This window comes from Perissodus microlepis, chromosome 5 (assembly GCF_051167445.1).
Source record: "Perissodus microlepis isolate ML-2025 ecotype Zambia chromosome 5, ASM5116744v1, whole genome shotgun sequence".
Classification (NCBI taxonomy): domain Eukaryota; kingdom Metazoa; phylum Chordata; class Actinopteri; order Cichliformes; family Cichlidae; genus Perissodus; species Perissodus microlepis.
Window position 1 is genome coordinate 35029185 of NC_140465.1, and position 132740 is coordinate 35161924.

The 132740-nt window shown below is 40.2% G+C and overlaps 3 protein-coding genes and 1 pseudogene across 7 annotated transcripts; 2 read left to right on the plus strand and 2 right to left on the minus strand.

The window, feature by feature from the left end:
- Positions 1-6509: 6509 nt before the first annotated feature.
- On the minus strand, positions 6510-38334 carry matn4 (matrilin 4). Of its 3 annotated transcripts, XM_084929589.1 has the most exons (17): positions 38060-38334; positions 24113-24253; positions 22021-22196; positions 21593-21751; positions 20170-20401; positions 18996-19118; positions 17861-17983; positions 16679-16801; positions 14594-14716; positions 14146-14268; positions 13208-13330; positions 11445-11542; positions 10985-11116; positions 10370-10553; positions 10119-10271; positions 9026-9130; positions 6511-8717 (listed from the first exon to the last, which is right to left on the minus strand). In XM_084929589.1, the coding sequence occupies exons 2-17, from the start codon at positions 24183-24185 to the stop codon at positions 8659-8661; spliced, it is 2109 nt and encodes a 702-aa protein (XP_084785715.1). In that variant the 5' UTR covers positions 24186-24253; positions 38060-38334; the 3' UTR covers positions 6511-8658. The 3 variants fall into 3 exon arrangements, with proteins under 3 accessions (XP_084785717.1, XP_084785715.1, XP_084785716.1); XM_084929591.1 differs by lacking the exon at positions 16679-16801 and having other exon boundaries at positions 6510-8717; XM_084929590.1 differs by lacking the exon at positions 14594-14716.
- rbpjl (recombination signal binding protein for immunoglobulin kappa J region-like) lies at positions 32500-56336 on the plus strand. The gene is made up of 12 exons (XM_084929592.1): positions 32500-32593; positions 37965-38112; positions 43021-43155; positions 44512-44582; positions 44695-44810; positions 46938-47112; positions 48366-48503; positions 49540-49652; positions 52418-52558; positions 52701-52856; positions 53017-53120; positions 54419-56336. The coding sequence occupies exons 1-12, from the start codon at positions 32557-32559 to the stop codon at positions 54717-54719; spliced, it is 1635 nt and encodes a 544-aa protein (XP_084785718.1). The 5' UTR covers positions 32500-32556; the 3' UTR covers positions 54720-56336.
- A 16758-nt stretch (positions 56337-73094) lies between these two features.
- On the plus strand, positions 73095-104530 carry LOC146387775 (butyrophilin subfamily 1 member A1-like). 3 transcript variants are annotated; one of them, XM_084929621.1, is made up of 7 exons: positions 73095-73290; positions 86691-86987; positions 88841-88870; positions 89594-89869; positions 99681-99704; positions 103764-103847; positions 104041-104530. In XM_084929621.1, the coding sequence occupies exons 1-6, from the start codon at positions 73215-73217 to the stop codon at positions 103820-103822; spliced, it is 762 nt and encodes a 253-aa protein (XP_084785747.1). In that variant the 5' UTR covers positions 73095-73214; the 3' UTR covers positions 103823-103847; positions 104041-104530. The 3 variants fall into 3 exon arrangements, with proteins under 3 accessions (XP_084785747.1, XP_084785749.1, XP_084785748.1); XM_084929623.1 differs by lacking the exon at positions 99681-99704; XM_084929622.1 differs by lacking the exon at positions 104041-104530 and having other exon boundaries at positions 99681-99782; positions 103764-103849.
- Positions 104531-114586: 10056 nt separating this feature from the next.
- LOC146387776 (E3 SUMO-protein ligase ZBED1-like) lies at positions 114587-115844 on the minus strand (annotated as a pseudogene).
- Positions 115845-132740: the final 16896 nt, after the last annotated feature.

Consider the following 132740-nt stretch of genomic DNA (forward strand, 5'->3'; position numbering starts at 1 on the left):
TGAGACCAGAAGTTTCCTTAGTAGTTAAAAGCCAGGGAATAAAAATAGGTTTTCAATCTGGACTTAAAGACCTGCACTGATGACGCTTGTCTAATTTGGAGGGGAAGGTTATTCCAGAGCTCCTTTCAGAAAGATATGATTTTATCCATGACAATGCCAAATCAGAAATTCCCACACAGTGGCGTAAGCGGGAGATCAGTAGGCCGTGGTCCACTGTGTCAAATGCAGCTGCCATGTCCAATAACACAAGCACAGCATATTTACCACGATCAGTAGCAACAAGAATCTCATTCATAACTTTAACAAGAGCTGTGAAAAGGCTTAAAACCAGATTGGAAGATTTCAGACAGTTGCGAGTCATTCAAGTAATCCAACAGCTGGGTATGTACAATCCTCTCCAAGATCTTGCTTAAAAAGGGAAGCTTGGAGAAAAGGTCTAAAATTTGACATAACAGAACTATTAAGGCCAGGTTTCTTAAGTAAGGGATGTATGACTACATGTTTAAACCCACTAGTGTCACGGCCCAGCGGCACGAGGAAACTGAGATGGACACAAGTGCAGAAACCAAACCGGAAGCGAGACAGTAAATTAACAAAAGGTTTATTCCCCCCCCCCCCCACAATAAACACAAGCAAAAACAAAACGACGGCACCACACTAGAGGCGTGCAGTAAAAACTAGGTTAACTAAGGGTGACCTAGACAACTCTAGGATGTCGCTGAACAGCTGAGGCAGAGGGGAGGTGGAGGCTGACTATGGAGTGGCCGGGCACTGTAATGAGAGGAGAGCACAGTCAACGGGATCCAGCAGATGATCAGCGATCCTCCACAGTTAAACTGAGTTGCCTTACTTGGTTTCAGGTGGGGAAGACAGGTGGAGCGGAACGCCTGGATGCGGTTGAGGTGAGGGGGAGGCAGGCAAGTGAGTGGCGGGCCAGTTGGCAACGTCGTACCAGCAGCAGGTTGCCCAGGTCCAGGAAAGCGGGGATGAGGGAGGCGAGACCTCCACTCCAGGAGCTACCTCTGATGATAAGAGCAGCAGGTAAGTTGTCTCACGGGTTCTGGACAAAACAATCACACTCCACTAGACTAACATGGGATAGCAGATACTCAGGCGATGATCGGTTGAGTGCGCAGCTCTTATATGCTGCCGGAATAATTGCCCACAGGTGGTCAGCCAGGGAGGAGCAACCGATCTCCGCCTACATGAGGAGTCGCCGCTGTAGGAGACCTGCAGGTACCCGCCCGGACCATGACACACTAGGAACTTGACCGGTTAACAGACTAGTATTGATAATTTTCAGGATATAAGGTCCAATGATAGGAAATACTTTTTGGAGAAAGTGGGGAGTAACAACATCATTCAGGGAGCCACAGGGCTTAGCATGTAGCACCAACTCCTCTAAATCTACGCAGAGAAATCAGTGCAAATGCAGAGAACAGGCTTGAGCAAGGAGCATGCATGGCCGGATCAACAATAGATGGGATCGGAGGCCTCAGGCTAGCAATCTTGTCCACAAAAAAGGCAATAAACTTATTGCACATAGCCTCAGAGGACGCCAAAAGGTCGAAACCCTCCAAGTTAAGTACAGAATTTATAGTATTGTATAAAACACGAGGGTAATGAGAGTTGGCCGAAATAAGTTGATAAAAGTAGGAGTGTTTATCGGCCTTAACTGCCCTCTGATAAGTTTTCCAACTAATTTTTAGGCAACTAATTTTTTCCACTGTCTTTCACATTTCCTACATTGTCTTCTAATAGCTCGGGTACGATCTGTTTGTAATTAAAAAGAAGAAAAATGTGTGGCAAGAGCCTGCATAGGTCTGACTGTGTGTGAGGATACTAGGCGTGTATGACCTTGAGTGACTTATGTCTGTGTGCGCTTGTGAGGCTGTTGTGACTGTGTTGCCGTTGAGCGCATACGTGTGTGCGTGTGTGTGAAAAATAGAGGTTGTTGTTTGTGGTGATCCATGCAGTGAACGGATGGATCCAGTGTCCTTTCTCACTGTCCCTCTTCACCTCTGTTTCTCTTTTCCTTCATCTTTCTTTCTTCCTTTCCAATCCCCCAGCCATGTCTGTCCTATCTGTAACAACTGAAAATAAAATAAAATAAAATAAATAATAACAACAAAGGTCAATCAAATGGACCAATACGACAAGGCCGTGATGATCCACCTGGTAAAGTAAATCTGTTTGGTATCTTTTTTCTGACGGCCAAAGAACCAAACGGGACAGAAAAAAAAGGTACGTACAGACAGACTGCGTGCCACTGATTGGCTGGTCAGTGGCGTGACTTGATGAGTCATGAGAGGGTCTTGTTTATGAAAATCAAAACAGACATTTCTGAAACCCGGCAACGATGCAAGATGCAAATAAAGACAAAAAACAACGCCATGGTCCCTGAGCGGCACAGACCGAGCAACAGGGTGAGCAAAGCTAGCAAACCACCAAAGACAGAGGGAGTGAATACTGTGAATATAATTAGTGAGTAAATCAAGAGAGTGTGTGAAGATTACACTATGAAATAAGATGTTATCTATAACATTTAATTAAATTGATGATGCAGATGAGCTACAAAAAATACCACTGTTTTGTAACAGGAAGAGGAGCCAAGAGCCAACACCAACTGAATGTGTTCTTGTCATCATGTCTAATATGTAGCCATTTCATGTTCCAGTTAGTAGTGTTAGATAGCAGCTTCACTTGTCACAATAACTGGAGGATGTCTAGAAGCATTATGTCTTAGCAGAATGCTAGAAAAACTAGCCCATGCATTTATTCTAGGATGGACTGTTTTAATTCAGTATTAATTTGTTCCAAAGCTCCCAAAAATCCTTAAATCAATCCAAAATTTCCAAAAAACAAATTTCCCAGAGGAAACCACCCGAGGGATTAATAAAGTTTTTTCACGTGTTTTCAGTTACTGTGGCCCTGCAAGTTACAACTCCGTCTACATTCAAAAACAATTAATAGCTTTGTTTGTGTGTTTGTGTCCAAACTTGTTTTACTTTTTTTATTTTAGAAGTTTAGGATTTTATGCAAATTTGTTTATCTTCCAGTGATGCACATTGAGTTTATGTATAATGAAATGTGCTATATAAATACCTTTGTCGCTGACATTTGACAGGATGCAGGTTTAAGTCCATCTTTTCTGTATAGTCTATAGCAGGGGTGAGTAACTCCAGGCCTCGAGGGCCGGTGCCCTGCAGGTTTTAGATCTCACCCTGGGTCAACACACTGAATCTAATGATTAGTTCATTACCAGGCCTCTGGAGAACTTCAAGACATGTTGAGGAGGTCATTTAGCCATTGAAATCAGCTGTGATGGATCAAGGACACATCTAAACCTGCAGGACACCGGCCCCCGGGGCCTGGAGTTCCCCCAACCCTGGTCTTCAGCTTTGATAATAAATGCTGCAGTTTCATAGTTTTTTCACTTAGTTGCCATTAAAGGCCTGTTACAAAAAAACAACAACACCAAAACAGCCAATTATGCACAAGCCACCAACTTCTACTATTTAAATGTCCTGTTTGTCGGTCACTTTGGTGTCATGAAAAAAACTTTCATAATAATTTTAATAAATAAAAAAAATGCTTTTAATTTAGTGAGTGTCTGTCTTATAAATCAATTCTTACAAAATATTAATTTTCGCAAATTTATGACTTTAATCTTCTAAATTCTGAGTTTTCTTGATTCCCTTCAGGCTCCGGCGGCATTTCTTTAACCTTGAATGGCACATTTCATTCAGGGACATCTTTTCTTTTTCCTCAGTTTTCCAGTTCAGAAACAACCATTCTGACTTCTTTGAAACACCCAACCCTACTTCTTACAGTATTGCTTGAGTAAACTTCCTGTAAGTATGACTTTGTTCTGCCCTCCACAGCGATGACTTTTGGGACATCTTGACATTTTCAGTGATCCTCTGTGTATTCAGGAAGCAAGTCACACTGCAAGCTCCAGAATGAGCAACAGTCTCATCAGCCCTCATTAGGCCGTGACGTTAAAGGTCACACACACACTGGGAAAGCTTGTTATGCGGCACCCAGCATGCAGTTCACATACACAGCATCAAAGGGATTTATTAGGTATGTCTTATGAGGGAGTTTTTCATCATTGCCATTAAACAACTCTGCAATTACTTTGGAACTAGAGTACGCTGTACCATCTGTGATATTTGAGACAATGATATGATTTACTTTAAATGGCTGTTCTGGTTAATTATAAACAAGTAGAGCATACCCAATGGAAAACATGAGAGTGTTTGAAAGCAAAAAGATAAATAAATAAATCTCTGCAGACGGGCTCTGTGGACAACTCACAACCCACTGAGGGAAAAGCTTCATGGCTCATATGTTTAATGAGCTTTTATTGTGAAATCAGCTGCTACAAAGTTTAGAGGACTTTGAAACTTTTTTTTAACTTCAGGCATCATCATCATCATCATCATTATCACATTCAAGGAAAAATGTGTCTTTAAAACCTTAACAGCATTTTCATTTCTCTGCTTTCATCAAATAAATCCACATTTCCATATTCTGTATTTCAGCTGAACAAATTAGAAATGATCACTGATACTTACTAATAGAATTATTGTTAGAAACACTTTATATATTTCCAGGTTTTAGACTAGTGTCCAAATAAAAGAAAAAGAAGAAGTTGCAGCAGTAACTGTTACTGTTGTTTTCCAAGTTTTATGATTTCACAACTTTACTTGTTGATGGTTTGCTTGTGACAGATTTTGTTTAAAACAAACATGTTTTTCATGCCAGTCTATAGAGATAATGTGCTGAAGGTCACTGTCAATAATGATGCTCTGTGACTGAAAGCAATTACTGATCCCTGTGGAGCTGCTCTTTAAACAGCTGATGGACGCCCATGAGGACTTGGCTTTGTTCCTCTGTGTCTCACTCCCTTTGTGCAACTTAAAAAAAAAAAAACAACTTTTGCCAGAGTTTCCATGAGGCTACCACAAACAAGAAAACTTTATTCTTGGAGACAGGAGGGCATAAGGATGACATTTTCGCTCTCAGAAGGTATCAAATTTTCTGTATATGATTTGCTTTTCAACAAAAGCCTAGTTATCCTAATAGCTCCTTGACCCTCCGGTTGTGTTCACCCCACCCCTTACTTTAGTGTTCCCCGGTCAGTTTTAACAACTCTTAAATTAACATAAGAAACATTTTTTCATCACCAAATTCAGTTTTGTGGGTGGGTCAATGGGTTCAGTGAGTCGTCCAGTGGTCATTCTGGGGACATTCAGCGGGTCAGAGGCCAAAGAGGGTGGGGGGTGGATTCCCATTCATTTTCTTTGGCGGGACCGGGAACACCACAGATGTAACAAAGTTTATTAAAACACTCAAAATTCAACTAAGGCGGTGCTCATCACTTTCATATGTTCAAGTGCACAGTGTGGAGGATGACCTCAGGCCTCGAGGCAATCAGATGTAAAACACAATATTTATGAGTTTTTTAATGTTGACCCAAACACGACAGGAAGGTTAATGGAAGTTGCTGGCTAGATGATTGCTGAGCTTGCTGGAGGTGCAGGTGACCGGGACCTGCGGTGGAAGTGCCTGATGATGGAGGTCGGGCAGGTCTTCCCATTGGGGGTCCAGCACCCTTCGCTAGTCCAAGAGGCACTTAAAGCATGTTGGTAAGGTGCGCATTGTTGGAGGCAGGTTGGGTGGAGGTTTGGTGTGTGCATGGTGACATTCACAAATATCCCATCGTGCCACTCTCAATTAAATCTAAGGACAAAGCACATAGAATAAAGACTGCAGTTGTGCCTGAACCATCCCTTAATTCTGGGGCCAGATTGGGTAATGTGTGGGGATGCATTCAGAACGATAAATTAACAACAGGGGAACTAGAGGGACAACAATGAGACAACCTGTAATACAGGAATGGTGTTACAGGTGGAGGCCACTGACATTTTCCTTCCGCACGTTTTCTGACTGTTTCTTCATAGGGTCAGGGTCAGTGCTGATAGCATGAGGCGATGCCTGGACCCCGCAGAGGTTGCTTAGTTAGTCCACCTCCTTCAGGACGACACATCAGTATGTACCATCACCAGAGGTTTGTGTGTTTCTCATTCAGTGCATGTTCTGGTCTACAAACACGTGGGGCTCCGTACAAACTACTGAGTCCCATTTTAACTTGTTGCAATGAAATTTAGGTAAACTTGATTATCTGCAACATTTTTTACTTAGGGCTGAATTCAACAACCAAAAATCTGTGTCAGTTGACGATTTCGATTTCCATCAAATGATGGGGCATCCTTTCAGTCCTAACACATTACCCAGTCCATATCAGTGTGGATATCCAGTATGATCGTTTTCCCCACCTGTAACTCTTTTGAACAGTGTATTAAAGGCCTAGGCCTAAAGATCCGTCAATGTTGTTTCCAGTTTGCTGCTTCAGTGCACGCAAGCTTTATTATTTGTCACATACAACATCATACAATACAGTACAATGTGTAGTGAAATGATCTGTGTCTGTGCTGAGGACAGGCTGCAGACAAAGCCGTGCCATTCCAGGGCCTTTTGGTTAGCATGAGGGGTCTAGCCTGGACCCTTACTGGATACTGGGTGGGAATCAAACTTGCAACTCCTGCTCCAAAGACGTGTAGTCTCACCACTACCCTATCCAGCTGCAAGGGGTAAAAGATAGATGCCTGGGTCATCCCAATCTGTATCATCCCAGATTTGCTTTGCTCACTGCACATGCCTGGGGCATTTATCTTTTACTCACTTACATAAACCTTAGAGAGGAACAAGTGGTGGGAAATGTAACCAAATAAAAACAGTCTGTGGGGATGACTGCAATCCAAATGAACAGCTGCTCCTCACATATTTAGACGTCTTTTCAGTCACTTAAACTGCAGCACAGATTTCTTCTCTTCTCTTTGTTTTCTGGTAAAGAACCAACAACACAGTAAACCATACAATTTGTCTGATAACTGCCTCAGAAATGCTCCAGTAAGCACCAACACCACAAACACACTTTAGAGGTGTAGTTTAATTGCAGTGGTTAGATCCACCAGCTGGGCATTGCAACATGAGAGCATCTAAATCATCACAGATTTGCTTCACTCACTGCACAGATGTACATAAGAAATGAAAGCATAAAAACTTTTGCAGGATGTTTACAGAGTTCATTGACACCATCAAATAAATGAAAGTTCACTCCTTTATTGTCGTCTGTGCTATAATACAGAGACTCCTTAGAAAAATACAAAAAATGTAAACCTGTTATAAAATATACAAAAAATACAGGGATTCAAATACAAAGGGGTATAAATTTGTGGCAGTCTTTTATATATTATAAGACACAGACATTCAACACAATCTTCAGGTGGTTCATTTACAGAGTGACTTTATGACTGTAATTCAGTTTTTTTAATATTCCTTTAGGGTGACCTTTCTTCATTCATAGTAAATTTCTGTGCACTGATTCCTGCACTGCGCTCACATTTACTTTAATCGACCACAGCCTCGGTGAATAGTGATATTTAAACATCTAAAATTCCCTTTTTTAAAAACTACACCTCAGTTTTCTCTTCACCGCTTTTAACCATTTAGGCCTAAGATAAAAATCTACCGTCTACATGCAAGCACGTAATGACTTTACTGAAAATGACCCAAAGGACTTTAATATTCAGAGTGGTAATAGCACTTCATTACTTTTTGTCATTCTGCTGCTGATTAAAATAAAACAAACTGTAATAAACACGTCATATTTAACAAACCATACAAAAGAGATCAAAGTATAAATAAAGCTGTAAGAACAGGCGAATGATGGGTGGCGATGAATGAACACTGTGTGTGAGAAAATTCAGATTTTTACTGAATCATGTTCGTGCTGATATTTACTACATACAGTAAACTAGTTTTTTTGACCATGAACTCATCATGTGAGGGTTAACTGAGGTCATAGATCAAGTGAGGCGTAGATTTAAGGCAATTCTCTATTAGCTTCACTTTTCAGATGTTCATTTTTTATGCAAACTGTGTTAAACACAAATATCCCCAAAAAGAAAATGGCAGAGGTAACAGATGTCATGGGGAACCTGAAATATCAAATCCATGTGTTTTATGACCGTTTGTCGTATAAGAGCACCTTTACTTGGTAAAATGTTGTAGCGTGGAGACACTTTTGCCAGGAAGGCTGATTTGGAGGATTTGGTTTGTCGGAATGTGCCGAACTCTTCTCAAAGCTTGATTTATTGTCCTGTGTTCAATCTCCCCAGAGATCTTTCGTTGGTCTAATAAATGTTGAACAACAGCTCTTTCCACAGAAACGCAGGACAGGAGATTTCAGAACTGATTAGAGTCTGAACCTGAATTTGTCACAGCAAATCTAAAAACCAGCGTGCTTACTTTAGCTGAATATAGCTATTGCATTTTAAGCAAGTTCAATATTATTACAACCTATTCAATTTTGTTCCAGGGATACTTTATTCTTCTGAATCAAAATACTGCCATTACACAGCAGTTTACTACCAAGCAGACCTAACACGTTAGCCTGTTCTCAGGCTTTGTGCTAGGACGCGAGGCTACGCTGTAGCTATGGGGTAGATTTACCGCAGTGCTATAAATCAAGCTTTAGTTTGTTCTTCTTCCTCTTCGTCCCATTGTGCTCGCTCAGAAGTCAACAGATCACTTCCTGGAGAAAAGCTGGTTCTCCAGCTGTTCCAGGCGGGCGGTCATCCCAGCCAGTGGACACGTCATTAAGGAATCATAAGAACTTAACATGCACACATACACACTCACTGTATTCTGTATATAGCAGAAGAAGAAAAAGCTATCACAGAGAGCGCAGAGGTGGGTGGGGTCACCTGCATGCTGAGCACCCCAAAAACTTTCAGCTTCTAAGCCGAAGTCACGGGGAAACAAACAACAGATATTATGTTATTAAAAAAACACCCAGAGCAATAACAAGAGATTTAATATGCAAAGACACTGAAGTCTTTACCTGAAGGTACAGAATTACCTGATATTATGTGTTTTTTGTTTTAAAGGATATGTTTCTGTGTGAGCTGCTCCAGGCTGTTCATAGTGGCCTGCTGGAACTCCACCAGACTTTCACATGTACAGGGGTCCTTCACCTCAATCTCGCCCTGACTCTCCTCTTCAGAAGGAAAAATATATCAATATAATATTCTTTATCTGTATATACATTGTGTTAATTTCAGTTATCTTGAAGGTGCAGACATTGCTCATAAGATGCGATGAAGTGCTGTAGTTTAATTTTTTTAATTATCCCTGTTTAGCTTTAATGTCTACTTAGAGCTCCAAACAGGCTAAACCAATCAACTACTATTATTATTTTTTTAACCTGAGGATTTAATGTTCGGTACAGTATTATTACACTCAGGAAAAATGTTTTGTAACTGCTTTGTTTTTAGTGCTCTTTTTCTGCAACTGTCATGTTGTAATTCTGTCAGTAGAGGGCGACAAAGAAAAGACATTGTTACAATGAATTACCAGTAAAAACCACACAAACCATCACATGAAAGTTCTGCTAAAGCTTTGACCAAAATCTTTTGTTATTAAAATGATGAATGTTATCAATTTCAGCTGTTTATGGTACAAAACTCTTCTCTAAGTGTATAAAAGGTTGTAATGTGCTTTATTTGTGCAATCAACCAATGACCTTCACCATTATATGAGCTGCATGAAGCGAGGGATTCAGTAGAGAAGATTTTTAAACCATAGTAGTAAAAAAAGAGCACAAATTTTTATATAATTATCCTCTTGGGGAGGATCCTCTCTTACTTTCAGGATGCTTTTTCCTGTTTAAAACCAATTTAAGTATTAAAAAAATATTAAAAACTTAAAGAGGATTAAAAACACAGCGCTCTCCCAAGGCCAGGATTTAATGCATTGTTTGCACATTCTTCATCTCTTTAATAAGTCTCATGAGGTTCACATTGGTAGTTTTTTATACTTCCACCTTAGCTTATTCATTGCAGGAAAGAAAAAAGGTGATAAAGCATTTTCACTTCCTGTGGCAGAAAGCAAGCCTCAGAATATGAACCAATAATATGCTGTCAGATTAACTTGTCTGTTTGCTTGCTGTTTTATACACTGCAGTCAGGTCTAGTAGAGCATGTTACCTGGGCAGACATTGAGTTTGAGGTTTTCAGCAATGGTGCTGATGGCGGTGAAGTCAGTGGTGTAATAGAAATGCTTCTCCACAGGCTCAGACGCGATCTCACGGAGCTCATCTTCCACCGCTTTTCCAACACCCACCGCGTACATGGTGATGCCTGCGTACATGCACAGGTGCAGGGTCACATGATAACTGCTGCACTGCTTGATTCAGACACTGAGCTACAGATGCTGTTATTATCATCCTGGGTCTTACCGGCTTCTTTGGCCTTCTTGGCGTACTCGGTGATGTCATCCTGGGAGCGCCCGTCTGTGAAAACCAGCCCGATTCGTGGAATGTTGCGGCTCAGAGGACGAGCGCCTTCTGCCTCAGAGAAGCTGTTTTCCAGCATGTGCTTCAGGGCCAGGCCGGTCATCGTACCTTTCTCCATGTATTCAACCTGAACATGGACAGTAACAACATTTAGAGTCGTGTAGCTGAGCAGAGCCCAAACATGGTGCAGGTTTCATTTTTTATTCAGGATTTCATTAACTGCAGTTCACTGCTGAGGGTCTGTATGTATATGTAAAATATGCCTGTACATGAATCTTTATGCTGACTTTAAGCGTCACGCAAGTATTGTAATCTCACAATACTGGCGCCACCTGTGTGTCACAGATCAGCGGGATAACTTCTCTCATTCACTTTACAGCTGGACTTCTTTAGGAAGAAGCAAGAACTGCCCCCTGCTGGCCATTAGCAAGAATGCAGGTTTAAGTTACTTCCACTGCTTGATGTTTCAAACTGTCTGTCACGGCTACAACAACCAACCAACCAACCAACCAACCAACCAAACAAACAAACAAACAAACAAACAAACAGAAGCGCTACCTTCATGACTGCAGCTTTGATCTCATCAGCTGTGTGGTACATGTTGAGGGGAAACTCGGTCCTGACCCGGCTCGAGTACTGAACCAGACCGACTCTGGTACCGTGAGCAGACACGTCCAGAGAGTCGACGACCTGCAGGGACCCAGGTGAGGTGATGAATATTCAGCATTTTATTATTTTAAGATTATTTGATAGTTTTTAAGATATCAGACAAAGATGTCAAGAAGTATCACTACCTAAGATTTAATATGTAAAATATCTTTTTGCTGAATGTCCATGACATGTTGTTTTAGTTGTTTATTATATCTGGAGCCAAAACAAGATTTCTTCCTCCTGCAGTAATTCATATTTGATGGCATTGTTTTATTCTGTGACCGTCCTGCATGTACAGGTATGGACATATGAAATAATACTGCAATTTGGCAGTAAAACACTCAGTGTGTTAGAAAATACTTCCAACCTGGTTAACAAACTTTTTGACAAGCTCAAAGTTTTGAGGGCGGACACTCTTTGAGCCGTCGATCAGAAGCACCAGGTCGATGTTTGCAGACTTGCAGGCTGAAGAAGAACGAGAAAAACGAAGGACGGGAGGTTTAATTATTTAATTTATTTCACTGTGAAAAATATGATTAAAGAAATCAAGACATGAAATACTAAACAAACACTGCAACACAAATACCACAGTAAAAACATGTAACCTAACGGCCGACATGAGTCACTGCAGTGGGCAGAGCTGCAGAGTTTACTAGCAACTTTCCAAAAGTGGAGTTACTCAGTTTGATGTGTGGAGGTAAAGTTATGGAGCTGAATGTATAATCATTGGATTTTACATAGTGTATATATTCTGCTATTAGAGAGACGTATGTTGTTGTCATCACAGTTTATGTCAGTAAGGAAGTTGGATAAATACAAACTGATGGTGGGATTAAATAAGAGTGAACTTAATCCAGAAAAGCTCAGAAAAGCTGGAGCGATGCTGAAGTGTATTTTTGCTTTATTTTGGGTATTATTTTATTTTTTCTTTTCTTTTTCCAAGGTGAACTTTTGTACTGTTTACATCATTGAAATCAAATGAACAAAACAAAACAGGGTAATAAAGCTCAGTTTTACTGAGTTATTATTAATATTATTATTAATATTATTGTTGTTGTCGTCATAGTGACAAAGGATTGCTCTCAGATGTCCGCAGCAGTTGGAAAGTGGTGCACACGTGAGAAGTGGAACGAAAATCATACATGATTCCAAACATTTTTTACAAATAAATAACCGCAAAGTGGGGTGTGCGTAATTATTCAGCCCCCTGAGTCAATACTTTGTAGAACCAGCTTTTGCTGCAATTACAGCTGCTGTCTCTCTGCCTCAGAATGTGATGTGAAGCTTACTGGCAGGTACGTTGGTATTCGCTCACCCTCCCAGGAGGAATAAAACAATCCCAACATCTTTGTCCAGCTCGTTTCATCCAGACATAACTGAGCTGTTTTTAACATCAGTTTGAGATCATTGTACATCTTTATTTCCTTTCCTGAGACGTAACCTCTGCTCGGGCCTGAATGTTTTTTCCTTTCACTGAGAGTCACCTGATCAACGTCCAGCTGCCACTGAAATGCCCTGAATCTTTATCCTCCCCTTTAATACATTTCTTATGCTTTGGCTTAAAATATAGTGAAGCTCAGCAGTGCAGGTTAATAATTTATCCTTGAGCTTTGTTGTCGTAGACTGATTTAACCTCCTAAGACCCAAACTCTTCCACAGCATGCATTTTAAATTTCTCTTTGATATTTGGGCATATTGGGGCCCGATGAATGTAAAAACAAAGAATTACCAGATTTATTTTTTAAGCTTATTTTTGTTTTTAAGAAAAATAAGAGCCACGTATTAGGATATTCATTTAAAATTTTGAAAGAACAGTAGCAGTATAATGTCCTCGTGAGTGAATATCAGGCCCTTGTAGGGCTAAATTGAGTATTTTGGTCTAAATAACCCAAAATGTGATGTCCACATATGTGGACGCCAGGTCCTAGGAGGTTAATAAAAAGCCAGCATTTTTTCTGAAGTTTTTGAGTCTTTTTTTCCCACACCTGCAGCATTTCTGCTGGTTCACACAGGAGCTAGCATCTTAATCCTGAAGCAGCTCTCTCTGCACAGAGTGCTGAGTTTCTTAAACTAACTCAGGGCTGCTGAAACAGGTCAGAGGATTTTGCATTTGCACAGATGATGACTTACTGCCGCAGCTCTTGCCGTCGTCCTGTAGCAGCTGTCCCTCGGGGCAGATGCAGTGATAAGAGCCTGGAGTGCTCACACACTGGTACTCACAGCCGTGCTCCACTGTGTTACACATGTTCATGTCTGACAACACACAGACAGAAAGCACATATTACACCATAGCAGAGAGAGACACATGCAAAAAACTGTTCACCCGCAAGTAATGCACAACAACTAAAGGTTTAGTGAACAGGTGTGGAAGACTTGACCTCGGGGAGGTCAACACTTATTTTTGCTGCTAGATTATGGTGAAAACCACCTCCTCATTAATCCTTCCATAGGTTCACCTACACAAACCTTTTGAAGAATTGATGCTGTTCATCGAAAGGCTCGAGTAAGTAAAAAGTATGTACTCGAGTATGTAAAAGGAACAAATGCACAAGATTTATAAAACAAACTGACCTATAAGAAAAAATGTTTTTTCACAACTGTTTTGTTTTCATAATCACTGAAAACTGAATTAAAATGTGATTAATCGAGCAGCCTTCACACATGGTGTCAACCTGGGAATCGACACCACGGCCATTAAGAAGCAGAGCTCCATCAGCCCGTTCCTGCCTGTTTATTTAATGTAGAGGATGATATTACAAACAAATCTCTCTACAAACTAAATGAACATGCCAGTCCTCATTAAAGCGGACTCATAACTTCTCTTGGATAATAAGTAGTTCCATAAGAAATGTATCTAGAATTTATATCCATCCATCAATGAAGAGCTGAACTCAGCACCTTTGGTTGGCCTAACAGAGCGAATCAGCAGCTCAGTGACATCTTTTAGTGCCCCCCCCTTTTTTTTTTTTACTGTTTGGAAGCAAACAGTAAAACAAATTCAAAGTACATTTTTATCGGGTGCACTATGTAATAAACACAAGCAGGGTTTTCATGTGAGATTCACTGACTTGTGCAGGTCTTCTTGTCCTTGTTGAGTTTGAATCCTTTGTTACAGTCACAGGTGAAAACGCCCGGAGCGCTGACACAGATCTGCTCACAGTCGTGCTTTCCCTCGGCACACAGGTCAATGGCTGAGTAACACACACACACACACGCACACACACAGACAGACACACACACGTTATTCCCAATTTATAACGTTATAGTGAGTGAATGTGACTCTAAGTGTCTAGTTTTACTCTGCATGTGTTAAATAAAAGTGATGTTTCCAAACTGTGCAGAGACCCAGATGGACTCAGTTTTCAGTCCTTACTTTAAAGGAGCTGGAAACAACAAGCATTTCATATTAATAACTCCTAGAACGAACAGGAGAAAGAGCAGCCTTTTCTCTGACTGTAGGTGTGTTTCTGCAGGTGCGTGTACACCTGTGTGTATTTGCACGAGGGCTTGACTAACGTGTGCAGGTCTTCTCGTCCTCATTGAGCGCGTATCCTTTGTTGCAGTCGCAGGTGTAGACGCCCGGCGCGCTGATGCAGATTTGTTCACAGTCGTGCTTCCCCTCAGTGCACAGGTCAATGGCTGAACAACACATTGAGTGAAAGTGTGTAATTGTGATTAAGATTTTTTCTTAACATTTATCAGCGTCTGAGCCAAACAAATATACTTCTTACATCTGCTTTGGATTTTGTTCTCAGAGGTTTCCAGTAAGGGCTCAGATAGATGGACTAAATGCCAGATATTAATTTCTGGAAATGGTAGACATCATGCAATAACCCCAAACTCTGAGATTACAGAATTTATTCAAATATAAGCACGCAATCCCCTTTTATTCATCTGGACTCCTTTAAATGACGTTTGAATCTTTGAATCAAATTTTTAATTGACTGTGAGTCAAACTTATCTTATAAACTGTGTATTCAAAGCCAACTGCGAATTACTTAAAAATGTCTCCTTTCTGCTGTGAACTACAGTCACACTGTGTCTTATTCATGCTGTGGAGATGTGTACGGCTTCAGGAGAATAGGAAGTCTGTGCACCCACAAAGGTTGCAAATGGTCTTAATTTTAAAGGTTCCTGATGAAGAGGTGCTCTGCTGCAGCTGTCGATGTTATTGTCTCTGCATCAGTCTGACACCTTACGCAAGGTCCTCAGTAAACGCTTCCTGCCTTTTTTTTTTTTCTTTCTTTTTTTTACCAAAGAACTGGTCCCAAAGCCAAAGGGCTGACACCAGCACTCAACACTTTGGGGCTGAAAGTCAGAACAACTAATGTCAGGAAATTCAAAGAAGCAGGCCACAGATGTAGAAGTTGGCGTTATTTAAATGGGAAGAAAATGAGGACTCCATCAGCCAGTCATTGGTAATTTTCTTGTTGTAGCTCCTCTCATAACCTCTGATGTCAGTCCTTCCAAAGTTGGGCCCAAGGTCCACCAGATTTATTTTTATGTTAAAGAGCATGGAAATGCATCAAAAGTAGGAGCTGACAGCACCTCAATGATGGATTATTCTGCAGAACGATCGGGACTTTGTCAGTGCTTTGTAACAACTTCCTGAGAATATCCTATAAGCAAGCTCTTTTTCTTCTTTAAAACTTTAAATGACATTTTCTCTTTGCCGTTTCATCCTTTAAGTCAGAATAACTTATTAATTTTTATGTTGTTTGTAACTTTGTTCACAAAGGTGACGCATCAGTAACCTTAAAGACACACGACATGCTTCCTGATGAACATGTCGCTGTGAAGCAAGCACTCGTTTCAGGCGTCAGACAGCTCTGAACACGTCACACTTCAGACAGCTTTTTTTCTACTTTTGGATCTATGATGTCACAGAGGGGATATACCTAATGCAAAGCTCTGGAGCGAACACAGCTTGTTTCAGACAGTATAAGAAGAATTATTTTGAACCATGCAATGCTTCAAAGATAAAGTTATGGAGGTGGAAATAAGCTGAATAGGGTTTCTTTAACAATCACATGCTACCCCGCTGCTCATGCTAGGAATCGAATGTTTCTGCTTTCTGCCACATTGCTGCTGCAGAAGTGTCCCAAGAACACCAAAAATTGGCATTCTTGGCCTTTGCATGCTCTCTGCTGTACCTGTGCTTATTTTTCCACGCTGAAACACTCCTTGAATTATTCCCGTATCTTGAGTAATTCTATAAAGTTTGAGTGGGGACGGACTGAAAAAAAGCTACTGCATATTAGTCATGCTGATTTATTCTGGCACCATCTCTCAGGTCTCGACTCGATTTTTTTTAAAAAAAGGGATCATTAAAGTGTTTTTCATCATCTTGTGGTGACCTCAAAAATGATAATTTAGTATTGTGGATTTCTTCCAGCGCTCCTCATAATGTCATGATTATCTAGTAACCAAATCCAGAGATACATTTGGGAAACGTTAATGCTCTGAATCATGCATTAGCGGTTGGGTCAGGCCGGTTTCAGTGTAAAGAAATCAGAGCCTCACCTCCGTCACAACAGCAGTGGACATCGTGGCTGTGTTATTAACCGTTTATGATTTTTCTTCCATGTTCGCTCTGCTTACCCTGGCAGGTCTTGCTGTCCTCCAGCAGCCTGTATCCCTCGTTACAGCGACAGCGATAGCCATTGAGCACGCTCACACACTCATGATCGCAACTGTGGTTCCCAAACGAACAGTAGTCGATCACTGAGGGGAGGAAAGCAGCGAGACCATGAGCAGCAGAGAGGACAGCAGCCAAATGTGAGGGTTGCATTTATGTTCCCCTTGTCTCTCAGTAAGTCTCGGCTTTTACCTGCTTTGCTCTGTCCCAAATATGAACCTCATTTGTGAATGAGTCTTACTGCAATAAGCTGATATACAAATACAATGAAATGATCATTTCTAACTGTATATCTCCACATGGGTTTGGTACTGCAAGGATTCATACTGTTGACAGGTGAGCCGTGAGGCAGTGATGCTATCGGTGACTGACAGGTGCTCTCCATCTCTTAGTGCATGCCACAAGCATGCAAACACTGAGCTGTAACTGATTTGCTGAAAAGCTCGTGCTCGCTTTCTGTCCCAGAATTTAAAACCACAACTGACGTGCTGGCTCACTTTCTCATACTTTGATGAACAGTCCAGTGAAATGTCTTCTGAAACATTTGAGGCGAGAAAATCAGCAGATTGAGTCTGTGTATCTAGATAAACAACGACGACTGTCAAAGGTTTTCAGACGAAACACATCGTACCAGATGTTCCAATTTCCACAAACTAGCTTAAACATCAGCCTCATGCTAACTAGGAGTGTGGGACTCGATGTGCTGGCTTATGAAACACAGCATGACTAGAATGCATTGAAATTAAGGATCTAGTGTAAACATACTGTACTGTTTCAGAATTTATGCTTTCTAACTTGTGCTTTAGAGATTTTCATTTAAATGCTTCTCATAAATCAGCCTCATGTGTCCTGACTGTGTGCAGTTAATGTGTGCGTACATGTGCGTATGTTACTTCCTGCAGTGTGAGGAAAGTTTCAAAGCAGATCTACAAAAAGATTTAATTGTACAAACTGGAGACGGAGGAACAAAATGCAAACACACACTCACCAAGCAGCAGAATCAATGACAGCAGAACACATTTAAAATCAAAGCATAAAGGTGATCGATATGAGATGTGTGAATTTGCATGCACGTGGTGTGTGTGTGTGTGTGTGTGTGTGTGTGTGTGTGTGTGTGTGTGTGTGTGTGTGTGTGTGTGACTAACTTGAGCAGGTCCTCTTGTCATTGTTCAGTTTGTATCCTTTGTTGCAGTCACAGGTGAAGGAGCCCGGCGAGCTGACGCAGATTTGTTCACAGTTATGTTTTCTCTCAGCGCACAGATCTATGGCTAAACACACACACACACACACACACACACACACACACACACACACACACACACACACACACACACACGAATGATATTACTTTTTATAAGCACTCTCCAGTGTCTGTTTGATTTTCTGGTTCTAAAACTGACTTTTTCTTTTCTTTTATTCTGTTTTTTTTTGTCACACATGTGCTAAAGGACAAAGCCCCGTTTCCCCCGTAAGCCAAAAAAACGTCCTGAAAATTCTCTGTTTCGGGCAGTTTTTTTTCTACTTTTTAAGATAAGATAAAATAATTTAAGAAGAACTTTGTTTATCCCGAGGGAAATTCTTTTGTCATACACATGCTCAGTGCTGCAAGAGAGACAGAGGAACAGAGGAATAAGATATACAATAAGAATACTAGTATATAGTAATATACAGTAGGATAGTACAAAATATAATATCAAATAACTCTCACGAAGTAACAATATAACTTTAACGTCTGGGTGCTGAGAGGACAGCATTGTTGCGAGCACAGAGGACCCGCCTTCTGCTGCTTAACCAATCAGAAAAAAGCTGACATGGTCCCAGATCTGTTGCTGCGTTTTTGTTTCTTGCTATTTTTCTTGTGAGTGTTTGTTTTGTTTTGGTGTTATTCCGTTGATTTTAGTTTTTGATTATTAACCTGTGTTCCTCTCCTTCCTGTTTCCCATCATTACTCCCTCTGTGGGGCCTGAATGTTCTCTGTCCTTTGTTAAAGTGTCTCTCTTTGTGTTTTCCCTGAAACTTTTGTGAACTTTGTTCTCAGATTTTGACATTCACCCAATAAAAGAGTTATTTTTTATTGTATTGTCAGCTTGTATTAGCCTTTAAGAATAAAGAGCTAAAACAGATAGTTTCAGACAGCTGCAGGTCATGTAGATTATGAAAATCTCCTCCACTAGAAGACAAAAATAAAAATACAGAGTTCAAAAGGGAAAGACAGTTGTCCTTTTGATTTTGCTGGTAGCTGTATATAGTTTAGTATAGTGGGAGCAAACTGCAAATTACCTGCGCATGTCTTCCCGTCATCGTTCACAGTGTATCCGGGCAGACAGAGGCAGTGGTAGGATCCAGGAGTGCTCTCACAGATGTGCTCACAGCCGTGGTCTGACTCCAGACACAGATCCACGCCTGCGTCAGATCAGCATTCAGAAAACCAGCTTCAATATATTTAACTTACAGCTTATTATCACAAAATCAAAATCATATTCCCAACAACTTTGTGGTTTTTCTGTAGAAATGAATTATCGGTGCCCCTGAAGGAAAACTGTAAAATGAAAAGCACAGAGAACCAAAACTAATCAAAGAAAAATACATCTTCACCAGGACTGGTCTGCAGTCACGACACAATCTCTACAGCTTCATCTGCAAAGCATGATGGGATTAGTGGTTTTAGCCCTGCTGTCACCTCTTAGCTACAGGACTCTTCATTTTCACTGAGAGCTTATTTTATTTCACTGATTTACTTTTTGTATTTATTTTATTCGTCTGCATTTTGCATCTCCCACTGCAGGATACCAGACTGTTTTTTTTAGCTGTAGTCCAGTGTTGAATAATAGCAGCATGAGGAAATATCGAGCACTTAAGGGATTTGCAGAGGTTGTTATGAAAAAGTATTAGGTTATGTGCAGTCAGAAGGATTTTGTAATTTTTTTAACTCGAGCTAGACGTTGTGTTTTTAATTTCATAAAAAATCTATGTTGGCCCAGATGAAGCCAATGTCATGAAATTTTAGTCCCACAGATTTATCTGAAGTTTTTTGCTGCTCTTACATTAAGATGACTTTAAATAAAAGTGATCCAGTAATACAAAACAGAAACACAACTTCCAAATCCTTAAAGAGTGGAAAGTTTTTGCATTCCAGTAAGATTTTGCACTCACACGAATCTTAAAACTTACTAGTTACACAACTCATCTTAACTGACTCCAGCTCAGGGTAAATGTTTTTTTTTTGCTGATTAAAAGCTGAATTTGTTTTTAAATAAACTCATAATTGTCATTCTTCTCAGGTACAATAACATTTTGTTTGGAAATAAAAACATAGTATGCTATATAAGTGGTAACATCTAAATATACTACAGAATATAACACAAGTGTTAGAAATAATAAGACAAATAAAAAGCACCACATATAGTAATAGCAGTTACTTGTATACTTTGTATTTCCTGTCCTGCAGTCTTACCGCAGAGCTTATCCTGGAACTGGATGCCAAACTGGTGAATGAGATCAAAGGACTCAACCAGGAAGACGTGGTCCTCAAAGGGCGGTGATGCCATGGCCCTCAGTGATGTCATATCTGCCCTGGCCACGCCCACAGCATAGATCTCAATGCCTTTTTCTCTCGCCTCAGCGGCCACCTCAGCCACGCGGTCCTGAGGACGTCCGTCTGTCACGATCACGGCCACGTTTGGAACCTGAAGCCATCGGCAGAACCAACCAGAGACAGCTGTTATTGACGTCCCCTCCATCTTTGTTTTCTTAGCCCATAAATTCAGAAACATTTTATTGTTTTAATTTTTTTATTAGATCGACAGACGGATTGGGGCTGCAGCTGCAGTAATGCGGACGCTGCAGCGGTTCGTCGTGGTGAAGAGGGGGCTGAGTGTAAAAGCGAAGCTCTCAATTTACCGGTCGATCTACGTCCCTACCCTCACCTATGGCCACGAGCTGTGGGTAGTGACCGAAAGAACGAGATCGCGGATACAAGCGGCAGAAATGAGCTTCCTCCAAAGGGTGGCTGGCCTCTCCCTTAGGGATAGGGTGAGAAGTTCGGCCATCTGGGAGGGGCTCAGAGTAGAGCCGCTGCTGCTCCACATCGAAAGGAGCCAGCTGAGGTGGTTCGGGCATCTGACGAGGATGCCTCCTGGGCGCCTCCTGGGTGAGGTGTTCCGGGCATGTCCCACCGGGAGGAGGCCCCGGGGCAGACCCAGGACACGCTGGAGAGATTATATCTCTCGGCTGGCCTGGGAACGCCTTGGTGTTCCCCCGGATAAGCTGGAGGAGGTGGCTGGGGAGAGGGAGGTCTGGGCCTCTCTGCTTAGGCTGCTGCCCCTGCGACCCGGCCTCGGATAAAGCGGATGAAGATGGATGGATGGATGGATGGAATTTTTTTATTATCCCAGCTTCATCAGGTAGAGTTTAGCCAGCCAGGGCCTCAGCTCTTGACTGCTGTCCAATCCACACTGCACTAGACCCTTACACAGCCTCCAGCATTTCATCTACACTTTTTTAAATTTCTTTATGCCTTTTGTGTCCTTGGCATGTCCTCCTAGGAGGCCTAGGACACAATGGAGAGATTATCTTGGCTGACTTGGGAATGCTTTGGTGTCCCCCCCCCAGAGGACCTGGAAGAGGTAACCCTGGGCTTAGACTGCTGCCCCCATGACCCCGACAGAAATGTCTGTATGTATGCATAGTTCTGCTCAAAGTTCTGCTATAACAAACTTCTACAAAATAGGTGATAATATTTATTTCTGTGATGATTTAAATACAGATAATTAAAAAAGAAAAGTAAAGATTTAAAATTAAAATGCCTGAAACCACCAGCACAACTAAAGGAAATGGTTACAAAATGGTTCATTGTGTATAAGACATCCAATAAGTACCTTTGGCCTGTCTCCAGCCTCTGGAGTAAAAGCTTCATTCATCATGTATCTGATGGCGAGTCCGGTCATGGTACCCTGAGCGAGGGGGATGATCTGATTGATGGCTTTCACTATGTTGTTCAGCCTGGCGTGAGTCTTCAGAGTGAACTCAGTGCGGACCTGAAAGCAGTGAAGTACAATCAAAGATTAAAACATCATCTTAAGACCAGTTAGTGATGAGAAGGGTTACCTGTCAAGATGGTAAATGGCCTGTATTTGTATAGCACTTTATTTAGTCCCTAAGGACCCCAAAGCACGTTCAGTCATGCACCCATCCACACATTCACACACTGGTGATGGCAGCTACATTGTAGCCACCCTGGGGCGCACTGACAGAGATGAAGGAGTACAACATGAAAGGAGGTCTGGGTCCTGTCTGGTTACTCTACCTGACTGGAATACTGAACAACTCCCACTCTGGTGGCATTTAGTCCAATATCCAGGGTGTTAATGATGTCAATCATAAACTTCCTCATGGTCTCAAACTCATGTGGCCTAACGCTGCGGGAGCTGTCGATGAGGAAGACTAGATCCACCGGACCAGTCTTACATTTCTGCGCAGGTTCTGGAAGAAAGAAGAAAAGCAGAATCTGTTCAAACTAGATGTTTCAACAATGGGGAAAAAATTCAAGAAGAAGTCAGCAATCCTCCGACCTCAAAAGCTCTAAATTTAAATTTGGAGAGATCCCAGAAAACATGAAACATGGGGATTTTTATTGTGTCGTAATATATTACACAAATTATTCCCCAACAAATGCTTCGTTCCTGTTTGAGTGATGTTCACCGCAGTGTCCAGCTCAGGAAGCTGCTGAGCCTTTTTTAAAATATTTTTGTAATCTGTGTTTAATGAATTTCAGTGGGAGGCAGTGGACTGTTTCACTTTCAGGAGCTGGAGAAGTAAAGTGTGATTTCGACACATGAAACACAGACGTGGCCTCTGAATGACGTTAAAGCATGGAGGAGACTCACAGGCCCCGAGAAGGTGTCGTGTCTCGTGTGAAAGGATCAGAGCTGTTTTGGTGCTCTGAGGAAAACCTAGACAATTTTACTGTTGTGACTGATCAGTAGGATGAAAGGCTGCTTCTCTCTTATTCGACTTTCTTTTTAAATTGTGTGGATTTTACTCTCTCTCTGAAGCACGACAGCAGCAGCCTTCCTCAAACATCGGTACAGCGTTCACATTATTTACCACCTGAGCGCTGCTTCTCGGTGGCGTCAGCTGCCACAGGACACCTGTTTTTGTCTTTATATTTTTCGGACGCGCTCCCATGTTGTAACATCATCTAGGTTCAAAAACGCTGCCGTCATGAATGAGGTATGAGGTGGGCTTGTGTTTGTGGTGTGGCTTTACGAGTTGGAAAGAAACTGTTTGATTAATGCCCATCCAGAATTTCTTCAGACAAAGTGAAAGTCACAACAGACGAGACTCAGTGTCAGAATAAGCAGACGTGTGGGACCGATGGAATCCATCTTTAGGTTCAAGTAGACGTCAACAGTGGCCAATTTTTAACGCCTTATAAACACGTCCACTGCATTGTCTGGTCACATAAATCAAGTCAGCCGCAGATGTAATGTATAGGTGTCAGTGATATGTCCTGAAACATTCGTGCCTTTCACAGAAGTCATAATTCACACGCTTGTATAAAGAGTCCTATTCAGTGACCTGCAGTGGCAACATTTACAGGTTATAACTGCTGCTGATTTTTTTGTCTAAAAAAGTCCTCAACCCTTCTTTTTACATTTTCTATCTAAATTTGGGTCTTTGCTGTTTCTTAGTCCTAATTTGGTCAATTAAATTAAACCGTGACTCCAAAAGTTAAAGATAAAAACAGTTTTGAACTCAATAGAGCCACACGCATGTCACTGTGTGTTCATAGTTAGCTAACATCATCTCAGTCATCACAAACACCTTATATTAGACATTTTAAATTTAAATTATAATGTTTTCCTCCTTTTAGAGGACACATTTACATGTTAATATCAAACATGTTGAAAGCTTAAACAGCAAAGACTGTAAATGGGTACGTCCCCGTGAGCCAAACGTTCAACAAGGACACCACCAAGGATTATTTTGAACTGTTCATGCAAAGCTACCCTTAAAGTGAAAAACATATGGCTCTGGTAAAGGTGTAATTGTGCTATCAAATGGTTGTTTAAACCATTGTTTATGACTCTCTGCAATCCACTGAAAGCATCTGATTTAAAATCATAGCTTTCTTATTTAGGCTTTGGTTTGTCTTTGTGCCGTGACTCTGTGTCTCTATTGTGATCCAAACCCACTTTAGCTCCCTGTTCTTTTGATCATCTAAATGCCCATCATTAAACATTTATCTCTCATTTTTCCAGACTTCCTTTTCTTTCATTTGTTTTCTTAAAATTAAATTATGCCCTCATTTATATATCCTGTTTAGGAAGAGAAACGTCTTTATTTATTTTTTTAAAATAATTTTTCAGTAATTCTCACAGTATCTGCACACTGACCTGTTTTTGGTCTGGCTGTTGCGAGGACAGCCAGGGTCAACAGGATGAATGCGCTCAGTTGTCTCATCTTCATCCAAATGATATCGATCTAGCAGACGGGTTGCTCGCAGCTGGGCTCAGATAAATTGGAACAGGATCAAACTGTGAAGAAAAGACGAGCAAGATAGTGCCCACTTTGAGACTCAGTCACATACTGCAATGCTGTCATAAAGCTTTAATGTCTGCAGATGGAAGAGGTTAGGATGGACAGATTAGTCTGCAAGACATCAAACTTGGACACAGGAGATCCCTCTTTCCTTCTTTCCCATGCTGACGATCCTCGAACAGGCACGAGCCTCATCAACCAGCACCGAGCACACAGACCACAGCACATACCTCGATTCTTATCTAATCCTTCAAAGTTATTTGTGTCTAATATGTGTGCCTGGACACACACAAATTAGAAATTACCTCTGGAAGACATTCCTAGATCACATCAGACAGACTTAATCATTCTTGAGAGCAACTGAAGTGCTTTGTTCTTTGAGCTTTGTCCTCATTAATACCAAACGCATAACTTCTGTGCTACGATTCAGGCCTGACACATCTGTATGATGACGACTGTGACAGATTTTTGAATATAATGTGAATTTAATTGTGAATGGATGTCTAAATTAAAAACCACCTCCACCTGTGTGGCTCACCATGTTACTTGTATTAGCAGCTGTTGGTCATGTAGATACGTTCTGGATTTTATTACACTATTACTGAATACATACACAACGGGAATGTGCTTTCAGGGGTTCTAATGATGAGAGAGATTATTTCTGAACCACTGCCATGATGCGTACTTGGATGGAGCTTTAAAATGGAAGATTTTCTGGGGGTCTGAGGACAAAAGCAACAAAAAAAATCATTGGCATCTTCAGTGTTTTCATTAAGAATACAGTAGCTGTCTTATACCTTATATTTTGGAACATATTCTCCACTCACACAACTGAAAAATGTTTAATCTCTTGAAGCTCATCAGAGTGATCTGTAAAGTGTTAATGACAATGGCAGTGAAACATTCCAGTCCTGCCCCTTCATAAAACACTCAGCGTAACACACCTGGATGAGGTGCACAGCAATACCTGCTAATAGAAGGCTGCAGGCAGACACAGAGACCCTAATGTGTCTGCAGGCGAGCAGCTCCAGCAGCAGCAGGGGGATAATGATAAAGTCTGGGACGTGTTTATGTTTGAGGCACTGGGTCAATTCAAACAGGCAGCATGAAAGCCACCTCTCTTTCATTTAGGCCCACAGAGAGGGGTCCTTCGGGGGTTTATCGCTGTCTGACTGGCTGCCAGAGACTGCGGTCATCACTGGCTCAGATCAGAGTAATGAGTCAACAGACGTAGCCGAGCACAAAGGCTCTTTTTTCAGTTTGTGTCTCTGTTTGTCTCGTTGCCTTTCCCTCCGTCTCCTCGCCCACTTTCTCTCGTCTCTTTCACTCTCGTCCACATATTTTCACGAGCGTCTCTGCAGCGAAAGTTCAGCCAAACATTTGGAGCACATTTTTCTTGCTTTTATGTTTTCAAGGTTAGCTGGTGGTTATGTCTTTATCATTTTGTCACTGACCTGTGCAGAGCGCATCAATCATCATAGCTTCAGCCCCTCGTATTACACAGATCTCGATTCCTTCTACCTTCAAACAAAGATTATCAAAAGCAATGTTATTTTTCTAATTACTGAAAAATAGTATTCAGTCTATTGTTACAAGTGTGTGAATAAAATGAATGTGGTTGTTATTGAAGTTCAGGGTGTATCAGACTACAGTCAGATTGTTCCCACTTACACAATATTAGATCCAGCTCCTGACACAGTGAAATCCTGGTAGTAATTTTAGTGAGCGTGACAAATGTGCACTACTCATGTCACATAGTGCAGCCTCTGCTGTGACGTGATTGAGTTCATGTAGGAAAATGTTTCAAGAAAATGTGCTTTTTATGGTTTATATGTAAGGGGACCTATTGTGTTATTTTCCACCTCCACATTTCATACTTTATTAGCTTATACTAGGCCTGGGTGGCCCCAGTTTCTCTCCCTTTAAAGGCCCCAGTACACCCGCTGCACTGGTCGCTTCACCTCCCACCAGTAATGTCACCGCCCAGCCGCTTGTTTTTGTGCTCACCCCGACCTCACAGGTAACCGCTGCAGTTTTCTCCTGAACAAGAAGTGACACCACATCATGTGACTATATTAGAGATAACTGCTTCCTGTGACATCATACAGATCCAAGAGTAGAACAAACTGTCAGAAACTTTGTGTTTCCAGGAGTCATGTGTGATTGAAGCATGTAACACTGTAACAGCGCACACCTGCCCACTTTAGGTTCCACTGAAGCACCAAAGTTTAAAGATTTTTTAAGGTATGAACTGATTTCAGGGTCTGTAAGTGTGTGTGTGTCTGTGTATTCATATCTTTGTGGGTATAGTATAGTATTGTATAGTATAGTATAGTATTGTATAGTATAGTATAGTAATCTTCCAAAAATTGGAAGATTACTATACTTGTGAGGACTAACAGCCCTTTTGGGACCAAAATCCTGCTCCCCATAGAGTTTGAAGGCATTTTCTAGACTCAAAATGTGGTTTTAGTGACAGAGTTACAATTAGGTTATGGTTACGGTTAGGATTAGGCATAAATTTTTCATGGTTAGGGTAAGGGGCTAGGGAACAAGGTTTTAATAGTTTTGCAGTTTTCATTAGTTTTTATTGTTATTTAGTTTTGACTTCAGATTTTCAATTTTATATTAATTTTAATTAGTTTTTACCATTTGTTTGCTAGTTTAGTTTAGTTTATTTTTTTTAATCCTTAGTTTCAGTTTAGTTTTGATTAGTTTCAGTTGTAGTTTTAGTCATATTTGCAATAATTAAGTGTAACAAAATCCCAGTTTCATCATATCAGTCATGCTCTTCTGCTTATCCTTGGGTATGTTGCTATTCCAGCTACCATACCCTGCACCCTGGACAGGTTGCCAGTCTGTCGCAGGGCTAACACGCAAAGACAGACAACTCACATTCCCACCTATGTGGAACCTATGGGTTCTTTAAAAAGAAAAAGAAAAAGGAAATTAGGGCAGATGAACAACCTTTGGTACCAGGTACCAATAAAAAGATATATCTTGGCCCCAATGAGACTATGAACTCTTGCAGCACCAGGTGTTCCTAATTTTGGTTCAAGTGAATTGCTAAACTTTTTGAAGGCAATTGACTCACACAGTTGTGTAGATATCCCAGTCTCCATCCATCCATTATCCTTTTCAGGGTCGCGGGGGGCGCTGGAGCCTATCCCAGCTGTCATAGGGCGAGAGGCGGGGTACACCCTGGACAGGTCGCCAGTCTGTCGCAGGGCTAACACACAGGGACAGACAACCATTCGCACTCACATTCACTCGCACATTCACACCTAGTGGCAATTTGGATTATCCAATTAACCTATCCCCACAAGCTGCATGTATATCCCAGTCTCAATTAACATATTCGCCAACGCTTCCTCTCGCCTGTGATGTTCCTGCGAACTGACCAACCAGTAGCCATCGGGTCGCCGATTGAAGCACTGCATTAATGTTTTTTGTGGAGTTGTCTCGGGATGCATCACGCTGCCTTGCCTGGGGTTAGCTTCTGTTTCTGGGGATGAGGGTTGGGCGTGCTCCCTTACCTTCTCAAGGTAAGCCAGCTTACCAATCAAAGCAATCCCAAATTAGACTCTGGCGCTTTCTCCCGACTTTTGCTGACACGATTTTGCACGTGGACGAAGCAGCAACACAGACGACTCAACTAACGCTGGCATAATGAGACACAGCAAGAAAAAAACCTGGAAACTACACCTCATTTTCACGCTAGACTATTGTATGACACACACACACACATCAGTGAAAACACATTTTTTGCTATAAATTCAGTTAATTTTAGTTAGTTTTGTGAGCACTCATTACAGTTTTAGTTAGTTTTCCTTTTTTCGCAAAGTCTCGTTTTTATTTTTATTTCCGTTAACGAAAATGTTTTTTCACTTCAAGTTTTCATTATTTCGTTAGTTTTCGTTAACGATAATAACCTTGTGTGTGTGTGTGTGTGTGTGTGTGTGTGTGTGTGTGTGTGTGTGTGTGTGTAGTACAGCTTTCTGTACCCACAGGGCAGCAACCAGCCCCCCACCTCCCCTTTTCCTGTCTCCCCCACTAAACAACAATCCACTGGATCCTGCCGCCGCTCAGCGTGTGCGCTGCAGACACACACACGTATCACAGCTCTGCCTCAGCCCGGGTCACAGAGCAGCATATGTTCTATAATTATCCACAAAGAGAATCTTTCAGCTCAGAGCCAATATTTTCTCGTTAAACATTTCATTGACGGGTTGGTGGTGACGGCTGCCGCTCGCTGTGACTGCGAGGCTGCTAACAGTGTGAGTCTTACTTCGAGCTCCTGTTTCCTTCCATTAGCACAGTAAACAAACTTAAATGGTCTGCTCGCCAACCACTCTTGGAAATTTATTCACTACAATATCTTAACTGTCCACTGTGATATCAGTTTTATGAACAGCTCATTATATTGTGCAACTGCAGCACGGCAGTATAATGTATTTGAATGGGCTTCCTAATTTTAAAGAAAATGTGCTTTAAATACAAAATCACATTTAGAAAGGCAGCGAGATGCTTGTGAGGAGCAGTTTGATGCCACATACTGGAGAGTAAATCAACCGTGCAGTTTACTCAGCTACTTGTAACAAGGCAGTCAGAGAGCAGAGATATTGTTGATGTTGGCGTGAAGGTGACTTTACCACGAGAGATGAAACACAAACTGTTTCTTTAAAGTACTTTTCGAGCTCAGGCAGCAAAAATGAACCTCTGGATTTATCCACGTGTCATTTTTAAAGCTGATATTTAAGAGGGTAAAAGGTTAAACTCATAAATGTCATAATACGACCGTCAGCTGTGTTTAAGAACAGTCCATCTCCAGATCATCTGCACTATTTAAGTTTTGGTTTCTCTGGTTTGGAGATTTCAGCGGAGAGGATGTTTGCGTTGTCTTGAATCTGCTGGAACCAAATGGCATTCACCTCATGATGGTTAAAACTCCATCAACACATTTAAAAAACACTTTCAAAAAAGCATGATCCCATTACAACCCTTGTTACATATTTTTCATGTAACTATTTTCTTTCTACGGTCTACATCCATCAGTGAAAAGACTCAAACAGCTAAAATTAAAGCTCAGCTGCATCGATCCTGTTACATACAAACACATTCAATTTCATATTTCCTGTTTAGTTTATGAAAAAGTAACATTATTGTTGCTTTCAGTGAGTTTTGTAAATTGATCAGTAAATCCATAATGAGTCATATCATCATCAGATGAATGCTGTGGAATATAATTTCTAATTTTCTGTGATTGCAGTGATGTAACCTCCACTACACCAGTAAACAGTAAAGTAAAAGTACTTACATAATTTTTACTATTACTGTCTAAAGAATCGGTTTTATGTCAGAGGCTCCATTTCCACATTTTTGCAGATTTCTTAGCTTCCCATCAGCTCGTCTGAATGGACACGTTTGTGCTGTTACCGAACAAAGTCAGAGCACAGACGATCACAGACACACTTAGACAACAGCACATTATCAGGCCTGGGTTTCCTGTTAGTGCTGCTCCCTCTGGGAGAAGAACATGTTGATGCATTTTCCTGCTTTCCCTGCACTCTTCCCTGATGTCAACTCACACTGAAGGCAGTGGACAGAAGGAACTCTCACCTGGCATGGGCAGTGCTTCAGCACCTGCAGAACACATTTACAGGACGTTTAAGCTGCATTAGGCCTGATGGTGATCAGAATTATCACGTTACTGAAGGAAAGAATTGTAACAAATTCATTATTGGCTAAACTGATTATTTTCTGAATTAATCAATTTTTTGATTAAATTACTAATTGTTTAACTGAGAAGCAGTTTCTTTTTGGCTGTTGTTTATCTGCCTTAATTAAAACTCATCTCCAGTTTTTTTTAACCCAAATAAAGTGACTTTAACTTTAAATAAGAGTAAACTGAAATATAAATCTCATCCATGAGCTGTACTCAGATTTTCAGACTTGTGGGAAACGGTTCCTTTTCTCTGCCTCTCAGAATATTTTTGCATCATTTTTGAAGAATTGAATATGTGGTAAAACAAGTTTTATAAAACATAAGAATAATAGATTTGGACAGTGGACCTAGGCTGGCAGAATGAGCAGGATCCCAGCACATTTCAGTCAAAACACTGAATATTTTTCAGCTTGTTTTGGATCCATTCTTCTCCATCTGTGTCTCGCTGCTCAACAGAGGTTGACAAATGTGACTTCAAACTATTCATCTGGCATCTCACATCACCAACCAACACAAAGCCCTTTCACAGGATTTTTTACAAAGCTGGCAGTTTCAGCATTGGTCAGAGCTGGCAGTAAATCACAGGAGCTGTAGCATGTGTTTTTGGTCCGGTGACTGCTGACAGATGGAAAGCACAGGCATCTTGTTGACTCCTGTTGTTTGTTTTTGTCGGGCTTTAATGTTCTTTGCAGACGTTATCGCTGATTGTGAAACACAGAGACACTGCACGAAACGTCAGGCTCACACATGAAGGTATTTACATGTAAACATGAATTTCGGAGGGTACAAACCCAAAACACAGATTTGCTTGTTCATCCTGTTGGAAATGAGTTGGGATTTTTATTAAAAGATCAATAGCACTAAAATCTGTGTGAGAATATGAAGTCAGTACATGGTAAGCTTTGCATGAAAGACTGCACTCGCTCTCTAAAGGTTGACGATTTAAATATTTTATCTTGATGTAGAAAGTCAGGAGACGTATGTGAGGCTTGGGGAGGACTCGTATGAGGACATGAGGTGTATGATAGTAGTGGCAGATGGGTTTAAGGTGGGGGTGGGATTATGTCACGGAGCTGCTCTGAGCTCCTTTTTATTTGCAGTGGTGATGGACGGCCTGACAGATGAGGTCAGGCAGGACCCTCTGTGGATGATGATGTTTGCAGATGACACTGTGATTTGTAGTGAGAGTAGGGAGCAGGTGGAGGAGAGCCTGGAGAGGTGGAGGTATGTGCTGGAGAGAGGAGACTCATAAAGCTAAAGGCTTGAAAAATGAAAAGTTTTGTGGATTTCTTCTGTTCTCAGTTTCCTTAGAAATCAGCTGCTACAAATGCTCACTCATTAGCAGAGGGTGTTTTCCTCGTGTTATGAAGGTAATACAGTATCTTGTACTGCCAGCAGGACTGATTTACAGATTGTAAATAACAGCCCTTCTCAATGACTAACTTGCATGTTCCTCATATAAACTGAAGCAATGTTACCTTGAAAATTGCTCATTATTGTGTCTTTGTTTCTAAAAAGAGCTTCCTGAGGGGGTTTACCTTTTTTATGGGACTGTTTTTAATGTTTGGTGTTTTTTTCTGACTGAAAACCTTCTTCCCCACATGTTAAAGTATAATAAAGAGTGAAGAATGAAGCTATTTGCATTTTTGGCTAACTGAATGAATTAATGAAAACCTGATGTTAGATAAATGTAGAAAAACAATCAGCCTGCATGTACCTGCAGTGTTTGCTGAAGAGGAAGGTGTGTATGAGAAATCTGCAGTTTGGTAACAGGTGATTATCTCCTTATACACACACACACACACACACACACACACACACACACACACACACACACACACACACACACACACACAGCATGGCCTGATAACAGGTCCGGGATGAAGTGCAAACATGAACACGCGCAGATACACCAGAGCCCCTCTTACTGTAGCGTGACTGTAAGGTGTAGTGGAAGCTCTGCTCTGTGCTGACTGATCACTGGACTGATTGCTGGACATTTTAACTACGCTGCAGTCGTGATGGGCAGAAACTGAATGTATAGAACAGATTTTTTTCTGACTTTAGGCCAGAATACAAACAATAACAGGAGCATCTAAACCAGAAAGCTGCAGGACAACAGTCTGACTTCAGGTCAGCTAACAGTAAGACCATAATGTGATGTTATTACTTGCTGTTTTTTAGCCGATGCTGAAGTTCTCATGGTTTGTTTTTCACCCTGTAAGTTCTTCAAAGCCACGTATGTTGTCGCCCGTCAGCATTTCTGAGGCTTTTACACAGGTAGTGAACCCAGCAGCAGAAAAACATCTGATTTCAGTGGACCATCAAACTGCAACACAAAGCCAACCTAATGTTTAGTCGACAGCTGCCTGAAAAGAATTACACAGCTCTTGGACTCAGTACTGGACAGTGAAGTCATTGTTCTATTCCCCCTTAAGACTATTTGCTAGGTGTGCATTTGTTGGTCTACGTCACTTACATTTCTCTGTTAAACCTGAACTTTTTCTAAAAAAGCAGAGTGACCATGGACCCGAGGAACACCCCATCCTAAATTCAGCAGAGGCCACGCCCATCATGGATGAACTGGATGTCGGGGAAGATGGCAGGGAAGGTTAGTAGTATTATTTTGTAATCCTATAAATAAATAAAACAAACTTATTGGAAAGCACTTTTGTGGTGGTGCTACGGTGGCTGCAGCTCCCTCTGCTGGCCAAACCTGAATACAGTGTGAATATTTCTGTAGTTCTGTTGAGTGTGAAATATTAGGAAAATGTAACAAACGAAATGCAGTTGTGTTCTATGTATCGTGACATTGGCTACTGTAACTGAACAGTGATGGAATAAAGAGGGTACGTACCTCGACCTGAGCTGAACATGTCCTCCACACGAGTGTGACTCGAGCATAGACTGTATATGAAAGATGAAGCCACCGTCACTTCACCCATTGTTTTTTGAGTTCCACTTTGAAGCCTTAATGTTTGCATGTTGGTTGTAGTCCTGTTTAATGTTGGGAGCTCGACATTCTCACTGTTATTTAAACAAGAAGGTCAAGTACTAACCTACTAGGTAAAGCCAGCAAGGCTAGTTAGCAAGCTGCATGAATAAAATGCACAACAATCAGAATAACAACTCTTAATTTGTGCTCAGCAGCATTCTAGACTAGGTTAGGATTTTACTCACCCAAACTAAAGCACAGACTTCTTGGGTATTTTCAATTACACGAGATAAATCATTTTTAGCCTCAGAGGCTGTGACTCAGAATTATTTCCCTGGATATAGAAATGATCCAGACTAGTTAGCTGAAATTATTTCTTGAGGACATCAAGATGATGTCTCCCAATTTTACTTATTTCATTATGATAGGTATTTGGACAGAATAACTCTTTTTATACTATCTTTACGGTAAAGAATCCTTACAGAGAATCGTGGTTCCTGATCTGAATGTCTACACTGGGCCAAACCTCTGAAGATTTTTATGTCAATTCATCTGTAAATATGATGTGGTCCTGAAACCAAACAGACCGAACTGAACTAATCACATCACCTTTTAACATACATCTCCACTAAAATTAGTAAAGAAACCAAAAACCAAAAAAATCAATTGGCCAAATTATGATTTCTATGCTCAGCAGTGCCTGTGACGAACAGTACACGGCCTTTTATCAGTTCTGTGACATAAAGCATCTCGTGACAGAAACCTGAATTCTCACATAAAACTGTTCTGACATTATTATGGTCACCAGACCACAATGTTAATTTTTTAAGTGCGAAAAAAAAGAAAGTAAAAAAATATCATTATATGTTGTGAAAAGAGGAAAAAAACCATCTGGAAACTAGGGTTCAATTTGATAAGTGAAGTTTCGAAAGACCAGTCAATGGTGACATGAACTGAGTGGAGCTGTTATAAACGAATGCCTGACATGTGAAAACATCTTATTTACCATCGTCCACGTCAGCCTCTGATAATGATGCTGCCCCGCCCCCCTGGGGTCATGACCCTGAGGTTAAAATGGTGACAGATGACAGATAATCTTACCTTTCAGACAACCGTTTAGAAAGTTTCTGAGACTCCGTTTATCAGAAGTCTAACGAAACAAGCAAAGAAAGACTTAATTTACAGGTTTGAAGTGTTAGCGCTCACAGTGAAAGTGAATCGGTTCTTGTTAATGTGACTATTAAGGGAAGCTGTGTGTCTCCTTTCATTCTCTGTTTCTTTTTGCTTGTTACTAAACTGTACTAACTCTAAAATTCAAGCTCCATCAAACCTCTATGAACGAGTAGCAGTTCAACAGTAACCCTGCTTGTTGAAAAATGCCACAAGTACCTGACACGTCAAGCTCAACTGCCAGAAAACGCTTTCAAAGAAAGAAAACTGAACGTCTCATTTGGAAGAAAAAGTTGATGGTCTAATGCTGGAAAACGCTCCAAAGCCTTACACATAGCTGCCCTGATAGATCCCTGTATCTGAGAGTTATTCCTCTGAAGAATAATTTGCACTGATTTGAATTTTACATTCAGTTTATGAGCAGACATTATTAAAATGTCATTTTTACCTTATCTGTCAATTGAGAACAATGAATCTTCTGGAGGCACAAATATTTCTTATTTAAACAGCTGGATTTGAGGTCAAACATCATGATGGTGAAATACTGGCTCCACATCTGATTGGATCACTTGTAAGATTGTTTCCAAGACTTGTCACAAATACACACCTCAGATTATAAAGCACTGTGGTGCATCAATCTTGAGTCACCTCGATTTCATTAACATTGGAAGTAGGTGCAGCGATTTATGAACAGATGTTCTGATATAATCTGGCACACCTTGCTCAGATTGTCTTCAGCCGCCTTTCCACTGATAACATTTCTGCTGAAGCTTGAATAGCAGATGGATCAAATAAAGATCCAGATGCTTTTCTCAGGTTCTCTGTTGGGTCTTTGCTGGATTCTCTTCCTGTTTCTTAAGGACATGACTTCAGACACTGTTCATCTGAAGCAGACAGGTTTTTGTTTTAGGCCTGACACTTTTCTGCTACACTTGTCCAGTTTCCACAGTTTGTTTTAGGCATACACTGCACACCATGATGAGATATATCAAGTTGCTGACTAATAGCTCTTTGAGATAAGTGGCTTAACAAACAAAAACATTGTTTTGCTGCAGATAACTTGAAAAATACAAGATAATCTCCTTTGGAAACAAAAAATAAAGAGATGAGGGAAGCCTCAAGGCTGTGGCCTGTGCACAGATATAGAATTAGGCATGCATCATTCAGTACGATAAAACTTAAATGTCCACGGTTGTGTTAATAAACTGTGGTTATCATTGTTCTGTGGGCTAAACTGCTTCCTTTCACAACAGTAATGCTACACATTAAAAAACAGCCTCGTCTCTCTATCGGCGTTGTGTAAAGCTGCCAAAAGACATCTGGTATATAACACACACCAGCAGCTTGGAAAAAACTGCAATATTTTATAGAACGGGAACAAAAACAAACTTGATAAATCTGAGGAGGCGAATCAGTTAACGAATAAAGGGTGTAAAAAACATTCCTGCTACACAGACTTTCATTAAAGGTCTGCTTTTTAGACAGATCAATGGATGGCAGTGTTTTCTACTGACTTTATGTTCTGTCAATGTGAATATGACTGAACATATGCAATGTTAAGAGGAAGGCACTGAGATTAAAACAGCAAGTGAAAGAGCAAGATGTGGAAAAACAGAAAGGACAGAAGTTGTGACGCACAGTTTGACTGACAGGCTGGACTCACACTGAGAGGAAAACACATCAGCTCTGAGCTTCAGAGATTAGAAAGCCGGACAGAGACGGAGGTCATATGTTTGTGTAACATAAAGAGAGCCAGAGTGAGCGTGAGGGGAAAGAAAGGATGTAGAAAAGCTGGAGATCAGAGAGAGCAGTTTGGATGTATACAGTGAGACGGGCGGAGAGGCTGCGGTTGTTCTGTAGGCGGTTTGGGGTTTGAGTGGCAGCTGGAGACCATATTGAGATGAACACACAGCACTTCTTGTTGTTAGATTTAGATTAGAACCAGATGTTAAGTCTGCTACTGCGAGCAGTTTCACTACCTGCCTGTCTTTGAATTACACCCCGACTTCCTCCGCCGCCTTTTATTATCATCTGCCCGCGAACATAAATGGACCTGAGCCCGGTTATATGAAGACCTGACTGCGGCTCAGGTGGGTAAATTATCATCAGCAGTATTATTAGGAGTACAGAGCCTGTCAGGGTATGTGTCCTCTAAATGCATCGCATACAGGGAATAATACTGTTATACAAAAGGACTGAAAGTCTGAATGTGGCTGTGCAGAACAGCTTCTCAGTCCCAGCTCTCCTTTTTATTTAAAACACAAACAAACTTAGGAGTAGGTCTAGGTTGAGTCTGTGTCGTAAACCTTTGGACAAACAAAAACTCACCAGTGTTTGGTTTTATGCATTTAGTGCAAAAGAGAAATTCATTTTTTCATCTCGTCAGCATGTGAGACAACAAATAAAGTCAACTAACAACGTTTTACCACTCTTTCACAAACATATCTGGATATATTTGTAGTTCATTGCATTTCTGTTTTGATTCACTTGAGTAGTTCTCAAAAATGCAAAAGGCAAAAGAAAAAATAAAGAAAAACTGCAGCTATTCATGCAATTATTGGCTGAATGAGTTCCAGAATGAGCACTGCATTATTATTCATAATGACACACACTTGTTTTCCCCCTAGAAAAAGGAGGTGTGGACCCCTTGTACTCAGTAATTTGTACCCATGGCTGCATTGATAGCCCAGGAGCCCCCCTTTAGTCACGCCTGCGCTGTTGACCCGTTTAAAGTTTCCCAGAGACACGGCATCGCTGATCATGCGCCTGTATCATGACTCTGTCACCTCCAGTCTGTCCACATGCCTGTATGGCTGTATGATTAAGCTTCTCTCTGACTGACTGTGTTGACTTAACCACGTGAGCCCTGACCCGTCTCTGTGCTCGAGTAGACTCTCCCTGAATGGTGGCTTTGACTGCCTGAAGCATCACCTCCAGGCAACCAGTGTGAACCCAAAGCCTCTTTCCCTCTGTCTTACACTCACATCTATTTTCAAATGTGATGCGTTTTAAAAATCAAAACATGAACATCTGTCAGCATCTTTTAGTGACCTTTAATTATCTTTCCACTTCATTTCACTGACTCATCATTTGTTTCACTTCAATGTAAACACTTACTGCAGCTAAAACCGTACAAAAATCATAATAACATCAGTGAGAACTTGTCTTTATTAGTGCATTATTATCATGATCAATACTTTTTCCAAAGATCAATGGTGTCTTTGAGTTCATCTGAGCCAAACTGGACCTTATCCAACATCCAACTTTCAGAGGCTTTTCCAAGCTCCTTAAATTTTGAAGGCCTCTTTGGAAACTCTTTTTGAAGTCACAAACTGCTTGTGTTGGCATTTGACTAACAATTATTTTCATTAACAATTTATCCACAGATCATTTCAGTGAATAATAACTTAACTGTTTTCTCTGAATGCCACAGAATAACTCAGTTTTAAGTTTTCTTTTCCTCCCAGAAGCTGAGCCCATTTTTTTAGTTTCAAATTTAAAGATTTTTACTTTAATCAAGAAAAACAGCGAATTGTTGCATTTTAAAGTCCAGTCTGTTTGACTGGATTACTTGAAAACTGGTTGAAATTATTAATCTTAAATATTAAATTAAGACAATTCAGTTAAAACCAAAAGCACTTTCATGCACACATATCACATGTGACCACGTCACACGATGAACTCGATGATTTCTGCTTTGGGCATACCTTTGCTCTTGAAGCAGGCTGCAAAGCACCGCGTTGTCCTGCACACATCTCCTATTTCACTCGGTTAAATTAAGTTTAAATGATGCGACACTGTGATCTGACTCATCATGTTAATCTCTGCTTTGAACGGTTTTACTGTGAAATCAATCTAACACTTCGTTTCCTCTCAGAAACACTGCTGCACCGACCTGGCTTCCCCGAGGCAGACACCGCTCTGTTATACCCACCTCCCCTGTCCCCGGACCCAATCAGCCCGCTGACTCACCTGGGGACGCTGCCGTCCGGACACGATGCAGCACGGACGGGTGGATGGGACAGGTAAGACGGAGAACCAGCCGGGTACTCAGACCTCCGCGACAAAAGTCCCGAAACACACGCACGCAGGGTGTCCCGGGTCGGGAAAGGTGAGGTCACGGTTTGCTGGAGTTTATCCCAAAGTCTCGGAGAGGAGGTGAGGAATGAGCGCGTGGACGTGGAAAAAGTTTCAGGTCAGCTTCGTGTTTCTGCCGCGCTGACCTTCCCTCGGTTTTACTCACTGTTGGAATGAAGTGGTGCAGTGATGGTGAGGAGGTATAAAAGTGCCAAGAAGTATTTGGGGAGGTAGAGACCCCGCCCCCCGACCTTTGAAATCCGAACAATGTTGAGCGCGCGGAGAAGTTTGGAGAGGTGAGACCTGCTACGGCGCACGAGCGCACAAATGTTTCTGCTTCATAAAGTTCATCAAGTGTTTTACAGATAATTTGTGACTGATCAGTGACTCTCTAATGTTCAGCTTTCTCACTCTAACGTCATTACTAAAGTAATGTGATTACATTAACAGTTTTTAGGCCAAAGAAAACGAGTCCCATGTGGCAGGAACTGTTCATGTCAGACGAACCAAAACAGTTTGAATTATGATATTTGTGTTAAAATCCTGCACGTGATAGGATATTTGTTTTTATGAATAAGTCATGTGACCTGAAAATATAATCTGATTGGGTGTTACTGTCGTTCTGGCCTTTAGCTATGAAAACTTAAATGTAGTTTGAAAAAGACTGGAGCATAGACTGTATATAAAAGATGGATGTATCCAACTTGGCATCACAGCTTAGTTACTGAGGTCCAGTTTTAAAGCTGTGCATTTAAGCTGTTGCTATCTTGGTTTTGTGAACCCAGATGTACTGAGGTCTTTCCTGAAGCATATTCTGCTTCATTCTCATTTTTTATTTGGGAGTTGCAGGGAGCATTTCTACATAAACCCCTAAACAGCTGGACTTTATTTTGCAAACAGAATGGTCTCCCCCTGCTGGTCATCAGAAAGAAAACTGCTTTATAGGGTATTTCCACGTCACTGTCACGCTTCAGACATCTTTTATATACTGTCTATGGCTTGGAGCTGCACTTCTGTTTTGGTTGAAGCAACATCTTATCCCATAATCGTATCCTGGACCAGTCAGCCCACAAATCACACACTGGTGTCCAAACTACAGCAACCAACAACTAGTCATAAGGGAAAAATGAGTATTATCCCAAACAGTTGCAGGTGGTTACTGAAGGTTTCTGGCAAGCCCCATGCAGACCTAGAGATCGATCAGAGACCAACCTGGTAATCACCAGTTGCTAGGAAACCATGCATTCTGCAACCAGTTGGTATGCAGTTGTAGGAGGTTGCTGGCAGTTTCTAGAATAAAACTGGTCACAAAGAGGTTTCACATGATGTACCAAAAACCTCCCAGTGGTTTGCATGGAAGACCCCAACTTGTCTGCAAACACTTTTTGCCTTCAAAGTAAACATGTCGGTAAGGTTCAGCTTGTATTTTAAAGGTAAATGTTTTCTGTTTTCAGTTTGCGTCCCACTTTTTTAGGTTTAACTGCAGCCCACAGTGTAAATATTGAGTTTTTGCAGACAAGTCGACACTTCCATGCAAACTACAACTGGCCTGGGCAATCTGCTCGAACCCAGCAATCACATAGAGGGTTTAGGTGCAGTCCTCTCTATGTGACCAGTTTCACCAAACAATAGCTGCAAGCTCGAAACTCCAGCAGCCGCTCACAACCAGTCGAGAAATACGCTTTTTTCTTAATCAACCTCCTGCTCCTCACCAGCTTGGATCTAAATTCTCTGAAGGTTCTAAAACTTCTAATTTAAAAAACTTTTCTTCCACTTGTGGATTTTAGGGCCCAGACACCTGTCGAGTTCATCATACTAACAAACCCAGTAATTGTAGTGATTTTAAACTTTCAAATACTTGTGTGCTAGAACAACATCTGGACCAGAAGATGTAGATGCAAGTGTATTTCTGTCCACCCCTCCCCCCATCCTTCTTCAGTTCATTCTGTGTTCCTGGTGTGAAATACCAGGAGCCCTGCGCTCCTGACGCCTGGCCCTTTGACCTGTGAAAATGTGAACGTCTAATTTAAACTACAAACTGGTGAAGACACACACAGCCATTCAAGTCTGAACCCTGACCCGTGGAGAGAGGCGTTAGTAGGATCTGATGTTCAGTACAGCTGGCCAAGCAGGCGCTCGGCCTTATGGAGACCAAGCTGGTCTGAATACATGTATCATCATCAGGGTCGAGATTATAGAAGGTCTTGTATCCTTGGTGACTTTTTTAAGTGCACAAATAATATATTTGCGAAATGCTTTCTGTGCTCAGTAACAGTTTAAGGGCTTCAAAAATAATATAAACCATAAGAAAGAGAAGTGATACATGATTTTTTTTTTTTCATTTTTCGTGATGTTAGAGTTATTGTAATAGAACTGAGTTAAAGTTTGTTGTCTGCCATAATAGGATTGGAAAATATTTCTTATGAGTTGTTCAAACATGAATTTCTTTCTACTTAAAGCTTGAAAAGTGAAGTCGTGTTTCTGTACTGAAGAGTCAAAAGTCTGCATGTGAAGCTCAAACATCCACTGTGCCATCTATGTTTGGGACTTTAGTCACTCTCAGTTTCTCCACTTTTTTAATATCTTAATATCCAGATAATAGTTGTTAATGGAAAGTATGTGCTCTTACCTTAAATTTGTGTGAGAACTTGGTGGCTGCCACAGGAAACCACAGCAGGTTGATTTTTCACCACTTACATAATTCAGCTGTCTTTTGAGTCCTTCCTTATTCCCTTGCCTTCCTCCTCTCCTCCTCTCCTCTCCTCCTCTCGTGTCGACAGTCTTCATTAGGAGTAGCATTCCAGACTCCAGGCCCCGGGGTCATAACTCTGTGTCTGGCTCCTCATTACATCGCTACAGCGGGGAGAAAACACAGCTAATGTGACGGGCGCTATTGTTAGCAGAGCAACACGGGGTCAGTCAGCTTGTTCTTTCAGCCTTTTGCCTGCTGTTCAGCTCAGCATTTAAAATCTAATCACACAGAAGGAGGCCGCGTTAACAGAAGTAATGAACACTTTACAAAGTAAAAAGGTTGTAAATAACCTGCTCAAACTCAGGATTAAATGAATAGAAAAAGATAAGATAAGATACCTTTATTAGTCCCACGAGGGGAAATTGTGGGACTAATAAAAGCATTAAAATCTAAGTGTAAAGCCTTTATTTGATTAAAGCACTGCTTTGTTGTCTTGTAATTACAAAAGACCCAGCAAGTGGAAACATAATATCAAATACTAAATGTCCATTCAGAAAACCCAAGTCTGTATTTGTGCTTCAGGAATCTTTTGTCCACTTAGTCTAGTTTTGTTCTGGCAGTGGCTCACCTGCTGTTCACTTACCTGCTGTTCACTTACCTGCTGTTCACTTACCTGCTGTCAAAACATGAAATATCTAAAATTTAATGACTGGAAATAAGACTTTGAGGGTGAATTCTTTAAATTAAATGTCAATCAGAGGAGAAAATGAACAATACATGAAACAAATAATGTGATTAAACAATAGCTTTTAAGTTCTGCTTATATTTGAATAATGTTTCTCTTTATTTGCAAGAAAAAACAAACATGCATACACATCCATATATCTCCTTTGGTGTATGTTCATATTAAACATGGCCCAAGTTTTGAATAGTGAGGTCAGGGTATGTACAAGGAGTCCACCCTGCTCTAAAAGTTTTATCTTTTTGACTGTTTTGAACTGTGAACATGTAAATCTACTAAAAAAATGAAAAATATGGATCCAGACATGAGCAAAGATGCTCTGTGGAACAAAATGAAACAAGAAAAACCAGAGGCCAGAAGAAGAAATGAAATAAGCATGAATACAGAAGTCAATTGATCAACAAAGAAAAGCAACCATAGATCTAAACTGTAAATCTAAACTGTATATAAAGTAGCATGTATTGAATAATAAACTGCATGTATATGCATCAGCATATGTGTATTAACATGTTATTTTTGTACAAGTAACCTGTAAGTTAACTAGTTCTGATCAGACAGGATTATTTTGCTTTCATTTGGTCCCAAGTCTGTATCTGAAACTTAAATTTGTGAAAATGTGACATTACTGCATCTCCCGTCTTTTCTTTCTGTGCTGGTGGAAACAGGCGAATGTTTTCCAGCTATAAAAAGAACTGTTCCATGTTTTAATGAGTCTCTAACAACACTGTTATCCCATCTTTGGCTTGCCTGTATTTATATCTGCTGCTGTTGAGTCTCTTCTAAAGATGGATGGAGTGTCTGCTGATGATAATTGTGTGCTTAGTCTGAGCTACTTTGTGGGAACATGAAAAAAGTGTAATTCAAACTACAGTGGGATTTGTTTCTTGATAACATGGTGGTAAAACTCTAGTCTGCTTCATTCATGTGTCACTCAGCATTGTTTTTTTAAGGAAACGAGCAGGTTTTCACCACTTTAACCACGTCCATGTGTTCGTTTATGATGGCAGTGAGCTGTCCGCCTGAAACGGAGTCCCTTTGCACACATTTAGTTTCTGTGAAAAACACCAAACTGGGCTGAGATGCTGCAGACATCACACAGAGTTTAGAAACGGGCCTGATTTAAAGTCAGACGATGATGGTGATGGAAGATGTTTTGGAGCACTGGTCATTCCTGTATTATGAATATTTGTGACCCCTGATTTTTCCTAAAGTGCTACAGTGATGTTCACACTTGTAGATAAACTAACAACTGCTGAGTTATTTTATGTCATAAAATTTGCCACAAACATTTGCATCTCCATCAACACTTTTATACATAGTTTTTCTGTTGAGCACCATCAGAATCTTGGCTTTTCCCCACAAACACACTATGTGTTGTTTTTTTGCTTTTCTTTGTGACAAACATCCTTGTCATCCAATCAGGAGACTGAACTCAGGGTTTCAAGGCTGTCAGTTACTGGGAGCATCAGCAGAACTAGGACGAGAAGCCCACGCAGACCAGAGTGTCACCATCCTGCACGCCAAGGTCGCTCAGAAGTCCTACGGCAATGAGAAAAGGTGTGGTGATGATTTTATAGAAATAAAATATATTACACAAATAATCCAAAAACAGTTGATTCTGGACGTAACATTTTCAGTGGGAGAAACATTTCGTCACTCATCCAGGTGACTTCTTCAGTCTCAGCTGACTGCAGGTTTCCCCAACTTTATAAACAGTTTATTTGCACAATGACTGAAACCAGGCGCATGAATAAACAATGAGCTGTGAGGTCAGTTTATGATCATTAATCTGCGTGCATTAATCTCATTGATCAATGATGATTGAGCATGCATCAAGACATTACACAAATAAACTTGCAGCATTAACACATTTTATTAAACCCAACACAGAAATCTTTTTCTAACAAACTGATTCGTCTGACTGTTTCTGGCTTTACAAGATCTGAGGGACAGGCTCAGATTTCCAAGTTTATTTGGCAGTTACTTTAATATCTACACAGATCCACAAAGTGTCATAAAACAGTGACAAAATGATTTCCTCAAGAACAACAGATGATTTCTTGTGGACGCAAACCCCAAAGAAATCCTGTTTACTTACACATGAAGTCACAGAAAGCAGGAAATTAATAAGAAATCTGCAACATATTTGACATTTGGTGGAAACTTAATAACAAACCAGTCATTTCACCTCTAGCTACAGCTAGCAACTGGCACACAAAACTAAAATTAAAGATGAGATTAAAGACTTGAAGTAGAGGAAGGTGAATATACTTTTGAGTTTTTGAGAAACTGCAAAGTTTATTTGCAGTTTTTTTTATGTGCAGCCAGTTTCATGTGAGCCAGGCTGTGTGTTAAGGATAATTTGCATGATCAAAACTCCTTTGTTATTTGATTTTCTAATGTCATATTCTGTCCTGCAATATGCTTCTGAAGATTCTTATTCATGATGTAATTTGTTCTCCTGTGTGTCCTGTAACTGTCCTGAGCTGTCATATTCATGCAGCTGAATAAGGCTGATGTGAACTGGCTGCACGTTCACCTTCTTTAACCATTATTATGCACGACAGTTAGAGTTGTGAACAAACAAGTTTCTTCTAATTAAACTTGCTTTATGTTGAGCAGGACATGCATTTGAATAAATCAAAGAAAGCTTTATTCGTCTGACCAATCATGTGATTTACATTTCACAGTATTTCCCATTAGTGAGACTGAGTATTTTGCCCGTGATGTTTAAGGCAGAGTAACTTTTTGTAATACCTGTAATACACACGAGACTCACCTGATTTTAACAGATGAATGAACAGAAGAAGAAAATCTTGAATTAATGTAGAGATTAGTGAAATCATAAGCAGGTGAACTGATTTAGTGGGATAAAATCTGCTGTTTCAGTGACTGTTTCTGCATCACCTCCAGGTTCTTCTGCCCTCCTCCTTGTGTTTACATCACTGGCCATGGATGGAAAGTCATGCAGGACCATTTAAAAGGTAAATAAAGATGATTATAGTCAACTTTACATTAAAATTTGAGTGAATTTTATAATGTCTTACATTCTTCCACTCACTGCTGTTTTTCCTTCTCATTGTCTTTTCCATCCAGCGGCCGGTTATGGCGACTCTGTGTATCGAGTGTGTGGTTACATGTGCCTGGACAGCTCCAGCCAGTCACAGGCAGACGCATTCAAACTGGTGTTCGATGAACAGCCAAACTCCAGGGTGAGAGCTCTCTGGTGGCCGTGAGCAAACCTCTGTTTATGTCGACAGTCGTTCCCGGTGAGAAAATTCCTTTTGTGACACAGACACTAATTTTCGGAGATTTATGCTCCCCCTTTGTCCCATTAGTTATCCTCTCAATTCATCTCCAGGTGTTCACTGATGGGGGCTGAGGTGGCACCAGCGAGCCATCTGCATCCATCCATGTCTTTGTCCTGAACAGCTTTCTGAAGATTTGCAGAATTTATTAATTTCAGACATAACTGATTAGAGATGCTATAATGATGCTGATGATTAAACTGAAATATTAATACAAAGTCAGTGATACCCATATGCAAAAGTTTAATTAATTATGCAAAGTTACAGAGTAATTAGACCAAAATTGTTGCTGTTACCATTCCAGTCTTACATGTCTCTCTCAAATGATCATCACTGTGAAATCTAACTAAAATTTAGATTTTGGGAAGTGAAGTTTGGTAACATGACGGCTCTAAAACGTGATAATAGAGTGTAAAAAATCAGAATATACCTGCCAACTCCACACATCAAGTTAATGTAAAATCCTTTTTTAATAGAAGTACACTGAGTGTCTTTGGTTGCCCCTCAGTGGAATAAGAGTGTTGGAGTGAAAGCATCACAGAGCAACACTGTGATCATCTGTAACGCTCAGAAAGCCAAACGACATTCTGAGTTTCTTTAAGTTTGGATCGAGCTGAATATCAGAACTAAAAACTCACTTTTTACGGGGCGATTGTGACTCAAGAGTTGGCGGTTTGAGCCCCGGCTCCGACAGTCTCGGTCCCTGATGCCTACTGGTGGTGATCAGAGGGCCCGGTGGCGCCAGTGTGCGGCAGCCTCGCCTCTGTCAGTGCGCCCCAGGGCGACTGTGGCTACAATGTAGCTGCCATCACCAGTGTGTGTGAATGGGTGGATGACTGGATGTGTAAAGCGCTATACAAATACAGACCATTTACTTTTTAAATGAAATCTGCTTCCTGCATTCTGCACTTCTGGTTCTCATTTCTATAATCCACACACAGGAATATGTGACGTTTAGCCCCAAATATCCAGAGTGCCTCACCAAACAGATGAAGTGCATAAAAAACTGCCAGACATGATTAGAGACCAGTACTCACAAGCAGAAATCAGAAACACAACACTTTAAGTTTTCATCTGCCACAAGATACAGAGTGGAGGTCAGGATCAAACACATAACACAGGGAACTGTTGTTGTTGTCTGATGTGTTTCAGAAATTCTTTCTTTTTATTTCATCTTTTTCGTGTTTTCAGCGGCTGTTTGGTTAGTTTTAGGCACCAAAGCGACTCTGAACAGCGAAAATAGTCACGAACTGATTTAAAATGGGTCCTTTCACAACCATAACCACACATCTGAAGTTTCTTTGTCACCACGTTGGTTTGGCTGAAAAGAAGCAGCAGTGATGAAACCTCGGCTTTGTTGAGAGTTCTGAGGTTTTACACACAGTTATTAACGTCGCTGTCATAAACATCGTTTGTTACACTCGTTAAACAACCGACCAGCGTTTTCACAGCGAGCTGTACACGTCGTATACTTTTGTTTTGCTTTGTGGGGTTTTTTGTAACTACCTCATATTAAAGGCAAAGTCTACAATTTTTTTTACGACATATGATACATGACATGTATATTACACTGTGACAAGAGTAAAAAGAGTCCTTAGAATAAGTTTCATTCAGGCGGTTGTCTGAAAGTGAGCAGATAAGTGAATGATGATGTATGAACTGTTGTGTTTGAGCTCTGCGTGTGTTTACTCGGCCACGAGCATTAAACTTTTTATTTCAGGCCATTGTTGACTCAACAAACAGTCGCGTCTGACAGAAAAACTGCACGGCTGCAAACACGCTGCCCGTGCGCCGGCCTTTCGCTTATTTACTGACTGATGGAGAAACAAACGTGCTTTGTCTTTATTACTGTACAAACCTTCAGCCGAGCGTCAAATGCTGAGAAAAGCAGAAAAAAAAATAACCAGAAAAAGTTTATTTCAATTAAAGTTATTTATGAAAAACATTCCTGAGGAGTTTTCCTCTTCTGCGTCTGATTATGTGAAGTGTAATAAGTCTCACACTCATGCTGTCTGTGTGTCTTGTCAGCAGACGTTCGCTTGCGCCAAGTCGCTGTTCATCTCTGATCAGGACAAGAGGAAGCATTTCTGCTTGCTGCTGCGCCTCTTCTTGGGCAACAGACAGGAAGTGGGTTCTTTCCAGAGCCGGATGATCAAAGTCATCTCCAAACCCTCCCAGAAGAGACAGTCCATGAAGAACGCTGACCGTGGGTTTATTCCACTTTTAATCCAACAAATCAGGGAATTCCATTTATTTTTAAACTGAGGATAAGTGGCAGAAATGAACATTTGAAAAGGTCTCACATCACCTGAGATGGATATTTGTGTTTGTTTTGCTTTTGAGGTCTGTTGTCATTTCTTTAGCAATTAGACATTAGTATGATTTTTACTATTTTGGTCTCCTTGGTGACAAATACAGTAAAAAAAGAAAAACACAAATGAGCAAAAACAACAAAAAGCAAAGAGCCAAAATAAACTGAAAATGAATCAAAGGAAATCGAAATTGAGTAAAATCACGGAAAATGATTTAATTCAGAAACAAAAGGGGGGAAAATGTGTTGATTTAACTGTCTCTGTGTTTTGGGCTGTTTGATGACGTTTCCATCATGTGAAACATTGCAGACATTAAGATGGAAACTATGAAGAAGCCTTTAAGTTTGATGGTTAATGTTAGGGTGGGAGTCATGGAAGGTCCTCACATAGATTCAGGATTCCCTGCATTCATCCTGGGATGACACTGTGTGGTGCGCACGGATTGACTTGAGTTGAGTTTAAACACAGATTCTCAGTAAATTATTATCGCTGTTGTTCCTGAGATGAGATCAGGGAAGGACAAACAGAATGACTACGTTTAACACAGATGGTCTCAGTGGTCTCTGGTTTCGTGTGACTTAGTTCAGCCTGTGCTGACAGGAGTTAACCTGAAAACCAGAACATGCAGAGACGCAGGGAGAACATGCAACCTCCTCACTGAAGGACCAAATCAGGAATCCTCTTGCTGTGATGCCACAGCGCTGAGCTGCTGTGAAGCCTGAGCACACGTGTGATGGAAACACATGTGTGCATGTTTGTGCCTCACAGGTTCCCAGGTGGCTCACTTTATGCGGACCTGCACTAAATGCTCATCACTTGTCCTTCATCCCACACACTGAGACAATTTCCTATCATTTTACCAGCTGTCATTTAATAAAAGGCTCACAGGAAACACGATGCTCAGAGATTTATTTATGCTAAATATATTTACTCACCAGGATATTTAAAAATAAAATAAAATAAAATGTTTGATTAAAATCAGTTTCCTTCACATGACTGTCACCAAGCCACCAGAGCTTGTTTGTGTTTATTTCTTATTTTCAAAATGGTTAAATTTCAGACTGTCCCACACAAACATCCTTTAAATCCCACTAACAGTGTGTGTGTGTGTGTGTGTGTGTGTGTGTGTGTGTGTGTGTGTCTGCAGTGTGTATCTCATCCTGCTCCAGGGTGGCTTTGTTTAACCGTTTACGCTCTCAGACCGTCAGCACTCGTTACCTCTCGGTGGACAGAGGAGCTTTCATAGCGAGCGCCAGACACTGGACGGCCTTCACCATCACCATGGGTAACTGTGTGTGTGTCCGTGTCAGCATGTGTCACCGCTTGTGTGCAAACAGTACAGTAGATTCAAAGCTTTATATTCACACACAAACACATGCTTTGGATCCAGGGAAGATCATAATGTTTTCAGTTTATGATTTAACAGACTTTAACTGAAAAACATAGATGTAGAACACAGACATCCCATAAAACTGCCATTTACCCTCAAACTGTAATATGAAGGATGTTAGCACAGTTATACTGCCTGAGCCTCTTGTTTTTAGTCTCACTCAGTAAAATGAGTGCATTGAATGAACAATGTGGAGAATAATTATGCTGAGCAACACAGAATAGCTTAGAGCTCTTACTGGGTTATATTGCCCATTTCTCTTCTATAAATCGATGCACGTAAGGTAGAAATTGTTGTATACAAATTCAATAGGCAGGAAGTGTGTCTGCTGGTGTCCCCAAACAGAACCTACACCCATGGTCCTCATGGTGTCTTTTGGATGCTTTATTCTTCCAGCATCCTCACCTAAACCAAACAGAGAAGTAGGAACACGGCATGTGGAAGGATTCGTGCGGTGTCCTGTGTGTGAGAAATCAAATGGCACCTATGAAAACAGGCTCTGATTTGTCTGTGATGGTGTCAAACGTGTATCCTCCAGTCAGCAGACGTGTCTTCTCGCCCTGCAGCCATCCTGCATAAATACAGTCACTGTGCGAGCGGTTTTCCTCAGTAAAGTCTAGAAGAGTCCATTTAAAGATCTGTGAGGTTATTTATTTAACACAGTGCCCTGTGTGCACGGACCTCCCACCACCAAAACCCAAACCTCAGTCATTCATCCATCAGCACTTGGTCCTCTCTTCGATCACGCACACCGACGGTCTGTTTGTCCTCTGTTAGCAGAAAAGTCATGTAAGGAAAAAATGTAATAAAGCTGAAAATGTGCAGAAATTAACCGTCAGTGTGTGTGTGTGCTGCAGTGGAAGGAATATGAATATTCATGCATAGTTGTGTGTGTGTGTGTGTGTGTCTGTGTGTGTGTGTGTGTGTGTAGTGGATGACCAGTGTGCTGAGCAAGGGGGCTTTGTGCTGAGCGAAGGCTTCATCTATTACGGCTGTGTGGTCCAGCTAGTGTGCACCGAGTCTGGAGCAGCTCTGCCACCCATGGTAACACACACACACACACACACACACACACACACACACACACACACACACACACACACACACACACACACACAGAGCGTATGTGAATAGTGCATACCTTGTATTGTCCACCATATGTACCCTCACTGGTATTCTAGCGAATTTTATCTGCACTCAGCCAAAGCTTTAAAAACCTCTGCTGTAGTCAGTGCCGTTAAACAGCTGCAGAGGACGACACAGTGAGATGATAGAAACAAAAGACCTCATAATAAAAACTTGTAATAAACATGATAGAAATACCAGATACCTTTTAATGCCTTTTTTCTAACCATGCCACATTTCTACAAAATGGAAATGATTCTTATCAAATGATTTTTATTTATTTTTTTCTGTGAAAAGAAAATTGTGTCAGAATGGATCTCAGGTGTGCGTCTGTAAAACATTAGGAAATTTCTAGGAATAGCCCCTCCCACAGTCACTCGTTCAGAAGTCTCGGCTGAAATTCTCTGAGCTCATCTCAGGATATTAAAACAATAACCACGAGATTTGGGAAAATCCTGCTAGTTTACTAAGAATCTTTAAATCCCAAAGCAGCCACACTGCTGAAGTGTTTGTTAGCGAGACACCAGATACCTGGAAGTATGTCTGTGAAGGTTCTCAGTCATCCAGGTCATCGTAGTCAAAGGAGCTTGCAAAGAAAAGCGTCTGGACTTCTTTAAGTTTACTTGAAGACGTTTCACCTCTCGTCCGAGAAGCTTCTTCAGTTCTAAGGTCAAATGGTGGAGAGTCCCAGATATAAACCTAGTGGGAGTATCCCCCCACAGAGGGACAAAAGGACCCCCTGATGATCTTCTAATCGCCTGAGCCAAGGTGTGAAACTGGGTGTGGGTCCCAATCAGCCAGAGTTTCGGGTGTGTTCATTGTGAAACCTGGCCCCACCTTATCATGCGAATTCCTGAGGTCAGATGGATGGTTTTGAGATCCCTTCCCAGACGCCTTAACGCCCACTCACATCCTGGGCCATCTGACCTCAGGAATTCGCATGATAAGGTGGGGCCAGGTTTCACAATGAACACACCCGAAACTCTGGCTGATTGGGACCCACACCCAGTTTCACACCTTGGCTCAGGCGATTAGAAGATCATCAGGGGGTCCTTTTGTCCCTCTGTGGGGGGATACTCCCACTAGGTTTATATCTGGGACTCTCCACCATTTGACCTTAGAACTGAAGAAGCTTCTCGGATGAGAGGTGAAACGTCTTCAAGTAAACTTAAAGAAGTCCAGACGCTTTTCTTTGCAAGCTCCTTTGACAGATACCTGGAAGTAAGTTGGATTAATCAATGTTGACTTTTCAATATCTTATCAACAAAAGAAGCTCTTTATAACCATCTCTAGCTGGAAATTAGTGGGGAAATGGGTGCGCTCTGCAGTTTAGCTAATTATTTGACCATAAAATCAGTTAAGGTATAATCGCTGCTCAATACTGAATGACTTCCAGATGTGTGTCTGTGCAGGTGTTACATAAGCTGCTAATCCCACAGATATCCTTCCAGTTTGAGCTGTTCTTAGACAAACGTCTGCACTGCCGTCCGTCACATTTCGCTGAGCACACCCTTTCTCTGTACTTGCTAAACTGCTGTCATAACACCCTGAGCTGCTGGCCTGCTGGTAATTGGTGAGGGTATACCCGCACACTACACCTCTATATGTTTTTGTAGTTGAGGCCTATTGCAGCCGGTTTGTTTAAAGACAGAGAAAGCTGGCGTTGGACTGTGGTGGTCGTGGTCGGCGCTCAGCGACCGGAGAGGTGAAGACAAAACGCTCAGCAGCACGAGAACAAAGTGTTTCAGATTGTGTGTGTGTGGTGCAGTTTAGGGCACATTTAAGTGTCTTAATACTGAGGTTTGGACTCAGCGCCAGAAAACACCACAGTTAATTCAGTGTCCAACCTCCACAGATACACCTGGCTGATGTTTGTACATCTTTTAAAACCCGAATCGCTCAGTTTCTGCTGGTTGTGTTATCTCAGACAGCTGCTCACTGTTTATTTTACTCTCCTGATCTCTGACTGTACATCTGTGAGATGATATATTTGGATGGTTTTTAGAAGCCCGTGGTATTTCTTCTTCAACAGATCTAAAAAAACTGTTATTGTAGATGTATTAGACAGATTTATGTTTTTATTACCCTCAGCAATAATACCTGGGAATAATATACAGTTATAAAAGACCACAGTAGGATGTGTGAATATGTTAAAATCTTTGTAAAGTGATGATTAAGCCCTTTTATTTCTAGAAACTGTTGTAAGCACAATCAGAAGCACCGCCTCGAGCTGTGATCCTCCCACAGCTGCAGTGTCCTGACAGCAAATTCAAATCCTCCACCTGCAAAATCCAAACAAAAGCACCATTTAAACTTCTTAATTTTTTCTATATTTAAAAACTTTCCTTTCCTTTGTTTTTTCTTCTATCAGTACACTGAGTTTCAGTGTATTTAGCATTTGTAATAAACCAAAGTTTTTAACCTATTTGTAAATTCAGTGACTTATAACTAAATTATTTCAATGCATTTTTATTTACACACATAAACAGGCGAACTGGCTCCAACTAAAACCAATGGGAACTGCACTTCACATTAGCCTCAAAGAGCTGCTAGAACAGATAAACAGTGAGCCTCCAAATCACGCCTGATAGCACCTTTTTCTTCTAACAGTTAAGTTGTTATTATTGGGGAAAACATTTTAATTATTCATAAATGGATTCTAAGCTAAAGTTCTTCATCTTCAGGTGATCCGAAAGGTCAACAAGCAGCACGCCATCTTAGACGTGGACGAGCCCGTTTCTCAGCTCCACAAGTGCGCCTTTCAGTTCAGAGACAACCCTCACGCCTATCTGTGTCTAACCAACGACGCCATCATACAGTACCAGGTTCTCTTCTCTTTCCCAGCCTTTGTTTTCGATTCGTCCTCCACCTGCCTTTGTTTATTTCTTCCAGTTGACACCTTCACGTTTGTCCTGTTGACGTGTTTCTTCCTTTTAACCATCTCCTCCATCTTTTTCTTCCCTTCAGGCCCCGTTCAGCGTCAGAGATCCCAGCAAAGTGGTGCTGAATGACGGGTCCTGTTGGACCATCATCGGGGTGGAAGTCGTAGAGTTCACCTTCAATCAGGGTCTAGCTTGTATCACGACACCAGTTAGCCCATTTCCTGTTGTCACTGGGTTAGAGGTGAAGTGCCAAGACAAACCTTCACATTGTGTGGTTCTCATGTGTTTTCTACTTTTTAAAAAAATTATTTTTATAAAATCCTAAATGTGCTGTTAGCTAGAAATGGAGCAAACTACTCAGTCAAAACAAGGAGATCCAGAGTTCCTTTTTCTTCCTGCAGGTGAACGGTGGAGGGCACGTCGCCATGCTGGAAATTCACGGAGAAAACTTCACTCCTCATCTGAAAGTCTGGTTTGGCAACGGCGAAGCAGAGACCATGTACAGGTGAGCGAGCAATCACGAGTCGTTTCCAACTTTGAATCATGGAAAGCTGCTTCAGCACGATCCAAATATAAAGCTGGAAAATAGTGTCACATGAAGCCTTTTACCTAAAAACTCAACCTGTTAAATTTATATGGCCCCTGCAGGGGGCGGAGCTTCTCACAGCCAGAGGGACTTTTCACAGTTTGTTGAGGATTTTCTAAAACATTTGTTTTTGTTGAAAATAGAAAAATGCACCATATTTTTTTCAAGGATAAAATTCAGGACTCTGGGAAAATATGATGGGCATTTTTTTTCAGCAACTTTAACTGAAAGCATTTTTGAAAGTTATGACATCAATATAAAAAAGTCTCCTCTTTACCCGTATTCATCCGCCCTGATAGTCCGAGCCAAGCCTGGACCAGAGCGATGTATAAAGAGGTTTATGTTATAACCAAACATCAGTAGGAGGAACTCAGCTTGGCTCACCAGGAACAATCCTCCCTCTAACGTTTATGTGGGCGTCTGTAATTTACAGACGGGCATCACAGAAACTTGACATCCAGCCGTGCTCTCACAGAATCTCATGTGACGCAAACCGAAGTAAAACAGGCCTCTGACGTCAGGATCCACCTCAGATCCCACACCTGAAGTGCTGAGGCATCGTAAGTCAGGGTCAGAGTGAGAGCGGCTCACCGCGAGGCTCTGCAAACGTCCCGCAGCTCTGCAGCAGCGTGTGTGAAGAACAGCCGTCCACAATGTGCTGTTTGTGCAAGAAGCTGCAGCCAATTAGGAACATGATCCCTCCCTGCCAGGCCAACCAGAGGTGCAATATAGGTTCAAATAAAATATTTTATAAAAGGGCATTCACAGTGTCTGCTGTCTGCTCAGACCTCGTATCAGCCACACGTTTATGTTTAGTTTATACTCATTAACTTAAACAGCTTCATTCAAATTCTCAGAAAGGAGAAACTGAAGAAGTATTAGGTATAGAAAAATGTCACATTTGCATTTTTTCTTTCTTTTCTTTTTCTGTCACATTTTTATACCTTTTACTGTATTTTTTTTCTTTTTGCATCTTTCTACAACACAGTTCATACAGATGAGTTACATTTCAAGTTTAATGTCTTTAAAAACTCTTTAAAGGTCTTCACTTTATCTGTTTTATATTTGATCAGATCATTTGTTTGGTTCATTTTTGGTGCTTCGAGTGACGTCCTGCTCCTTACATGTTTACAGCAGTCAGCAACTTTTGAAGTTTGTCTTTTCATTTATTTTCCAGACCACAGCTCTGACTTTCATGTCCTTGTTTTTCCTCTCAGGTCTCCCAAATCTCTGCTCTGCGTCGTTCCCGATGTTTCGGTTTTCAGCGACGGCTGGCGCTGTCTGCGGCGCGTCATCACCGTCCCTCTGTCTCTCGTCCGACTGGATGGACTGATTTATCGCACCTCCTACAGTTTCACCTACACGCCTGAGCTCCAGCCGCCCCCGTCGGCCCGAATGACAGTCGGAGGAGGGAAGAAAGAAGGAGGGATGGGCGGAGGACAAGACGATGACATCCTGTTGGAGACCATCCATCAGGAGTTCACCAGAGCCAATTTTCACCTCTTCATGCAGAGTTAGTTCGTTTGTTCACAGGAATCACAGAAATCAAAGTGTACAAATAGCTGAACTGGAGACAGGTGTGACATCATAATTACCTTCCTTCCATCTGCTCTGCACATTAAAATTAAAGCGTTTTCTTCAAGATCAGTAAGAAAGCAAAATCTTATGTTTACATGAGTACGAGTGCACACGAATGAAAACAGGTTCCTCGGTCACGTGACTGAAACTAACGCGACACTTTTCATATCTGTGATTTCTAATCGAGGCTTCAGCACAAAGTTCTTTGACAGAAATTGTATATTTTAAAAGCCTTTAATAACTTTAGACAAGTGTTAACAGGAAACAGGAGATGAAATGGAAAAAAAAGAACGGCTGACGCCCCCTGATGTCACTGATGTCTCTCTGTTGAAGCTTCCACGTAAGCAGTTCGACCTCAGCCTCACTATTATTTTGGAGCCAGATGTGATCACATCTGTTAATCTGCTTACCTGCTAATTAGTGACAGACTAATAAAAAAGAGACGTTTCAACACCAAAACCGAAGCACAGACTTGTTGGATGTACAGCTGTGTTGATCTCAGTGGATCAGCAGTATGATGAAAACACGCTGGCATGAAGAAGTTTTGACATTAATAAAAATAGATCACTAGATCCTTGCATATGTGAGTTTAAGGAAAATTTGTTTTTTTATACATTTCTTAGGTAATAAAGGCAACCATCCAAAATAAGAACAGATAAAACCTGAGCTTTCATCACATCTGAATATTTTCATGTGATCATTTAAAGAAGATCAGCTGCAGCTGCCCACACATCTGAGACAGAGACTGTAGGATGACTTTGTGGTTTGTTGGATTAAAGCTCCTGTGGAACAAACAGCTGCGTTCTAAAATCAGGTGCTAGTGAAGCTTGACTAACCTTTGACCTCACTGACGGCAGGCCGATAAAGAGACTTTCACCTCAGAGTCTACGAAGGACACTGAACATTAAACATCACTTTATCCTTGTTCCTTAAAAATCGAATCTCTAAATTCAGTGTTCCTGGTTTTGAAGTACAAATGAGTGCTGAGCGTGAGCAAACACACTGTGAGTTATCACTGAGTTTTGCAGCCACCAGAGAAACACTGTATGTCCTGTATGATATGTTCAGGGTCTCTGTGGCAGTAAAACCTTCAATATGATTCAAAAATGAAAAGAGGAAGAAAAAATGGATTAGAAAGGATCACAGTGAAGGGGAGGATGTGTTTATCTCATGGATGGATGTGAGTTGAGAGCAAAGTAAAACGATGTGCTTCCCATTTTGCCCACTGAGGGAAAGTTTTTGAACCCAATATTCTGTGACAAACAGTCTGGGTGTCAGTGTTTCACTGGCTGTGCGTGAATGTTAATGTTAATATATTAAACCCACGGGAAGAATTACAGTTCAAGTTATCAAAGTGTCAGCAGAGGCGCTGCTCTGGTGAGTGATGGACAAAAGAAATATCTGAGTGTAGAAAAGACAAAAACAATAAAACCTGTTGTCAGATTATCAAATAGAACAAGGCCCGTTTGTTCTATAAATCTAAAATCTTGTGAAAATATTATTCTGTGTTACATGTCACACACCAGTGATATTTCCAGCATTTTATTCCCAATAGAGCAGCACAAACAGGACTAAGACCAAGGTGGAGGAGAGTGGAGACCCACAGGAAATCAGAATTTTAGACAAGAAATCATTTGGTACATTTTTTTACTTCAGTATTATTTCAAGTTGTTTAGCATTAAAATGTATTATTTTAAATAACTCAAGGACAAAGTTATACAGAATAATATGCATTTCAATAATGAATTGTATCACTTAATGTAAAAATGTCAATCTTATATCGTAATGCATAGGTGCAAAATCATTGAGAAGTCAAACATGTGGATTATTAAAAATGACATTTCCATATTGGATCAGAAACGTCCAGAGTTAACGGTGATGTGAAACAGCTGGAGATGTTCAGATGTTCACTGGGAGCGAGCAGGATTAGAAATAAGTCCGCCACCTCAGGTCGAGCAGTTTGGAGCCAAAGTTAGAGGCTGAGATGATTTGGACATGTGCTGAGGAGGGAGGGTGGATACACTGGACTAAACACGCTGGAGATGGAGCTGCCAGGCAGGAGGAAAAGAGGAAGAAGAGAGAGAAGATTCATGAAGGTAGAAAAGGAGGAGCATGCTAAGGGTCGGGTCAGATGGAGGCAGATGATCTGCCGTGGTGATCCCCACAGCAAAAGAAGAAGAAAGTTAATAATAGACTCTAAGTGGACATTCATCACACATTCATCATTTAGTTTTACTGATTCTGATCCAGATCCAGATAAGCAGACTGGAATTTGACTGTTTTTCAGGGGTAAATGGGTTTATGTGTTCCCTTTTGTAGTTTGAACTGTGTGTGATCTTCTGTTGCGCCACACATTAGAGAAGATGTAAGCAGCACTGTGATGACAGCCTCCCTCACACTTTAATCTTCATTCTTATTTTGTTAATCGAGTTAATCAAAGTGTCAGGTTACGACTGAAGTCACCAAACCAGCAAATCTGATTTCACTTGACTTGTTTCTACACTTTGTTCCTGCTGCATGTTTGATTCTTGGAAGTAAAATTACAAGTAATTAAATTTGGGCTGAAAATGCTTAGTGCGCACGCGCCAACCAGCGTGCAGCCTGTTACAGTCGCTCCTGCTTTTTCTCTTAGTTTAGCTCTTTTTTTCTTACGTATTCTTTTTTTTTCTGACTTGTATTTTCATCCGTTTATTATCTTTTACTCAATCATGTGGATTGAGAGAGTTTTTGTTCTTCTAGTGGCCGTGGAACTGTTACTTTTTTTTTAAATAATTTCCCCCAGGGATTAAATAATTTCCCCCAGGGATTAATAAAGTATTCTGATTCTGATTCTGATTCTGAAAAGAACAACCAAAAGCTCTTTTGTTCCCACCAAGTGAAGCAGGTGATCATGACAGAGGCATGGCAGGACCTCCCGCATCGCCGTATCGCTCTATTGTAAACCCCAAAGTTCATTCTTTTCAGCCTTCGCATACTTCTCATTCTTAACACGGCGACTTCTCCTCAGCTTCTGTGGAAGCTCATTCTTCACTGAGATTAAGCAACAATCCAAAAAACACAAGTCACCTGATTTAATATGCGTGGAAGGGAGATAAGCTGGAGCTTATTCATATTTGTTAAAGCTGCATCGCTGCAGTGATTTCTCCCCGCCTGCATTTTCTTTTTATCTGAGTGAAAATGTGACTTCACTGCACCTGTTCTGAAGAACAGCAGGCAGATATTAATCTGATGACCTGAGAGGAACTCAGCAACAATGTGTGTGAGAGAGAGAGCTCCACAAAAACAAGATGTGAAGAGAGGGAGGGTCGAGAAACTCAGAGACCACCAGACCTTCGTACACGACCAACCGGCCAGTCACAACACAGACTGCTCCTACATCATATTCCGCTTAAAAATCTGTTTTTATACTAATAATCACCTTATATGTTCCCCTTATAGTTCACTGTAAATGTCTCCCTGCACTACAGGCAGGAATTAAAAACAAATAAACAAATTAATTTACTGTTTTTGAATGATTTTCATGCCAAACCTCACAAAACTTTAAAAATTCATCACATAATATTCTCATTTATTTCAATTGGTATTGGAATCAAAGACGTCACATAGGAAAAAATCTTAGTTACACTTTTACTAATCATAAAAACTTATTGCAGGGATGTTAAAGTCATTAACATGGTGGGACTCACACAGCCCACTTTGATGTGGAGTGGGCTGGACCAGTGAAAATACATGATAAATGTGTAGAGTTACACAAAATATTCTGGTAGTCCATTGCTCAGACTATAAATAAATATATTTATAATAAAATATAATTTAAAATATACAATTTATCGTAAAATATTACAATTTTTAATTAATTCACAGAGAATTTGGTGTAGTATGGATGGCAGTGGGTGGCTGTGGGTCTTTATCTGTGGGAAAAACTGTAAAACTTGTGAAAATTCAGTTAAAAAGACCAAAACCTGTGCACTCCTTCACATTAAAGCTGTCCAGTGAGCCGGATCAGAATGTTTTCCAGGCTGATTCTAGTCCCCGGGCCTTATGTTTGACACTAGTGTATAAAATGCTGGGACTCATTTTAAGGTAACACCATTGTTTGAAGCTTTTCACAGCTAATGTTATCTAATAACTGGATAATTTTGCCTTAAAATCATTTTTATGTTCAGTAATACCTCAGAATCCAAGCTCGAGACATATTCATTTGTCATGTGAACCTATTTTATTCAAACTACTTTTTTCATTGTTCAGTCATTGTTGATCTGGCTGTAGTTGTAGTTCTGCTGCTAGTCACGCCGACAGGCTGTGTTTTCTTCACAGGGCATCATGTGCATTGCACACTTTGAGGCTCCCTTCAAAGAACATTCATGTGCATCATTGTACAGAAACCATTTTTTAATTCAATCAGCCAGGCGAGCGTCAGGCAGCCGAGGGAAGCCTTCACCTTCACGCCTCACGTGTCTGATGTTCTGCAGGGAACAGAACGAGTCTTTCATCCTGCACTCTTTTCCCCTTCCTCTCCTCCTCTTCCTCAGCATTAACAACACAAATATGTGTGAGAGAATGAAGGAAGGAGACGGGCAGAAACACAAGACCATACGGTCACTGGCTCCTAATCTCAGTCATGTGGGAGAAACTTCAAACTGAGAGATTCACGTGCCCAAAACAGTGACGCCCACCACGCTTTCCCCGCATCCTGATGAACTGGAGACTATATGAAAGAGCCCATTTTATGAGTTCCCATCTATAAGAACACCTTTATTCTTCATTCAATGCTCTGTTATATAAAGTTCAGTGACCTTAAACTTTAACACTGAATGAAGCAAAAAGACATCCTGTCATAAAACCAAATAAAATTGTTGCTCTTTTTTAAACTATAATTAAGCAGTAGGACAAAAGAAAAGAAAGCCTTTGTTTTTGTGTCAAACTCCTTCAATTAGTGACAGAATGATCAGCCTGTCGGTCACTTTAGCAGCTGGACTTGAGTTATACTGTTTGCACACATGCAGAATGCAGTGCTGAAATAAGACACAGAAGTCATCTGGATGGTGTACATGTTGCTCCCTGTTGGCTGATTCACTATCAGAGGCACACAACATCATTTCTTCCTCAGCTCATTCTGTGATTTCACAGAAACACATCTGTTTGTAATGCAGTGGCCACAGATCGCAGCCACGCAGGGCTGGGCTTCAGCTTTCTTACAGGGACTGACTTCTAATGACCTCTAATGATATATTACACTTTCTGTGCAACTTTGGAGATTTATGTTTGAAAACATTGGTTCAATATTTGACAGTTTGCCAATTTTTTTTTAAATATATAAAGTTTAGCATGCTAACATTGTAGTATGTGTACATAATAACATTTTTACATAAAAGCTAAAAAATAATGTGAATTTGTTTTGTTACTTTCTTTCTATTATTACTAACAGCCCACAAACAGCTCAGGTAACTCCTCTGGTTACAGAAAGACACGAAGATGTACAAGAAAACGTTCCTGAGCTGCTTTCATCTGTGACCCCAGCAAATAAGATTAGGAGCTCAATTACTAGTTGCTGAATTCACCATGTAATGTATTTTATTCTGCTTATTTAATTCAGGTTCAAGGGTGGCTGGAGACCATCCCTGCCATAGGCTACGCTTTAAATATGCCAACCAATCACAGGGCTCACACACGCAGTTTGTTTTGTAAATCATTGCAGTCATAGAGGACAAACAGCGTTTGATTGACAGCCTATGAGCATGAAGTAGAATCAAAACACCAAGATGAAAACACTCAGCTCGACGCTTCACAGCAGCATATGTGACGAATCTCCCAGCTCAGCTGTTTCGGTCTGGACCAACGTGCTGGGCGAGGACGACCAGGAGGAACAAGTGGAGAGAACTTGAACTGTTTTCATCAGTGCATTTCCAGACTGATTTCCTTGTGTTTGAGAAATGTTTGAGAACTGAGGTTCTAAAGAACATTCAAATTTATCAACTCATACCTTCACATCAGAAACCTCAAAAAGAAATGATTAAAAGTGGCTTTAAGATATTATCTCAGTAAGTAAAGGGGTTAGGATTAGATTAAGTGTCCTGGCTGAGTGTTTAATGTACACATTCATTTTAAGGTGAAAGGTCAGAGAAACAGGATTAGTGGAAAGGTTTGAATCCCCAACAGTAAAACACGTGGCTACAGCAGCAGCATTATAGAGGCTCCTGGACCTTCTCCCAGTTTCAGCATTCATATCCTTCATGCTGTAGCCAAGAGACCCGTATCCCCCTGTTTGTGTATCACAGTGGGATAAAGGAGCCACTGTCCACTTTTACTCTGCTTTAGCACACTCCTCTTCCTGTATGTCATCACCTCCACATCACTGTGATCGACAGGCAGCACGGTGAAAAAACGCGAGAAAACACAGAGAGAGGATATGGAGAAGAAAAGACAGGCTCATATCAAAATACAAGAGCACATGAAAGACAAGCAAAGATACCAGATGATGCTCATTGTCCAGCCAATAAGAGAGACCCTATCAGCGTGTCCTCACAGAAGAAAGAGCTCATCAGTGGACGTCTCCTGCTGCTCACATTTGTTGAGCTGCCCGTGGTGAAAGCAGCTGTCAGGGAGAAATCCTCCTGGAACAGCAACTGGACAAATATGAGCAGAATGCTAATTGCTTAAAACTAACAGAGCATGGGAAATATTGGAGGAATGCTAATGATGGTTAATAGAGATTATACCCGCAGGGGGCGTGTCCATCGTTTGCTGGATTTAGCACAGATGATAGGATAGCTGTGTGTTTTCAGAGCACCTGTTTTCTCTGTGATTGACTGGAGAGTAAAGCCAGATGAAGACCTGATGCTTCGTTTGGTATTTAATAAGGTTTCAGTTTGTCACAATCTCACACTAAACAATCTTTTAATGCACTTCACCTCTGCTTCAGTTCATATCTGACTGTAGTCTAGTTTACAGTAAAGTGTGGGTAACGCTCACGTGCACAAAACACTTACATTTTTTTATTATTTAATGTAATTTATTTATATGTAATTCCTTCAGTGTTTGAGGACTAATTATTATATATAGTGTATATCAGCCCTCGGTACTTCTTGGCTTCTTGTGTTTCTTCGTCCTAATTGTGCTATGACTCAGTGTCGTCTTCAAACTTCAGGAGATTGACAGACTGAGGTGCAGCTTTTGGTATAGAGAAAGAAAAGCAGCCTTGAGGAGAACAAGTGTTGATGGAGAGTCTGAGATATGCCGGCCCAGACTTGCACGTTGCTTCCTGTCAGACAGAAAGTCACTCATCCAGCTGCAGATGGGAGCTGCCTCATTCTGCAGCAGAGCCAGGATGAAGATGTTCAAAGAACAACTAAAATCCACAACAAGTAACCTGGCATAAGTTCCTGCAGAGTCATGATATTGAAGTGCAATGCAATATTAACACAACATCTACAGACATGTTTGCACTGTGTAGGCAAACTCCAGAGTCCAGGAGGGCTCAGTGACAGATCTGAGATGGAACAGTAGGGTGTTTGTTTTGCAGCCACTGCATTTTCTCCTCTGTATACCAAAATATTCGACAGGAGGATGATCCCAAAGGTCAGCTCTTCAGAGGAGCTGTGCATAAACAAATGTTCACAGAAGTCAATAAACTGAAGCAACATTTCCTCTACAACAATGTGAGAAACTGATAAAGTCAGAAAACAGTTACTGGAGCTGATTCTGTGAACTACTAAATGTGTGTGTGGTGTGTGTTTGGTTTTTCACAGACTACTTCTGCATTTTGGCTTAGTTTATGCTAAATAAATGACAACATGTCCACATATGTAAAACCGTAGTATCAATAGAGCGAGTTATGTCTTTTTAACGTGACTGTAAATTATAGAAAGTTACAGGAAAGCTCAGAAATATATCAGATTTCAGATAAATTAGAAAATGAGTTCTTTTAGCAACTATGTTTTCTCTGAGGATGCTTTCAAATCATTTTCAAAAGTAAAACTTTCTGTTTAGAGTTTTGAACCTTTTTGCTTTTTTCCTTCTATCAGCTGCTGCAACTGCTCATTTGTACAAACCTGAGTCAGCCATCAACCTTCAGCCTTTATTGGCCTGTCTATTTAGGTATAACTTTTTATCAGCAAGTAACAGAGAAACTCCAGGGACATCAACAAGTAAGAGAATGACATTCAGCTGTGATAAAATTCCTTTTGGGACAAACCAGTGGTGACCGGGGATCATTTGTCTTGTCTTTTTCTTTCCACATAGTTTCTGTCCACGTGGGTCAGCCTGAACATCCAACATACAAACAAGCTTCAGTGCAGATGTGACAAGAACAAATACAGATGTACATTCCTCCTGTTCACTGCCACGAGGGGAAATGTCTCTGTGTCGTCTCAGTTATATAATGAAAAGCTTTATTTGGTGTTTCAGAGACAGTCGAACCATTTAGCTGTGGTATGTGTGTGTTTGTCTAACAGCATCAGAGGGTGATGTCGCTCCCGTGTGTCTACATGTACAGCTGATGTTGTCGGAACATTAATCTGTCATTCTGTGGAGATTCAACATCTTTTTGAGGACAAACATGTCCATCATTTAGTTGGAGGATGAGGTTAGGTTTAACAATTCAGTTTGGTATGTAGTTTAATATCCTTGGAAAAGGTGAACAGATGTGTGTCGGTTTGTGTCAGAGAAGAAAGGTCCTTCCAAAAACACGTCTCTGCACTTTGCAGCCATATTGGTAATGCCTCCAGTCACTTATTTATTCAGATATTCTGAAGCATGTCGAGATAATCTAAATGTGTAATATAAATGATCACCAGGACACACAAACTGCATGTGTAGAACAAGCAGTCACATTAGATGTAAAAATGGTTTAAAGGTTGTCTGACTTTGCCCCAAAATGAGATTTCACACAGCTTTAGTCCGTCTTTTGGAATCTGTCTGGAGGAAGCTAAGCAAAGAGGAATGCTAAATATCACCCAAGGCAAGAAGGTCTGGTTGGTGACCTACTTTATGATGTTGTCATGTCATCTAGCAACCACCTAGCCACAGGCTAAAATGACCAGTATGTATGTATATATGTACGCTCCTTCAACACCTTATAAAAGCATCCTCTACTACCCTGATTTTTCAGCAGATCAGTTTCCCAACAGCATGAACAGGTGAAACAATAGTGCAGTCTGTACATGTACAAATAAGGTTTCACTCACTAAAACTGGGGGACAAACTTTATTGGATGGCCTACATCTCATAGAAAGCCATATTATTTGTCAGCTAACTCCATAAAAATGCCCCCAAAGGTTACAGATACAGCAGTCACCTCCTAACTTTAACTTTTAAAATGGGAGTCTGGGGACTGACCTGCTTTTGATGAGGCTCCTGTCATTTTGTGCACTTCCGGTTTGGCTTAATTTTCCAGCTCTGGAAGTTGCTCCTTGTCATGTGTACATAGACTATAACTGCATGTGTTTATGTGTTTGAGTAACTGTGTGCATATCAGAGGAAGTTACCTCAGGTACCCAGACGGTCTGGGGTCGTGTGCAGAGCGAGACTCTGAGCTGAAAGTATTTACGAGCCTCTGGAGACATTAAACGCCTCGTACAGTGTTGTGAAAAATGCTTTACGAGCTCACGGCGAATATAATCCATCATCATCAAACAATCAAACAAGTCTCAAACTGCTGCGATTCTGAAAATCCCCAGGATGTGGAAATACCCACTGAGAGTGTTATCCAAGCCTACAACAGCTCGCTGATGGTGAGAGTGACTTCTGCCATTGTTACATAACAGCTGGTTTTGGGGGAGGGTCCGATGTAAAGTTTTGGATGAACAGTTACTGTTGATCACTGAGATATTATGTTTCTGAGATCATGTGCATCTTTTTTATTGATACCTTTAACTCTCAGAGTTGCTCTTTTACAAACAGCCAACAGGACTGAAAGATTTAAACATTAACATCTATCAAGAGGAGACTCCTGTCAGTGCCAGGTCAGTTTGCCTCTCGGTGCAGAAGGTGCAAAATGTCATCTGGCAAACAGATGTCACGGGAACATTTATATCTAAGTTGGCAAACTGAGAAGTTTGTATGAATAAACAGAATGATCAAGACAAAGCTCGGTCGTACTGTGTAAGGAAGAACGTTTTCATCATATTTTGTTTGTCTTGTTTTGCATTAATGACTCCAAATTTTACTGAGGTCAGCCAAAATCAAAACAGACAAAATCTAAACTAATACTGGAAAAAATACTTTAAAAGAAGCAAAAACACAAACAAACAAAAAGCTGAAAGAATAAAAATATAACCGGGGGAAAAACTCAAAGTGAAATGAAGTCAGTCTTTCCACTCAGCCATCTCCACCTGTATGTGGAGTTATTTTGTAACCTGGTTAAAACTGCATGAAGACGTCATCAGGCAAATCTGAAAACAACAACAGGATGCAAAAACAAAACAAAACAACAAAACTAACAACTAACATAGAAAAGACTCACTGGAGGACGGAGCTGGACACGTTCAGCAGGTTCTGATGTTACAGCGAGTTTTTAAAAACTCTGGCCTGAACTGTTCAACTGCACAGCAGAGCCGGGGACACAAAGTGCAGGTAACGAGGAACAGGTGGGCACGCCCCGTCATAGGTACAGGTACTGTATAGCAGAGTAAATCCTAGACACACACACACACACACACACACACACACACACGGTATGACAAAAGTTCTGCTCCTGGGGGAAGAATGATCACGACATTTCTCTCTTTTTTCATTTTCTCCTCTGTGTAACCAGAAAAACCTTCAATTTAAACTCAGGAAGCACAAAACTCAACATCAGCCCTTCTGTGAAATACTAACTACTGCCAGACAATATGTGTGTGTGTGTTGTGATGACCTTTGACCTCATGTGAAACCTCCTGACCTTCACATCCTCCCGCAGACTCCTGAAATGAATGGCACAGAAACCCCTCAGAGAACACACACACACACACACACACACACACACACACACCCACACAAACGGGCTCCTGATGCTCTGAATCCGTTTAATTTCATTTTTATTTAGTGATTTTTTACAGCAGTGTTTAGTGACTTAATGAAAAGATAAACTGGAAAGTGATCATGATCATCCCCCCAACATCAGTGTCATTTAAGAGAATAAACTTTATGCCCATTGGTGATTGGATTAAGCAGAAGGAGGGACATGTAGACACCTCCCCACCCCCCTACCAGGCAAGTCGTGCCCTGACTTCCATGATGATTTTTATGTTTATTCTGAGCTCTGCCAGCAAATGAAAAGTTTCTCAGCAGAAAAAAACAGCCTGACCTGTGGAATAACACCAAAAGCATTTCAGTGCTTCGTACACGTGTAATGATCAGTAAGAAAATATTATTACTGATCATAAAGGATCACGTACACAATTTAAATGTAAACATTACAAAACAAAACATTTTCACAGCAAAACCTTTCACTCATTAATACTGTATAATTACTAAAAGCACAACAGCTCTGGGTGGGTGAGGGTCTGCTTTTATAATGAAGGTGCGGTCGACACTGGGGTGTAGGTCAGGGCTTCAGGTCAGCAGTGTGGAGGTATAGATGTGTTCAAGCAGGACTGTTGATCCTGAAAGTGAAGCCGTTTCCTGTCAGGAAGCATCGACCCACAGGGATACTGCCCAGGAAGGTTAGTCACACACACACACACACACGCACACACACACGCACACACACACACGCGCGCACACACACACGCACGCACGCACGCACGCACACACACGCGCGCGCGCGCGCGCACACACACACACACACACACACACACACACAGGGCCAAAGTCATTTCACACACATGCTGCTGCTGTTCGTGTGTCTTAAGCTCTTTTGTTCAGACTGTGTTAACTTTATGTGGTTGAGACAAAAAGCACATCAGCTCACACGAGCACACAGCCAACAGTGTCTCACACTAACAGAGCATTTTTTGATTTTAGCTGAAAAACACGTCACTGCTGTGATCTGCAGCCTGAGAAAGGCTAAAAGAAGCTGTTGCCTCATTGAACTAAATGTTTAGCAGGTTGTTACAGCACGTTGATGCATTGATACCGTCAGGTGACCTCTGGTGGTCACAGGAAACTGAATCTGTCATTTAAAGATATATTTGAGTCTTAGTGATGGCGCCTTTGTTAGCTACAAAAATCAGAGATTAGAGAAGAAGAAACTTAAACTTTCTTTGTTTCCTTTTTTAAATCAGTGTCAAAGTCATTTCTTTAAAGTATTACCATATTTTCATATTCACTATTTGCTTTTTATTGTAATTCTAATGACTAAGGTCCTTTAACCTTATTAAATAAGCTGTTTTAACACAAACTGTGGTCTCAGCCTAAACAAACTAACAGTTTGTATTTTTTCCATTCAATGTGCGGGAGCACAGAGGCCAGCAGAGGGCTCGGACTGAGAAAGGGCTGCCAGGAGGCGCCTGTGTGGAGGGTACGAGCTCATACCAGGCTGTAACTGCAGAGCCAGCTGACCTGAGACTGTTGATTCTCTCACTGGGTTTAAATTCAAAACTGCTGCTGTTTTTATTGTGTTGTGTGGTGTTGCTGTATTTTGTGAATTCAATTAAAGTGAATTGTTTGGCCCCACGTCAGGCTGATGCTGCTGCAGCTTTGTGAACAGTTTTTAACCTGCAGTGTCTGATTTTGTCCAATTATTTTCAGCAGGGAGAAACGTGCTCAACATAACAAATAATAATAAACTGTAAGAAATCAGCTGCTTATTTAATTCAGTTCCATTCAATTTTATTTATTTATAGCGCCAAATCACAACAACAGTCACCTCAAGGTGCTTCACACTGTAAGGTAGACCCTACATAAATACATACAGAGAAAAACCCAACAATCATGTGACCCCCTATGAGCAGCACTTTGGCGACAGTAGGAAGGGAAGTGGGAACTCCCGTTGAACAGGAAGAAACCTCCAGCAGAACCAGGCTCAGGGAGGGGAGGGGCGGGGCCATCGGTTAGGGTGAGAGAAGGAATTTACACACCATCATTTATGGATCAACATTAGCATTCGTTGGTTTCAAGTTGTGGTGTCTAACATAATTTCCTCAGGGATTAATAAAGTATTTTGATTCTCATTCTTTTCTGCTGTGCTCATATTTGTCTGTCAGACAGAAAGAGAATTTCCATACAGATAATGAAGAAAGCTAACTGCATTATTAGTTAGCGGCCGTGGCTCAGGGGGGTTGGGAAACGTATCTGTAACCGGAAGGTCGCCGGTTCGATCCGGGCTCTCTGTTCTGGTCGTTGTTTCCTTGGGCAAGACACTTTACCCTACCGCCTACTGGTGTTGCCTAGAGGGGCCGATGGCGCGATATGGCAGCCTCGCTTCTGTCAGTCTGCCCCAGGGCAGCTGTGGCTACAACCGTAGCTTGCCTCCACCAGTGTGTGAATGCGAGAGTGAATGAATAGTGGCATTGTAAAGCGCTTTGGGTGCCTAGAAAAAGCGCTATATAAATCCAATCCATTATTAATTTTTTGTTTATGTCTAGACACTTCCAAAAGGTTGTGATTTTGTGGGGGTTTTTGGACGCTGCAGCCAGATGTAACGAGCACAGGGTGGAGCTGAAGGACAAACCGAGGCTCATATGGCCCATTAGTTAAGCCACAGTGAAGCATGTCCTGTATTTCACTCTGATGGGGCCATAATTTACAAAATGAACAACATGTTGTACTTAATAATAACTCAAACTTGAGAATGAGACCGTAAACATCAGGAAACTGTTTAATGACGTCACAGTCCAAGTAGGGTCATTTTCTCAACTTCTATACAGTCAGACTTCTAGAGGAGTCGCCCCCTGCTGGTCTGCTAGAGAATTCATGTTTACGGCGCTTCTGCATTGGCATCACTTTTCAGAAGTCTACATCCACCTTTTATACGTTGCCTTTGGCTGACATGAAAAAACAACCTGTTTACAAACAATCACAAAGGTTTAAATAATCCCCATCTAATAAAATAAATGCAGACAGATGCCAACACGATGCAATCAGTCTGAGTGAGTCTGTGTGGATGAGTGCAGCTCGTCTGTGACGCCTCTCTTTGCAACAGGGACTCGACTCCACTGGTTGTTATACAGAAATAGATCTGATGGTTTTATTTTTTTATAAGAAGAAGGTTGCTGAGCAACTTTGTCCTGCAAAAACGACATCACTAAATGTGGAGGAATTTCTGATTTCCTGTTTCAGATCTGTGAGGTTCTGACTCGACTAGTGCAAGTAGTTTACGTGTGAATGTGTATTTAATGTTAAATTCATGTCTATGTAGATTTGTGATTTCTGCAAAGCAGTGCAAACATGTAACTGTCATCTTGACCCATTCAGCTACAAATTGGTAGCAGATTCATAGCTGATGCACTTATTTCTATTGTTATTATTATTATTATTATTATTATTTGTACTAGTTGCAGTAGTAATATTATTAGTATTAGTATTATTGCTATATTGCCGACCAAAGTCACACCTGCTCCTGTGTTTGAAGCAAACATGTCAAAGGCAACAAAACTGCAAGTTTACTGCACAATAATTCTGGTTGTGCTTTCATCTCCAACCACTGTTCTTCCTTTAGCATGAGCAGTTTTGATGTTCCTTTCTTTTATTCATTACCGGTGGATGTTTAATATTTATAAGAGCTCTTTTAAAATAAAGCATCTACAGTAAATCTGTTCATATACACTTTAGATTTTCACCTTAAACCTCTTGCAACATGTTCAGTCTCCGTATCTGTTCGCTGTGTGTTACTATAAAGACAAAGCTGCTTTTCAGGGATTCAGAAATGAAAAATGTTTGATTTTACTTTTCAGAAATGTCCAAGAAATCAGACCTCATCTAGTTTAAATATTTGAATCCATGTACAAATATAGCCTGGCATCTAGCACCGCACAGACCACCTCAGACTCTGTCAGCACCAGGACTAAATGTAAAAAAAACTCCTCATATATTTGAACTTACTGACTTCACTCAGCTTTATTTACCCAGAACTTTAACAGCCACTGACATTTAATCATCAGATCAGTGGAGTCCACACACAAATGAAATTAGTGCTAGTATAATAGTACTTGTTGTTGAAAGCATTATTTTATCCATGCAGAGTCTTTAAACTGACGCCCACCTGACTGACAGCTCCTCATGTGATTCAGTAGACACCAGATCTCAGGCTGTACCACTTTCTTCCTTTTTCCACCCTGCAGTGAAATCAGAGGTGCAGCAGGGCAGCTGTGAGCGAGCTGCTCACATGAGTTCAGGAAGAACCAGGAATGATTTCAGGTTCTGAGATTAGAAGCGATGCTGTGAGGTGAACCCTAACACCCAACCCACTGCTGACTTTGACCTTTCCCACGACACACACACACATTTTGCTGTGATAAACACACTCTCTTGATGGCTCTCTGTAGGAGAGTTAGTTCACATGACCACCGGGGTGCTGCTCCACCTGACCGAACTAAAGGGTCAAATAAATGTCTGTGACCGAGCTAAAGGGCCGTGTCATTGGTCAATCATGTGTGTGCACGTGAGTGAGCGTGTGCTTGAGATGATGTGTTTCTATGCTCTTCTTCTCAGCAGTGAGCTGCTGCAGAGTAACCGCCTTTTAATTAACTCTGACTTCTGACATACTGAAATAACAGTGCGTGTTATTGGACATCAACAGAAAAATGTAAGATGTAACTGTGGATTTTACAAAAACTGCTCCTTTAGTGCCTGGACAGGTCACATGAGATTAAACAAAGATATAAAACAAGACACATTTGTGATTTCATATTTGCTATTTTTAACTTGTTATTTAAAGGTGGGCTGTAAAGTGTTCCTTTATTGTCATTTTCACCTCAAATTTATTTTTAAAAGATCTAGTTGGTTGTTGGCTTCATGGACAAAAGCAGCCTGTATGACATGGGTGCATGAACACTACGTATCGAACAAATTTTCGCACTTGTATTAAAAACTGTCAGCACGCCTACATCACTGAGGGCCATGTGCATATGAGTGAACTGGACCTTTAGCTTTCAGCAGCTGGAGTTCTGGAGCCAGGCTGCGTCCTTTGATGTTATTTCTATATCACATTATATTATTAAACAATAATATAAGGTTCAATTTTGTTTGTTTCTATAATGATCTAACCATCTTCACCACTACCTCCCAGTGTGATCAACACTACACACTCCTGTGCATACAGCAGCGAGCACGCCGACAACTCGTGCAATTAAAGAACAACTTCACAGACAGTATGATCGGTTTAGCTCAGGACATGTGAGCAAAGGTGACACAAATGTGCGTTTTCTTTTACATAAAACAAATAGAGGCCACATTTTCACAGGTAAATACAACAGAATACAATCCCAACATATTCACTACTTATTGAGAAATGCAGTTTTATAACTTATAACTTTTACAGTTTTAGAAATTGTCAAATTTCCATTCATGTGAAAACTATGTAGAAACCCACAAAAACAAGTACATGAAAATGCTTTTTCATTCATTTGTTAACGTTTAAAACTGTCAGGGAGCGAAATAGAAGAAAAACAATGGACAAGGACATTTGCAGTCAGCACAGGTATCAGGTAAAGGCAAACACAGCTGAGGTCTGTTCAAATCTTTTAAAGAACCAACAACAACAAAAGAGAACTCAGGAAGAGCAACACTGCACCAGGCAGCACGATGCGGTAAATCCCACTAGAGGGCAGCAGAGAACAACCAATAAAGCAGCATCATACTCATAATCAACACAACTCTTAATAGCCATACATGTAGTTTCTACACAGCAGAGTAACAAACTAACTGAACTAAATTGACACTCAGCACAAAGATTAACAACTAGAAATATTCTAACAGTGTTTTAAGGTTTTTATGTGAAGCAGCTTTGCAGATAAACTCGAGTCCTCTCCTGCACCTCCGACCGAGAGCCGCCAGTCTCCGGTGGCGTACAGGTGCTCTAGGAAAAGTATGTGCACCTGCTGTAAAAGTGTGTAAAATATGTCATAAAAACGTTTTTGTTCGTATGTTACACTTCAAATATCTGATTCATATAAAACTCATTTTTTGTATGTTTTTTTAAAGCCTTCGGAAACTGTAATAATTCATTTTGATACATAAAATATTCAAACTTTTTTGTGTACTTGAATAAAAAGATGTATCAAAAATCTTAAGCACTGATGAGCACAGACGGCTGAGAAGTGTTTGATGAAAAACGTTTTTCTTTTATGACGCTGGATTTTCAGGTTCTGGGGAACCAAATGTGTAAAAACAAAATAAATAAATAATGAATTATATGAATAAATAAAGGAGGCTAAATAGCAAGCAGTGCTAATGCGGAACTGTGTTAGTTTGCTGCTTCAATGAAAGCAGAAGGATAAATTTTAAAATACACCTTTACCATCCTGTGATCTCATTTGGGAGAAAGAAGAAACTTTATGTTAGACTCTGTGTTAAATCAGGTCTCAGCTCTGCTCTGTTTCGGTCATACAAACGGAGTTTTTAGTGTTGCAATGTTACATTTAAAATTCTAACCTTGATAAAGAGTTCAGAAATATTTGCAAAAGCACTAATGGCATTTTTCTTAAAATGCAGTAGCCTATTTAGAATTAACAGGTGTAATAAAATTAGTGACAGTAATAATTCTTTAATGATTCTGAATGAGAGAACTGCAATAATGTTATTAACAGGAACTCGGTGGGGTCAACATGGACAGGATGATAGTTAAAAACAGGATGTTGTGATCTCAGCGGGAGCCGAGAGAAGTGGAGTTTGTATCAGGCCTTTCTTTTTTGTTTGTGTGCATGATATTTATGAATCTTTACAGAAACAGATTTGCAATAAATACACTGCAATCAAAACATGACTCTTTTCTGCCATACTGCTCCTTTTTATTTCAACTTCATCACTTTTAGCGCTCCTTAAGTTTACTGCAGATCACCTCACGCTGTCAGTCTGAAACACACAGTCGCTGTTTTATGGTAAACCCAGTGACGCGAACAGACACACACTGTGTACGCTGTGACTGCAGCTGCCGAACAAAGCTGCATCATAATGTTAATATCACAGAATCATCTGTATTTTCCTTAGTTTTTGATCTCTCTCTCTCAGACACACTCTCACACACACAAACAATTTTGGGAAATTGGGAACTGCTCATAAAGATAACAAACCTTTTTTTCTTTTTTTTTTCTTTTTTTAAAAAAAACCCCTGTTTATTTCTGCTGCAGTTAGACATTTTAATGTGCCAGTGTAACTGTCATTGTTATTACAAGTTAAGGCTAAAATGCGCTGATGCTGTGACAGTTTACTCCGGAAGTGCAGTTATGACCCGCTGCATTCGCACACTAGAAACCGAAAGTGTTCGAAACTGCGTCAGAGCGCTGAGAGGAGTGGCTGTGAGTCCCGTTATTTTCGAGAGATACTGTATTTCATCCTCGGAAGAATTCTGCAGACATGGAGCTTCTATCACTTCTGTTTATGAGCTCCTGTTTCCTGACTTTGTCCGGACTGACGTTTGGTGATCAATCCGGTAAGAAAATCGTTCATTTATTATTTATTTACTGATCATAGGTGCACGCGCAGTTATGGAACAATGGAGTGTCTGTGAACACGCAGCAGTGTACCCATCACTTTATCTTTTAACGCAGCTGTCCGCATTGTGTTTTGCGTTATGTGAGTATACTGAGTATTACGGTAAACAAGACAAACCCGAAGTCAACATTTTCAGGCGAACGTGTTTTCAACATCATTAACATGTGATCTGCCATTAATAACGTAATAAAACATGAAATACAGAAAAATACAGAAAAGATGTACAAAATCAAAATATTAACAGACTGAATCAAAGTTAACTAACTTACTAATAACCACGTTTGTAAGTTACTAATTTGACTTTAGATCAGTGACGTTCACCCTCACAGTGCCAATATCAAGTCAGTATGATACTGTATTTCAAAGTAAAGGCCTTCGGAAATGTAATATATGGACATGTATATTCAGTGAGCTCTTTAAAACAACACCTGTGGTTCACAGGGAGACATGAACACATTTTGTCTTGGCATGGCTGCAATAAGGAGTCTTCTTTCAGAAGTTTTTGTATTTAATGATTTGTTATATCAGTCAGACCACGTGTTCATCACGTTCACCTTCACTTAAAGATGGCTTTTATTTTGCCACAGGAGCTCAGTTTCTCTTACCGTAATACCTTGCATACACACAAAACAAAACAAACAAAGTGGGGTTCGCTTGTCTACGTTTCTGGAAATGAGGGCTGTAAAATACAGAGTCAGCATAGATTAATGTGCATTATCTTAAACAAAAACATGATGATTATTTATGGTCATTTATTAGAGAAACTCAGTTTCATTTGGAGATGTCTTTAACTTTAGGTGTGGCCTCATCAACAGCGGTCTGTGCGCTGCTTCCTGAAACACACATCCTTTTTCTTTCCTGTTGAGACACCAACTGTCTAACGTTTGCTTCTGAATATGAAATTTAAGTGCGTGTCCGCTACATGAAGCTTTAAAGACACTATAGCTTTATGTTATACTGACCAACAAAATGAAAACTCAAGACTTACAAAAACTGAAAGAGCTGACACACACACACACACACACACACACAGCATAGCTCTTGTTTTTTTTCCTCTCAGGCTGTAGGTAATAATTAAAGTCTGGAATATTAGCTCGCTCACATTAGCAGCTACATTCTCACAGATGTGGTGCACATGGCTCTGATAAAGAGAAGTAAAAAAACAAGAAAATACATGAATATCTGTGTGCACTTTTGGCAGGTACACAGACATTTTAACCATGTCCAAATGTCTGTGCAGAAACAGATTAAAAACCTGAAACACTTCAGTTGTGTTTGCTTAAAAAATAAAATAAAATAAATAAATGAATAAATCCCAGTTTAATTCCTGAGGAGCAGAACGGGACTCTGCTCTAAGCACTCAGCATGAGGACTGAGTGAAGAGTTATAAAGTTTTTAGAATTTGCATGTTTTCAGATATTTAGCCAACTTACAGACAGAAGAACAACACAGCTCTGCAACACCACTGACCAGTGAGAGAATTAATGGGAGCAAAGACCAGAAATTAATTTTCACTCCTACAGTTTATAATAATGTGCATTACATGGAAAACAGGAAAAGACAGCAGCGTTTACATGTGTAAGGCAACTCAATTATTTTGTAACTGTAGGTGTAACACCCCTTTCTAAACTTGGGATACAGATTTGAATGTTGTGCTGGGCCAACAGCTAAGGTTTGACTGCTGGAGCAAATTGAGTGACTAATGAAACGCTCTGAGAACTTGATTTTATCAACTTCACAAAAGAATAATGTCATATACATACAATGGAAACAACAACATTACATGAAAGGAAAAACTGGGACCAAAATCATGGAAAATAATAAACAAACCACACCCCAGGGGATTTGGCTCAGTCTCTTGTGTCAGGCCACACCTTGCAGTGGGAGTCCAGCAATGAGCCCCCTCCTTGCAGGATGTGGAAAGGGGCAGTGAGGTCAATTCTGTCCAAACACTTGAGTAGACTTTGTACAGTTTGAGGCTCGTCCAAAGAATTTAACTTCCTTCTCAGAACAATCATCTCAAGGAATCCTGGAGGAGTGGCTCGCCATCTTTGGACTTTTCTTCAATGAACCGTACAAAATACCTGACCTGTATAACACAGTCAGTAACATTCAGGAAACTACATTTAGACATTCATACAAACTACAAAAAACAAAACATATCCCGTTTTCTGTAAACTGCCTTTACCTCACAATGAACACTACGAGGGTTTGACACAGGAACATACAGTCTCTACAGCATAAATATAACCTGCAGTCTTTGCATACAGTGTTACAGGAAGCTAACAAAATGTAATGTAATCAAGCTCACAGGTGTTGAACAAACGGGCAAAGAAATAAATGGATAATTTATTTCTTACATAAATTAAACACACATTCGTGGCTCAAGAGTTGGGCGTTCGCCTTGTAATCGGAAGGTTGCCGGTTCGAGCCCCGGCTTGGACAGTCTCGGTCGTTGTGTCCTTGGGCAAGACACTTCACCCGTTGCCTACTGGTGGTGGTCAGAGGGCCTGGTGGCGCCAGTGTCCGGCAGCCTCGCCTCTGTCAGTGCGCCCCAGGGTGGCTGTGGCTACAATGTAGCTGCCATCACCAGTGTGTGAATGTGTGTGTGAATGGGTGGATGACTGGACATGTAAAGCGCTTTGGGGTCCTTAGGGACTAGTAAAGCGCTATATAAATACAGACCATTTACCATTTAATCAATCAAAAGATGTGGAAAGAAATAACACTGCAAACTGTCACACCCTGTTTAGAGGCACTGCAATCAATTTACCTGCGCACGCACTGCAAACAATTAGGGTCTCAGCACAGCTGGGAATCAGCGCTATGCCCGACCTGCAATCTGGGTTATAGAGGGAAGTGGCACAAACAAACAAACAAACAAAAATACAAGACAGAAAGAAATCATTGGACGGACTAACCACAACAGAATTACAAAAAACAAAAAAGGGAGAGCAGAGACAGCACGACAACAGCTGCAAAAAACAATCATTTTTTTATTAGACTATTAAAAATAAAATAAAATAAAAAAAAATCACGATCCAATATTGATTGGTCTCCCCGCGCGCAGTCAATCTAGAGCTCGATCAGTTCCTCCATTAAAATTTGTCACACCACAGAGTCCAACAGCATACGTTAAAAACCAAGAACCTATAATAGCAAAAATCTGTTATCAGGCACTTTACCTGCTCACACCAGCCCGAGTTAATCATCTCTGGACTGCCCCACAGAGGAACGCTGGCCTCGCCCCACACACCCACTAACTTTTCAAAGCTTCTCGGCCAATCATCTTCACAATTGTACATAACCACATGGCTACTAGCAGTAGCCGTGATAGCCGTTAGCATATCATCGTTGAGGGTTTAAATTCACAATATTCTTGTTCACAACAAGTTAACTGACCCAGAAGAATCCCAGCAATAACAAAACTCTTCTCCAGTTAACAACAGTTGGCAGACAGTTTGTTTCCTCCGTACAATCCGAATGAAGAAAAGCAACCACGTTTGCCACTTGGAAGACTGGACCTTTTTTCCTGATCACTGGAGCTGCTTCAGTGGACGCGAGGAGGCGGTGCTTCTCCCCCCGTACACATCAAAGACGATCCGGACATCACAAGCTCCTGCTTTTCAATTACCTCTCAACAAAATAATTTTACTATATAAAATTTGATAATGAAAGTAACATTCCAACTTCACTCATAATGTACTGAGACCGTTGTAACTCTCTAGGGTTACATAAGCTGTATACACTTGAATGCTTATTGGATTTAAGCATATTAGGTGATTTGTATTTGTGTAATGAGGGAGGCTGTGGCCAAAGGGAATCGCCACACCATATTAAGGTGTGCATGATTATGAAGCAGCTTCGTATTCTTGATAGGGAAACATAATTCAGGGAAATGTGATTATTGTGGAGAGGAGGAAAATTTGGAGCACGTTATTTTGCAGTGTCAGATGTATAAGGTAGAGAGGAGACAACTGGTCCCAAATCTCAGTAACATTAATATGAATTTGGATCTTGTTGGGTTGTTACAGAAGGAGTCGGGGGATAAATGTTATCAGGCTTTGTTTCAGTTGTTGAGAGAAGGAAGGTTGTTGGGAAGGATATGAAGGTTTTTGTTTTTTTTGGGGCGTGATTCCTGTCCACACTCCATACCAGTGGTGGCGGTAATGCATCATGCAGTTGTTTGCCAACTGCCAATAATACTTACAAGAAGAAGAAGAAGAAGAAGCAGCTTCGTTTCCTCAGGCAAAATGGGCCAAAAAAGACATTTAGCTGACTTTGAAGGTCAAAACTTTCACAAGTCTTTCAGAGGGATGCAGCACTCATGGAACTACTAAGATGTTGGGACGTGATCACAGAGTCATGAAGAGTTTTGTTTCAAACCAAAATGCCAAAGATTTGATAAGAATCAAACATGAAGCTGCTGGGAAGCCGCTGTCCTCCAGCGCTGTCACACTCCAGAACTACAACTTACCTGGAGTAACCTGAGGTACGAGGTGTTCAGTGCTCAGAGTCACGGCCAAGCAAAGGAAGGTTGAAACCTGACCACCACTGAACAATACACATGCAGTAAGTTGAAACATCAAAATATGTGAAAACAGATTCTTTTCAAAGGTTTTAATAACTGGTGAGATAAGAGTGAGTCTTGATGCAGCAGATGGATGGACCTGTGGCTGGATCAGTAACAGGCGCAGAGCTCCAGTTAAATCACACAGCAGCAAGGTGGAGGTGGTGTACTGGTATTGGCTGGTGTCACTGAAGATGAGCCAGTTGGACCTTTTCAGGCTGAAGATGGACACAAAGTCAACGCCCAAACAGACAGTTTTTGAAGAAACTTTGTTCTAGCTGACGTACAGGAAAAGGTCTGCATCTTTCAAGAAGACGTGATTTTCATGCAAGACGATGCATCACATGTATTACAGCGCTGCACTGCACGGCTTTCCAGAAAAGACCTGAAAGATGAAAGAGTGACATGGCCCCTACATCACCTGAACTAAAGCTTGTGGAGAATTTGTGGGTCCTTCTAAAACAGCAGAATTATGTTGAAGTAAAACCGTACACCTCTCTGAAGAGTGTCCAGGAGCTGTTGCCTAATAATTATCCACACACACATTCTCATATTTTTCCTTTCTTAAATATTCAGTTTTGACTTAAGATAATATTATTGGACTGACCAAGATCTCTGTAGACATTCAACAATAACAATAACCTTCAAAAATAAAATATAAGATGCTTAATAATTGTGCACACAGTGTGTAGCTAAAGGGTAAAATAAATTATTATAATACAAATGACGCTGTGCTGAGGAAATGTGCACTAAAATATAAGGTGTGTGTGTGCGTGCGTGTGTGTGTGCGTGTGTGAGAGAGAGAGAAACTGAGGCTGGCCTTAACCTTTGAACCTGCTGATTCTGGAGATAGGAGTGGATCCTCTGTTTCTACCTCAGCCTCTACACAAAGAGTTTTACCATAACCAGTCATTTCTGGTCATGACTCTTTCTCCTGTCACCTCTTCTGTGTAACTGTCACTGAAAAGTGGTGACAGATTACACCGGAAGTGTAGGCTTACTGCTTTTAGAGAACAGAGGAGTGGCTGCGAGCTCCGTTATATTAGAAAGATGCTATTTTTGATCCCCAGCAGATTTCTGCAGACATGGAGCTTCTACCACTTCTCTTTATGTGCTTCTGTTTCATGACTCTGTCCGGACTGACGTTTGGTGATCAATCCTTTAAGAAAATCGTTCAATAGACTAATCATTGGTGGAAGTGGAGTTATGGAACAATGGAGTGTCTGTGAACACGCAGCAGCGTGGGGCCTTAAGGCTGTTCGGGTGATGGTTTCGTGGGTGGATGCCTACACCGTCCGTGCCCATCACTTTAGCTTTTAACGCAGCTGTCCGCATTCTGTTTTGCGTCATGTGAATACTGAGTATAAACGAGTAAACGAAACAAAGACCTGAAGTCAACATGTTTTTCACCATAATTAATATGTGATCTGCCATTAATGACGTAATGAAATAAAAATACAGAACAAGACAAGATGTTTAAAAAAATCAAATTATTAACAGACGGAAAATATAACAAACTTACTAATAACCACATTTGTAAGTTACTAATTTGACTTCAGATCAGCAATATTCACCCTCACAGGGCCAATATCAAGTCAGTATGATGCTCATAACATCAAACAAAATAAACATTCACTTGATATAACTACGTTTCCCGTATGCTCAATAATTCACAGAAAATGCACAGGAGGTGCCAGCATCAGCCTGCTAGAGGACTCAGAAACTTGTTAACAATCAAGTAATAAATTTACAGATTGTCTTAAATGTAAACAACAAGTACAATACACAAACATACCTGTTCGCCTTCCAGCTAGATGCTAATTTACAGATGGATGGAAAACAATAACTTTCTCATTAACTTTTCTGGTGAGCAAACAGTAGCAGTTCGAGCTTCCTTCCCGGAAGTTGTCCCTTCCGAATTTCAAAATAAGAGTCTAATGAACATTATAAGGTATAATTCGTTCAGGGATTTAAGTATCTGAAAAATATCAAATAGAACAAATAATCTGGGTCATTTACAATCTTAAACAATAAAAACATGATCATGATTATTTATGGTCATTTATTAGAGAAACTCGTAGTTTCATTTGGAAATGTCTTTAACTTTAGGTGTGGCCTCATCAACAGCGGTCTGTGCGCTGCTTCCTGAAACGCACATCCTTTTTCTTTCCTGTTGAGACACCAACTGTCTAACATTTGCTTCTGAATATGAAATTTAAGTGTGTGTCCGCTACATGAAGCTTTAAAGACACTATAGGTTTGTTATACTCACCTCTCTGAAGAGTGTCCAGGAGGAGGTTTTCTGTTAGTTGGCTAATAATTATGCACACACACATATTCAATACTCTTGGCTCTTGACGGAGGCGGTCACACTTTCTCCTTCTCCCTCTCCCTGGTCCCTTAACGAAACCGACAAACTCCTGGGCTTGTGAGAGCCTGAGACATTTCTTGCCGGATACTCGATGGTCGGTTGCGTCATGTGTCTGGCGACACTCTCAATGGAGGACTTTGAACGACATCTACCAATTCGGAGCCACGATAACAGAGTTCAGGCTGATTGGAGCTGGCTTATCGAAGAACAAGAAGTGGCTACAGCTGTTCAAAATCCCACAAGGCTGGCCGACATGATAGACAATGGGCAGGGCTGTGAGTACTCAGACTGTGTTTCTTTGAACGCTATATGGATAAGATCTTGGAGAAGAACAATGGGAATTGAGAGACTTGGTGACCAGTGACGGACATTAGACCAGCTGTAAAATTAGAAGCAGTTTGTTCGCACTAACCAAAACAACTACCATCTTCATCTCATGCGGCCCCCCTGGCGCCAGCTGGATGCTCAAGGCAAAAGCTAACGGGAATAACAAATTCTCCCTTAGATAACAAGACTGTTTGTTGTGACTCTTCCCCCTCCTTCAAGGCCACCCGTGTCAACCGATGATTGCTGACTTTTGCCTAACTGCGTGAAGGGACACTTGCTCTCAGCTGAACATGGAACACACACACAATCACACAAACTACTACTACTGTGTGACTGTCACTGAAAAAACAGTGACAGATTAAACCGGAAGTGTAGGCTTACTGCTTTTAGAAAACAGAAACTCCAAACTCGATCAGTGCCTTAAGAGGAGTGGCTCTGAGTCTGTTATATTAGAGAGATACTATTTTTGAACCTCAGCAGATTTCTGCAGACATGGAGTTTCTACAACTTCTCTTTATGTGGTTCTGTTTCATGACTTTGTCCTGACTGACCTTTGGTGATCAATCCGGTAAGAAACGTATTGATGTAGAGGCTGAGTACGTTTGAAGGTGGTTGATGGGTGGAATAAAGCGATGCCACTGTTACGAATAACACTTGTGGTGTTGAGTAAGTCCAGTATCTCTAGCCGTACTTATCTCGTCCGTTTATTGCTCACCATCGGTTGCATTTGTTGTTCCACACTTCATCATAGTATCCAACATCATTCAGAATAAATCACATCAGCGCAGCGGCTACAAAAGGTTTGCTCCCTCAGACCAAAAACATGTGACACTAATTTAATGTGCCTACATTAAATACAGCTATTTACATACAAAATGTGATACCTAGCGGCACACATAAGGCAATAAACAGGCAGCAATCTGGAGCCTGTTCAGGCGTCTGGTCTAGTGGGTGGATAACAGCAGATCTTTACCTTTGATATGAGCGTTTAAGGCTGCTGTGTCGATTTTGTTTTCTGTATTTCATGCATACTAGGTATTCTGGTAAGAGAAACTAAGACATGTTTTTTTAAAAAAAAAAAAAAAGCAATCATGAAGCAAATAAGATTTCAACATTAACCACCACAAGTAGTCTTAATGACACAATAAATCATGAGATACATAATACAGAAACTGGTGGGAAAAAAATTGGAGAGAGTAAGTAAACTCCTTGTTTCCAAGGACTAGCTTACATTTAAATCTACAGTATGAACCCTCACAGTCTTACCCACTCATTATCAAGTTAGCCTGATGTTGGATTTCAAAGTAAAAGCCCTCTGAAATTTTAAATTGTATACATATATATATATATATATATATATATATATATATAAAATGATATTCACATTCTTTAGTGTATGCTACTTGTTTTTTAATAAAGGTTGCTGAGCATATATTTTCTTTTCTTTTTAAAAAATATTTAGTGGTTAACATAAAACTTGTCATGCGCATTTTTCACACTAGTCATCCTCTTCAGCTTGTCCTTATCAGAGTCGCGACAGCTGTCACAGGGTGAGAGGCGGGTACACCCTGGACAGGTCGTCAGTCTATCACAGGCTAACACAGACAGGAACTCACATTCACACTTATGGGAAATTTAGAAACACCAGTTAACCCTAACCACACTACCTGCATGTATTTGGACTGCGGAAGGAAGCCAGAGCATCAGGAGAGAACCCACACAGTCAGGGGAGAACATGCAAACTCCACAGAGAAAGGCCCGGCTGGTTGGTGGAGTCAAACTCAGATCCTTCTTGCTGTGAGGCAGCAGTGCTAACCTCTGAGCTATGATTACAAGGCTTGATGCAAAATGTTCTTCACATTTTAGTCCTTGACAGGTTAAATCACAATAAATAGCAATAGCATACACGTGGTGTGTGTATGTTTATTTGCCTCTTATAACCCGGTGATTCTCCTGTGGTTTGAAGTCCAGGAAACTAACCGCTCTTGCTAGATAATATCATGTCATCTCAACAAGAATAAATTAAGTTGTTGAATTTTATGCAGCTCATGCATGATTTAAATACTTTCACCAAAGAAACATAAATTTTTTTTTGTTCAAATAACAAGTTAATAAAGGGTGAATGTAGGAGGCATTAAGAATCTATTGCAGTATACTGTGCTCTCTCTAGTTTCAGATTTGTATTCTGAATACATGTACTGCCGTTACGTATTTCAAATTCAAATTCAAATTTTATTTGTCACGTACACAGTCATACACAGTACGATATGCAGTGAAATGCTTAGACAACTGCTCGTGACCTAAAGAAAAAAAGGAAAAGGCTATGAATAAGATAGGAAATAAATATGAAAAATTAAAAAGGGTAAATTTAACTAGGAAGGAATAAAATATAAAAAAAAAATTAAGGTTAAAAATGAAATAACTGTACAACACAAATTAGAATGAAGGGTAAATTTAACTGGGAAAGAATAAGATAAAATATATAAATTAAAGTTGAAAATAAAATAACTGTACAACAAAATACACAATACACAGTATAGAAATATATAAGAATGTATGAAGAAATATAAATAAATAAATATATATATATATACACACAATAACAGCAGCTGTACAAGTATTAACTGGAAATGAAGAATATAGTGACCAGTGTTGTGCAATCCACATTGTCTTGTGCAGTGCAAATATGCTTAAAGTGAATTTAAGTGATGAAGTGAAAAACAATGTCCAGAATGTCCAGTGTGTGTGTAAGAACTATATGTGTGGGTCAGTACTGTGTGGTGGTGTGATTGAGAGACCGTATCGCCTGCGGGAAGAAGCTCCTCCTCAGTCTCTCTGTGTTGGTCTTCAGGGAGCGGAATCGCTTTCCTGACCTCAACAGAGAGAACAGTCTGTTGTTGGGATGGCTAAGGTCCTTCACGATCTTCCTGGCCTTGGTCCAGCACCGCCTGCTGTAGATTGAGTGCAGGTCAGGGAGCTCGGAGCGGATGGTGCGCTCAGCTGACCGCACAACCCTCTGTAGAGCTCGCCTGTCCTGCATGGTGCTGTTCCCGAACCAGGTTAAGATGTTTCCCGTCAGGATGCTCTCTATGGTGCACGAGTAAAAGTTCCTGAGCACCTTGGAGGGCAGTTGGAAGTCTCTCAAGCGTCTGAGGTGGTAGAGACGCTGACGGGCCTTTTTCACCACGGTGTTGATGTGACAGGACCATGACAGGTCCTGCGTGATGTGAACTCCGAGGTATTTGAAGCTGTCCACTCTCTCCACTGGGCACTCGTTGATGACAGGGGTCTGGTAGTTCCTCTCCTGGTAGTTCCTTTATATTTAAAATACAAAATATGAGTAACTGTATTCCGTTACAGTTACCGTTTAAAAAGGTGGTATTCAGAATACAGTTACTTTGTTGAAATGAATGGATTACATGGCGGTATTTTCCTGTTTGTCCTCTCTATTTTTAGTTTCCACGCAGGTGGAAACCCAAACAAAACACGCATTAAGAGGCTCTAATGTCTGTGTCTCAATCTCGCGGCCCGTGTCACCTCTACTTGCTGCCGCATAATGACGTGAAGAAATATTTTTAAAAATTATTCACAAAAAATATTTAATATGAAGGCAATAGGCAGAGTGTTACAGGCATCGCCCTAAAGAATGGAGCCTCATGGGCAGTGTAGTCTGTGCTGCGTTATGTGTCTGTGAGCGAGGGAGGGAGGAAAAGGAGAGTCGAAAAGTACGAGTTGTCACCGAGCAGAAACGGGAGCTGGAAGCATGTAAATATAATAATAACCACTGCAGCCAAGAAGAGAGCCTGACAGCCCAGCTGTAAGTCAGCTATTAAAACTCGACTGTACACTGTGTTCGTGTTTTTCTCCGAAACAATAAGTTCTGTTGGAGCAGACTTTCAACGCCTCTCTCTGTCTCTCACTAGCAAAGTTGACCCAGACAACAAAGTAAAGCTAGTTTTCAGCTACGAGCCCGACACGAACCCGACGTATTAGCCAGAGGTCCCTTTACTACGGTTCGGAGCCGCGGACCTGTTTTATATACGCGCGGAATAGTTTTCTATACGAGATCGCTGCAAAAAGTGCAGCCTTACCTAATGTCCACCTACTGTTACTCATTTATATTAAGATTTTTAATTAATAGTAATTAATAGTAATAAATCACACAGCAATAGTACATTCATGTAGTTGTAAAAAGCATGATAATATATTAAGTAATCCAAAGTATTCAGAATACGTTACTTTCATTGAGTAACATAATGGAATACGTTACAAAATACATTTTGGGGCATGTAATCTGTAATCTATAGTGGAATACATTTTAAAAGTAACCTTCCCAACACTGCCTGTAACAGTCTGCTTCTAAACTCAAAGTTACTGAAGATCTCTGGTGTGTAACCAGTTACTTATTCTGGATGGCATTACCTTGGTCCGCAGGATTACTGTGAGGAATCCTGTGGTCATTTTTTAACAAGGTTATGTCCTTCAACAGAACCAGTTTGGATTCAAACACTGTATTGTTCATTTGTTTAAATAGACTTTCTTTGTGATAAAGCTTACGGTTAGGTTGGGTCAGGTGACCCTGAATCCTCCCTTAGTTATGCTGCTGTAGGTTCGAGCTACCGGGAGACTTTCCATGGTACACAGAGCACTCGTCTCCAGTCCCCTTTCTTTCACTATACGTTTACAGGTATAGACCAATAATAACTTAAATTGTGGCATAAATTGAAATCTAAGTCCGTATCCATCAGAAGTGAAATTAATTTGTGAAGACACTAAATTTCCTCACAATCCATTCTAAATTTGGATTTAAAATCAGATAAGAAAATAAATATTTTATAACTTTGTGGAATTTTATTATTATTTTGAAAAACTGAGCTCTGACACCATAAAGAAGCTACTTTGGCTGCTCCATTATTCACAAGAGGTCTTCACAGCAGGCAGCTCTGCACATTTGGACTCCTTTGGTGACGCCTCGTCATCAGAGCAGGGAACTTTCTCTTGTTAGGTGAATGTGTATACCACTGGAGCTGTTAATATTGATCATAATGATATGTGTCGATGTGAGCATTAATGGTTGACTGTCTCTCTGTGATAGATTTTCACAATTATAGGAAGTTGTACCTTCAGAATGAAAATATAATTGAAAACAATGAACTCCATCATAGTGTATGCTGGCGTTTAATACTAATAACAGTTAACCAGCCATAATAATAGCAATAGTACCAGTCTTTGTGATAATCATTGTAGCAATAACAGTAGGAAAAATAATTATAAAAATTGTTAAACTATTTTTTTTATTATGATAGTAATGTATAACAATTCAAATGAATGTGTCAACAAAGCATAGTAAATTTGTTTTTATATATAGTATCTACAATTTGAACACTTTTGACAACAATTTCTATATTTTTATGTATTTCATGATTTATTATATCATTAATGACTGGATACATGCTGTTTAATGATGAAATCACATTCACCTTAAAAACTGCTTTTAGTTTGAAATCCGAGCTCAGTTTCTCTTACCATAATACCCAGTATACACGTGTAACGCAGGACACAATGAGGAGCTGGTTTGATTTTGATATTTCTAAGCATAAATGACAATCAACAATACAAATCTAACACTGAGGAAAGTAAAACTGAACACTAAAAACACTGGACAAGGATCACTAAAATAAAACAGGAAATCACTAACACAGAGACAAGAACTCAAACATATGAAATGTTCACAGAAAGACAAACATGGAAAAAAGACACAAACCAAGACTGAGTGCAGAGAAAGGAAATACAAAGAGGAAGTAATAAACCGAAAGTCATCAATAACTAACAAGGATTAAAGGCACAAATAATAAAATCAGAAACCAATACCAGAGGCCAAAATAACTATAAAACACAAAATACTATTTATCAAGTTTATATTAGAAATATAATCAAACTCTTCAGCTTCTTCACCCTCCATTTAAACCTGTCATTCAAACTGTGCAGTGGGGCGTGGACCACAGAAAAATGTGAAGAGGAACTAAACTGAAGAGTGAACTCAATGTTTAATTCATGTTTTGTCTTTCAGGGACATCTGTGATTGTGAGAGAAGGTGATTATGCCATTTTACCCTGTTCCTTCGGCACCAGCATTGATCATGTGCGGTTTGAGTGGACGAAGGAAGGAACTAAAGAGGAGGTGTTTACCTGTGATACTGGGGTGTGTTATAGTCCTGCCCTCCCAGGTCGAGTCTCACATTTTCGAGATGATCTGCAGCACGGCAACGCCTCCATAAGAATAAAAAATGCTCAACTGAAGGACGGAGGAATCTACACCTGTGACTTTCCAACCAGAGGAAAAACATTCAGGATTGAGCTTGTTGTTGGTGAGTGCTGTTATAAATCAGCTGATTATTTACAGATGAAACAGTCAGCATGCACATCTGGGTCTCACCCCTACAGCACACCTGTAGTGATATTTGCAATATTTGGTGGACAAAACTGAGACCGTCCCATCTGCATGCTGGTCCTGCTCCTGTCTACTTATCAGAAATCTGACGCGCTCACAGAGTCGTCACTAAACAAAGTAAAATCTCTGAGACGTCGCAACTCTGTGAGGAACTTTACATCACACAGACCTCAGTGGACCTGTGGATGTAGAAGCTATGATCCAGTCTGATGCTCACATGTGTTTCTGGTACAGCAAACTGAGTTAATCAGCTCAGATTTTGTTGAACATGCTTCCTGGAACAGAGTCCAGGTAAACCCCAAACATACACTGTATATAAAAGCTGGACATAACTACCATGAAATCACTAACTTGTTAATGACGTCCTGTTATAGTATCTCAAGCTGACTGTTTCACTGTCCCCATTTTGGTGTTTTGAATTATCTCTTGCTTTATCCTAATTTTCCTAATTATCCTAAAAGTACTGATAACTTATTTAAACAGTTTTTTCACATTTGTGAAACTGAAAGATTTCCTAAAACTAAATATAATATAATATATAATATAAATATAAGCAACTAAATCTGATCAAACTGTAACTGAAAAATATTGATCAAACAAAACAATACAAAACCACATTGGTTCTCAGCACCTGTGTTCAATTTAAACATGTTTCTCAAGTCTTCCTGGACTTCCTGAAACGTGTACCTGCAGTTCTCTGGATGCAGTTTCAGTTCTCTTATAATTTATTTACAAAGATTCAGCAGAGAGAAATCAGCATCTCAGTTCAGTTCATTTCTGCTCTGTTTGGGGGAAATTCCTGTATTATTGAAGTGGGGGTCGCCTTCACTCAGCATGACTGAAGAGTTTTAGGACAGAGAGTTTTGGTACTGCACCATCTGATCTCATAACGTCTCCCCCCCAAAAAGAAAACACAACAGGCAGATGACATCATTTTGTGCAATTTGCAAAGTAAATTGTGTGCTGCAGACTTTATAATTCACATTTGTGAGATTTGTTTAAATATTTTCTTCCTAAAAAAGTAAAATCTTACAATTACATATGCTGTAAGGCCACAAAACCACATCTGTTCACAACAGTTACAAAACTGACAGCAACTTCAAAAGAAGATTTTGTGCTGATGCAGATGTTTGTAAATCTGACCCTAAATGTTCCTTCTTTAAAATTCTAATCCTTGTAATGAAGAGATATTTTTTACAGGCTGTTCTTGCTTATATGACCAAACATCAGTTAGGACAAATTGTGCTACATCATTAAGGACAGATTAATGTAAGGTCGTTCCCACTGTCAGCGCACGCCTCTTCTCTTTTCCTAACTCCGTGTCAATTCCCCACCTTTTCTTGAAAAACAGGTTAAAAATAGCAGCTATGAGGTGCTTTTGGAACTTAACCTCCTATGTGCACGCTGGTACTGCATATGTCAAGTTATCTAAAATTTGAGGAGTCTTCAAAAAAAAAAGAAAAGAAAATCTCTGCAAATGCAACTTTAAACACTGAATAAATATTAATTTCTCCTTATATTTCAGACACACAGCTGTTCAAAGTGTGACCCACTGTGTGATTATCACCCATCCACCAGCATGAACCAGCCTCCAGTTTAAATGTTTAAGGATTTTTTTAATCTGTGACTGTGCCTTCTTTGGGGATTATAAAAAACATGTCTAATATAGCAGGATAACACTTCTGAGTTTATTTTCATCAGTTTTATCTGACTGCCAAATTGATGAGACCACAGTCACCTCTAACATGTGTGTTTTTTTTCTCCTTTCAGAGCCCATATTAAACGTCCGAAACGTCTCAGGTGAGTTCCGTTTGTGGTGAGGCTCGGTTAAAGATTGATCCATCAACGACTTTACTGTCTTTTGGTTAGAACCCTTCAAAGCATTTCCTGATTATTTTTTTATAAACAGTTCAGGGAAATAAAACTGTTTTAATTGTATTTGTAAAAAAATGTATATGTAAATATTTGGTGTGGGTTTTTGCTACATTATCTAATTAATTATTAGTTCAGTAACCAAAAATCTGTTATTGATCCGGGCACTGTGTTCATTAGACGTAGCTGCTCAGTCCAGTAGAAACTACCTGACGAGATTATGCTCAAACTGTATCGCATCCCTCTCAGTGTAATTAAAAATTTTAATTATGTGGAGAAATGTGGATTCAAATGTATTTTTATTTTGGAGAGCTTTTGTTGATGATATTTTTTGTAACCTCCACAGTTATTACATTATTAAATGCCTGAATTTTTTTTAAAATCTTTTATATAACTCTTAGACAAACTCTGGGACGTCCAAACGTTTTCTGTGTAAAAATTTCTTTATGTGAGTCAGAAATATTGTTTAGAGTAAAAACTAAATTTGTCCTCAAACATCAGAGCTGTGATGTTAGAAAAGTTAATGCAGTACTCCGCCTTTTGTTCTCAAACACATTATAACCCACATCTGCACTTAGAGTAGCTGAACAGGAACAAATAACCAATTAACTGTGATTGTTCTTACATAATCTGTCTGTTATGTGTTCACAGGAGCAGCAGAGCCTCATGTCACAAGTCATGATCAAATAAATGGCAGGGTGCTGCTTCAGTGTGATGTTCAAAGTGGACTCCCCAAGCCTACAGTCGAGTGGTGGGACAGTAACAATCAAATCATTCCTTCTGAGGAGCCACAGGTCTCTGAACAAGGAGGTCGCTTCAACATCGCTCTCAAAGCTACTGTGGAAAAAACTGGCCGCTATCGCTGTGTCGCCACACAGAAGGAAATCAACCATCAGGCGCAAAAGGAAATCACTGTACATTTGAATGGTGAGTGGTATTTTAATCATTAAATGATTCTTATTGCTTTTGAAAAACGTAAATAATATTCTCAGATTCAATGCAAAGAGTGACGTCTTCAAGGAAACAAAAGATTAAATAATGAACTCATAAAAACGTCAAATATCTGGAAAATGTCAGATTCACTGACACTGAAGCAAAAAGCAACTTTAGTCTGAATTCAACTCATAAATGATTTTGTTTGTATATAAGACATCTTACAGGTGTCATTATGTCCTGTTGTGGTCCATGAATCCAGAGATGGGAGTTGCCCAACATACGACGTTCCTAATTGTTGCTGCAAACCACAGAAGACTTAATGATATAAAAATAGCAGCAAATTTAAAATAACATATAATAGAAAGAAGTCTGAGAAGTCTTTCTGTATTGATGTTAATAAATTAAACAATAAAACCAAGAAAGAAACAGGCCTCCCAATAATATACTGTGTATTAAAGATGAACAAGTGTTTACTGAGGTCAGAGAGTGAGTGAGCTGAAGGGCTGTTTCCTGTAGATGTGGTGAGTGAAGGATAATCCGTTAAAACGACTCGACTGAACTGACTTTTTAGTCAAGGTAGGCTCGCACTGCTTTATCATCCTTTTTTATTCTAATAGGACCATAATTTATATAATAAACAACATCTTGTTGTGTCTTGATGCTCAATCGTCCAGGTAAATAAATCCCCAAGGCCAGGGGGCCCAGGCCCATCCTCACTGGGCTCGAGAGGGAAAGCGGTTCCTATTCTCTGTGTGATGCTGGGATCTTCCAGGTCTTTGAAGCAGCTTTTGATGTTTGCAGTCACAGCAGCATAGCAGTAAACTCAAACCTACTCCGGGTCAGGTTCATTCAGTGCAAACATGATAAAATAAGACTTTGACTCAACACCAACCAGGACTGCAGCATTGCTGTTTGAGGAAGTGACATTAAACAGTGCATCAATGTTAAGACCAGTTCAAGTGAACCAAATATTTTGAGATCTGTTAGTGCACCTTGACTTATTACTTTTATACAGGTATAACACTTCAGTCAGGAGGGAGTAATTCACACATGTTAATGATTCCCAAAGTGTTGACTTCACCAATTAAAGAATCTGATCAAGGAACTGACCTCCCAGCCTGTTGTACTGTTGTATAATGTACTGTTTATAAGACTGGGGAAACCTGCAGTCAGCTGAGACTCAAGAAGTCACTTGGATGAGCGATGAAACGTTTCTCCCACTGAAAACACTACGTCCAGGTGAACAGAATCAACTTTGGGGGATTTACTTACTTGTATGATTGAGCATGCATCAAGACATTAAAGAATCTGCTTTCAACAAGCAAATCATCAACATATAGACAGAGAGACTGTAGCTTAGTCTAATGTGACTTGTAAGGGCTGCAGAAAGGTTCCAGATTTTACATTTGGCTGCAGTGTTCTTGAGTTTGAAAGTAGCTGAAATGTCATTTATTAGCACCTACTTTAACCTCCAAGGACCTGGCGTCCACATAAGTGGACATCACATTTTGGGATGTCTAGACCAAAATACAAAATTTTGCTCTACAAGGACCTGATTTCCACTTATGAGGACATTATACTGCCACTGTTCTATCGAAATTTAAAGCGAATGTCCTCATATGTGGATCTCATTTCTCTCAGAAACAAAAATCAGGTAAAAAAAAAAAAATTCTGGTAATTCTTTGTTTTTACATTAATCAGGTCCCAAAATAGCAAAGAGAATTTAAAAATGCATGCCATGAAAGAGTTCGGGTCTTAGGAGGTTAAGAGAGAAATGTGGATTTTCCTCTAAACAGCTGACTAATATTTTTTCTGGTTCTGTCCTCTCCCAGTTTCTTTGAAAAAACAGAGAACACTACCGATGTTATTCTGTGGCCTATTTGTTCCTTGGTGTTCTGTTGCTGTCTTTGGATATTAATAATCTTATTGTTGAAGCAAACAAACAAAAGTTGCTACTAGAGATGCACTGATTGACCAGCCTGTTCTCCAGTGCTCTCAGCCCTGTCTGGTGTACAGACTTGTAAGGGTTAAACAGTGTTGTAGGAGTTGCTGATCGCAGTCTTCAGTATTGCTGTTTCCTCTACACTGGGATCAGAAAAGCATAAATTCATATCAGGTGATTAAATCCATCTTGGTTAATTTAAATCTTGTGAGGCTTTAAAGAACAGAAAACCTGATGAATATAACCAGGATGAGTTAATCCTGGATCTGAAAGTTGATCTCGGGAGGCGTTTTAAGAGATTAATGAATGACCTATTGATCAATACATAAATAAATGAAACAAATATGTGGAGTGCAAATGTTATGGCATACAGTGGCATGTACACTGCACAGCCAAAAAAAAGTCACACACTCAAACATCTCGGACCACAGCTAGCTTTGATGATGGCACTTTTTCGCCATATTTATTTTCATGCAGAGTTTCAATAATTTTGAGAGTTTTGATGATGGGAGAATCGTACTGCTGTGTAAAGTCTTCTCCATCGGAAAGATTCAGAGTGGGGTGGAAGTCTCGACTCTGTAGAGGCCAATGTGAATATGATCCCTTGAGCTCCCTGAGTCACTTTTTCATAATTTCCATTGAATCCTAGCAGCGTCACCTTCGAATATGTCTATGCTTTTCCCCTTAATATGTATATGTCAGGACATTCAGTATATTTAGGTTGTCAGCTGACTTTGTGTTTTAAGCACAAAACGCTGCTGAACCTGGACCTACAATTTAATAGAGGACATTTGCCACTCCTGCTCCGTTAAATCCAGATGGTGACTTGTGTTTTTTTCCTGTGGGTCAGGCAGTATGTATTAATATTAGTGCTTTCAGTGTTAATCTAATTAAAACAATGTTAACGCAGCATTAACGCAGCATTAACGCAGCATTAACGCGTTAACAAGTTAACCACGCTAATGCGTTGACGCTGTGCATCCCTCGCACGGTGCAATCTGTGTTAACTCGATAATGGGGATTTGCCGTGTTAATGCAGTTATGGTGTTAATGTCATATTAACGAGATTAATGCTGACAGCACTATATATATATATATATATATATATATAACAGTGTTGGACAGGAATGTGTTATGCATCTAGATGCTAATGTCAGTGATCATATTAAAGTTAACAATTCTGTTTTTAATTGTGTCAGATATGTTCTTCTGTTACCTGCCTTATGGGCAGATAGGAAGAAAAAGGAAATACGTCTCTCTGTGGCCAAAATATTTTTTGTCTGAAGTCGTCTTTGAGCTAGTTTCCAGATTTGCTGTTGGCTTTGTGCTAAAACTAAAAGAAAACTTGTGTGTGTACGAATTAAGAAGAGGTTTGGGTCACTGAGACTGTAGCTTCTGGCTAGTCATTTTGCATAGTAACTAGGGGTGGGCGGTATAAACAGTATACAGTTGAAACTATATGAATTTGGCCAACGATAGAGATTTTAGGGATGTCCAAATTCATAGGCTGCATCCTGGTGAGGACCCGGCCTTCGCGGTCTACGTGGGCCAGGTCCTCCGAAGGCTGGAAGTGAGCGGCTGTGGAATTAGACGGGCTAGCCTTTAGTTTTGCGTCACTGCTGTCTCGGTGGAGTTTAATAAACTCAGCCGTCTCTTTCTATCTGAAATATAACAGGACACGTAAATTCTCGATCATCTCACACTTCTGATTAATCAGTTTTCCGTTTGATGTTTATTCAGCAGTGTGAAAACTATAATTTATAATCTCAGCCAAACCAATTTACTCAGGGACAAATAAAACAGAAAAAAGCCAAACAATAACATATTTAAATTATCTAAGATACTTATATATCATGTTTAACCTGAGTAGCGAAAGACCGTGGGCGGTTTGAAAATGATGTCAACCTCGAGACCTCAGAATTAGGGAGAAATTCAAAGGGGCTGTTTGGGGCGGTGGGGGGGGAGGAGTGGTATACATATACATACCTATACAAAAAACTTGAATTTTACAATGTTTATTTATCGGATAAAATAAGTTAAATGTCACAGTTTTTATTGTCCGGCCGTAAATAGGCCGGGGGTGTTCGCAATCTAAGTGGGCCGGGTCCTCAGGTGGACGCATAGACTGGAAGTGAGCGACTGTGAAATTGGATGGTCTAGCCTTCAGAATTACATCACAAGCTCCCTCGGTGGAGTGAAACTCTGCCGTCTGCTCCTTGCTATCTAAAATATAACCGGACGCTGGCGTAAATTTTCGACCATCTCACACTTCTGTTTAATCAGCTTCCTTTTGACATTTATTCAGCTGTGTGAAAACCCTGGAGGAACCCTTCTGAGGGATTAATAAAGTTTTATTTAATCTAATAACTTTAATCTCAGCCAAACCAATTTACTCACGAACAAATAAAACACTGAAAAAGGCCAAACGATAACATGTTTAAGTTATTTCAGTGACTTATATATCATGTTTAACCTGAGTAGCGAAAGACCGTGGGGGTTTCATCATCTTTTTCAAGTTCCTGTTAGGAGTCGTGCAGTCGCATTTTGAACCAGCTGCAGACGTGAGAGCAATGACTGACTGACCCCCACATACAGTGAGTTACAGTAGTCCAGTCGGAAAGAAATAAAAGCATGTTTCAAGGTGCTGCCTTGAAAGAAAAGATTTTACTCTTGCCAGTCACCTTAAATGATAAAAACTGGACTTCACCACTGCTCTGATTTGGTTGTCCAATTTAAAATCACTGTCCAACTTAAACCAAGGTCAGTAACAACAGGTTTAAAATAGACTTCCAGGGATCCTAAATCAACAGAGGAGGACTCACAGGGACCACTGGGTCCAAACACCAACACTTCTGTTTTTTTTCGTTAAAATTTAAAAAGTTTAGAGCCAACCAAGCTTTAATAGAATAGAATAAAATAGAATTCAACTTTATTGTCATTGCACATGTCACAGGTACAGGGCAACGAAATGCAGTTTGCATCCATCCAGAAGTGCTTTAGCCATGATATAGATATATTACAATATATATTAGCAATAATATAGATATGTAAGTATATTACAGAAATGGGTCTATTATGGTATGTTATAATGTACACGGTATGAAGTATGTTATAAATATTCTACAACTATAAGTATGTACAGGCTGTAGTGAGTACAAGCTATGTACAGGCTATGAACAGGATATAAATATGAAATAAAAAACTATACAGAAATCTGAGATATACAGCTATACAGAAATGTGAACTATGCAGGTTATAAACAGTTGTAGGATTAAAAATTATCGTATGTACAGAATGATTATTTACACAGAACTATACAGTAGTGCAGTTAAGATAAGTGAGATATGTGGATAATTTCTACAGAAGCTATATAAAGTGCTAGTGGTTGTGAGTGGTGGTTCAGTCCATGTTATTATTGTGTGTTTGAGGGTACGGTTGTCCATTGTGTGTGTGTGTAGGTGGTTGTGGGTGTGTGTATGTTCAGTCCATGAGTTTAATGTGGGTCAGATGTCAGGAGGCAGAGTTCAGGAGTCTGACAGCTTTGGGGAAGAAGCTGTTCCGGTACCTGGTGGTCTTAGTCCGGAGGCTCCTGTAGCGCCTCCCAGAGGGCAGGAGGGTGAAGAGTCCATGTAATGGGTGACTGGGGTCTTTTCCCATTTTCCCAGCCCTTTTCAGACACCGCTTCCTGTAGATGTCCTTTATGGCAGGAAGTGGTGCTCCGGCGATGCGCTGGGCAGTTTTCACGACCCTCTGCAACGCCTTCCGGCAGAGCAGTTCCCGTACCAGACTGTTATACAGTTGGTCAGGATGCTCATGATGGTGCAGCGATAGAAGTTCACCAGGATGTCTGAGGACAGGTGGTTCTTCCTTAGAGTCCTCAAGAAGAAGAGGCGCTGGTGAGCCTTCTTGACCAGCTTGGAGCAGTTGGTCGTCCAGATGAGATCCTTGGAGATGTGGACTCCCAGGAACTTGAAGCTGCTCACACGCTCCACAGCCGTCCCCTTAATGTGGATGGGTGGATGTGGGTCAGCATTCCTCCTGTAGTCCACGATGAGCTCCTTAGTCTTCTCGGTGTTAAGCAGCAGGTTGTTTGTGTCATCTAGACATGTCAAGAGAGGTTTTATGGAGATGCCATCCTTCTGCTTTAGTGGTAAATCAATTTGGCAGTCATCGGCATAACAATGAAATGAGATCCCATGCCTTCTAAGGATGGAACCCAACAACAACAAACTTTATTTATATAGCACTGTGGCGGGGCGTGGCCTGCGGATGCTGTGCAGGTGCGTCTGCCTCCTCTGCACGGCACCGCAGGCCACGCCCCGCCACAAGCACATTTAAAAAACAGTGGTGTACCAAAGTGCTTAACATGCAAGAGAGTAGGGTGAAGTAACAGGGAAGGATGAGGGCTATGGCAAGGTACCAAACATGCTAGCAGGTTGAATGGCATTAAAACACAAAGCAAAAGAATTGCATATAAAAGCATAAAAGAAAACAAAGTGTAAAGGATAAAACAGTCAAAAAAATAAAAATGTTTAAAAGTAATTAAGAATAAGCCGAAGATAAGAACAAGCATTAAGCTAACTAACAAGCAAGCGTTAACTGGAAGAGGCTAAATAAGTGGGTTTTAAACGCGATTTGAAGGAATGGATGGAATCAGACTCGTGTATAGCGATGGGGAGGTTATTCCATAAATTGGGTGCAGCCAAGGCAAACGTGCGGTCACCTCTAGTCTTCAGCCGGGATCTCGGCAGTACCAAGAGTGACTGGGAAGATGATCTTAGTGCTCTAGTAGGGGTGTATAATCTAAGTAGCTCGATGAGGTAGCTTGGCGCTATATTGTTCATAATTTGGAAGGTAAGCAGCAGGATTTTGAATTGAATACGATACTTGACGGGAAGCCAATGCAGATCAGCAAGGACAGGGGTAATAGAGACACGGCGCCCACTACTAGTAAGGAGACGAGCAGCCGCATTCTGAACAATTTGCAGTCTATGGAGGAGAGTAGAGTTAAGACCGAAGTAAAGTGAGTTGCAATAATCCAACCTAGATGTCACAAAGGCGTGGATAAGCTTTCCAAAGTCCCAAAGCGGAACATAATGTCTGGCCTTGCTAATAAGACGCAGTTGATGGAAGCAAGACTTAACAACAGAAGACACTTGTTTGTCGAACTTAAAAGAGCTATCCAAAAATACATCCAGGTCACTAACAGTGTCGGTGAGGAAACTGTTAAAGGAACCGAGGGCGTCACGGAGTTGGCCACGGGGGACTCTACTGTCAAACACGATAATTTCAGTTTTCCTGTTTAGAATAAGAGAGTAAACTGCGAGCCAATTTTTGACCTCACGCATGCACTCGCGAAAGCCGTACAAAGACATAGCGGGATCATCAGTTAGTTCGAAATACATCTGTATGTCGTCGGCATAACAATGATGTGCAATGTTATACTTCTCAAAGATTGCGCCTAAGGGGAGCGTATACAGTGAAAAGAGCAGTGGCCCCAAAACTGAGCCCTGTGGGACGCCGCATGACAGAGGAGAAGAAGATGATTCGGAACCGAGAAGGCTGACAGATAAGGTTCTATCTGACAAATAAGACCTAAACCAATTAAGTGCAGTGCCACCAATACCCACTACATCATTTAATCGAGAAATTAGAATATTGTGGTCTACTGTGTCAAAGGCAGCAGTTAGGTCAAGCAAGACAAGAACAACATGGTTACCAGAATCACATGCCAGAAGGATGTCATTAGAAACCCTTAATAATGCAGATTCTGTGCTATGAAGGATTTTAAAACCTGATTGAAAAACCTCAAAGATGCCATTATCATCTAGAAAATCTTTCAGTTGACTAAAAACAATTTTCTCTAAAACCTTGGAGAGTAAAGGCAGCTTGGAAATAGGCCTATAGTTTGCTAAAACTGTGTGATCAAGGCCAGGTTTCTTAAGCAGTGGGTGCACTACTGCATGTTTGAAATTTGCAGGAACCATACCAGAAGACAGACTGCTGTTAATAATGTCAAGGACATACTGTCGTATACTAAGAAAAATTTCTTTAAAGAATTGTGGAGGGAAAGGATCCCGAGGGGAACCTGTGGGCTTAATATGGTGAACCACATCCTCTAAAGTGGAGAGCATCACAAGATCAAACTGAGTAAAAACAGCAGCGTAAGGGACAGAGACAGAGGGGTCAGAGTTTGAAAACAATGAGCCGGGAGTTTGCTATTCTCGCCGGCTCAGATATTTGAAGTTTACACAGCTACATTCTCACCTGAAAATATGTTAAAAGTTTATTTTGCGACCCAGAAAGAGTAATATTAAAAACTAGTAGCTGCAGTAGTAGTAGCCATTGTTGGAAACTGGAATTGGCTGGGCCAATCTGGGATATATTTTCAATTTTGTTGTCCGGGTGGAAAATCAGGAGAAATTCGTGGGGAATTGTGGCTCTGGGAGATTTTCTTACTGAAACCTTCTGCTGCTGTTTTTAAAGTTTCCATGTTACCAGGCTGTAGATGGCTCTGAAGATTTAAACAGTTTTAGATCCATTACACTCACAGTCTTATGTTAAAATCTCAAAGGACAGCTTTATATTTTTGATATTAACAGTAACTCTGGGCCTCTGTGGAGTGTGCAGCTGATCTCGTCTCTGTCTAAAGATGGATAAGAAAAACTCAGGAGTGCTGAATCATTCAATAATACAGACTATTAGAGTAACAGGTGTGTAGCATCGCTAGCAACAAGCCTCCAACACAGTGCGTATGCTAGCGGCTAATCTAGCAAACAAATTAACAACAGAGTGATTTTAGAACTATAAAATGCTAAGCTGTGTGTCTTTTTCATAACAGTGACATGGTTGTATTTACCTTAATTAAATGAGTCGTCAGTCGCGGTAAAGCCATCAGCAGATAAACTGCAGCAGCTGGGCTATTTAAAAAGTGTAGGAGGGCGTGTTTGCGGTCACGTCCAGCAGATGTGTGGGTGAGAGTGTGACACAGTTGCTCCACCTCAAGTCACTACTGCACAGACTCTGGCTCCAAAAATGCAAGATGGCAGCCTCCACAAGCGGGGTATTTTAGCTTCATTTTTGCACAATGGGAGGAAGTGCTCTCGCGTCGTCCATTTTTTCTACAGTCATTGGCTGAAGAAGGGATATAGGCTAAGGCCACCATGTGCTCGCCGTCCCTTCTCTGGGCTGGGGCCCAGAAACGCTATCCTGGGCAAGGTTTTCCCTAGATTTTTCACTCATAGGGGTCTTTTGAAATGTTCACTGTCTGGTCCCTTACCCAGGACCAATTTGAGAGGGGAGATCCTACCAGAGGGGGACTTCAATCTCTTTCAGTCCCACCTTGCTTGACAACTGATGCAGCTATAAGAGCAGGAGTGAGGCAGTATGAAGGGAAATGACAGAGAGACGTCTCTGAAAGACTGAAATGACTCACACACACACAATAATCTCATGAACTCCATACAAATATCCTGTGATGGATTTAGAAAAAGCTGGTGTGATTTTTGTGGCTGGCCTTCTCACATATGTATTTGCAGGAGTTTAACATTAAAAAGAATAATATTTAAATAAATAATGCAAATGTGATTTACTAATATTTTCAGCATGCAGTTTGTTGTTAATTCCACAAAATTTACTTGTCATGGTTGTCATAGTTTCTTGTTTTATTATATTTTTTATGAGCCTCCAACATCATTTCCTTGTGTATTTATTGATGAATGTATATTTTGGTCACTATTTCAACCGTTTACACAATTTTATCCTCAATTTTCTCAAATTGATTATGTTCTCTGATATTTATGCATCTTTGTCTGCTACACTTTTATAAAAAGAACCTTTTGTACCTTTTTGTTTCCACAGAGAAGAGTGACTCTGCATCACAAAGTAAAGTCCAGAATCCTAATGTTGATTCATACATTACATCATTTGCTTGATGTCATTCACAGGTGGGCAGTCAGCAAGGTAAACAAACACAAAGTATTAACATTAGGAAGCAGCACAGTGAGGAGATCAGTTAGGAAGAACGTGAAGTCCTGGAAAAAAAATCAGAGTTTATAGACAATCTGGTAATTGGTGAGGGGACAGAGACGACTGTATAAGAACTTGACATGGAAAAAGAAGAGCCTTAGCCTTCAGACAATAATTCTGATGGCTAAAGTAATGAACAGGGCAGGCAAAAAAAAAAAAAAAGGAAAAAGAAGAGCTGAGAATCCAATCAACCCAATACTAGTTTCCTTAGCAATGTGTAAAAGGTAGACAACAAAACATGCATCACATTGTGTTCCTACCTGGTTATGTTATGCAGGTCTTGTAAATGAGAACTAGAACTGGACAATAAAATACTAAAAATATTTATCATGCAAAAACTTTCATTCACAGTAATATAAAACATGGTCAGTATAAAGTGAATAGATCTCATTCCATCCATGTTTTTAGACACAACATGACAGCGATAGTAATGTGGTGCTGATCCAATCATATGGTTGGAATAGAGTTAGAGTGACGTCAGTTTAGGTTGATGCCAAAAGCACATGAGGATCAGACATTAGCGCCCTAATGTTTGGAGTATTGGAGTATGTTGTCTAAACAAAGTCTGATAACAAAGCAGAGCAGCATGTGCTGTAAACTGTTGAAAACATGCTCCCACAAATACCAGTAACACCACAACAAGATACCAAGACATGACCAACTCCATGGCCATAAACATTTCTCTGATTTCTTTATAGTAGCAACTTTATTTGGAACTGACAGAATAATTTAGTTTTCCAGATTGTTTATGTTCTTCTGTGAGACTGGAAGCTTTTGCCGAGTCAGAATTAAGATTTTAGTTTATTATATGTATCTGTTATTTATTTAAAAAACACTTGTAAAGTGTTGCAGAAGATTTATCATGTTCAGCTTCTGAAAAAAACAAGCAATACGTAAACCTTCTATTTTCAGATCTCAGGAGTAAAATGGAACTTTTAAGCTCATCACAGTTTATTCTAGGAGTGTTTATTTTGAAGGAGAGAGGGAGATTTTATAAGAACTGACTCAGTGCTGTTAGAGCAGTGTTGAAACTTTGCTTTAGGACCTTTCGTGAAACTGAGCAGAGCAGAACTGAGCTGTCTTTTTCTCAGCAGGGCGCACACAGCGAACTTCTTTCTGTTGACTCTGTAACAAACCGAAATTTAAATATCTGTCAAATTCAGTTGTTAATAGGACTGAATGTGAGGCACCCTGAGGATTTTAAGCATTAAAAACAAGTTTCAGAGTTCTTGTCAAAGTAGTTTTAAGGTGGTCGACCCCCACACCACACCATCCTTTTTTTGTTTTTGTTGTGACAGTAGTTTGACACAGTACAGAGCGAAAAAGCTCATTTACTCTAACCTGATGTGGCGCTAAGGCAATATTGAGTTTTGCCAGTAGGTGGCAGTGTTGGCTTAGACCAGGGGTGTCAAACTCAAATACACAGTGGGCCAAAATTCAAAGCTGGAACAAAGTCGCGGGCTAACGTTAATATTTATTGAAATATATTTATTCCTCCAGATATAAGAATGAATCTTTTCTTATGGACTCAAACACGTTTTGCTGAAAAACTGAATATGGTACAAGCAAAGCTTAATACTAAACAATATATATATTAGCTGTATAATACCAGTAGGCCAGCTCTAATAGTAATTTGGTATGGCTTCACGGGCCAAATGTAATTAGGCTGCGGGCCAAATTTGACACCAGGTTTGACACCTATGGCTTAGACAAACGAGTGCTTCCAAAGTAATCTCACACAAAAGTAACACAGGCCAGTCATGGTAATGGAAGCCTACTGTAACACAGAACCGCTGTTTCTCTATTCTCTGTTTACCGGAGCAATCACACATTTACCGATGTGACACAGTAACTAAGTCGTGTTTGGTGTTCATCCAACATCATACAGGTCAGGTGTGAAGATTTCAGGTGGAATATTTTGTAATATTGCAGCTCTTCACTGGATCAATTCTGAGCTCTGCTGCTCATGACAGAATGACGGTTATTACTGAAGTAAACTGATTGGCGGCCACGTCTGCAGCCTGTTTGCAGTTCGGACACAAGCATGTCGCTGCATGTTGTACTGTATGTCACAAATAAAATTTGACTTATTTATATATGAGTAACACACTGAGTAGCACACTGTTAGAAGCTCATTCTGCAATTGCATCAACACAATAATTTGTCTAGCTGAGTAAATCTGTCCCAAAGCCTTTGATTTACTCATATTTTCCTGCTGTGATTTAGTGCATTCGGATTTTATTGTTAGTAACCTTTACAGCACAGTGTAACTGGGGGTCATTTATATTATTAATAATTTGATTTGCTCCAAATTCCATCATTCATCCAGCTTGAAAGATTTTTAATAGATTTCAGACAGAATATTAGGAACACCAGTTATTATAGTTCAGTTCTGTGTGACACATCAGCATTTACTTTATAACATTATTTTTGCAGCCCAGTTATTTAACAATCAAATTTTAATTTCAGTTTAACATTTATTTATTTAATGCAGCTAACCTGTGAGCTCTCTGTAAGCAGTGCTTAACTCTGTTCTGGAGACAATCTATAAAGCTTTTTTTTTATTATTTCAGTTGTAATGTTTATTTAATCTTCCCTGATTTGAAAGACATCAGGACGTCAAGCACTGTGATGGCATAGTGTGTTACTCAGTGTTACTGATGCAGTTAGAGGACGAGGGTGGAGGCAGCGTGCAGGGACATTAAACCTGAAAGTGAAAAAATAACTATTAAGCCAAATGTACCAAAATCTCACTGAAGGTTTTAGCTGTAAAACAGCTGATCAGACAAAAGAAACACTTTTCAGTCTCAGGGGATAAGAGCAGTTACACACTCTAACATGAGGGAGATACAACTTTGTTTTCAGAATCAGAACACTTTAATAATCTCCAAGGAAATTATGTTATTTCATGATCGCTTATTACGTAAAAGGTCAGAGGGTGTCCTAGCGTTTAATAATTTATTATCTTGAACACACTCTGAAGATTTTTGACTGCAGGATAATATAAACCTGTAATAAACCTTTAATTATTTCCTCTGTTGGTTTCAGTGAGGTCACAAATATGTTTGTGCAGATGAAGCTTCCACACAAACAGAATCAAGATAAAGTCAGAGTTTTAAGGTTTTAAAGAGAAAATGGAAATGAAAGCAGCAAATAAACTCTACAAGTTCAGATTTCTAATTTAGGAAATAAATCATCTTCATCTGAAACCAGAACACAGAAAACAAACTCCTTAAATTGTCCTTTAGTTTTGTTATCCTGCTGATGAAGATGATCACAGCTGTGTCTTTGTTAAAGAATAACTCAGCTTTTGGTAAATATGTCAAACATGTATTCAGGAAGGGTCGCTTCACTGCACTCTCTTATAGTTTAGTTTGAGAGTTAGTGCTCAGTGCCAGCGTGTTCATCAGAAGAGCCAACAGTTTTTCAAAATAAAGCTGATCGCAAAAGAATTCAGATTTGTGTGAAGTGTTAGTGTCTAAAAACAGGTTTAATCCCAACAGCTTAAATTAAATCTTTAATTTGGTGCTTCATTTTACACACAGCGTGTTTTCAGCCTTTATTTATTCTGGATTTTTCTACAGGATGATAAAAAGAGATCATATTAAAGTCTGTCTATAAAAATGTGTTTTTAGAAGTGATGTTAAGGAAAGGAGGCTCAGCAGGAGGAAAGCAGGAGTCTCTGAGCCGCAGCCCAGAGATTCAAACATCCTTGATAGAGAAGGATGCTCCAACATCATCATCCTCACAGCTCAGAGCAGAACCAGAACCAGCCTGTTAGCTGTGGAGACGAGCAGGAGGAAACAGGAAGTTAGATCCATGCTGACATCACTGAGCTCGCTGTTTAAACCTGCTGTTTGTTCCTGACATGCAGTCACAGTCTGAGTTACACCAATGTTTTCTCTTCTGTTTCAGTGCTCCCTGTATGGGCTGCCATACTCATCGGTGTTCTTGTTGCTGTTGTTAAAGTGTGAGTTAAAGCTTGCTTTTTGAAGAAAGGTGAGATTTACTGATGTACTATATCAACATTCATCATTTGTTGGCAGGAACATCAAACATTCTTTATAACTCCCTCATGTTAGATCTTAACCTTTGATTTATGTCAAAGAAGATAAACACTTTGTTTCTATTCACTCAGTGTGTGACCAGTGTAGTTGTGTGTTTCTTGAATATTTTTATTTTGTTCCTGCAGGTTCACAAAGAATGAACGACAACAAACAGGTGATCATCACTGAGGGAGGATCAGTGGATTTGTTAAATGTCGTCACAGAGAATGTTTGTTCACACATGATGGCAGATCCAAAGAGAGGAAACATCTTTCCGAACTTGTCTCCACATGTGGGGAATCTTCTCCTCTCATCTAGTATGAATCAAAAGTGCAAACAGCTGTTTTTCCCCATGATGAAGTTAAATATTGTATTCACAGCATCAACATCATGGTTCATGTCTAACTTATACCGCCTGGTAGTGAAGGCCAGATGAAGCTTGTAAAAAGGGTTTATTACTCTTTGGTGACATCTGGTGGACAAAAATATGAAGAGCAGCTTAAATCAACAAGTAAAAATGAAGTTCTTTGTTATGATGCCCACTCTATGAGACGAGTCTGTGCTTCCGCTGTGGAGCTTTGCACATGTGAAAAAATAATGTTTATTTGCTAAATAAACCTTCCTTGTTTAAACTTACATGCTCCGGGCTGTGGTCTCTGTTTGTTTGTGACTTCTCGTTGTTTGTAAACATAACAAATAAAAGATATATTATGTATAATTATGTAAACACAATCTTATAATCTTAATAGGTTGGGAGTATGCTTGTACTGTGACGTTCTGCCTCCACACCCTAACTCTAACCCTAACCAGTGAACAGTTACATTTATATATAAAATACTGTAAATTATATGTATATTTTATTTGACCTCAATGACGTTTTCATGGAGGTCAAGGAAAAGTGAGTAGGAGAGTAGATAAGGACTTAGGAAACAGAAGAGCTGTGTGCTGAGAACTGGACCAACCTTACGCTCGTCTCTGTTAAATATGATGATGGATGTCTGCAGTGTTGAAACTACAATATGCAGAAAATGGACTACAAAATGCACATCTTACACTGCTACCACATGTCCTAACCCCATTTTCTATGGAGGTCAAATAAACGAGAACAGTCTGTGAAACATTTTTATAAAAAGAACATTTAGGGCCAGATTAACGTCTCCAGCAGCAGAAATCCTTCTTTGGGTGTTAAAAATCTGCTGGATTTACTAATGGCTCAGTGTTTTGTGACTAACAGTTGTATTTCTTCAGCTGGCCTTATGGTAAATGGACTGATTCTTATACAGCACTTTTCTACTCTCCAGAAGTGCTCAAAGCGCTGTCTACAACATGCCTCGTTCACCCAATCATACAAGCACTTTCTTCTACTGTAGTGCTGTTTAGTTAACATTCGCACGGATGCATCGGAGAGCAAACTGGGGTTATTATCTTGTATCTGTTGTATTCGGGGGGAGCCAGGAATCAAACCACTAACCATCCAATCAGCAGCTGACCTGCTCTACCACCTGAGCTACGTGCCTTATGTGTTTGTAAGGACCTAAAACAAAACTGTTAGAGCATTCAGGAGCAGTAATCTGGCACCAGGCAGCACAAAGCAGCAACAGACACTAGAGGACACCAAAGGAACATCATTAACTTTAAAGCTGATAGATATAATCAGCACAATCAGACTTTTAATATTCACAGTTTGTACACAACTAATAAACACACTTGCTGCTTTGAATTTACAGATATTCAGCACAAAGATCAGCAACCACTAACTACTACTACTACTTTTTCTCTCTCTCTTTTGGTGAGACAGACAGATGAACCAGGTTGAGCTCATAAAAACAAAGATGAGGGAGTTAGAGATTGAAAAGAGAGAAGTGACAGTTAGAAATGAGGTCAGTCAGGAGCTGAAACAGGACCAGCTTGTTTTACATTGTTGGAGCTCAGGATCAGCGTCAGTGTGAAGTTTGTGTTTTTTAAATACTGTTGCCTGATGCTTGAGGTTCTATTTAAATCAAATCAAATCACTTTTATTGTCACATCACATGTGCAGGTAAACTGGTACAGCACATGCGAGTGAAATTCTTGTGTACAAGCTTCACAAGCAAAATACAATTATGCAAAATACAACACAATAACGTAAGAACAAACAAAGTATAAGAATGGGTAAATCTGAGGATTATAACAATAAATATATTTACAAATATAATAGTGTATGTGCATTACTGAATATGTTTTGTTGTAAAGGCTCACCTTTCAGCACATTCACTTCACCAGATGCACCTTGTTTCTTTTCCTCACCTTTGATTGGGTGTGGTGCTTGCCCTTAATTGCACTCACCTGTCACCCGTTATATAAGGACTGCACTCACCTACAGCTCACTCTTTCTTCACTCCCACATGGGGCGGCTGCTGAGGTTAGTTTGTTTGAGTCTCTTGAGTTCATGTATTATTTCGAGTTGCTTAAATTATACTTTATTTCCTTTCAGAGACAGCAGTCCGTGTGTCTTTCCTTTACTCATTATTCAATAAAACAAACCTACAAGTGATTACTGATTGTTCATTCTCATCCTGACCGGATGAGCCATGATGGTAACAATCTCCAACCTCCTCTGAACCTTCCTCCAAAACATAGTCCTTTGAGCCGGAACAGTGTTATCGTCATGGATTCACATCCATCAACAGTAGATTTGAGCCATTTCGGTCGTGAAAGGCGACCTCCTGCTTACCTGCAGCAGTATGGCATTCAGTACCCTGGAGCTAGAAGTAGAAGTGTTAGATGTGATTCAGAGTCAAACTGAATGCCAGCACAGTGACACAGACACACATGGGCAGTAGGATCCTGATGGAGAGTCAGAAAGCGGACCAGAGACACGCCCTGCTCCTTTACCCACCAATCAAGATGAGGTTGTGAGGGAACTCCTGATGACGATGAGGGAGATTAGGCAATTCATGATTCCGTTATCTCCTCCCCATTCTCGCAGTTCCCCAAGATCTTCAATTCACACTGTCTCATCTGATAAAGCAAATCCTCTGTATGCAGTTTACAAGCCATTCCTCAAACACACCAGCAACATGAACAGTTCCCAGTGATTGATCCAGCAACATGTCAATCACCCTCTTAGCCCCCCCAGGTTAGCCGTCCCTCTGGTGCAGTTCCTGCTGCTAGCCCTCCTTCACCAAATTCATCAATATTAGATGCTGCAGTTCCTTCAAGTGGTTTGCCTAGACCAGTTTTTCCTACACCAGATGAGTCTCCTTTCAATTTCCTGGCCACACCACTGCAGGTTCCCCACCAGATTTCCTTTGTTCAACTTGCTGTTCCTCTAGATGAAGACCCCGCTCAACCTCTCATTTGCATTCAAGAGCCAAGGCAGCGCCCCCCTGTAAAGCAGCAACCAGCTACATCTGATGGTCTGCATGCACGGAAACCTTCAGGACTCATTCCTGCTAGTTCTAGTCACCCTGTTAGCACTAGAACACATGTATGCAAGCTTGAGGGTCCTTCTTTCCCAGACCTTACCAGAGAAGATGAAATCCAGTATAGGCTGTTACGAATGGCCCTTGCTAACCTTCTTGACCCTCATGAGACAAAGCACTTTAAATATGTCCTTCTCGATCATCTGAAAGTAGACAACGGTAAACGATTAGCTCTTGCCTTTTTCTATGCTCCTAACCCATACACTTCAGCCATCAAAGCCCTTGATGAACGTTATGGGCAACCAAGGCAGCTAGCATTGAAAGACCACCCAACATAGAAACTGAGAGTTAATAACACGGGGAACAAAGGAGGGCAGGAGAACTGAGAGAAGAAAATCAATACCTGCAAACTACAAGCTAGAACACAAACTACACTGCAAAACTATTTGACCTTAAAAATGCAAAATTACTATTAATGACAGAACTAATCCTACAAAAAAATACATTAGTAAATAAATAAATCATGGGTGTCCAACTCCAGGCCTCAAGGGCCGTTGTCCTGCAGGTTTTAGATAACCTTGATCCAAAACAGCTGATTCAAACGGCTAAATGACCTTCTCAACATGTCTTGAAGTTCTCCAGAAGCCTGGTAATGAACTAATCATTTGATTCAGGTGTGTTGACCCAGGGTGTTATCTAAAACCTGCAGGACACCGGCCCTCGAGGCCTGGAGTTGGACACCCCTGTAATAAATGAAAGCTCTAAAACAGAACATGAAAGGCAAACTAAGAATCCACAGAATGCTTGATAACAATTAAAAATAGAAAGTCCCAACTCAACATCAGATCCATGACAGGTTAGGAACCATCGAAGATTCCATGTTCACATCACTATAAAAATTACAGAGTAATTGTTCTTTTATTTTTATTTTTTGCCTGTCCCGTTAGGTTCTTCAGCCATCAGAATTGTTGTCTGAAGGCCAAGAAAGATGCCCAACGGATTTACTTTACTAATCATCACGGCCTTGCCTGAGATGATCCTTGAGAAAGGACACTTTAAAAATCACCTGGATCACCTGTTGAGAGAAGAAAAGGAAGAAGAGAAAAGAAGCAAAAAAGAGAGCAGCATAAAAAGCACAACACCATTGCAATAATCTAGCTAAGTGTAAATAACAGTAAATATTAAATGTTATTGTGCAGCACGCAAGACCGACAGGGCACAAAGTGCTTTGAGGTAGCAGCCAAGAAAGGTGTGGTTTGTGTCTGTGCACACCTGTGTGGATCAGCGCGCTTATATTAAAAAAGTTTCTCCATGTAGCGATTTGCTAGGGGGTGTGGGGAGCCATAGCCCCGTCCCCCAGAGCATGAAGCAGGTATGGAGGAGATCCAGGCCCCAGACTTCCAGAGGCCCCAGAGTGCGAGAGCCCAAGAAGGACCATTGGAGGGGCATCCGTGCCACCCTCCTGGGAAGAGGTGAAAGGAGCCCCAGATGAGGGGTCACCCAGCAGCCGCGGTGCAAAAGCCACAGGGGGCTGCAGTGATGTGCCCGTGGGCTCTGCCAATCCGACAGAGTGGCCCGAGCCCCCCACCCCCCAGAAGGGGCCTGACCGAGCCACAGGCGCCAGGCCCCACCAAGCAGCCACCGGGAGTGAGCCGGACACCAAGAACCACCAACGCACCGACCCCTGAGGGCATGGAGTGTGGTGAGGGGACTCAGAGTAAATATTTACCTTTTAAAGTTTATTTCAAATCACTGATTCTCTCTTGTGTGTATCACTTATAAAATAAAACCACATTAGTAATGCTGCTTCTAACTACACTTATGCCAAACAGTTGCTGACTCAGCTGCACTAGCTTCACATTAAATTCAGAGTCAACTTGAAAATTCAGATTTCGATCTTTTGAGCTCTGCATGGACGAACACCAGCATCCATAACTGAACCTTTACATCTGGATGTCCCCAGGTCCCTGAGGTCATGTGATCTGTGTATCACACAAACTAATGAAAGCAGATCTTGTGCCACAGTGGCCCCCAGACCCTGGAAATCTCTCCCTTTGAGCTTGAAGTCTGTCGACTCAGTTGACTCTTTCCAAAATTACCTTAAAATCCATCTTTTTAAACTTGCTTTTGGTTAACTTTTGTTTTTATGTTCCAGAATTTTGTTGTTAAATACTTTGTTTATCTTCAAAGGTCCTAAATAAATAACATTTTATTTATTTATTTTTTTTTATTTTACTTTCCTTGTCTGTCTGCTCATTGATTTCAGAAACTATAACTTGTCCTAATCTGTTCTCTGTTGGGGTTCCATTCTGCCATGATGGGTCATTGAAGTGTAATCACCAGAAATAACTGAATTCTGTCTCAATAATTTGTGTTTGGTTCTTCGAAATGATCTCTCCTTATTGATCTGGATGTTGTTGTTTTATAATTTTGGATTTCCTAATAGCACTGATTGTAAATCCTGTTGTAACCAGATGTTTCTCTCTCTAAGGGTGAGTTTATGTTTCTTAAGAGTTTAGGTCAGATCTTCATTTTAATCACTAAACTGTTGATGTGGCAACAGCTCTGTCTCTGTCTCTTTCCTTCATACCTGTTGAAGCAGGACTGGGGGCTGCTGCAGTGTGTGACTGCACTGCCAGCCAAACACTGTGATTACTGATTTTTCTTCAGAAAGTGCAACGACTCCTTGAACTGTACCTCTGAAGCTGTGTTAATGTTTGGTTTCCTCAGTGCTGTGTTCACGCTTGCAGCGGCACAAAAAAGTGTTGCAACACTTCCTGTTTGTGTTTAATGTGTCTGAAGATCAGCCTGAGGGTGCACTCTGACTTACTGTGTGGGTTTGAGGTTTTTCTTCAGAAACACATAGAATATAATTGAAACTTATCTTTTAAATCATTTCTCTCTTTCTCTTTTCTTCCTGGTTTTTAGTTTTTCATGTGTTTAATTTTTTGTTTCTTGATCTGCAAACATACATGATGGAACAGGACTGGGCACTGCTGCAGTGTGAGACTGCACTGTGACCCAAACACTGTTATTACTGATTTTTCCTAGTAAAAAATTAGTTGAGCAACAGCAGTGCAAAGACTCCTCTGAGTGTTAATGTTGGTGTTCAGCTTTTAATAATGTTGGATCATTATTTCAGTTCTTGTGGAAGTGTGATGTGTTTTCAGTGAGTGTGCAGATTTGCAGTGATCACCAATAGCATTTGATACTACTTAGTGTCTCCTGTTGGCACCTGAGGAGGAGAATATTTCTTCTTCTAAATGTTCTGTATGTTGGAAACACTTGAAGCAAGTTGATCCTTTAGCGAGGACGTTTTCTTTGACTCCTTAAGCTGTGCACACTGTGCTGTATGACAGGCAGAGGGGACGGCTATCTGCCATGACTGATCAGGGGACAGCGGAAGAAGACAGAACAAAGACACACTGTGGGAGAGAGCCAGACTAATAATAAGTAATGAATGAACACAGTACTGATGTATGAACACAGAGTGAAAAAAGGTGACTGAAGAAGAAACAGTTCTTCTCCCAGCAGCCTAGACCTAACTGAAGAAGGATTCAGGGTCAGCTGATCCAGCCCAAAGTTTGAAGCCTAATCTTGAAAGTAGAGATAGTGTCTGTCTCCTGAATCCAAACTGGAAGCTGGTTCCACAGAAGAGGGGCCTGAAAACTGAAGGCTCTGCCTCCCATTCTACTTTTAAATACTCTAGGAACAACAAGTAGGCCTGCAGTGTGAGAGCGAAGTGCTCTGTTCTTGTTTGTACTTTTACATTTCCTACTAGTCATTAGTTAAACTAATTTATTCTCTAAAGAATTTTTAAAAATGAATACAGTTTAAAAAATAATGAATAATTAGTTTTCAAATATCAACAGGTCAAATTAAAATCACATGAATTTACTGCAGAATAAATTGTTCCCCATACTGATGCTGTCAGTTTGGATTTCATCAATCTGCTGAGAAATTAACACAAAGAAATTTAATGTGGTTTAATCCTGAGAGGCTGAGCTCTGAGATGTTGTACACAGTTACTCTGTCATACACAAAATACCCGAGGACAGAAACTAAAGAGAAATGAAATACTCATCTGAGCAATCACATCATCAATTCAAATATACTATCTTAACATAAGAAAGCAAATGTTGATCCAACAGATCATTAAAGTTTAGATTAAACTCTACTTTCCCTTTCATTCTAAAGTATGCGAGAAACTACTTTTTCAGCAGCTGCTGCAGTTTTTCTTGAATGACAAAGAAAAAAAAGGCAAAGATGGTGAAGTTTTTAGGATTAGCTTTAAACTTAATGTCATGTCTTCAGCAGTGTATCATCATTACTGCATCAACATCCCAGGTGCAGTTCTCAGCTCCTGGGTCGGGCCTCTGGCTGCCTGTGGTTCTGTGGGGTTCTTGGTCTTTGGCTGTGAGGGCTCCGTCTGAGGCCTCCCTCCTTCTGCTGGGGTGGGCACACACTTGTCACTGAGATGTCTCCTCAGCTCTTTGGTACTCTTGGGGTGCTGTTTATTTTTTTTATGTTTGTGTCTTCTTCACCAGTTGGTGAGTCATTGTGCCCTCAGTGTTACAGTAAAACAGTGGTTCCCAAACAAATGCTTTTGTTTTGTGAAAAAGTGAAAAATGAGTGTTGTTACATAACCATAAAATTATATACTTATAGTTCACACTTCATATTGGACAGGGTTATTTTAACAAACAAAGGACATTTTGCCTGATAATTATTTTTTATCCTCCTGTAACTTTATTGTATAAAGAACTAAAACCTACAAAGTTTCAGGACCAGTTAGTTGTTATAAGAAGTGTTTGTGAACTAATCAAATCAAGCATGTGGGATAGCCTACTGTTTGTCCGTGATTTGGAGAGCGTGTGCTCCCGACGCAGGCAAAACAAATTCTGTCAGGGATACCTGCCTTGAAACAACAACTGTTGTGCAAGTGAAGCCAAAGGCAACATATGCTTCATCATATGTTGCCTTTGGCTTGGAAGAAAGTTGGACTGGAAGCCTATTTGGCGATGCGTCAAACTCTGCTTTGTGTTTTTGTGGGAGCCCCGTCAAAAAAGTGTGAATGTGTGTGTGGATGACTGGATGGCTCGATGGCTTTGGGGTCCTTAGGGACTAGTAAAGCACTATTCAAATACAGGCCATTTACCATTCACCATTTACATCAGACACAGACCTTCAAAGTAAAATAGGAAGTATAACACAGAGACGCGAGCTTGACATGGTGGAGACAGAGCAACTAAGAAACACAGAGACATAACCATAAGGCAAATAACCAAAAATGATAAATAATACACAGAGCGAAATCCTGGAACACAAGAAACTAGACTAGAGGGAGTAACAAAAGACCAACCATGAGAACATAATTCACAATACAGAGTGACAGAAAACACAAGAAACTCCAAAACATGCGAAGACACAGACCAAGAAACAGAACAGAGGGAGCACGGAGAAACATGAGGGGCAAGGGATCAAAACTAGAAACCATAGAATAAATCACACGAGTAAAAAATACAAAAATCACAAAGAACTAAAAAACGCTGGGTCAGGAGACCCAGGATCCTGACAACGAGGCAGGTTTGCCCTTGCTGTTCTTATGCTCACCTCATCCCCAGCTCTGAAGGTTGCATTCCTCACCCTCATAAGCCTGTTTTAAAAAAATGGATGGATATAAAATGATGGATTTAAATGATGGATGTAGATACTGTGAAACCACCCATTGATTTTGTACTGAAACTAAATGTTTGTTTGTTTGTTTGTTTGTTTTTTTGTTTGAGTGTTTGTTCAATCCAGAAGTGACCATATCCAAAAACATGATCAATTAATCAACAGATTATATGATAGACTGGTGACCTGTTCGTGTCTACTTCACCTCTCACCCTGTGACAGCCAAGATTCGCTCAAGCCCCCCCAGTCAATCAATAAATCAAAACTTATTTATATAGCACATTTAAAGACCGAAGTACACCAAAGTGCTTTCCAGTAAAACCATGATACAGATAAAATCAAAATATAAAATATAAATTACAGATATAAAATAATTACATAATGTAAATGTAGAGCCAGATTGTCATGGGCCTGGGTCTGTGACCCGGGGATCATGTGTTATTTCTTGAGTTTAATGAATATTATGAGTTTTATTTGTCTTTCTTAATCATTTATGGTTGTGGTGTGATCTGCTCCTGGTTCCTCGTTTCCCTCTGTGTTGTTGTGTCAGTTTTGCTGCCCCACCAGGTCTGGAGTGTCCCTGCCTTGGAGCCAGCCACACCTGTGATAATCACTCACCTGTTGCTGATCTGCATAATCAAGGGGCTCTACTTAGGAGAGCAGTGGAGCAGCAGTTGGTGCAGGATCGTTCACTTAGAAATACAGTTAGTGTGGCGCTCGTGTTTTCAATACTCTGTTGTTTGAGTGGTTAATGTGTTTAGTTGGCCGGTGGATGGGACAGTACTCATTGTAGCATCTCTTGTTTCCAGGGTGATTACAGAAACGTGTGGAGGGAGCAGTATACAGTTGAACACACAGAGGAGGACAAAGAACTACCACGTAGTGATGGGTAGATGAGGCCTCGTGAAGCGTTTCAGCACATTCCCCAAACTGTATCGATACTGAGTCGACACAGTGTTGCTGTTTTGCTCCATACTGTCACCTGCTGGACCTTAAGTATCATTGCAGGCAACTTACTTGAGACTCACAACAGACACTGATTCAATGACCTAGTCATACTTGTATACACTGTAAGGTATTGTACTTTCCATGGAATCATTTTATATTTTTTACATTTCAAATATTGTAGACATCTTTAAAATATATTGTGAATGACATTAAGTGGAATTTAGAATGAAGGTATTGTAAATGTAATATTACCCATTTAAATGTAATTGACTCAGAGTTTATTATAAATTTTTATTCAGAAAAATAAGTTTATCCAATGTTTTTGCATTCAGTCCATTGCGTTTTTTTGACACCATTTCCTCAGCTTTGGAAAACACGCTCATAGGGCACAGATGGAGCTGGGGTACACAAAAACTGTAAACCCAGGTGGAAAAGGTTTGGATAAGATGTCTTCCTATTCCCCCAGTACGTTAAACGATCCTCTGATCTTGGAATGTTTCTCTCCGCCAAGTAGCGCTGGACCTCAATGATAGAGTCTGCTGTTGCATTGTTTGTTTGTCTGCCAACTTCTTCATCAAGCCAATGCCACAGGTTTTCTGAAATAATAAAAAATGCATGGCCGTTTTAGTTTTTGTCATCTACTCCAAATTAGTACACATTAGCATCAAAATAAATGTACGAATAAGCTGATAATACTGAACTTGCCTGGAACAGGTGACTGCTCTGATGAAGGTCCAGGCTGTGGCTCAGATGTTGTGCGGGCAATTACTGCAGCACACTCCACTTTCAGGTGATTGACTGCCTCACTACACTTGGAGGAACTACGAAATCCGAGTTTTTTCAAATCTGGGGTCTAAAAGTGTTGAGAGGGTCAACACGCTTAATGACTCCAGATTAGAAGCAGTGTCTGTGACACGACGCCTCAGTTGGTCATGGAGATGGGTGGCAGCTTGTGTGTGTAGATGTAAAGCGTTCCGCTCAAGTGCACAATATAGCATTTTCATCATCGGGATGACCTTTGATCCTGAAACTCTCCTCTCCTCAGACAACTCCACTGTGGCCTGATGGAAAGGGGCCAACACAAGAAGTGCTTCCTTTATGATGTTACACTCATCAGCCGTAAGTGGAGTTAAATCTGTTGGAAGAGAAGCAACAGATACCCAGACTGCTTCTTTCTCATCATGTAGCCGTGACAGCATCTGATATGTGCTGTTCCAACGTGTTGGTACCTCGTTGATAAGTTTCAAGACGGGCCGTCCCATCTGCTGCTGCACTTGAGCAAGCTTTTCTTTGGCTGTAGTGCTGGATCTGAAGAATGATACGATTTGTCTAGATTTATCTCTTATGGATGAAAGTTCAGGGATTTGATCGCATGATTTCTTGACTAATAAATTGAGTTTGTGTGCAATGCAAACTGAATGTTGAATTTGGAGAGTTCTTGTTGCTGCAGTCATGTTTGGTGCTGCATCGGTCACAAGACACCTTACCTTATTTGTGATGGCCCAGTCATCCATCATGCCCTTTTTGAATTGGGCCAAATTGTCTGCAGTGTGACTTTGTGGAAAGTGTTTCACACCCAACACAGATGTACACAACTGCATATTCTCATTAATGTAGTGACAGGTAAGAGCCAAGTAAGCCTCCATGTTCAAAGAGGTCCACAGGTCAGCTGTTATACTCACTGCCACAGCTTGCTGTACTTCCATTTTCACTCATTCGAGTTCCTCCGTATGTTTTTTGGCTATCAATTCCTTTATGGTCTGAAGATGAAACAAAATTAAATCAGTATGCAGTACTTAACATCAGCTACCTGATGAAACATTGTCTATACAAACCTTTCTGGTTGGCAAAACATATGATGGATCAAGGACCTGAACCAGTTCCCTGAACCCCTCACTCTCCACAATACTAAGGGGTTGGCAGTCCTTTAAAATAAAATTCAGGACTGCCTGGTCCAGAGCAGTCTTCCTAGATGCTTGATTTCAAAATAATAAAACATATTATTTAAAAAAAAAAATGATAAAGCTGCTCAATGTCTATATAGGCCGACCTGTGTTCATCCTCGGTGTGTTTGTCTCCTCATTTTCATGTTTGGCTCTGTAATGCCTAAACATTGAGGTGCTTTTGTTTGTGTAAGAAAGCTCCGCAGAACAGATGCGACATTTAACCTGCATAAAATGAAATAAATACTTTACACTGCAGGTCACAATGCTGTTTTTCCTATTCTGATAGATTACACTGAAACAAAGACAGACAAACAGTTACCTTATTTGTAGTTAAAAGATCGAAATGATCCCACACAGCAGAAACTTTTCTTTTTCTTTCGGGCTCCATTTTGTTGTAGAGGGATATGTTTTTTTTTTTTCTTTGCGAGAGTAATTTTGTTTTTGTTTTTTGGTGGCGACTCATTCCGTTGACAGATGCAGGTGTGGTACCTTTTAAACACAGTTTGGAGCGTTGGCAATGAGCGACACAGGCACCGATACAGGCTTCGCTCTGTGAGCTTGATACATGCGTCGGTGCGTCAGTGTTGCTGGACCCATCACTACTACCACGCATCACGGAGAGGAATCACGGCACAGGGAATTGAGAAAGCACACATGGATTGTTGGTACTGTTTCTTGTGTAAATAAACGCACGTTCTCCATTCTAAAAGTCCAGCATTTAGGTTCTCCTTCAGCAAACCTTGACACAGATGTAAATTACCCTAATTGTCCTCGAATGCCAGGTTAAACAAGTACGTTTTTAGACGTGATTTAAAAGACGTGTGCCCCAGTGTACCTGAAATGAACAGTCAAGAAGATGGATTGATAGATGGATGGATTCATCCAAATTTAACCCAAAAATAATCCATCCTCCATCTATACTGTGCTTCTTTGGTTTGTAAGGACAACAAATAAGGAGATCTTTCCCGACAGCCTCCTCTCTAAAGGGCTCACATACAAGAGGCATTAGCTGTCTGAAGCAGCTCAACTGTCTCCACTGACAGAAATGCAGTAAAATTGAGCACAGTGGAACTGTGATTAGCGCCACTACCTCACAGCAAAAAGTTCCTGAGTTCAATTCTGCCATCAGGCTGGGGTCTTTCTCTTGGGGTGCTCTCTGGGTACTCCAGCTTCCTCCCACAGACTTCCTCCCCCCAAAGACAGGCAGTTAGTGGGGCACACACATCAAAACCTCCCAGCGACCCTGACAGAAGAGGATGGATGAAAAATTAAAATTTGAATTAAATCCAAAATGGAAGCCATGAGCATTTCTTTTTCTTTACTTTTCTTTTTTTAATGTTTCCTCATTATTCCAGGAAACCAGTCATTTATTTCATTAATCCCGTCAGTCTTCTCTGTCTTTCACAAAGCCACCGGAAGTGCAGTTATGGTTTACTACTTTAAGAGAATAGAAACTCAAAGTGTTTTGGAGCGCGTCAGTGCGCTTGGAGGAGTGGCTCCGCGCTCCGTTTTATTAAAGAGATATAACGTTTGATCCTCAGAGGGTTTCTGCAGACATGGAGCTTCTACCACTTCTGTTTCTGAGCTTCTGTTTCCTGATTTTGTCCGGACTGACGTTTGGTGCTGAATCCGGTAAGAAACTCACTGATTTAGACTGATCATGTGTGCAGGCGCAGTCACGTTTCACAGCAGCGGATGGAGCTTTAACGCTGCTCAGGCTGCTGCTTTAATGGGTGGATGACTGCGGCATGTACACCTGTGACATCAGCTTTTAACGCAGCCGTATTTTAGTGTTGAAATAATGAGAGAGAGAGATAGAGCGAGAGCGAGAGAGCGAGAGAAGATTAATGTACAGCATGTTCAACAGTGAAACATTTTAAGGTGTTTTAAGGTGTAGGTGTGGCGTCTTTGTTAGTGCGCTGCTTCCTGCAATGACAACTATTTTCTTTCCTGGAGGCTGCGTGTCATTTGTTTATGGCTGAATATGACATTCATTCAGAATCAAATATCCACTACTTCTACTAATACAGAGATTAGTGTAGAAGTAGTGTTTAATAAACATGGACAAATACAAGTGAAAAGCTGTGAGAGATGCAGCAGCAAAATGTGTCAAACTAACCGACTTGTTAGTTGTCAGACTTCTGCTGCACCGCGAACAGCAGTCCTAGCTACAACTAGTAACCAGGCCCCACAGTAACAGGAGGCTGCTTATAGTACTATCCGTAGACAGGTGCAGAAGGGGTAACACGGTGAGGAAGAGATAGAGAAAGATTATATTAACCGGGTAAGGAAATATATCGATGAATATAATGATGATTTGTAGCCTATTAATTCTTCCCTCAAATGCAAAATCTAAAAATGTTTGCAATGAACCATAAATTATTTCAAAATCTGTCCATGTAGCTTTGTGGTAAATTAAGAACGTTCGATATGACCTTTACAAAAATAACTTAAGACAGAAGCTAGTACATTTTCCTCATTAACTTAATTTTAACTCGATAATGTTTACGTGATGTTTTTCACTCCACTCATAGAGGCTTTTTCTGGAAAGGTTTGTTGGCAGAGCGGAATGCAGAAACATTTTACTTGTACTATCTGATGTATATCCAAAAGTCTTCGAGGTTCTCGAACACCCCAGTGTCTATTTATTGCAATTCAAGTCGTTCAAGTCTAATAATTAGCTTGAAATGGTACAAAGGTAAATGGTAAACTGCCAGAGGTAAGAAAAAAAGGTGAGGTTATCCAAAGAAGAATAATGTAGGCAATGTGAAGGGGAGCTACAGTAAATAAACATGATTTTCATACAGAAAACATAAAGGAGGGATTACAGATGTCGTGACTGTTTTTCTGTCGAACTGAACTTGGAGTTTTAATGTTCATGTCTTATAAAATCAAACTTGGATTTTTTTAAACTTTCTGAAACATGACAAAATTGTTTGAAAAGCTTTGCTTTAAGCCAGTTTTCTTCTTATACCTGACTTTCAGTGTATATTCATCACTCTGTGTGTGAGCTCACTGTTTAAGTCTTTTGTGTTTCAGTGACATCTGTGATTGTGAAAGAAGATGATGATGCCATTTTGCCCTGTTCCCTCAGCACCAATGAGAACATTGAGTCAATAGTGTTTGACTGGAAGAAGGAAGAAACAGTCCAGGTGTTCATGTATAATAAGGGTGACCATCACAATAATGGCCTCACAGATCAAAATGAGCAGTTCAAAAGTCGAGTCACACATTTTCCAGAAGAGCTGAAGCACGGCAATGCGTCCATAAGAATAAAAGAAACTAAGCGGGAGGACAAAGGAAACTACACCTGTTTTTTTCCAAAAAGCAGAAAAATATTCAAAGTTGAGCTTGTTGTTGGTGAGTGCTTTTAGAAATAGCCCGATTATTATTTTTATAATACTTTCTATATGTTCTGTGCTTTATTGCTAATTTTAGGATTATCATAAATGCATTTTTACTTCAGGCCATCTAGGAAAAGTGAAGGATGGTTGGATGATGGGCAAATTATTGCTATGCCGCAGTCGCAGGGTGATATACGAACAAAGGGTTATGATTTAATTACAAAGCTTCAGCAGAGAGAAATCCCTTTGTATATTGCCTGCTACAGAAGAAATCGACAACCCAGTTCAGTTCATTTCTGCTGTGTTTGAGTAAAATCACAGTATTGTTGATGAGCAGAAATAAGTGGGGGTTTCCTCTGAACCCTCAGTGTGATAACTGAGTGAAGAGTTTTAAGACAGAGTTTTGGCACCGCGCCATCAGATCACATAACATCTCCAACAAAAAACAGGCAGAAGACATGATTTTTGTGTATTTTGCCATAATTGTATGCCACAGATGGGAAGGGAAATCCAGCAGCTCTTCAATGTCAAAAGATTTTGTTCTGCAGCAGGCAGCAGACATTCATAAATCTGACCCTAAATGTTCCTTCTTTAAAATTCTAATCTTTGTAATTAAGGGATATTTTTCACAGGCTGTTCTTATTTATGTGCCTTTTACATAACATCAGAGTTAGGACACATGGTGCTGAATTAAGATACTCAGCTTTTAGTCCATCTCAAATTGTAGTTTCAACACAGCAGACATCCAGTGCCACATCACTATGGACAGATTAGTATGAGGTCGTTCCCACTGTTAGCACACCTTTTTTTTCTACTCTTTTTCTCTTCTCTTTTCCTAACTCCTTGTCAGGCCTCCCACCCACCTTTCCTGGAAAAAGAGGTTAGGAATAGCATTTATGGGGTACTTTTGGAACCCTGAGACCTTCCCATCTCCATGTTGGTCCCACACCTGTTGACTTATCAAAAATCTGAGGTGTCCATCGACTTTTCACTAAAGAAAATAAAATTGGAGTGAATGCAGATATAAACACTGAATAAATATTCAGACGCATAGCTGATCAATGTGTGACTCACTGTTTGATCATAAACCATTCACCACCATAAACCAGCCTTCAGTTTAAATGTATTAGGATTTTTTTTTTAATTTGTGACTGTGACTTCTTTTTTAGTTAATGATTTTAAAAATAAGTCTAATATGGCAGGTTTACACTTTGGAGTTTATTTTTCATCAGTTTTATCTGACTGCTGAGTTGATGAAACCAGAGTCACAGTTAACACATGTGTCTGTTTTCTCTTTCAGAGCCAATATTAAAGGACAGAACAATGGAAAACATCCCAGGTGAGTCCTTTTTTGACGATGTCACCGACATTTATGTCCAGTGTTATGTCTCAACATATTATTAATAGACAAAGACTTGTTCGAACAACTTTAATCTCACTGACACTGACATTTGTTCAAATGCAACTTTGAAAACCTAAGACATGTTGTTTTAGTAAAAAGTTGCTTTCTCCTAACAATCCTACCAAACAAGGTATAGTTGTTCAGTCTTTTCTAATTGTGTTGCCAGGAACTTTGATATATAACATGCTAACTGAGGCCTGTAGAGTCTGAGATGGAGCTCTTGGGTTTTTTGCATTTTCTTTGAGGATTGCATGGTCAGACTTTCCTGGGAAGGTTGATGGTTGTCTTAACTACTTTTGTATCTGTATAAGAATGATGGATTTTGTATTATTATTGCTCCTGTCAGAATGTCACACCAATAATTGCTTCTTCTGATCATGCACTGAGCACCATTTTAGTGTATTAATTCATATTGTTACACTGTTAACTGTGTAGTATGTTTGTTGTCTATGATGTGTTCACAGGTGCAGCACCAAAGCCGTATGTCAAATTGCTTAAGGAAAAAGGTTTGCTGGAGTGTGAAGTTCCAGGTGCTTATCCTAAACCTACAGTAGAGTGGCAGGACAGTGATAACAAAACACTTTTTTCTAAGACGTTGCGAGACATAGAAGATAAAAATCGCTTTTACATCACCATCCAAACTAGTGTGACTAAGCCCGGCTGCTACCGCTGTGTAGCAACACAGATGGCCAAATGGCATCAGATTCCTTCAGAGACCTGTGTCCCTGATGGTGAGTGGAATTTTATTCATCACATAACTCTGCTTTATCTTTATTTTAATATTAATGGAATAATAGTTTATAAAATAAACGTAATGTTGTGTTAAAATGGCTAGAAATCATCAATTTAGCTTATAATGTTATCAGTATAGTAAAGAGCTTGGAAGGAAAAGCGTATGACCTGCTTTAAGTCTCTTACAGGCGTCTCACCTCTCATCTGAGAAGCTACTTTAGTGCACCCTGGTTTATCAACTTTACGGAATATAATGCTTTAGAACGATACAGTCCCAATCAAAAGTTTAAGACCACTTGAAAAATGGCTAGAAATCATATTTTGCATGGCTGGAGCTTAACAAGGTGAAGTTCCATTGTGTGCTAGGAAGGTGCTCCTTCAGACCGTAGAGGAACAACAACGCATGCTGGCTAAACTAACTGACTTAGAAGCTCGGTCTCGGAGGAACAACCTTTGTATATTTGGAATACCGGAGGGCCAAGAATCTGATAACCTGACAAAATATGTGGAGAAGCTCTTCAAAACTGAACTAGATTTACAGGACCTGGAGTTGGGGATACAACGCTGCCATAGATCACTCGGTCAGAGGCCTCCCTCACACGCGCCTCCCAGATCCATGATTGTCTGCTTCCTCGAATATAGCATCAAAGAGCAAGTGTTGAAAAAAGCATGGATGAAGAAGGGTATACGCATAGACTGATGTCGGATTTATGTGGATCACAACTACCCGGCAGAAATCATCCAGAAACGAAAGGAATACGCCCCGCTGCGGAAAATGTTAAAGGAAAAGGATATCCGATTTCAGACACAGGCTCCAGCGAGGCTCCGGGTCTTCTACAAAGATGGTCCTATTACTTACAAGAGCACGTTATCAGCAAAGCTAGATCTTCAGAAGAAAGGATTGCTGAAAAGAGGAGAAGATGGTGGATCGGGGGAATCCCCCAGCCACCATCCAGCTCAAGGGATCAACGGGGCTCAAGCAAGGCTAGAGGACAACTCGTGGAAGGTCAGCGGACGGGACGAAGGACTGAGAAGAGCTGTGAATGTTAAATGGGCGGGGGAAAAACTCAAGAAATTTCATCATTCATCTCATCTGAAAGACTAAACTAGTTGAGAGGCTTCTTGTGAGTAAACACTCCGTTTATGGTTGTTAAATAGAGTCAAGGAAAAACGTTATGAATAATTAAAGACAGATGTTATTATTATTATAGTTCAACAAGTATATTAGGATAGTTATCCTGTTAATTTATCAGTAGACAGCTGTGGTTTGATAGAGTTTTAGCAAAGGACCACCGAACTGAGATGAGTGAAGCGCGCTGTCGCCACCTATTGGGAGTTGTGATGGAACCGGAACGGACACCATACTCCCACGAGGGGCCCTCCGCACGGAGAATCCCCCTCTCTGATTTAGAAGTTAGTTTTTCACTTCTTATTTGGAAGTCATATTTAGTTTGTAAGTCCAATTGTTGTTTTTCAAGGCACAGGTCATTTTTTTACAGGACTGATTGCTCGGGGCGGGGAGAGTTTATCTCATAGATGGTATCTTGGGAGAAAACCATGTCATTCCAGGAATATAGGATAATATCATTGAATGTTAATGGTCTTCAAAACCCCATTAAGAGGAAAAAGATAGCAACTAAAATGAGAAGGGAAAGGCATGATATAGTATTTTGGCAGGAGACCCATTTAAACAATATGGAACATGAGCAGTTAAAGCGCTTGGGGTTCAAACATGTATACTACTCATTATATAGACAAAAGTGTGCAAGGGGGGTTACAATACTGATTGCTAATAAAATAAATTTTTAATTAATTCAACAAATAAGGGATAGAAAAGGACGATACGTTATGGTAGTGGGTCAAATTGATCATAAACTAGTGACTCTGTTAAATGTTTACAGGCTGCCAGGCAATGATCAAGAATTTATTAAGAAATTATTTAATCTGATCGCGGAACACACCAAGGGAACCCTTATCTGTGGTGGGGATTGGAATATACAACTACAGCCCCACTTAGATTCCAACAACAAAACTAAAAGGACGACTCGGGAGACAAAAACAGTTAAAAAGCTTCTTGTAGAAGGAAATATGATAGACGTTTGGAGGGAGCTACATCCCAAGGAAAGAGCCTATACGTTTTTCTCATACCCCCATAAAGTACACTCCAGGTTAGATTATTTTTTTATGTTTAACACTGATAGACATAGAATTCTCAGATGTAACCTAGGAGTAAAAGATGTATCAGACCATGCAGGTGTTTACTTGTATATACATTTGGAGACTGAAATAAAGCAGACTAGCTGGAAGCTGAATACTAGCTTGTTAAATGATACCAAGTGTATACAATTCATAAGAAATGAGCATAAAAACTACTGTGAACTAAATGATAATCAAGAGGTGTCCCCAAGTGTTACATGGGATGCATCCAAAGCGGTAATGAGAGGAAAATTGATCATGTGGTCCTCGTACAAAAAGAAAGAGAAACAAATGCAAATTAATGAGTTACTACTTACATTAAAGAATTTAGAGACTAAACGCACCACTGTTAAAGACTCTCAAACATTGGAAGAGATCAATTTAACAAAACGGAAATTAAATGATATATACGATAGACAAGAAGAACTAAAAGCCAGATTTGTTAAGCAAAAGTATTATGATTACAGCCCTAGGGCAAAGAAACTATTGGCCTGGAGAATTAAAAAACAGCAAGAAGAAAGAGGAATTTACAGTATAAAAGATGAAGAGACTCAAAAAATGTGTTACACTGCTAAAGAAATACAAAACTCATTTGAAAACTATTATAAAAAATTATATTCAGAGACACAAGGGGCTGACCCTCTAAACATTCAGAAATTTTTGCATTCTCTGGATTTGCCTAATATTTGACGGGAACAAAACAAAAGACTAATGCAACAAATTACTAAACAAGAAGTGGATAAAGCCATTGCAAAAACAAAAAAGATGCCGGGTATGGACGGATTTACATCAGAATATTATAAAACCTTTAGAGCGTTATTATCACCTCTATTATTAAAATGTTTTAACTATGTGTTGGAGGGAGGGGAGTCACCAGCATCCTGGAGACAGGCAATTATTTCAGTAATTCCAAAGGTGGGCAAGGACAAAAGGGAATGCAGTTCATAACGACCAATTTCAATTCTGAATATGGATTATAGATTATTCACCTCAATAATAGCAGAAAGGCTTAAAAATACAATACCAGAAATTATTGATGAAGATCAGACAGGATTTCTCAAAAACAGACAGATACAAGACAGTATAAGACGTGCCTTACATTTAATGGATTATATGAATAAATCCCAAAGGGAATCAATTGCATTAAGCCTTGATGCAGAAAAGGTGTTTGACTCCGTCCGGTGGGATTACTTATTTTTGGTTATGGAGCGGTTTGGTTTCAGAGACGCTTTTATTCAACTGATTAAAAATTTATATTATTTACCTTCAGCAAGAATAAAAATAAATGGGAGCTTAACTGGAGTAGTGGACTTGCAGAGAGGATGTCGGCAGGGATGTCCGCTTAGCCCAGCCTTGTTTGCTTTATTTATTGAACAGCTGGCGCAAGCTATTAAGGAGGATGAACAAATTAAAGGGATATGGATACGGAATATAAAATGGGATTATATGCAGATGATGTTTTGCTGACCCTCACAGACCCAGAAAGAAGCTTACCTAAGTTATGGTCAAAGATGGAAATGTTTGGAGAACTTTCCGGATATAAAATAAACATTCAAAAAACACAGGTGATCACATACAATTATGTACCCACAACAAAGATCAAAAGTATGTCTAAATTCAATTGGAATAATAAAATAATTAAATATTTAGGTATTAAGATTCCCAAAACACTGACAGAAATCTATGAAATAAACTACTCACCAATTACAAGGGAATTAAAAGAAAACATTCAAAGGTGGAGCCTACTGCCACTTGATCTGTATAATAGGAATGACATGATCAAAATGAATATACTTCCGCTACTGCTTTTCCTTTTTCAATCTATACCGGTACACGTACCAGCCAAACAATTTGCGTTATGGAACAGAATGATTTAGGGATTTATATGGAAGGGCCGAAAACCAAGAGTTAGATATATAACATTGCAACTACCTAAGGAAAGGGGTGGACTTTCCCTCCCAAACTTAGAAAGCTATTTTAAAGCAGCACAATTAAGATACTTAATTTATTGGTGTGATCTGTCGTACGAAGCAAAATGGAAATGTTTAGATGTGACACAATTAAAATTACCACTACAGACAATACTAGGAGATAAAAAATTATATTTGGAACAGAAAAATAATTTAAACGAGTGGACTAAAACAACTTTAAAGATATGCTTTGATGAATGCGAAAGTCTTAAATCAGGAGCTGGAATCAAACAACTCAGATGGGTCACACATGATAAGGAATTGATCCCTGCACAAATAGATGTTATACAACTTGGTTAACAAGGGGGATCGGACCATTTTGCTCATTGTTAGGAAAAGAAGGATTACAAAGTTTTGAAAAATTAAGAGACACCTATGGTTTGGAAAGCCAAGATTTTTTCAGATATCTCCAAGTCGGGTCCTATTTCAATAGTAATATAAAAACTACAGAAGAACACAGTGAAGGCCTAGTCCCCATTATAAAAGAAGCTTATAAACATCAGATTAAAAATAAATTGATTGCTAAACTTTATTGGAACCTACAATCACTTAAGGATCAATCAACCAATTATATTAAAATTAAATGGGAGACGGAGGCTAAAATCAACATATCAGAGGACAGTTGGTTAAATATATGTAGAACACAGATGGAAACTACTAGTTCGGGTTATTGGAGGGAATTCACGTGGAAAAGTTTTATTAGGTTTTTTATAACCCCCCAAATAAAATACAAACAAAAAGGTCAACTGACAGATGGATACTGCTGGAGAAACTGTGGGAAAAACATGGCAGATCATTTTCATATATTTTGGAAATGCCCAATAATCCAACCATACTGGAGTGAAATGGTCGAATCAATTTACTTGGTGACTGGTCTCAAATTAAATTTGGATTTCTGTACTGTGTATTTGTGCGATATCCCATCAGCAAGGGACAAATATTTGATAAACATCCTGTTGGGAGCGGGCAAAAAAGCGCTTACCAGGAGGTGGCTGGAGAAAGAGCCCCCAACAAAGAAAGATTGGATAGGAATAATGGAGGAAATATATAGAATGGAAAAACTTACTGTTGGAGGTGGTAATGTGGGATGATGGGTGGTGGGTTATATAACCAGAGCTTAACTAAGTATTTTCATGCAACTACTGGAAGAAGGAAGGCCTGCTAAGGACGTGGTCACCGTTTTTTAGAAGGCAGCTCATAAAAGAGACTGGAAATACCCTTCCGAATATCAACACAGGACCTGTAAAGAGGTGGAGGGGTGCTCCCCCAGACCGGGCAGATCTGAGGGTTTCACTTCAATTATGTTATTGTCAGTGCGTATTATGCTTGTTTGTTTGTTTGTTTTTTTGGAGGGGGGGTTGCTGTTTTTGTTTTTTTCATGTGGATGACTGTCATAATTACACAACTTTCAATAAAAAAAAAAAAGACTTTTTGTTTTGTTTTTGAAGCCCTTCAGTCTCCGATGCCATCTGACGGTTTGGGCTGCAGTCAGCACCAGTAACGACCTTAATTTGGGTCGAGGATCGTCCAGTGTCTTAACGGACAGCCAGCTGGATGCTCCGGCTCAGTGCTGGTGAAATTTTGGGGGGTCTTCCACTTGACTTCTTTGTTCCAAAACCCTCAGGATCACACCACGTTCAAAAAGGGAAAGTTTTTTTGCCTTTGCCATCAGAAAGTCATGACAGTATGACTACTTGACAGACAATGACAATGAATCCAAATTTTTGCACAAATTTGGCCTTTTAAAGGCATGTGACCTAAACTTTTGATCAGCTGTAAAACAGCCTGTTTGAGTTTAAACATTGTTTTCAATAAATTCCATGCTCAAAAAAATGTTTTGTCTCCCATTTCTTTCTGTTGCATGTTAAAGTTCTCTTTGGAACGTTGTTAAGATCCAACCATGCAAAATAGGATTCTTTGATATTTTTTCAGATGTTTGATATTTTATCAGAAGTAGACAGCTGTCACGATTCTGATAAGAACAAGTGGAAGAGGATTACTAGAGTGAAAAATGCGCATGACAAGTTTTATGTTAACCACTAAATAGTTCTTTTATGAAAGAAAAGTAAGTATATGCTCATAGAGTGGAGGGTATAAAATATAAAAACAATTTATCAAAAATGACATTTTTGTCTTCTTTTGTCTGAGATTTAAAAGTTCATGTGTAACTTAAAACTATGCATACAGATCCATACCCTTCGGTCAATGAAAGAAAAACTCACAGTGGTCACAGAAATAACTTTAATCTGACAAAAGTAATAATAAATACACATTCTATAAATCTTAACCAATGAAAGTGAGACATTGCTTTTCAACCATGCTTCAAAAGAATTATTTAAAAAATAAATGCATGAAACAGGCCTGGACAAAAATGATAGTACCCACAACTTAATATTTTGTTGCACAACCTTTTGAGGCAATCAAACGATTCCTGTAACTGTCAATGAGACGTCTGTACCTCTCAGCAGATATTTTGGCCCACTCTTCATGAGCAAACTGCTCTAGTTTTTTCCGGTTTGAAGGTTGGCTTTTCCAGACTGCATGTTACTGCTCCTTCCAATAATGCTCAATAGCTCAATAGGATTGAGGTCAGGGCTCATAGAAGGTCACTTTGAAATACTCCAATGTTTTCCTCTTGGTCATTCTTAGGTGTGTTTTTTTTTTTTTTTTTTTTGGGTTTTGTTTTTTTACCTGTGTGTTTTGGGTCGTTGTCCTGTTGTAAGACCTGTGACTGAGATCAAGCTTTCTGACACTGACCAGCACATTTCTCTCCTTGATAGTTTTGAGATTTCATTGTACCCTGCACAGATGCAGCAAAGCAGCCCCCAGTTTGGACAATGTTCTTTTCTTGATATGCTTCATTTTTCCGTCTGTGAAAATGGAGCCGATGTGTCTTGGCAAAAAGTTACATTTTTGTCTCATCTGTCCACAGGACATTCTCCCAGAATCTTTGTGGCATGTCAACATGTTGTTTGGCATATTCCAGTCTGGCTTTTTTATGATTTGTTTTCAACAATGATGTCCTCCTCTGTCGTCTTCCATGTAGCCCACTTTGGCTCAAACAACGACGCATGGTGAGATCTGACACTGATGTTCCTTGAGCATGAAGTTCAGCTTGGATCTCTTTAGAAGTCTTTCTGGGCTCTTTTGTTACCATTTGGATTATCCGTCTCTTCGATCTGTCATCAATTTTTCTCCTGTGGCCACGTCCAGAGAGGTTGGCTACAGTCCCATGGATCTTAAATTTCTGAATGACATGTGCAACTGTAGTCACAGGAACATCTAGATGCTTGGAGATGGTCTTATAGCCTTTACCTTTGACATGCTTGTCTATGATTTTATTTCCAATCTCCTGAGACAACTCTTTCCTTTGCTTCCTCTGGTCCCTGTTGAGTGTGGTACACACTATGTCACCAAACAACACAGTGACTACCTGGAGTCCTATATATAGGCCCACTGACTGATTACAAGATTGTAGACACATAAGATGCTGATTAGTGGACACACCTTGGGTTAACATGTCCCTTTGGTCACATTATTTTCATTCTTTTGTCAGGGTACCATCATTTTTTTTCCAGGCCTGTTTCATGCGTTTGTTTTTTTTTTGTTTGTTTGTTTGTTTGTTTTTTAAATAATTCAGTTGAAGCATGGTTGTCTGACTTTCATTGGTTAATATTCATAGAATTTTAATTTATTATTACTTTTGTCAGATTAAAGTTATTTCTGTGACCATTGTGAGTTTTTCTTTCATTGACCGAAGGGTACCAACAATTTTGTCCACGTCTGTATTTAAAGTTTGACTCTCACCATTCACACTGGAGCACAAACTGTGTGTAGACGCTACAACAGAGCGAAAACCATCCCCACAGACACAGCGGCCAGGGAAGCAACAAAACATCACATCAAGAAGGCCCTGAGTAAATGTGGTTATCGAAGCTGGACATTTGTCAAGTTTCAGTCATTGTCCAAATGTACTGTTTATAAGGCTGGGAAAACCTTCAGTTAGCTGAGACTGAAGAAGTCACCTGGATGAGTGACGAAATGTTTCTCCCACTGAAAATGCTGTGTCCAGATTAACAGAATCAACCTCTTTGGGATCCTGATAACGTGACAGTCACATTTTGCAAGTATCTGCAAAGTCATCTGCCTCATGCTTACATAAAGTTAGTGAGAACCAAGACTGATTTAAATATGATTGTATGTTGACTCGAGCCCAGCTGCCAGAGCCTAAACTTTAACACAAAAACTGTCATGAGGAGTCAGGTGTGTAATATTGTCCCCTCCATTTCTATCTACGCCTGTTTCTGTGTGGAGACAAATTTGCAAAAATATTATTATCTGAAGTTTTCTTCAGCTTGTTTTTGCAAATTTCCTATCCCAGTAGTGTTGAATGATTACTTTCTTCCAGGAATAAAGAAGAAAAGCAATGCGTAAATTTTTTTTTTCTGAGTAATGATCCCACCACTGAACACAACAGTATTCTCATTTTATATCATATGATGGGCACAAATATTTTTTTTTTTTTTTTTTGTGGCTTTAGCAATAACTTTTCTTTACTAGACCAAAGACCAGCAGAAATTCTTAAGAAGAGGTGTTATATGGGGATCATAAAGGTGTTTTTTTTTTTCGGCATACATAAAAAAAATGATCCTAACAATCTCCAGTGCAGAGAGTCATTTGTTGACAGTGCAGCAGGCGGTCATTATGCTGACAGATTCATATTCCTTGTTTTCTGCAATCATCGAGGTAACAGGCAGACTAACACATGGAGTCTGTGAGCAGCAGCACAGATTCAAACAGCCTTCACACAAGACAAAGCTACAACATCACCTTTACTGCTCAGAGCAGAACCAGAACCAGCCAGTTAGCTCATGCTGACATCACAGAGCTCGCTGTGTAAACCTGCTGTCTGTTCCTAACATGCAGTCACAGTCTGAGTTATACAAATATTTTCTCTTCAGTTCCAGAACCAAACACTGGATTGATTGTAGCTGTTGCTGGTCTTGCTGGTGTTCTTGCTGTTGTAGTAGTTGGGATTCTTGTCTGGTGTTACTTCAAGAATAAAAAAAGTAAGTTTAATGTATTTATGAACATTCTCATATTTTTGTGTGACCGTCAATTTTACAATCTTGTTTATTTCACTTTGTTTTTTAATATATTAATGAAACAAACTGAAAAGAACTAAAGCTTATTGTGAGGAAAGCGGAGGAACACACTGTAGAGGCTGATGAAGATGGTTAAACAGCAAACATCACGATTTATTCATAATGACAGTTTAGCGTTTTGTCATGTAATCATAATAAAATTGGGTGAATTTGCCCGCTGTAGTTATGTTGCCATTTTAGCAAGTATAATTCAAACACACTCATGTGTCATCGTGCACGCCACTACTCAAACACATAGCACTACATTTCTGCTCAGTTATGACTGTTTTTAACACAGTTTTGTGTTTCAAAGGGCAGAAACACAACAAGGATCAGGAACCCCCCTCAGCCCAGGAACAGAAACTAAATGCTGATCAAAGTGTGTGAAGTACGGTGTGTGTGTTGCTTATGTGTTTGTTTTATGAGAACCAAATTAAGTTTTGGAGCACAGCAGCTTGGACATGTTGGATTATTTTTGATATTTTCAGCAGTTTAAAAGTTCAGAACAGCTTTTAATTCTGTGGTTTAGCACATGGTTAAAAGTCAGGATGGAGGGATGTAGTTTCTGCTGCATTTGTGCAAAAGAAATATTTCCTGTTCAGTCACCACAGCCATTTTTCTAATACTTTGATCATCATCACTTCACATATATCTGTGTAAAAAATAAAAGTATAAATGTTTATCTCAAAGTCTTCAGTACTTGATAAAAAATACTTTCAAATACCGTCTAACACCATCTTTTCAACACTGGGCATTTGGGATTTTTTTTTCTATTTGAATGAAAACAGATGCAGCACATCAATGTTTTTCTTTATTCCACACATGTATGAACTGTCATCCTGTCACCTGAAATAGGTTTAAAATATTAAATTACTGTTGTATTTATTCCATGAGAGGTCTGAGGTCATTGTCCTGTGCTTTCCTCTTCTGCAGCAGTTTAATAGGACGGAGCAGAGAAATGGCTCCACCTGCTCTTGGTGCATAACATGTTATTAATAATGAAAACTACTTTTAGCTGCTCCGTTTACACAGCGGGTAGCGCCGCATGTTTGATTTGGACACACAATTAATACTCGGGATGGATTTGTGTTTCCAGCTGCACTCATATTTCAGTAAATATTTAAATAACATTTGAAAGGAAATTTGTCTGATAACAGCAGGTTTGTCAAACAACTGTCTCAAGTTAATTCTTTCCTTTAGAATGCTCCAAACAAGGGAAACGTTTTTCTTTTGTTTTCTAACCCTAAACATACATTAACTTAATGTAATTAACTATAACCCTGAGCTGTGCTGCTGTAAATAAATGTGAGTATTTTGCAGTCTGAAAAAAAAGTGCCTTTTTAAATACGCCTTTGTGTTTTATCTTTTTATTTTTGCTAAAGAAAACTGTCAGGATACACACTGCAGATGAAATGTTGTTGATGTTTGATATTGAAAATTATGTTCATGCTTTTAATTAATTATGTCCTCATACATTATCATTTTTCACACAGCTCAAGATTCTCGGAATAAAATATCAAAAATTTAACTATTGTGACTGTTTTCTGTGTGTGTTTTCAAACTTTCGTGTAACCAACTTGGGAAGACTCAAGGAGAGGGGCAGGTTATACTTCTCTGAAAACATCTAAGATTTTGCCAGAATGATGGGAAGAGAAAAGTATGAAGGAGAGAAATGACTTATGATCTGAAGCACACCACATCATCTGTCAAAGTGGAGGCAGTGTTATTGCAGGGCTTTGTAAAAACTGGGTCACTACTGTTTACTGATGATGTGACTGTGATCGATCCAGCAAGATGAATTCTAAGTTTTCTGATTTGATTAATTCTTCAGTCGCCAAGCCAGTCACCGTGGTTTTCAGTTGTACTAATATACAGCTTAAAAACTTAAAGGAACACTTTAAAAGCAGATCAGATCTAAATGGGACGAAATCACGCTAGATATCTACACTGATATGCAAATAATTCAAACAACTCCACTATCTAGCCTTTCTGTGTAGAGACTTGCAGTTAGTGAGGTTAGGTTAATTGGTGAGTCTAAATTGTCCATAGGTGTGGATGTGAGTGCAAATGGTTGTCTGTCTCTC

Excerpts from the sequence above, each read along its gene's own strand:
- LOC146387775 (XM_084929621.1), top strand. The coding sequence starts at position 73,215 with ATGGAGCTTCTATCACTTCTGTTTATGAGCTCCTGTTTCCTGACTTTG. Across the intron at positions 88,871-89,593 it reads AAACGTCCGAAACGTCTCAG|GAGCAGCAGAGCCTCATGTC; the intron begins GTGAGTTCCGTT and ends ATGTGTTCACAG. Across the intron at positions 89,870-99,680 it reads AATCACTGTACATTTGAATG|AGAAGAGTGACTCTGCATCA; the intron begins GTGAGTGGTATT and ends TTGTTTCCACAG.
- rbpjl (XM_084929592.1), top strand. The coding sequence starts at position 32,557 with ATGGATGAACTGGATGTCGGGGAAGATGGCAGGGAAG. Across the intron at positions 43,156-44,511 it reads TCCTACGGCAATGAGAAAAG|GTTCTTCTGCCCTCCTCCTT; the intron begins GTGTGGTGATGA and ends CATCACCTCCAG. Across the intron at positions 48,504-49,539 it reads GGCCTTCACCATCACCATGG|TGGATGACCAGTGTGCTGAG; the intron begins GTAACTGTGTGT and ends GTGTGTGTGTAG.
- matn4 (XM_084929589.1), bottom strand. The coding sequence starts at position 24,185 with ATGAAGATGAGACAACTGAGCGCATTCATCCTGTTGACCCTGGCTGTC. Across the intron at positions 14,717-16,678 it reads GGACAGCAAGACCTGCCAGG|CCATTGACCTGTGCACTGAG; the intron begins GTAAGCAGAGCG and ends TGTGTTGTTCAG. Across the intron at positions 13,331-14,145 it reads GGACAAGAAGACCTGCACAA|ACATGAACATGTGTAACACA; the intron begins GTCAGTGAATCT and ends GTGTGTTGTCAG.